General features: G+C 40.6%; 6 protein-coding genes and 1 long non-coding RNA gene across 11 annotated transcripts; 5 read left to right on the top strand and 2 right to left on the bottom strand.

Moving 5' to 3' along the window:
• The first annotated feature begins 35,605 nt into the window (after nucleotides 1-35,605).
• On the top strand, nucleotides 35,606-70,640 carry LOC117754862 (potassium voltage-gated channel subfamily H member 7-like). Of its 2 annotated transcripts, XM_034574199.1 has the most exons (15): nucleotides 35,606-36,018; nucleotides 36,352-36,582; nucleotides 45,479-45,634; nucleotides 49,333-49,773; nucleotides 50,963-51,174; nucleotides 53,072-53,497; nucleotides 56,112-56,511; nucleotides 56,695-56,895; nucleotides 58,274-58,528; nucleotides 61,315-61,520; nucleotides 62,640-62,727; nucleotides 62,896-63,057; nucleotides 65,726-65,882; nucleotides 68,732-68,912; nucleotides 70,126-70,640. In XM_034574199.1, the coding sequence occupies exons 1-15, from the start codon at nucleotides 35,943-35,945 to the stop codon at nucleotides 70,450-70,452; spliced, it is 3,519 nt and encodes a 1,172-aa protein (XP_034430090.1). In that variant the 5' UTR covers nucleotides 35,606-35,942; the 3' UTR covers nucleotides 70,453-70,640. The 2 variants fall into 2 exon arrangements, with proteins under 2 accessions (XP_034430090.1, XP_034430091.1); XM_034574200.1 differs by lacking the exons at nucleotides 58,274-58,528; nucleotides 61,315-61,520; nucleotides 62,640-62,727; ... (2 more) ...; nucleotides 68,732-68,912; nucleotides 70,126-70,640 and adding an exon at nucleotides 57,082-57,195 and having other exon boundaries at nucleotides 56,695-56,894.
• Nucleotides 70,641-70,983: 343 nt separating this feature from the next.
• On the top strand, nucleotides 70,984-72,577 carry LOC117754864. Its single transcript, XR_004612507.1, has 2 exons — nucleotides 70,984-71,591; nucleotides 71,628-72,577. It is a non-coding gene; the product is annotated as an uncharacterized LOC117754864 (long non-coding RNA).
• A 973-nt stretch (nucleotides 72,578-73,550) lies between these two features.
• Nucleotides 73,551-85,194, top strand: ifih1 (interferon induced with helicase C domain 1). The gene is made up of 15 exons (XM_034574202.1): nucleotides 73,551-74,074; nucleotides 74,405-74,575; nucleotides 75,983-76,049; nucleotides 77,641-77,867; nucleotides 78,470-78,680; nucleotides 79,693-79,910; nucleotides 80,617-80,718; nucleotides 80,809-80,932; nucleotides 81,061-81,276; nucleotides 82,140-82,396; nucleotides 82,487-82,636; nucleotides 82,750-82,911; nucleotides 83,618-83,811; nucleotides 83,910-84,003; nucleotides 84,706-85,194. Exons 1-15 carry the CDS (start codon nucleotides 73,616-73,618, stop codon nucleotides 84,901-84,903), a joined length of 2,850 nt encoding a protein of 949 aa, XP_034430093.1. The 5' UTR covers nucleotides 73,551-73,615; the 3' UTR covers nucleotides 84,904-85,194.
• Nucleotides 85,195-85,866: 672 nt separating this feature from the next.
• fap (fibroblast activation protein, alpha) lies at nucleotides 85,867-94,871 on the top strand. Of its 2 annotated transcripts, XM_034574763.1 has the most exons (27): nucleotides 85,867-86,294; nucleotides 86,574-86,655; nucleotides 87,089-87,178; nucleotides 87,288-87,382; nucleotides 87,479-87,553; nucleotides 87,691-87,743; nucleotides 87,919-87,991; nucleotides 88,645-88,765; nucleotides 88,847-89,001; nucleotides 89,160-89,257; nucleotides 89,388-89,517; nucleotides 89,616-89,654; nucleotides 89,742-89,840; nucleotides 89,926-89,996; nucleotides 90,098-90,151; nucleotides 90,382-90,506; nucleotides 90,690-90,740; nucleotides 91,375-91,473; nucleotides 92,052-92,121; nucleotides 92,213-92,407; nucleotides 92,542-92,596; nucleotides 92,685-92,784; nucleotides 93,661-93,719; nucleotides 93,828-93,900; nucleotides 94,158-94,231; nucleotides 94,418-94,519; nucleotides 94,552-94,871. In XM_034574763.1, the coding sequence occupies exons 1-26, from the start codon at nucleotides 86,292-86,294 to the stop codon at nucleotides 94,517-94,519; spliced, it is 2,241 nt and encodes a 746-aa protein (XP_034430654.1). In that variant the 5' UTR covers nucleotides 85,867-86,291; the 3' UTR covers nucleotides 94,552-94,871. The 2 variants fall into 2 exon arrangements, with proteins under 2 accessions (XP_034430654.1, XP_034430653.1); XM_034574762.1 differs by having other exon boundaries at nucleotides 85,868-86,294; nucleotides 94,418-94,871.
• Nucleotides 94,872-95,752: 881 nt separating this feature from the next.
• On the top strand, nucleotides 95,753-98,488 carry gcgb (glucagon b). Its single transcript, XM_034574203.1, has 4 exons — nucleotides 95,753-95,846; nucleotides 95,952-96,057; nucleotides 96,929-97,078; nucleotides 97,935-98,488. The coding sequence occupies exons 2-4, from the start codon at nucleotides 95,963-95,965 to the stop codon at nucleotides 98,053-98,055; spliced, it is 366 nt and encodes a 121-aa protein (XP_034430094.1). The 5' UTR covers nucleotides 95,753-95,846; nucleotides 95,952-95,962; the 3' UTR covers nucleotides 98,056-98,488.
• A 1,939-nt stretch (nucleotides 98,489-100,427) lies between these two features.
• On the bottom strand, nucleotides 100,428-124,550 carry slc4a10b (solute carrier family 4 member 10b). Of its 2 annotated transcripts, none has more exons than XM_034574601.1 (26): nucleotides 124,314-124,550; nucleotides 123,201-123,242; nucleotides 118,185-118,266; nucleotides 115,575-115,727; nucleotides 115,298-115,436; nucleotides 114,660-114,820; nucleotides 113,805-113,990; nucleotides 112,232-112,320; nucleotides 109,713-109,870; nucleotides 109,477-109,564; nucleotides 108,803-108,949; nucleotides 108,605-108,708; nucleotides 107,528-107,702; nucleotides 107,259-107,392; nucleotides 106,703-106,948; nucleotides 106,481-106,586; nucleotides 105,928-106,089; nucleotides 105,188-105,301; nucleotides 104,943-105,104; nucleotides 104,606-104,857; nucleotides 104,412-104,480; nucleotides 103,293-103,466; nucleotides 102,292-102,411; nucleotides 102,147-102,211; nucleotides 101,935-102,048; nucleotides 100,428-100,899 (listed from the first exon to the last, which is right to left on the bottom strand). In XM_034574601.1, the coding sequence occupies exons 1-25, from the start codon at nucleotides 124,359-124,361 to the stop codon at nucleotides 101,973-101,975; spliced, it is 3,252 nt and encodes a 1,083-aa protein (XP_034430492.1). In that variant the 5' UTR covers nucleotides 124,362-124,550; the 3' UTR covers nucleotides 100,428-100,899; nucleotides 101,935-101,972. The 2 variants fall into 2 exon arrangements, with proteins under 2 accessions (XP_034430492.1, XP_034430493.1); XM_034574602.1 differs by having other exon boundaries at nucleotides 100,428-100,830; nucleotides 115,575-115,729; nucleotides 118,193-118,266.
• Nucleotides 124,551-126,782: 2,232 nt separating this feature from the next.
• Nucleotides 126,783-131,071, bottom strand: tbr1b (T-box brain transcription factor 1b). 2 transcript variants are annotated; one of them, XM_034574839.1, is made up of 6 exons: nucleotides 130,314-131,071; nucleotides 129,939-130,093; nucleotides 129,676-129,803; nucleotides 129,263-129,421; nucleotides 128,908-128,969; nucleotides 126,783-128,321 (listed from the first exon to the last, which is right to left on the bottom strand). In XM_034574839.1, the coding sequence occupies exons 1-6, from the start codon at nucleotides 131,003-131,005 to the stop codon at nucleotides 127,478-127,480; spliced, it is 2,040 nt and encodes a 679-aa protein (XP_034430730.1). In that variant the 5' UTR covers nucleotides 131,006-131,071; the 3' UTR covers nucleotides 126,783-127,477. The 2 variants fall into 2 exon arrangements, with proteins under 2 accessions (XP_034430730.1, XP_034430731.1); XM_034574840.1 differs by having other exon boundaries at nucleotides 126,784-128,321; nucleotides 129,676-129,797.
• Between the last annotated feature and the right edge of the window lie 10,001 nt (nucleotides 131,072-141,072).

The following is a 141,072-nucleotide window of genomic DNA, read 5'->3' as shown; positions in this document are numbered from 1 at the left end:
TTGTAGTCCTCCTTATTTAGCATTCATAATCTGTATAGGAACATTTAATTAATGGTTATTAAAACACTGTAATGAAGTCGTAGGCAGATATTAGGGTTATAATATGATTATATAAAATATGTCCATCAAATTATACTACTGATACAATAAAATGAATATTATATATGAACAATATCATGTATATCATATACATGATATTGTTTGCTGTCATAATAGTAACTTTAAAATGATTTTCCATCAGGCTATAACTACTTATTCACCACCAATCACATACTGTGGGTTAATACTTTATAATTAATGTAAAACGTGCAAATATTGTGACCTTATTGTATTGTAATCAGACTGATGACAAGTGCTGCCTGACGCTGCCTTGCATTTTACTGCATCCTATACAATTATCCTGATGAGAACTTGAAAGACCTCTGTTAATGTGGGAGTGTGAGAAGGCCTGTAGCCTAAAGACCCCTGCTTTCATTCATCTCACTAACATCAGGGAGCTCAAGCTCGGCGTCACTCAAAGCTTTCCTCCTTTGAAATTCCCCAGGCAGACCCACAAATTAAGCTCACTTCTGTTTGACCAAAGATGAGACCAGCCCTGAAGTAAGACAGCTTTCCCTCCCTTTTATCACAAGAGTTTGCAATCTATCCCTTAGAACTCCACAGACCTATAAATCTCTTGAAAATCTCTCTATTCATTGTCAGGCCGCGATAAAGAACCATACAGAAAATTCTTTCCGTCTAAATTTCAGTCACGATCCTGCAGCAAAGGACAACCACAGTTTTCTTGTAAACGCCGAGAGTGCATTTGCAAGAATGTGTCTGAATTCTTCAACTTTTTTCGACTATTAAGTGTAATTCTAAAGATACCTCCATCCTGAATGCTGCCAAAAACCAAAGAAAGAGTTGTGCATTTTTTTTAACAGCAAACACGGCTTGCCTCTAGGATGTAAACACATAGGCCTTCTTTCTTGTGTATTGTATTGAGAATGTGACATCTCAATCCATAAATGTAAATAACCAGCTCCCTCATTTGTTATGATAAGAAATTGTTTGGATGTAGCATGATTTACAAGGAGAAAAAAACCCACTTACTATATAAGATGGTGGGTAGAAATTATTGATTGAGGATTTGTGCAACTTGCAAATAAATATTCATCATAAAAAAATATAATAAAATAGGATTTTGGAATGAAAGCAACTTGCATGGATCTCTTTTTGGCGCGTTTACACCAGTATTGCATTTTTGTGTTTCAAAAGAACCACCATTCTCACACAGCAGGGTGTGTGTGCCCACATCTTCAAACTCCCCAACTTGGAGGACGTCTCATGACAAGCAATCACTCTTAATAGGATTCTTCTCCTCCAGAAAGATTCACAAGGAAAGATTATCTGAATCTATTCTGAGCACATTCAAAGGCAAGGGACCATGCACTCCCCCTGCGAGTTCATTATCATTCTCAGGTTATCCCAGGCCCAGTGAATCTGGAACGCAAATGAATTAGTGAGAATTAAGAAGTCTCTGTGGTCTGAAACCTCTCCAAATCTCCTGCAAGATGAAAGGTACGTAGCCATGGCTTATTCGCCGTCGCTCCCCTCTCCTGAGCCCACGAGGCATCTCCCGACCCATCCCGGGACACTCCCACCCCATCAACACACACGCACACACACACACACACACACACACACACACGCACACACACACACACACACACACACACACACACACACACACACACACACACACCACTGCTGCCTTTCAGAAAATGGAAACAGTACGGGCAGTTAATGTTGCCCAACATCTTCTGACTCGCAGTTTTTTTTTGTTGTGAGGGAGAAATTGAGCTGGGCTGCAGGACGGAGGTGGCCATCACTGGCGATTAATTACAGCACTGTGGTGCTGGCACTTCGGTTACGGCTGATCCCTCAGCAGGCAGGGCTGCTTCTCATCTCAGCCTCTCTGTAGCCTTCAAAGGGCTCTCCTCTGCCTGCAAGACTGAACCGAGGCCAGGTAAGAAAGATGCCATGGCTCCATTGTGCCTGTACTTCATATATTTCAATGGGACTTCAGTCACTGATTGTGTCAGTATCCCCCCCCCCCACATTGTTCAGTGAGTTATCATCGACACTTCTTGGTCATGACGAAGGTGATGACAGCTAAAAGTGAAATAATATAAAAGGGCTGATATAATAAAGATAATTGTGTTACGTTGCAGGATTAGATATGACAATGTTTGTCCCACACCAAGTTCCTACATGTGCTTCATGGCCATTTTCTCTGTGACAAAACAGATGAAATACAGTAATGGTGTGTGTGTGCTCAGTATTCCCCCCTCCTTGCCTGCCCGTCAGGCTGGTCCTTTGTAACAGACTGCAGAGTCTGCCTCTCTCCCTCAGCTCATTCAGCATCACACCCTGCCCTTGTGCTGGACATCAAATGACCAGCTCGCCCCCCGAGGAGCTCTCAAGTTTCTTCATTTCAGCAGCCGCCTGGCTCTCCCCTGGTCAGCAGCCGGCCACGCAGGGAGAGGGGACATCTGCCTGTCTGAGGATAAGGGACAGGCTGGGCTCACCATCCGTCTGTCAGGCCCTCAGACTGGACCCCGCACGTCACCGCTCCGCTCCCTCCTTGTTATTCTGCGGAGAACGCTGGGATCTGATATGTGGCATTGTTTGTGCCATACTGGTCAGAAAGACAGGAGGGGACTGAGGCAAATGCGGTGAAGGCATGATCTGCAACAGACACATCACTGCTTACAGCACCAAACCCTGCGTGTGCATTGTAACAGGAAATGTATCATTTATTCAAGATGTGTGACATGCATACTAAAACTAGAAGCAATCTAGCTACAAATTAAAGCCATGAATAGTAGAAATTGTGAAGCAGTTGTACGCAACAGATTGTCTTTTCTACGCTGAATAAACATGTTTGTTATTTACATTCGGTAATGATTATCTCTATCTAATTACATGCAGTCGTCTCCATCCTGTTCCATCAAAGAAAGGAAAGGGGGCAGCGATCGATAGAGACATATTTGCATAAAAATCTATTTCTCGGTAACTGAAGGATCAAGACTGAGCTCCCTGGATAAGGATTCCTTTGGCCCTCTCTCTCTTCTCTCTCACCTGCAAAGTAATTCATTTGCTTCCTGAACTTCATATTTGTTCTCTTCCTCCACCGATTTATACGAGCGGGTTATGGAGTCTGACAGCACGTGGAGGCAGGAAGTGAGGAGTGAAATCGTGTACAAATTCTAATTAACACTCAAGCTGGTCACCTGCTGCTTGAGATTCTGTTTAATTTGATTGTATAGAAACTCTTTTAACATATCCGCTGAAGAGTCCAAGTTGGAAATCTCAACACTTGCTGCAGTTCGTTATTAATTTCATTTGTGTCCGTGGCTGTTACCAAAGCAGAAAGGGAACAGCGGTGTAGAATCTGATACCCCGGGTGCACTCAGAGAAGTGGGGTACTGTAAATGATCCCGCGCGTTTGACTGCGAGCCAGCAGCCACATCTATATGAGCAGAGGAGGACCACCACACCTCCTGGACTGAGCCGGAGGTGAAGGAGAGAGTATCACACTCTCCTTGTCAGCTGCAAGGGTAATTACTGCTGGCTGAAATTACTCAACATTTGTTTATTAGCTCCCCAGAGCACACTGTAAATAGATTGTCTGTTATAGTCCGATCACATTAAAACACTGTGCCGCGCGGCGCCCCCCTGCCTCCTGTTTGCTGTGTGCCAGCCTGCTGCTCACTTATTGAACAGCTAGAACCAAGGAGCCATGTTAAATGTGATTGTTTTCCATTAGCTGCATCCTGTCTAATACCTCACTTGTGCGTCGCAATTACTGAATTCTGCCATGCAACATAACCTTCATTAGCTGACTGTAGAGTCCTGCAGCTCCAACGGCCCCCTTACCATTTTTCAGTTTTTTTTTATTTTTATTCATGAGTGGGGAGTGTTTTAATTCAATATTGATTTCTACATAGACACCGTGTGCCTTTGCTCTGTGCACCGCGTGTTTACCGTGCTTTAAATGTATGTGGTGATCGAACAAACAAAAAAAATAAATAAAAAAATCAGCAGGCCGTGTCTTTCCTTGTATTCATCGTGCTGGTTGGTCGCTGTCAAAGATGACATTCTGGAACATTTGACCTACAAAAAAATGAATTCTTGGCCAGAGCCCAGTGACAGTGGAGAGCAATTCATTCCCTGAAAATGTAAGGAGATAAAAAGCAGAGGCATGCAACGGTGCTGTCAAAAGAGAAAAGGGGAGAGAGGGGTGAGGCGGAGGGGGGGTGTAAAAAAAAAAAAAAAAAGGAGAGAAATGGAGTATATTAATGTGAATGAAAAATGTGAATGAAATTTATATTCACGGCTGTCTGCAGGGAGAGAATCCTTTCGCACAGTTTGAAACATCGCACCAGATAACTCATCTCCAGACAACGCTGGAACACTTTGGTGATAATAGCCCAAATGTTGTTCTATAGACAGAGACATTTGTAACAGAGATATTTAGCTGTAAAATGAACTAAAACAGCATGCTTTTTTCTGCCTGTGACAGGTAGAGCACGGCTCCCTGGGAACCGGAGTAATAAAACGCTATCTTTCTGTCGCATCGTCCCTTTTCCCTCTAATGTTACCCTAATAAAAGCAACTGCTGAGGTGACTGCGCACAAATAAGGGCCTAAAGCTGCTGGACATCTATCCCAGCCCCCTGGAGCCACATTACACACACCTAATGGCCACTCGAAGCTTCATTAGGATATTAATTCTCCACGTTTCTGAAGTGATTCCATCCGTAATGTGACAGTATCTGGCTGCTAGCGAGACAACTTGTTGTTATTGTTGTCCCACTCCCTCCGTTCCAATCATTTTATCCTCCAACCCCCACCCCTCCTCCGCTCCACCCCCTTCCTCCTCTAAGCATATTGTTATTCTTACAGTGCCACTGTCTCAGTTCTTTTTTTTCCAAGAGAAGAGAAATCTGATAATACTGGGTGTCCTTTGAGATGGAGGCCAATGGAACGGCTCTGAGCGCTGCCAAAAGCGTAGCTCCATCTGACCAGGGGAGCAGATGGTCAGGTCCAGGACGAGGTCTGGGAAACCATCAGCGACGCTAAACATTAGATGTCATTTTGCATTTTTAAATACATATCACCTCCTCTCACCTGCAGCATGTCGGGGTCCAAGTATTCACTATGGCCAGCAGTCATGTGGAGTGAATGGGACAATAATAGAGTAGTTTCTAAAAGGACACGTGGTAAAATAAAACTTGAGGTAAGAGGAGGCCAGCACCTTCAAAGACTTAACGGCAAACTATCTTAACAGACACATATTCCTGTATCTGCTTAACCTGACATTGTAGAGCATTGTAGTGTATTCTACAGGGGCGGAGCCAGGGGCAGGACCAGGGGGGCAGTGGCCACAGCTGAAATCTGATTGGCCGGTGAAGTGCCTCTGTGTAAACTGTGGCCCCTTTACAGCCCCTGATTTAGAAAAATTCTAGATCCGCCACTGATTATACAACAATTATTAACTTTTTATATGCTACTTATGAAGCTTAGCAGGGTGGGTTCAAATTAAGTGTAAAATAAATGCATAAATCTGAGTTTTTAATAACATTATTGTCACATTCTTGCCAATTAGTAGTATTCTTTAAAACCTTTTCACCCGAGTATAAAGCATAACATGTTATAATATGACACATTTTTTCAGTAGTAGTTAATTACTGAATTACTCAATCAGTTCAACAATTGTGACATTTGAGTATGGTTTGAAATTAACCTTCTCAAGAAGTGAGAATTCCCTGTGTTTTAGATGATTGTAAATGGCATATATGTGGCATTTAAGTTTAGGATCATTCATCATTGTTTTTTATAGTTTTGAGTGACAAGCTTGAATTAGTCACATTTTACATACATGCACTGGAACACATCTGAGCTAATTCAAAGGAAAAACACTTCCAACATTACAGGAATTCCATCCCTCCTCTGCTGTCACACCAATTAAACCTTGAACCTAAAACCTCTCCACCAGTGTGATCCTATCGCTTCTGTGCTCACTTCCTACATCTTGAAATAGCACAGCGGTTTCTTGAAGAATATCAAAGTAGGGGGAAATGAATTAGGAATATTCAAAATGTAAAGGAAAAAAAATCGTATCTTGTTTCAAAGAGCGCAGTATCAGAAGGTTCGGGGTTGGTGGGAGAGGGCCGCTCATCTTTGTCGGTGAAGAATTCCATTCATCCCAACAAGGCTCCTCAAGAACGGGTTATTTTGGGATATTTCTGAAGTGAGATGATAATTGTCTTTAAAGACTGAGGAGGGAAAAGGGAGAGGAGCGATGAAAGATAAAAGGTTGAAACTAAAGAGAACATTAGGGGGGTGAGAGGGAGCGCGAGCCACAGAGACCAGCCACTTAAATAGTCATGAATTAAGAACTTTCTGCTTTGTATTGAAGTTAAGAAAGAAACATTCAGCGAGAGGCCAACAGGCCAGACTAAATAATCCTTGACTGAGCTTCCCATTCTGAATCCCATATTAGCTGCCCATGATTTTAATGTAAATATGCCATTAGGCTGTCATTACAGTGATCAGACTGCATGGCTTACAGGTCAGCCCAGCCACTGTTAATTTTGCAGGCAAAAGCTTTTTTTTCCCTGTCTTTTGAAATGTTAATAACTTTCTATTAGTTAATGTAGCGTGACTAAAATTCAAATTAGACATAATTTATTTTAATATCTGTGACTAGCTTGTCTGACCATTTAGCGATGGTCTCCTGCTGAATACAACGCTCTAAATTGTGGTAATTTGCATTCGATGGCCGAGGCACGCCTTGTCTCACTGTTGTGCCGTTGTGAAGTCAAGGATGATTCATTTTTGCTCCTTGAGGTACAAGTATTCAGAATTGAATAATGTCATCCGTCACATTTATGCTCTTTGGGGAAGTAATTCATGGAGCTGTTAAATAAATGGGACATTCTAAAGATTTTGTTTGAGTTTCATCAAACGTAACAAGAACAGCTGTAATTTATTAGTAAAATATTGATGCTGTATTAACCTGTTAGGGGCCAAACTGTTACTGTGGTGCCCCCATTGACCCTCATTCCACCTATTCCTCCCTATATACATTGGGTTTGCACCTTTTTGGTTACACAGTCCAATTAGTGCACACAGCACATGCACTGTACATGTCATCTTCATTATATACCAAGGGACGCAGAAAATATCAAGAGCCCCTGTACTAGGATAATACTTCCAGGCCTTCCAAGTTGTCTTACTGTCAATTGGGTTGTAAGATGTAACTGTATTCTGGAATAAATACCTTTTATGAGCAAAAAACTATCTAGATTCGCACTCAGTAGAGTGCATTCCTAGAAATTCCAAGAAAGTGAATTTGCATCCATACCAAGATTTGAATGGGTTCTTCCCTCAACCATTCTGCATCCTTTCACCAAGTTGTGTTGAAAGTTGTTCATTAGTTTTCGTGTAATCCTTCTTACAAACCAGCAAACCACCAAACCTAGATTTTCAACCCATGGCTAAGAAAGTGCAACAAGTTGAAATAATAATTTAAGGCCTATCAGGGTTAATAATGATTTACTTAAATAAAGCAATGACTCAAATCATCAAGGCCAATTTACTCAAAATGACTCTGTGATTGTTACTGTCACTGTTGTTCTGGGACCCAAGAGTTGCACACTTAAAGGTCAAACTTCTGTCATTCATGTAGTATTATGTCAAGGTTTCTTATTGGTTTGTTCTGTTTACTGTTGCCAAACAACTTTCAGTAAGCAGTGTACAGCCTAACAAAATGACATGCACCATTTGCTTATTCTTTGAGGTGCATCAATGTGTGCTGTGAAGACTGATGTTAAGTGGTTTACATCACACCTCCTCTCAGCCCCTTTATCCTGCTACTATAAATGATTAGCGCTGTTCTGTTGCTACGTCTGTTTGATTTAGAGACAAGGTCACTGGGTACAATGTCTCATCTCAGGCACCTTGTCCTGGTGGAATCATCACATGGTCAAATTATAGCTGCAGAGTTACTGTATTATCAGGTTTCAGATCAGGTTTTAAAAACAGTGTCTGTACAACCTAATGACTAACTCTTATTATTACTATTATTTATGATCATGCTTAAAATGCAGTGTCTGTTCAGAGATAAAGTTTATAATAAATCTAAAAATATAGATAAAGACGTAGAGAAAGACATAGATAAACATATACATACACAGATGGGATGAATCAAGCTTGCTGATCCAAATGGACATGGGTTTAATTTAATCAGATTAAGAGGCACAAAAACACACAGTTGTCATTTACAGTGCCCACCTAAAACACACACACACACACACACACACACACACACACACACACACACACACACACACACACACACACACAGACAATGTTTTTTAAAATATGTAATTCAAAATCTGCTGTGGTCAAAAACAACTGCTCATCATATGCACAATACTTAAATTCTAATTTATTTATCTAACAGTTTTTTATTGTTCGTTTTTCAATAGGAACAGAAAGAGATTAGGTGATGAGTTACAGTTATCACTGGAGACGTCAGTGCAGATTTCCATTGATCAGCTTCTCCCCTTCACTCGCACAACAACGTCTTCTAGCGGTTGTCGGTGGCGCTCACCGACTCAGACAGTGCACAGAGTGTTTGAGGAAGGATGCGGAGAAGCCCAGCTGATTGGAAACATCTGGGTGATTGTAGGGAGCACTCCCACATCATCCAGCGCTGGCTGAGATTTGACAGTGCCCTCTGAAGTGACAGCTTTGACCTCAGCCAGTGTGCATGCGTGCAGCTGCCAGAGACCAGTCTGGCTGAAAAGAGAGGACAGAGCCAGACGCTCTAGGCACTGGATGGTACTGTTGCCTTTGATGGGAGTTCTGTTGACAGCCAACGTTTCAGCGCGGGTAAAACACAACCAGCTTGTTGATGCGTTCGGTACCAAAAGGAGGAAAAAAAAGTGACAATGCAACAGCTTTTCAGAATATTTGGGGCACATTTATGAGATGTACGCCATAACATGTTTTCTTTATGATGAGCTGCATATGTGTCTTTCTTGTTCTTTCATAGGGGAATGCGAGTGTGTGTGTGTGTGTGTGTGTGTGTGTGTGTGTGTGTGTGTGTGTGTGTGTGTGTGTGTGTGTGTGTGTGTGTGTGTGTGTGTGTGTGTGTGTGTGTGTGCCAAATGGGTCCATGTCAGTCCACGTATACTTTATGTTTAAGTAAATTTTCATGGTATTTTTCCACCATATACTTTTGTTGTACTGTATTGGGGGGGATTTAAAAGTTAAAAAGTTTAAATGCTGCTGCGTTAAATCCAGTGATTTTCAACTGATGTACATAGTTATTCCAAACAGATGTTATGGAGAGGAGCAAAAACAGGCAGCAGACCATGCATTTTACATCTTAACCTGCTGCAACTCAGTGACAGACTGCATATTGGAAGCATGGTGGTTATAATCCATGTAGAAATGCCATAAAAAGGTTTTTCACAAATTTTATCTCCAAAATTGCCTAAATACAGAGAAATTATACCTAGTGTTTCGGTTTCCTTTTTTATTTTCTGCAAACACTGGCATATTAAAACACATCATTAAAAATTTTAGCTCAGCACATAGCGGCATTAATATTAATGTTTATGGTAATGAAAATTTTTTTGAAGAGGAACACTTATTCATATTTGATTCATTAATGTAATGAATGCACGGAATGATCAGATAATATGTTCTTGTGCCCTTGATATGCAATGAGGGGTATTAGACTGACTTGAATTCAAGATAGGTGTGCCTAAGCTGTATTAATCTATGCTAGAATATAGACGCTATAAAGTCTGCGAAAAAAGACTGCGGAAAACCTACAATATTATAGATTAAACAAAACAGAGTGAAATGGAGTTCATTTGCATCACCCTCCTCTTTTCAGAGGAGACGAGCTAAACTGCTTACCATTATTCAAAGATATCTTTTGAATGAGGCCCAAATACGCGGGTGAAACCAATTTAACGAGTGGCCACCAAAGACGTTTGTCAAATGATCTATATTGAGATTTTGAGTGTGTAAGCCTCTTATCATAACTGCTATAAAACACACATCATTCTGTTTCAGGACTGAATTTCAGAGATATGAAAATACAATAAATGTGACATTTTAAAGCTTTGGCTTACTTGTTAATTACAAACCCGTTTCCAATTGAACTTGGGGGGAAAACTTAATAAGTGCATATTTGTGTTGAGGAATGAGATTCACTCGCACAAAAAAAAAGAGGAATGAGTCCTACAGCCAATGTGTTCCACAAGAGATCAACCAAAGGTCTGGTAGCGGCAGGTCGTTTGATTTAACTGCTAATCGAGTTGTATCACAGGTGCTTCCCTCATTCCAGTGACCTCTGCATCCTTTAAGTTGTATCCAAAAGTGAAAATAAAAGTGTTCAACTTCAGGTCGCATGTGTATTCTCTCAGGGTTTGATGGAATGTGCTTCACAAAAGGCATTTGACTCAAACAGGGGACGATAAGGACAACATCACTCATGCGGAAGAGCTTAATTACCTCGAAGAAAAACAAGAGGATGCATCCTCTTTAATTGTCTGCAGAGAAAGGAAATCACTACACACCTTGATCAACAGCGGCTGTGTGTTACATGCATGTGCAGCTGTGTGGAGAATATAGTGTTGTACGTTTATGGTGCATTTCATTCGTCTAACTCCAGTGACCCACTACCTGACACATACAAAGGCGACAGGCACCAACCTGTCAAGAGACGGAGCAGCTACCTTCTGTATATTAATTACAAAAAACAATGAAAAATTGAAATAATCTCCTTCCAATTCAACTAGATAAGTCTCATAAAACTGGTGAATGAGCTGCTGAGACAATTTAAATGTATAAAAGTGACAGCAAATGTGCACGATTCTATGTGAAACTCTACCAATAACGTAAAAAAACCGTAATTTCCTGTAATTATAGGGCAGAACAAACCGTCATGCCTGTAATATACCAGGAATAGAATACATTACATTGTGTGTCTTTACAGTGGCTGTGTGGCTTATTAGGCTCTCTGTCTGGCTCAATAAACACTGCACTCTCCACATACACCCGCACAGCAAAGATGGATGAGCAACACTCCTCGGTTACTACAGCCACATTTATTTAGAAACAGTGGGGAGAGTTTTGGAGGTGAGGAATAATTCTAGCCAGCGGTTGGTGCCCAGTTTGAGAAAGAGGAGGAGGACCACCATGGGGCACCTGACAGTGATGAAGAGCATGGGTACATGCTGGCAGATTCATCTTGAGCCACAATGAGAGAGAGAGAGAGAGAGAGAGAGAGAGAGAGAGAGAGAGAGAGAGAGAGAGAGAGAGAGAGGGGCAGAGAGAGAGAGCTCAGGAGGGAGGGCAGACAATGGCTGAACACAGGTTTAACAATAAAAACAGCACAGTGTTGTCTTTGAGGTTTGTTCTGCAGCAGAGAGGTGCTCTAACTTTTCTCTGCAACTTGCAGGAAAGTGTGAGGGAAAGAGAGAAAAACGAAGAGACCTGAAGATTTTTATGTGACTTACAAATTGTCACAGGGCTTGCCAAACATTACCTGCTACTTGGTCGGTGTTGGTCAATTACCTGTCACTCCAGCACTCTTTTTACTCCCCCACTTCCTTCCCCCGCCCCGGTGTGTCCCCTGTGTGGTATTGTGATAGGGCTGATGCTGATCACAGTCCCCGGCTCTCGTGGGTGCGGGCCAGCTGTCAGACAGGAACTGAACAGTGTGTTGGGATGTAAAAGAGTGCATGGCTTAGATGACTGAAAGATGCACCCTTCTAGTTTGTATTTATGTATTCAAGCTGCCCTCTGCTGTTCGCATTCCCAATGACAGCAGATGGAACAAAAGAGAGGAAAAACGTCAAATCAAACCCGAGTCTGACATGTGAAACTCAGCAGCACTTTCATGCAGCTTCCTTTGCTTGACAAATCCTTTGCTGGTATTGGATTCACTCTTCTTTCTTTCTTTATTTCAAGGCACATAACTGTAATAAACTTCTTTCACTATGTGTCATGATTGTTTATAGAGTCATTTAAGGACAGCTACCCTGCAGAAGTTTTTTTTAATTTAATTCCTTTTATCTGCTTTCTGCGTTCTTTTTGTATATTTTTTATTATATTGTTAATTCACACAAAGCACTAACCTGCATACTAAACAAAAACCTTTGACAAACTCATTCACAAGTATTTCATTTGCAAAAAAAAACATGAATCTTCCCTCTTTTCTTATTCCACATTATCTTTGACCTCACTAAATGAAATGATGCAGTTTTTTTCCCTCCTACCTGACAATTAGATTATTGCAGTGATTTTCGGAAACGCGCACACTGAATTATAATACGTTTCTGAAATGCAAGTGGCCCATATGCTAACGAGGGCAACATATTTCCCCTCCGCATTTACATATCATCTGAATTCAGTTACCTGACACAATTGCAGAGATCAACACAGTTGATGTGTCAGCTACATGTATGTGTTGGCTTGTAAAATCAGCTGCACTCAAAGTCAAGTGGATGTTAATGCCCCACGGACCCGTCAGTCTGATTTCCCTCATAAAGCAGCAATGGCTCTCCTAACATCTTTTAAGAGAAAATTGTGGAGTTTAACCTCCCAATATTATCTCTCCTTTCTTCTTTGTGCGGGGGGGACAGGCGTATATCCACAAGGAATTTGGCACAGTCCACACAGTCAAGACGCTGATAATCCCAAGTCTTTGACTGCTGATAAGACGGCCAATTTAACATAATTATAGACCAGTAGGATGAATAGTAACGATTCATTAATTCGGTACATAGAGGAAGATGATAATTCAAATCTAGCATTTACTCACAATTATCACTCATGGTAATGATTTCATTAAATCCAGCTCCGTTTTTTTGGCATTATAAACATAATTGTTACACAGTAAAAAACAGTTTAACGTAATAAAATTGCGGAGCGTAAATTAAAGGATGTCTGCGCTGCATTCGAGAGGTGAGGCTGACAAATCCCTCTCTCAAAACAAATGCTGTTGACCAACACTATTATTACCTCCACACTTAATTACTTTTTGCTTTTTGGTTTAATTGCTTCAATAAAAATAATCTATCACGCTTTTTTAATTACACTTTGTGAGTGACCTATGTAAAGAGAATTTTATTATGTGCGCACAGTAATTACCCTGTCACAGTCCAGTTAGGGGCTATTGTCTGGCTATTCCTTTGCATAGCTGTTACTGGCATGACCAGCATACCTAACTGCCTATTTACTGAGCTCGTAACGGCCTCAATGGTTGAATCATGTGGACAGTGTGAATAGATTTGGTTTTATTTAGTGCAAACTATTGTGTAAAGGAAGAACAAAGCAACTAGAGACTTTAGAGTTAGGTATTAGTTAGGTATTACCATATTATTACATGAATAATCATTCCTCATAGGGTTAGACCAAGGCCTCAATACCCACCTGTGCAGTTTCAGGACTGATCTTGCACAGTGGTGACAAAATGTGTGCTTAAACAGAGACAGACAGACAGAAAGACAGACGGATGGATGGACGGATTGACAGACAGACAGACACCTGCCAAAGTTCTGGATAACATTTGGCCATTATGAGACACAGACTCACGAGGTGATAGCGGAACCAGCGTCGCTCTTATTTCTGGTACAAACAATAGCTGCAGCCGCAACTCAAATACATCTGAACTCCAATTGTGTACAATACCAAATGAAACGTTACAATTAATTACAATTAGAGAAATGAAAACATGCAATGATTTCAAACCCCAGAATCAATATGTGAGGCCGCTGTACAATAACTGGTCCACACACACACAGATATATTTATAGATGTGGATTTTGTCAACAGCCTGTCTATAAATTAAAAGGGGGAGGAGTGGATGAGGAAATAGCGTTAATTAAATGGCTGAGGACACTCTGCAATATGTATGCCGCTAATGAGTCGCTAATGCCTACACAGTAATTGTGATGTTTTGTCAGTCTCGGCGATGGCATGCTTACCTAAATATTATTGTTGCTTATAATTGCTTTTGGTTCACTTTGGTTGATCATGCAGGCGAGGAAGCCACGTGTAAGCTGTAAATGATTAACATCTTTTGACAACGCCGCCTTGTCGGGGCGCTGCTCCACGATCCTCTACCACTTGGTTATAATTTAAGAAAACCTAAACGCTTTCTTCGGACGGGAAATGTTGTGAGCAGCACATCATCACGGGAAGCACAAGTATTTATTTCCTGCTGTTAGATGAAAAAACTAAAGACGTCTATGAGTGTTAATACAATTAAAAGATAAAAAATGGACACAAGTATCAAAGTAATTGTGATTATTATTGTGGCTGTTGTGACATTCATTTGCCTCCCCTCCCCCAACTGGATCACTAGAGGCTAACCCCTCCTTTGTACGGGTGGCCTTGTCAGTCCTCATCCATTTCCCAGCAGACTCAGCCTCCCCAATTCTTGCAGCTCTCACTAGTAACAGCAGCTCCTCATGAAAATCTCTACAATCTCTGAGACACAACACAAATAAACAAACTAAAAAAACTATGTGCTCTTGTATTTGGCTGCTTTAAATACACACGTGAACAAGATATTTTTAGAAGTAAAATAATCGCACATGCATTAGTATATGTTTTCCAAAATAATTCTAAATATATATAGATATTATTCAGGCCCTCTAGGACAATACGCTTTCTATTGAGGTTTATATTTTTCGAATGTCAACAGAAAAGGATAAGAAATACTGAGTGGAATTCACCACACATTTACAACATGAATCATGAGGATCATTTGAGCAGTTTATGACCCAGCTGTAACACCACACTGACCATGTTGAAAGCAGACTTTCAGAGAAATTCACAATTTCAAGCTGTACTATAGGACAGCCTCAGAAACATAAAGGCTCAAAGCAGATATATCGTCCTCAGAATCTCTGAGCAAGGGCCGCGGACAGCCCTGGGACCGGGGGCCTTCTTCATGCTGGCTTGCCAGAGAGCCGCCCAAAGCATGGACAATTAGAGGGGTCCCTGGTGCCTCTTTGCTCTCTGTGCGCCTGGTGGGCTGCTCTGTAAGGCACCGGGGGGCTTGAGGAACTGACTGGGATGGCTTGGCTGGCTGGGCCAGAGGCATAGAGCTGGGGGAGGCCTGATCTCAATAATCCCTTTGCCCCAAGAGGCTGTCACACCACTCACACTGCTGGAAGCTAGAATGGAAATGGGCCGAGGGCTTTCTGAAGCTTTTACCTGCTAGAGGAGCTCATCATTGTGAGACAGACGTACTGGGAACTCGCTGCGGTTCAAACACACAGACAAGTTGTTTTTTTTTTAATAAAAAGTGAACGGGTGCCTTTGATTTGACAGGCAGCACTGCAAAAACACTTCTTTCCATTTCACATACAAATCTGCAAATTGATTTTCTGCTTAAGTAACACAGTTTGATTTGGAAACAAAAGGGCATCATGAGTAGTTATTTTACACCCTAGACATCCACACCTCTCATGAGGTCTGAGGCTCCTTTACTTAAAAGATGGAGAGGAAAAGAGCAATAACCCTGTTGCGATTCTTCTCCGCTGCCATTCTCTGCTTTCATTAATGTACAATTTCTTCTTGAAATTCCCCAGACCACGGCATAATCTATTGGCCTGGTGGAGTCTATATGATGTAGAATCACCTTGTTGTACAACTTAAAGTGAGCTGTCCCATATGAATATGGCGACAGTCAAAACCATTGGCCTAATTAGACCGACATGCTTCTGAATGTGAGGGGAAACTTAGTGCAAATGGATAAAGGTCTTTCAGCACTGTGCCACTGGCTGTCTCAGTCCCTTAATGTATTACCACCTGCACCCGCAATCAGCACAGGAACATTTAAATGACTGCGATTCAGAGGAGACCAAGCGCCAAACTGGTGGGAAACACATGAGAGGTGATTTAAGATATTGGATGTAATGAAGCTGACCGTTGGCGGGTCTGCTCTGAATGTGATGGGGGAAATTAGGGGCGGGAACAGGTCACAGACGTACGTATGCCGGGGGCACGGCGGCAAATGAAATGCAGAGTAGAAGTCCACAGTCCGCCGCGCTGTTTACTTCGTGTCAGGTAAACATCAACCACGGGGAGCTTCGGGTGTCTGTAAAAATGATATAATCAATGTTTTGTGTTTGTTTTCCAGCAGGTAGAGTATATTGTGGTGTTCCCTTCTTATCACCTCTGACTGCTCTCTTCCCCAACACCAGCCCTCCCTTTTATAGACTCTAACACAATCACAGAAACAAACAGCCTCCCTTGAGGTTGAAAATAACATATTTTTTGTATCCCTCTGCCCTTTTTAGCTGAAGGAATAAGTTTCTTTTTATATTTTTAAACAACAAATTACACAAAACAAGCACAGAAAATAATCAGGAGTGTCCGACAACATTAGCTTATGATGTCAGGGGGTAGAAATCTCAAAATACTAGTAATGGAAAAAGGACAGCCTCGGAACATGAGGAGATAGAAGACAGGCAACATCTGGGTATGACTCCTCAGACTGATGGCTGCTAACTGATCCTTGTGATTGTGATTGACAGGCGCTGACCACCACTCTGCTGGCCCCGGCTTCTCCACACTGCTGAGCACAGCAGGTAGTGTGAAGACTCGCTGAGATTCCCAATAAAATGGACATTACAGGGATAAACAACAGCCGGCCGCGCAGAGGTGAATGTTGGGCACGTAGCACTCCATCACACAATGTACCAGGGTTCACTGACTCTGCACTGTTTCAGGGATTGCAGAATATAGAGCCACACTCAGGCAAACATCTTATCGAAAAAAGTTAAAATGACCAGTGGTTCTGGCAAGATGTGTTCTTCAGTCGAACAAGAGCTCGCCACAACAGGATATACAAAGTACGTGCTGTGCAACAATGCTAACGATAGCGTGTATATTTGAATATAAATGTAATTGGTTGTTTTTTTTAAACCATAAAAGCCCATTTGCTTGATTGTTTTGACAGGGGCTGTTGTTAAAAGCATGCTTTAAATATGTGTTTAGCGTTTATCCTGGCTGAGATCTACTCATGTGGTTTCCAAAAAATGAAAGTGTATGTACAATATAGGTTACGTAAGTGTCGCCTCTATCCGGTAAATATTCCCACAAGCAATGAAAATAAAGGCTCAAAGCCATTTACATCCCTAATTTTCACATCCATTAAAGAGATGAATGCTTTGATACCATTGCAGTGTTTATCTGGGGTCTCTGGGGATTCATTAAAGTGAGCACTCCTTTCAAAATATAATCTATTGCTTAATTAAACTTCCCAAATATGAAATTTGAACCCACATATCTGGAGGGGAGTTACGGTTTTGTTGTTCCCCTAATTTGCACAATATTTTAATGAACAAGTTGCTAAGATATATTGCCATTTACATGTAAATAAAGATCTTCTTTAAAGGACATAGCAGCTTTGATTTGAATTATTCTTGTCTTGTCTTGTGTGTTTTGTGTGTTTGTGTGTGTGTGTGTTTGTGTTCGTGCACGTGTGTGTGTGTGTGTGTGTGTGGTGGACGAACCTCCCAACAATAAGAATTCAAGCTGCACTGACTGCTTAGTAAATTTCACAGCTTCTAGCGCTGAAGCACATCATTACAATGTGTGAAATTTTAATCAGAGATGTTGTGAAGGAACAGCGATCAGCCGACAAACTTAATTAATGTCCTCTGTCATAGAGATTATGATGGCAAATTTGAATGTGCAAGTGTTTTAAAGAGCAAGGAGAAAGGCATTAACTAAATTACATAGCATGACGCGAATGAGCCATCATGCTTCTCTGTCAGTTTATGTATGCGCACATATCCTTTATTATATAGGATGCCATTACTTCCCTTTTAATTGAACAGTGTTTTGTTTGGCGCGGGCCTACTGAACTTTTCATCAGCCGTGCATAAATTTCACGCATGGCTCCCTCGTGCGTTGTCTCAATCAAAGCAGATTTGCAAAGAGCCACATGCAACACATGACTGGATGTATACTGAATACACCAAAACAAATAAATAATAAAGCAAATCATCTCACGTGCTCAAGTACATTTTTAAATAAACGCCAGAGTGTTTTAAAAATTAAATTATGATGATAGCTGATCTACAAAATGTGTTCATAAAATATTTGATCGCTGTATTAAGTCGCTGCTTTATAGTGAGAGTTACTCTTGCCAGCGCACCATTTTATTTCATACTGCTCACTTGCTCATTAAAATGCAAATTGTGCATATGCTTTCATTTTCCAGTACAATAATCCAGACTCAGACTGTTTATCCAATCATCAACTCCTCTATAAAGACAAGCTGGGGTTTACAGTTGTGCTGCGCCTATACACCGGACATATGCGCTGACACATGCACCCACTTGCCCTTGCACACGCGGACGCACAGACTTCAACACGGTTTCACCACGCACCACGCATCCATACATGCACGGACATAGTGTGGGCCAGAAGTACTCAAAGTGCTTCAAAACTATACTTGACTGAAGCAGAATTCAGGATTCGTTGTCAAGCACCAAGTTTAATGCAAATCAAGGAATAATTCTCCATTTCATTAATTTTCCTTTAGAATAGAGATTATACATTTAAAGAGCAGCGGCTCACACGCTTTCTGTGAGTGGAATTCAAGGGAACAAGCGGAGCCCGTCTAATACATAATCACATGCAGAGAGACAAAGCTGCTAAGTTATCCCAGTGGTCACATTGTGCGTGTCGTTAATGTGTCACTAATGTGCGAGAGAGAGAGAGAGAGAGAGAGAGATGCTGCAAGTGAAAGACTGTACACCCGGCACCGTGCCCAACAGTTGCCAGGGCCGTACTCTTGTTTCTGTCACCAGCGTTTGTTTCACAAGCCTCCTAATCAATTGGAATGCGGCCCCAGAAATAGAACTTGGCACAGAACTCAACTCCCTCCATTGTGCCGGCTGGTCAATGCCCAGAGAATACCCACCCGTCACTCATGTCACTTTCCAGTTTCCCCTCTCCTTTAACAGGGCGAGCGGTGGGGGGGGGGGGGGGGGGGGGGGGGGGGGGACGACATTAAACAAATTTTACATTATTGGCCTGCCAGCTCGCGCGAGGAGGATTCCTACTGTACGATCGTTTACTCTGGATTTGTGTTCTGCCAGGTGTGTGTCCCTGTGTTCTGTTGACAAGCAGTGTTAATGGAATCAGAGGCGATGGCAGGGAGAATAAAGAGGAGCAGTTAGGTTGGTTAGTGAACACTCGCAGGGAGGCGAGCCGGAGAGGCCGCATTCATTCTAATTTACTTAAGACAGCAGTGAGAGGGATCAGCAACCAAGAACAATGTCATTAGTCCGTTTGATACACTGCGAGGCACCGGGATGTAAATAGCTGATTTCTCTCAAGATGGATAAACAGTGGATAAACAACCCCCAGTGGGGAGCTCGGAGACTGATAGACCGGTGCAGCCGTGACATGCCACTGCATCAGCCTCTGCATGTTGCCACGTGTTCCCCAACTAATCAAGGGCATCCTGCCTCTCATCCCCTCCGTCTTGGCCTGCCAACAGATTCATCACAGGCTGGGTTAAACAGGAATAAAAACACATTAGTGTCATGTTCGACTGATAGAGAGAAGTGCCCGGATCGGCGCTGCACAATGGTAAAAGTCTGACTGCGTATTGATTTGTGCTACATAAATCTTGCTTTCTGTCTGCGCGAGTGAATCAGTCGTGACCCCCGGGGTTAACAAACATTGTCGAGGCTTTTCAGCTGGCGTGTGAGCCAACACCGCCCATGCATTGCAATAGCCGTGGCCCCATCTTGTCGTTTCTCAGCCCGCATGGCTCTGCTAATTGTTGGCAATCAACAGACAATTTTATGGGGCTGAGAGAGGTGGTGGGTTTCTTGTGGTTTTTTGGCTCTAACAAGGAGGTTTGAGGCTCCTGCAGCCAAAAACCATCAACAATGGATGTGAATTGGTCAGCAGGAGTCTGTGAGTTACAACCTGGATTAATTGGCATAAGGGGATCCAGCATGGCCAGCGCCAGATCACATTAAGCTGATGAGATTTGACTCAGTAAACTTTCACAAAGGCAAATCCCTCGTTACAGTGACTGAATGACACTATAGCATGGAAACTCAACTATACTTATCTGTTACTCCTGCACTGGCAAGACAACGATATATTTAATCCACTGCTGATTACACACTGCAACATGTACATTTACTGGAGAAACTATAGGAAATAGCAGCTTGTATCTTTTTACGAAAAGGCTGCTGATGCTGAAAGCAACAAGGTACACAATATGTAGGTTGAGCAATGTAACGACAGCAATATTTTTGCAGGTCCCTAATGGCCACTTTTTGTTTTAATAAGTCATGGAAACCTCAGGTGTTAAATTGTTTAATCTTTCCGTAGTATATGAAATCCATTTGTTTGTGGGTTTGGAAGATTACCATTGAGAAAGTAATTACATTATCGCAGGTGCTATCATCATCATTTATCTTTCTGACATTTCAAGACTCACTAAATGCCAAACTGTTCCTCGGAGATTAGCGCCTGATCCTCCGTGTCGTTCAAGCACTTTACAGCGCACAATTACGGGATCTTGAAATTCTAATAGTGTCCATCTGTAAACTTCAAGCATAAGAGAAGCTTATGAAAAAACATTTTTATAACCCAGGGTGTTGTCACGACCGAAGAGTTCATATGCTCTAAAATCTGAAATGGTATATTTTTATTTGACCAATTTGCCAAAACAAGTGATCAAATTAATTCTTTCATATTTGACACATACGGCCCTTTAGAAAATGTAAATGTTCACAAGTACAAGTGGCTAACATGAACCAGTGCACCTGCTAAGAGTGTGTGTGTGTGTGTGTGTGTGTGTGTGTGTGTGGAAAGAGGGAGAGTGGAGTAAGTTAAAGAGAGAGAGGATAACAGAATTAAACAGCCAGATATAGAAAAAAATTGGGATGGCATGTCTCCGGAGGCCTCCACACCAGAGCTCACCCTGCTTCCAGGCACACTGCACACACCAGAGACCTTATTTACCCAGCAGCCCCAAAGAGGCCTGGGCCCCAGATCTTATTTACTCAGAGCCTGGGCAACCATCAGGTGCTGAAGGGATCTGGCCGGCAGCAAAAGCAAATACCCCAGATCAAAAACAACCGTGGAGGAAGAAAGGGGCGCTCAGCCAAAGTCCTGGTCAAGCGCTAATGTTTACACTTTGGTTTGAAGGGCTGTGGATGGGCTCCATTTGAAGAACTCCGAACTGACACCCCGCTCCCACCCCCACCCGACGCCCCCTATAAAAAAAAAGGGGGGAAAAATCTGATGGCTACTACTGTCTCATATCCATATGTCTGGAGTACCTGCGGTAATGTGGACTTCTCTCATCTTTTAAACCAGCACTGCCACCGGTCTTCAGGATCAGACATGGTGTCGGGGGAAAGAGAGATGAAGACGGAAAAAAAGCCCAGCTAATGACTAGCTCTTATGCATCAGTGCACTTACTAATGAGCTTCCAGGGAGAGGCTGGCAGAGCCAGAGCGAAGGCTGAGCCGGGATGTGAGAGGCCTGGGCCATCACTTCCCCGCTGTGATCCCTGCCTTCCCACTCGCAAGGAGCCCCAGATCCCAGCCACTAATGAGTGTTAGAGGGAGAGTCCAAGCTCGCGTCCACCTGCCAGCCTTCAGAGCCCAGCCTGCTGCAAGACAGTAGGGGTCAGACACATTCCTGAGCTCTTAATAATTTACATCATATTGATTTCCTCACTGTTAGACACTCTCACCTGCATGGGCTCTCACTCCCACTTTCTTCCTCTGCCTCTCTCTCTCTCTCTCTCTCCCTGAAATAAGCACATTCCACCAGAGAGAGGAGTTGGAATGATACAAAAGCATGTAACTTTGCCCTGGCTCCAAACCTGTTAAATACAACATTCAATTTAATAGAGTGTGCACAATGTCTGTGTCAGTAGGGACACTGGGCACTCTGTGTATGTCAACTACTGGAGCGTGGGCCTTGAAAATGGAAGACTCATATTGTACTTAGACTAGGTTTGCTGCACTCACAATACTTTTGCACAGTAATAGTTGAACTAAGTTATTGTTTAACTTTTTTTTGACATGCTAAAACAAATGACACGTATTCTCCTTTTTCTTTGCTGCTGCACCTCACCAGATTTCAGTTCAGGGGTGGACTTTTGCATGGAGAGGTTTTCAATGCTCAAATTTTTTTTTTAAAGTAGAGCCAAATCAAAAGGTACGAAAACGCAAGAATAGAAATAAATTATGCAGTTTGCATTCTGCTTAACCTCTAATCAAATTCAGTGAAGAGGACATTAGTATTCCCCCTTTGTCAATATGATGATCTGTATACTCAGGCCTTTAAATATTCATCAGCTTAGAACATAGCGTTCTCCTTACTCTGATTCATAATTCAAATGGTATGAATGTTACATAGGTATGCCACCAGTACCCCCCCCCCCCCCTCACAAGAACAACTTTCTATCATCAGTGCCACACTTAAGAATGACTTTTAACACCGTCCACCTCTCTTCACTGGAGACGCAACTTCAAAGTCTGCTCACTCTGCTCTCTAACACACATTTCTCACTAAGAATTAACTCCACCAGGAAGAATTTAAATTCCATTTTAACACATTTTTTATTCAGGAAAATGGTATTTTATCATGTGAAGTACATATATATAGTGCACAACAAATGTATCTATAACCTATCTGTATCTTTTGATGTATCTATATATGTATCGATATTATCTATATATCTATGTGACTATATCATCTCTATGGATCTATGTTTGTTATCTATGTATTTATCTATGTATCTATATCCTATCTATCTATCTATCTATCTATCTATCTATCTATCTATCTATCTATCTATCTATCTATCTATCTATCTATCTATCTATCTATCCTTGTCTGTCTCAGTCTGCACGTCTTTTGTCAGGTTACGTCTCTGGTTGTTTCTGTACTTCTCACCCTGCCTCCGGCAAGCTGAGACAGGCTTAAAACCCTCCTCTGTTAATTCCCAGTGTGGTAATCCAACACACACTGTGCCATGGGTTTGGTGTTTGCTGTCAGGTCATTCTGAGAGCATCCGTCTGAATCTATATCCGGCCGAACAACCTAAAGCTTGAAATAAGTGTCAAGTTAAAGAAGGGATGATTGTTTTCAAGCATCTATGGCCTCTTTCATGTGTACGTACTGAAACCTGGAACAAATGAAAGTGTTGCTCATGCTGTAGTTTGTATGTTATGAAATGCAAATATGTGCTATAAGAGTACTCACTTACTTACTTACTTACTCACTTACTCACTTACTTACTTACTTTAAAAATTCATGAAGGCCAACGATTTATGGAGGATGTAATAGAATCAATGCAAGTGAACCGGTAAGACAAGTGAAACTGGATGACCAGTTATATCCCTGGTCAACACTGCCCTCTTCTGTTCACACGTCTTTGCAATATTTGTTTGCTGCCAAATTCATTTTGGAAAATCCTAATATCCATTCCCACTGATTTTTCTTTTCCACCACCCCCATTTACTGGAGTAATAAAGTTCAAGTAGAGCATCGCTTAATGGAGCAGAGATCCCACAGAGGACGGAGCTTTAATGCCGAAGCAAATTTATTCAGCACAGTCTAGACAACTGATAATAAATGTCTAAAGACCATGGATACGTTAAAGAGAGAGTTTATTCACTTACTTTTAATGAACGTCATCAAATCGTTTTTTAAACCCATTCATTTTCTGTGACGGATAAACTGCTAATGACACTTTATGTGCGCACCATCCATAAAACATGACTCTAATTGTTAAAGGAGGGTTTAAACTGCTTGTCAGCTGCATAAATCTGCTGATTATATGTCTGAGCAATGTAATAATTCCAACACATGTAATAATTCCAACACATACAAAAACACTTCTGCATAAACCATAACATGGCAACTTTACCTCTGTCGTCCCACTGATGGAAAAAACATGTCATTATTAGGTTTGTTGTTGCTTCTTTGAACCTGCTGGTGTGATGTGAGTCTGTGAAAAGGGAAATTTCATGTCAGGTCAAATGACACGGCAAAAATCTCTGCAAGATCTGATGGAAGTTTTTAGTTTGAAGTAAAAACAAATTTTGACCGTTGCATTCCTGTGGGTGAACTCTGTGATGTGTCAAGTAAAACTGAAGACAGACTTGTTTTGTACTCAGTCAACTCAGTAACTTCAGTGCATATGAAAAATATTCAAAGTTACACACTCTAACCCCATTTCTATATAGACAGAATCCTTCAGCCTCACGTGCACTTGATTTACCACCCCCCACAGAGTCTGTGTACAGACAGCTGCAGTTCTCCTTCAATTGCAATCTTCATAGATTACAGTATAGAATCTATATAACACTGGTTGATGTCTTTACTGCAGTGCTACAAATAATAGGTAAGCTTCTTTTACAGATATTGTAAGAAATACGATCATTCAGGGTTCAGGGTTAGACTGACGTTACCCCTCAATGTCCAAAGGAGACGAGGTAGAACCACCAATATGTACAAAGTCATGATTTATTCATATTAACGTTTAACTGAAACAATCATTTGGAAAATGACAATCGCAAGGTATATAATTCAGCCTCTTTTCTCAACCTCACCTGCACTTTGCAGTACTTTTCCCATCATCTTGTCATAAACCTATAATTAGAGCATGTGTTCTTCTTATCAGTCAAAAGACTGAAAACAGAGATGTGATGGCACTGCACAGTGTTTCTCTTACGTCAGTAACTTACTGTTTGTTCCCTGCTGCTGACTGTAATGCTGTTTCATTCAGTGATCATCCTAAAATACACTGAGTGGAGACTGATCTTGGATGTAATGGTTACAAATCATTTACTTATAGGTCAGCTGTTAAAATAGTTTGTCTTTAGACCATGAATGGATTCTCATTTTCAGATAAAGTGCATATAGTGTCATGTTATTATTTAGCATCACTACTCCACCATCTAAGCATCACTCTCCAACACTTTCCTCGTATCAGTGTAATACAACAGGAAAACACCAGGGCAACACGAGTTCTGTCAGCTTTGCAGATCACGTGCTTGTGTCATGGACTGTGACGCTCCTAAAGGAGCCGGGACACAGCGAGCGGGTGAAATCCCGTAAAATGTAAGTTGACCTGATAACCACATGGTGTCAGCACAGAGCTATTTATTTCTGCATAGAAAAAAAACCCTTCACAATCTTCAGTTTTAGCTTTTGTACAACCACCCAAAACAAAAGTCATGAAATAAAATACTGTACAAGAATGAAGGTTTGTGAAGTGAGGTGTGAAATTGATATGACTCCCTCTGATCGTGTTGCTGTGAAATGTAACTGGAGCAGAGACTAGAGTGAATTAGTGACTGAAAATACAGAGAAATGTCAGTTTGTGAGCAAAAGGACCAAAAGACAAGAAACGAATATCAACAAATATACTTTTTAATAACAGGTTAAGTTTTTGCTACAACATGAATTTTCTTGTCATGTTATCCCAGAAATTAGCCTCTAATCACTCTGTAAATCTGTTTGTGTAGCTGTTTGTTTTGGGTATTTCCTGCCCACTTAAAAAAAATACCTCACACAGACAAAACCCAGTAAGAGAGCAACAACAGGGACAGATCCTCCCCAGCTCCCCAGAAACAAGCTGACTGTACCACTGATATTCACAGTAAGCACTGCACAATTCAATGATATTCTCATGCAGTAAACACATCGCCTTCATGAAGCTTAGTTCACTCAACTGTGGTAAAACAACAGAAATAATACATACAACACCACTCATCTCAGGAATTACAATAATTAGACAATATTATTGCACCCCCATTTCATCTAATTGAACCGGAGCTCTTTAATTGCATTAAAATTAAAGCTAATGTACTGAATTGATTGAATTGAAGGCTGGGAGAGATTCGCTCCATGTCTTCCTTTTCCCATGGGTCTTCCAATGAGGTCATCCTCCCCGTTTTTTCCTCGGACATCAGAAATCTTACACCTTGGTTTTATTTTTAATCATCACAGATAATTGCATCTGCATCACTGAGCCCCAGTGGATGATCGTGAAGATTAAAGAGAAGTACAGTACAGCACGAGGGAATATTCATTAAAAATGCTTAGGTGGCTGATATTGCTCTACCAAAATAAACCTTTCCCCTCGGAGGAAAGAAGCTAAAAGGAAAAGATGCAAAAGCCTCGTGCTCCCTGTTTCCAGGCGTATATGATTCATGACAGTTCCATGTCAAACAACAATTTTCTACTGTAGTGGTTGCATAGAGTATCTCCCCAGGGAAAATGTATACATGTATCTGTCTTCACGATTATACACACTACATCCTAAATGCGCTGCGTTATATTTTTTTATATACATATTTCATCGCTCCAGTATTTGTTATTATCAAGTAATCTGTCCAGTGTGTGTGGGGGTGGGTGTGTGTGATGCATGACAACATGTGTGTTCATTAGCTCGGAGGTGGAATTTCTCTTTATTGGCTGCCCTCCAGACAGATAGTGAAGCTGTGGAGACTGTTTACAGCCACAAACCCTCATGTGAGCGTTGCCAGCCAGACACAGCACAAAGAGAAGGGTCTTCTCTGAAGCATAATACAAACCCTCAAAACTGCTGTTACCAAGAACACAATGACATGAACGGTCATGTTTGATTACACTAAATGTTCCTGTATCACCGACCTGATGCTTACAAGAAAAGTCTGAGCCTTTTATTTATCCTTTTTGGCCACTGAAGCAATAGAGTATTTAATATCATAGGTAAGTTGTCTTAACAGCATTTGAGAGGAAAACCAGAGAGCGATTTCCTGATAAGTACAATGATGTGGGGAAGAGGGGCAGCCGCACGTCTCCTGGGGCACACCAGTTTCCATGGTAACATGGAAATCACAGAGGGGATGACTGAAATGAGGTAATCACTTCCAATGAGCGCTGCCAGCAAATGACAACAGAGGTAATAAACTGCACCTTCGAAAACTTGTCAGGGACGACGGCAAGAGCTGGAGATTCTTTTATTTTTCCACATCTTGACCACAACTGTTTAGTCTCTCCCAGAGATACAGATAAGATACTGTCACTGTGTCTTTAGAAGGAGACACAGTTTATTCCTCTAGTGTATTATATAGGTTTTTCAGTGTTCAAAGGTCTTCAAAGTTTAGTCTGTACGAGGAAAGTGATGTGATTTCGATAAGAGCAAGTAAAAACAAAATTTGAATTCTGAACTGAGCATAATATGTCTCCTTTAAGGATATACTACTAACAAAGTGTATTGTTATTATTATTAGGGCCAGAGCAGTGACAGTGCAATGACCCATATTGTTCTTATTATTATTTTACTTATGATTTTATCTGAAGGTTTTCAGGGACATTGCAAAAACACAATCACAAACAAGCATATTTACACATTTCCTCGTCATCTTCCAAGCTACACGGAGCAGGAAACAAGAGGAAAAGTCCAGAGTTGATGCCTCAGTACTTTTTTTTACTATTTTTCCACCGACACACATACTTTAGATATCAATGTATAAATGCGACTAATGAGTGAGCATCTCTGAGATAATTGTGTTTCCTTCACTCCATGAGATTCAGTGCTGTCTGCTGCAGCAACAAGATACAACCGTCGCTGTTTATTTCATCCTAAATGATTCATCTCCAGACGGATCAGAAGGTCAAAGCTATCTGAGATGGTGTTCCTTTTTAGCCAGCCTCACATTTTAATTGGAGGCATTTTAATTATTCATGAAGGTAAACTGTTACTTGCTGGGTAAAAGTTCAGTGACGGAGCCATTTGAATGTCATCTGGCATTAGACCGGCCCTGAATAAATGATCTATAATAATGTTTTGCGACGCCTCAGAGAGCCATTTCCACTGGAGGAAAAGAAAAAGGTATATTTCTAATGACCTCGGTGGGGAAACTCCCGCCGTTAGCAATAGGCTCTAAAATCACTTCAGAAAGATTTACATTCTTCCTAATTAAGTATGAGTTTGAGTTTGATGGCTGCTGGGGGTAATGTCAGTTGTAATCCTTATTTCCTTTTACCGAGTTAATATCCTTAACTTGAAGTAATATTTCCAACATTTTTACTTAACATTATGCCTGCAAGTATATACAGTATGATCCACAAATATGATCTTTATGTATCAGGACACATATAGTACAATAACGATGTATAGCTGACCTACAGAAGATCCCTCCGTGGCTTTGTGATGAATCAGCACTCACGGCCTGTGCAAAGGCAAATGGTGAGGCAAGCCACGCAGGCAGTGGCTCCCTGTCAGATGACTTTGTAACCTATTTGTAGGTGGCAGCACATGGTGTTTGTGCCGAGAGACTGCAGCTGCATCCATCCGAGACCTTGCACTAGTTCCCTCGCAGAGGTGACGCAGGGAACACATGCTGCAGTATCCCTGACCCTGACCCCAAAATAACCCTACCGCTGTATTAGGGTCAAATCGGACTGGGTCTTAAGTTTAAAACAAGGCTTCATTACTTCATTAACAATGGAAAACAGAATACAATAAAACTGCCTAGTAACTCCTACCTATAAAATATATTGGCCAAATGTGTTGATTTTGGAAGATAAATCCACTTTCCATGAGACAGCTGTGACTCAGGGGGAAGAGTGTGTCCTCCACTAACCTGCGGTTCGATCCCAGTCTCCCCCACTCAGCATGCTGTCCTGTCCTTGGGCAGGATAGTGAACCCCAGGCTGTGTGTGATATATGAAAGAGAAAGTGCTGCACATAGAGTGTGTGAAGAGGTGAAATGCAAACTGTACTGTGAAGCTCCATGAGTGGACTAGAGAAGAGCCAAATAGAAACAGAATGTTTACTATGGCACAGAAATGGGTAATTACTGTGTTTATCACTATAGTCTCTAATGGTCTTATTGTATATTTTCATTGATTCATACATGTGCTGTTGTTGGAAAACAAATGTACTTTTCACGTTTTCCATTGAAAAAAAAAAAGGTAAATATTGTATTTATTTGTGTGTTTTGTTTCATCGAAAGCAAAAAAAGACAAACTTGAAAATGTAATATTTAATAACAACACAAATTATTTGTTGATGGATCAATCAACCATCTAAAATTTTAAATCTCATAGATTAAATTTGGAGAAACGTGTTTTCACACCCACTTTTTTCTCCCTACACGTGATAGGTTTATTTCTAATCGAGACTAAGGGGCAAAGAACTGACCTCTGGCAGATTAAATTATTTTGTGAAGTCTCATATTAAGCCAAAAGTGCAGGGTGGCTTTTTTTTTTTTTTTTTTGCTCACTGAGGGCAGATGGTGGAGGGTGTGTGCAGTGGCATATGGGGCAAGGCAAAGCGGCAGCAGCAGCAATAGAACTAGTGTTTTGCACTAGTGGATTACTCTAAGGGACGGGGTGGTAATGGTTTATATGGACAATGAGTAAGCCCCCGCGATTGTACTCTGTGCGCATATGTGTATGTGCCACAGTAGCAGGGACAGTAGAAGGGGTGAGAGAGAGAGAGGGAGACAAAGAGGGCTGTACTGCCGTGAGACCTGGATTAGGCTCTGGACGGTGAATGCTGCTGCGGCTGCCACTGTTTTTCAAATTGCTCTGAATTCAAAGAGATTAAGTGGAATGAATGACTGGCTGACTGATTGACTGACAGACTTAATGAATGATTTACCGACCAACTCGATGAATGAATGCATGAATGAATGCATGAATGAATGATTGAATGAATGATTGAATGAGCACACCTCTGCCAAGGCCCAACAGTCCCTTTGTGAAACCACATTTAAATTAATTAGATTCAGATCTTCTTCAGATTTGAATCTCCATCAAACTGCACACAAATATCATTCCTGTATACACACCTGGACCTTTTACATTAAGATGCATGTATTATTCTTTAAAAAATCAAGAAAAATGTTGAAAAACTAATTGATAAATAAATTCACTGATCCATATCTTGATCCAGATCTGCACTGGAATTCGACAGGTTCTTCTTTGGGTCACCCAAATGATATGCAGAGCAACCACCCAGTATCAAGAAAGTGTCAATAAGCTGTCTTCCTGTACTGTAAATAAACAGATGCCCCATGATTTATTGAAGAATTGCATTTACTTTAATGTGACATGACTGCAACAGGCCCTTTGCAAAAGTCTGCTTTTTACTTTCCCCCTCCACTAAGCTGATCTCAGCAGTGAAACAGTAGAACAGGGCAGGTAGGGATTCACCTTTGTTGCTGAGAAGATGGATGTGTGCTGGCACAGAGCTCTGAATCTGGGTGTTCCTCCGTCACCAAAGCACTGTCCTCCCGTGTGAAATCACTCAAAGCTGTAACTATTGTAACCCGACAGGCCAATTACTAGTCCTGCGGCCGCTGAGTGATGAATGTCGTCCGCTCATTCACTCGCGGGCACATAAACCTGTCTTTGGTGAGAGATTGAATGCGCCTTTACATCTTGTTTGAGTCGCGTCATTTGAAGATAAAAGATCAGGTACCATGTCATCAGAGTAAATGCTCTCTTGACAACAGCATAATAGGATGTCCGCCGCGCTGCAGGTTTGAGGTTTCACCTACTTGATTTCATTCCACATTGCTGAGTGAAGTGCAGGGCGCTCATCGGATTTCTGACCTCGACTTATGTCCTCTTTACTTTAAATTGAATAACAGTCATATCAGATATGAACACTGCATCATGCATGACGCTTCTCACATTCACAAATACAATTATTGATTAAAGCAATAATTAATGAAGGATTAAAGCTCACACCGCTGCTCTTTTGTCTCCGCTACATGAGATGGTGGATACAATTGTGGTTGTACCTTTAAGTCTGTTTTCCCCAAGGGCACACAGCTCTCTGTGGGATACAGTTCTTGTGCGCAGCTCTTAGTAAGTGTGACCCCTCACCCACCCTTTGCTTTTACCAGTCAGCATATATGCCAGTATTAATCAAGTATGTTTCCAGAAGTAAGATGCATAAAAGAACTATATTTCTCCCATTAGACACAACACTGTTATTGTTATAGTAATAGTATTGTTAATAGTGTTTTTTTTATTTCTCCACCTGGAAGCTGGCGACTAGTTTATCCTTCATGTGAATGTGAAAAAACCTCTTTTGGGCCACGCATGACCTGATGTTGTCTTGAATGTATTTTTTCAGAAACTAGAGGATTTTACTTTTCATATTTTACCTCATACATGCCCTACAGTTATTCAATTACAAAAACACAAAGAGTTTGAGGGAAAAAAACACTGTCTTCTAACTTAATTATTAGTGAGTAATGGCTCTCCTCTGAAAGGTCCAACTGTAGCTGTGTTGTGAGTAATGGACACAAGCTTCAGATTGGCCTAATGCAACCGTGATTTAATAGTAAAGCTGACAAAGCACTGTGGCCTCGGGAGGTCTGCCTCAATTGGTACATGAGGAAAAACAAAAGATCATCTAGCATGTTACTTACAAAGTCCCCAAAAATTTGCAATCCAAGCTTTTTTTAAAAAAGTCTTATGTTTTTAAAGAGCAGTACGAAACAAGAGAATATATACTGCCACATGTTTATGCCCCAATGATCTCAATGTAGGCCAATAAAACCGAAGAAAACAAATCAAATCACCCTGAAGGGCAGAGCTGCAGCTCCACACAGGCTCCCGGGAAGTACAGTTCAGTGTCAGATAACAATGATGCCTTTTATCCCAGCATATAATGATGCACCCTGCCAGTTACAATAACACCAAAATGCATCACATATTTGGTGGTAATTGGTTAAAAGCAAGTACAAATGAATACACAAGACTTTTGATAGTTAGGAAATGTGTATGATCTTTGCTTGACATGATCATGTTTGTATATGTGCATCCATTCAGGGGTCAGATGCTTATGCTCCCACTGTGGTTTTGCATTGTGCATACGTTTGAATGTTTTTCCCCACCAGCATTCACAGATCAGCTCAGTTTTTGTTCTGCATCTCGTGCATCCATTCATGATAATCCCCATGAGGAAAATGTGTTTGTGGGAGTGTGTGTGTGTCTGTGAGAAAGAGAGAGCGAGCGAGAGAGAGAGGGAGGAAAAAGAAAGTAGTGACTACACATCAGGAAACAAAAACAACTTTTCCCCAAGCGCCTGGAGTTTACAGAACATGTGACTGAAGCTGCAGGACCATGGACAGCGCCGCAGTAAAAACTCACCCCATTTTACTGTGAGTTTGACTCTGAAACATTTTGAGGATCCCCAATAAAAAATATCCATCCATCCATCTATCCATCCATTCATCCGTTTTTTGCTGATAATTAAGTGCCGGGTCGCAGTAGCAGTAGGCCAAGCAAGGTAGTCCAGGTGTCCTTCTCCCTAGCAACAGTTTTCAGCTCCTCCTGGGGTATCCAGAGGTGTTTCCAGACCAGTTGAGACATATGTGATTTCTCCAGTGTGCTACGGGTCTATCCTGGGGCTTTCTGCCAGTGGGTCACTCACTCATCCCTACAAGTGTCTGGTAAATCACTTGCTTTTCTAGTGATGCCATGAACAAGACTCTGAGATACTTAAACTCCTTCACCTAGGACAGAATCCTGGAGGAAACAATGGGGTCAGACTTTGAGGTGCTGACCCTCATCCCACCCCCTTCAAACTGAGCTCCAAACTGCCCCTGTGCATATTGAAGGTCATGGTCTGATAAAGCCAACAGAACCACATTATCCGCTAATAGCAGAGAATACTACCTTCGTAGCCCCACAAAAGGCCTGAGACCTTTGTTAAAAAGGGATTCATCATTCTGCCACTCCACTTGCACTGTCATCAACCTTGACGTAGCATCAAGGGGTGTCAGCCAAAGCAGCCCAACCCTATCCATCTCAGGTCGAATCTCTGTGACTCCTGGCACCGACTTACCACTGAGGAGCGTTTTACCTCCCTCAGTGACCTCTGCCATGGATATGGGTGAAGCTTCCCCTGATTCTTCTGACTCTGCCTCCGCCTTATAGGTCATGAGCTCATGCCCATTTGTTGCTCCAGGAAAAGTCTGAGTCAACCAGGCCTGATAGTTTTCCTTCTTCAGCTTGATTGCTTCCTTCACCACTGCTGACCACCAGCAGGATCTCAAGTTACCACAATGACCGGTATTGACCACATTCACAATGGTGCACATGGCCCACTCTGATTGCACATCCCTACCTCCCCCAGTGCAAAGTCCTTCTGGGGGTGGGGTTTAAAGACCTCATGAAAGGGCCTGACAACAACTAGATGAAAAGCGATGTTTAAAACTACATCACCTTGCCTGGATTAGGGAAACTGGGGCACCCTGCTGGAGCCAGAGCTTGGGAAAAGCATCTATTGAGTGAGTGGATAGCAACACAAGTAATCAACATATTTTCTCTTTATCTTATATGAAACAATGTACCAAGATCTCCAATTTGGCAATTTATAAATATATTTATAATACTGAATCATATGAATACCTGTACTTTTAAAGTGCTGCTCCATTAGCACTTATATCCCTGAGAATCAACAGTCCAACAGTGTTAACCCCTGGGCAGCTTTCAGCTGATTGATTTGGATCACTAAACCTGAGGGTTGAGTCCCCGCAACTCTAATTGAGCCCTGATATAAATCTGTTAGTTCCAGCACACACGCTCAGAAAGCTGAATGGGTGCTCCTGTCACGATGGACCAAAAACAAGCCAGTCAATGCTATTTTCTCCAGAGTTAGTGAACAAATCCAGTACAAACCTGTGAATAAGACCAAACCAGAGCTCAAACACTAGGTAGTCAATTTCATATGTATGTAATTCACAAGGGTTGGTGCAGCAGAAGGGCAACAGTGACAATAAGCCTACACTGAGCAATAGTTTTAGTGTTTATGTCCGAGGCCCTCTGCAGTATTCATGTTAGCTGCTACACATTGCAGAACAGATGCATAATGAACTGAACAATCGGTGCCACTATTTAATTCTCTACACAGTTTTAGAAAAAGGTGATTGTGCTGAACGATGTTTGCCTACGAAATATCCATAAACACATTTCATATATTTAATCTGGATTTCCTTCATCACCTGAAGTCCTTGTGACAATCCTCTTTAGCACCATGGACAGTAACTTTGAAAAGCTCCGAGCAGTTATATGCCTGAACCGACATTTCAATCATCCTGTCTCTTCCAATAATAGGTCATCAAGGGCTATTGTGTAGTAAATAATAGCGTGTGATTTTGTAATGTCCGTGCACCAAAACTAAAACCATTACGTACAGTAGGTACACACACACGTAGTTCTGGGATAAGGTTGTTTCAGGTAAAATGTGTGTGTGTGTGTGTGTGTGTGTGTGTGTGTGTGTGTGTGTGTGTGTGTGTGTGTGTGTGTGTGTGTGTGCTATTTGACAACACGCTTATCTGACTAGATCAGATAGAAGTGTTGAATTTTGTTTCATACAACTTAGATCAGTAGCTGAAAAACATAAAAAAGGCTTTATCTATTTTTAATATCTACACGAGCAGATGATGTAGAATGCATTCCTTAAAACTCGAGGAATGCCTTGCTAAACACAGATGACTCATTCATAATTTGCACAGATGACGTTTCATCATCTGAGCTGACCCAAGCTTGCCTTCAAGATAAAATACAATATTGCCTAAATGTATTATGCCTATCTATCATTGAGTAGATCTTTAATTAAAATAAAACAGAAATATTGATTCCACCTGAGTTCAAGATCAAAAATCTTTTTTGCTATCTAAAAGTGCATGACAAGGTCAATCCATCATATTTTATCTTAGCACGAAGCCTGGAAATGGGGAAAAATAACGATGTCTGGCTTTCTCCTAAGGTCACAAAATCCACCCACCACATCAAACTCAGATTCAGTGACCAAGCTTAGAGCCAAAATACTGTAAAACCCCCTCAACCATAAAGAGAGTTTTAAACCTGATTTCTTTCCACTGCACACACAGATCGTACAGCTCGAGGACTTTGAGGAGATATTGAATTTGACAAAAAAGTGTATTTAAGATGATTTTAACAGTTAACTTATACATCCTCAAAGCAGTGACTCAATAGAGCCTAAATACAAGTTACAGTCAAGTAATTTGTTAATAATTTAGTTTAGTACCATGTAATGTTTATAAAGTGTTTATTCTTTGCTTGAAACATGTATTTGCTTTATTACACCCAAGTATTTTACCACATTAAAATGCATATATGCCAACTTTCTGTTAATTATACCAAACACTCTTTTCCACGAATGCACTGATGGATAACCAAACTGGAGCAATGCTTTCATTTTATGATACTAATGTATAGGCTATATGTCATTTCACTCTGAACTGAAAGAGCTCTCTCATTGTGGTGGAAAAACACACAGGCTGGGTTTTGTTCTCAGCTTGTTTATGAAATATACAATTCCAGATGAGCGCATATTCTGACAACAGCGTCGGCGCATACAAAGGCTGCATGGGACTTATCTTTGTACCCGGGGTGGAGGGAACTAAGCCCCTTGGGAGCGACGTCCCTCCCCTTGGCATTTCACCCACTGTCCGCTGTGCGCGCCCGGCACAGCAGCACCACAGCAGAGGACGTCAGGATCGCATCCATCTACAACTCCACGGAACGCGCAATGCTCTGCGAGCTGAACGTGAGCCGAGCGGTCCTCTCCGATTCCGTGCGTCTCGGCGAGGAGGTATCCACACGCTCAGGCACACGGGCGGGCTAACGGAACTCCTCGGTGAAGTAAGAAGGTCATTTAAAGTGGAGAGACGGGCGCTCGCGTCGAGCTCAAGCATGGTCCGCGGCGAAGGAAGCATCACCCAGAGCCCGCTGTATCTGTAACTTGGGGGTTTTACTCGTAAAGGCGCTTTCAGTTGGAGATCGCGGGATTTTCTCAGCGTAAACATGCCTGTGCGAAGAGGTCACGTTGCGCCACAAAACACATTCCTTGGATTAATTATTCGGAAATTCGAGGGTCAGAGTAAGTATGTTGTTTGTGTACAATTTCTGTTGCCAGATAAGAGAATACTACAAAGTAAATGTTTTATCACTGAGCCAAAAAATTGTGAATTAATTCAAGAGCATGCTGAAATGAAATAGTTCCTTTCATAAGAATTCAAACAAAAGACAAGCTCAGTTGTTGAGGTTTTAATATGAAGTTTGGTGAATAGGCTGATTATTTTAGAGGTGACAATGAACTCATTCATCTTCTTGAACTGATTTGATTTATTCATTGGCTAACCCTAACCCTAGGGTCAGATAGGTCAGATGGCTGTACACACACACTGCATATACTGTCTTCCTTTACTTGCAGATCGGAAATTTCTGATAGCCAATGCCAGGGTGGAGAACTGTGCAATCATATACTGCAACGATGGCTTCTGCGAGATGACGGGCTTCTCCAGATCGGACATCATGCAGAAGCCGTGCACCTGTGACTTCCTGCACGGTGACCTGACCGAAAAAGAGGCCATCAGCCTGGTGTCCCAGGCTGTGCTGGGGTCCGAGGAGCGCAAGGTGGAGATCACCTACTACCGCAAGGATGGTAAGTCAGCCAACCTGGCTCAGCAGTGTGGCTGTCACAGCGTGCACCATGAGCCAAGAGGGGTCTTTTGTTACATGTTGTGTCCGAAGAGGGCGCACACTGCTCTCCTCGCTGTGTCCAGCTCACAATGTGGCCTGTCAGTCTGATACTAACCAGCCAGAGTCAATTACTGTATAAGATGCACAGCACACAGTACTCCTAGAGAAATCCAGTCAGGGCAGCCAGCTCTAAAATAGGTTCTTTTCTGTGAGTATATAGCAGATCTCCACATTCAAACAATAATACATTACAAACTGTGGACGATCTACGATTTTCTAAATCCGGGGCCATAAAGGGGGCCACAGTTTACACAGAGGCCAATTCAATGTCTATATAGCTCAATAGTATTACATCATTGAATATATTGTGTACGTCAAAATAGTGTCATATTCATTGTTAGTATTGTTAGCAAGTGACTACTGACAGAACAGGTGCCAATCAAATTTCAGCTGGGGCCAGTGCCCCCCCTAACCCCGCTTCTGGATCCGCCCCTGCTTAAAAACATTTTTCTGGATCTGTTTCTTATTCCTGCTTCATATTCAGTGATAGGCAACTTTGGGGAAATGCTAATGTGTGCAGTACAGATGAGATCTCAGTGTGTGTCAAATACAAGAATAAATTGCTCCGTATGAGAACACTGTGAGTCACTGAGGTAGACGTGAAGGACACATCTTTCTGGTGCCTGCCTTGAGCAGCATCATGTGCCTGGATGACAATAGGAAGGGAAAAAATTGGGCTGCCAAATATGATGGTGTGCAATTCTTCATAGTTTTGGATTCAACAGAGAGCTGGAAACAGAAATAGGATGAGGCAGAAGTCGCTGGGTCAGGCGATAACAGGATGATGGACAGTGTGAGAGACAGTGGAGCTCACCTGCTGCCTTTGTAAAGTTAATGCTTCCTGACTTTACTGTAAATACAACTGCGTCACATCTTTCAGAGAAAACGGTGTATTTGAAGATCCATGTTGCATTTAGCCATGTGGCATAGGTGTCCAGTAGCTTTAGATTAGGCAGTGGATCAATGCACTAATCTGTAAAATTGCGGTTCATGTGATAGGGTCCAGCTTTGCCAGCTTTGCATAAAAAAACGCTCTTCCTTTTAATGCTGGACTGGTGTTTGTGATGCATCTTTTTTGGCCAATCCTCGTCCTGGTATGAATGGTGTTCTGCACAGGCAGCAATCCTGAGTCAGAGAGAATTAATACGATGTTACCGCTCAGTGGTTTAAATCCCTGGATTTGACCACCTCCTGCCATGCTCTCACATGAGCTTTTATGGTCAGCATGACACAGCTGTACAGGGTCAATCCGAAGGCGCTCTTCCTGTAGAGCAGGACATCAAGTACAGGCTTTCCCCCTTTTAGTTTGTACCAGTTTTGCACCAAGTGAAGCCAACATATATTTCTTGTGTGAATTGTTGCTTTGCACTCATATTCTGATGACTACTGAGGCTTGTGCAAACAGCAGTACTGTATGTAAAGAGTCTAAGCCTGTAAAAAAAAGAGGCATAATATTTTATTTAATCATAAGGAGCCAGGGTTTTAATTTTTAATTGTGAGTTTGATTAGTTTCTAGGCCATGGATACATGTTTAATCTACTATCAGCAGCCATCAGCTTAGCCTTTTTTTTTCTTTTTTTCTTTTTTGCTAGTCATGAAGAAACCAAGAGCCAGCTGCTACACTGCTAAAATAGATTTTGTCAGAAACTTGCAAGACAATTACACAAAACACTCTAGGGTCTGTTTGCGAGAGCACGAATAGCTTAGTTTTTTTAAAGCAACTTAATTTATTTCCCCATCCTCCTCCCTTCTTGCACACATCTGCCGCGCTCCCTCTAAACGTCATGTGCCTGTAATGTTCAAAAGCGCGTCGGATGAAAAGTACAGAAACCTTCCAACATAATCTTTGCTCCCTGTCTGTTTCACAATCCTTCCCAGTCTGCATCATGGCTTCAAGACGCAACTCTTAATACTCACAGGAATTTATAGTGAGCGCGTGTGCTCATGAATAAAGATGTCAGCGTTGACAGTGCAGTGACTGGGAATGAGCGGCTTACAGGGTAAATGCATTAAACTGGGAGGCAGCACACAATCCACATGCTCCCACTGCTATGGAGGAATGAAAGATTCATGGCATCCTTGAGAGCGATGGCCCTATCGATTCAAGTCACTTGACAAATTGAAGCTGATGGGCGGAAAGTGGATGTATTCCATGCCCTCCTCTCCTAACTGTATTTCAAGTTATCCGTCCTCCATTTAACATGGACCTACTGTATGTCAGAAACCACACAAGCATGTTGGAAAAGAAAACAAAGTAAACCAGCCGCAGCTTCTCTGTTGGTCACGCACGAGATGCAGCCGCTCTATATGTTTGTCGAATTATGTGTACATTGTGTGAAGGAATGACATTGTGTCACTTTTGTTTATCTCGTCCCCTTAATAACAACAGTGGGAAATCCTCAAAAGTAAGGTTAGGGTTTGAGGAGGCTGGGTGACATCAGGAGAAACAAAGCTTTTACTCTTTTCACTGAAAAGGCTAAAAGTTAAGCTGCTTATGCGTATGCTTGGATATTAAAAGGAGTGGAACAATGGGGACTGCGAGAGCGCTGCAGCGGCTCAAGGGCATGTTCTTTTAATTTCTGTGCTTCCCTCGTATGTGATCGACGGGGATGGGTTTTCACGTGCGCATTCTCCGACGATGATACATAATAATGAGATAAATGCTTTCCCTTGATGGCTTTGTAAAGCTATCCTATTCCACGGGGTGTAATAACACTTTGTACCTGAATGAGTCTTAACAATAGGAAGCTGACACCGTGCAGCGAGGAGAAGTTAAATGGATAATGGCTGCATAACAGCGGCAGCTTAGCTAACCGAACGGAATGATCTGGGCCATGTGGTATGCGGGGGTGCAGGGTTTCATAGGTGACTCCCCACCGAGGGGACTGAAGGGGCGAGTACCCCTGCTGAGGCTTTGGTGGCGGGGGGAGCGAGGGAGCAGGGGACACAGAGTACCTTAAGTGCACAGGTGCTGCAGGACGTTTGGATGAATTGCATCCATGAGCACATCCATTTTTCATCACCGTCAGCCCCCTTCGGTGTCTCGTTGTATGAAGTGAAGCACATTGAGAGCTTTGCTGATCAGGTTTCATGGAAAGCAAGGTTAACATACTATACCTTGAGCTCATTCCAAGGAGAATAAATTAATATTTTACTCTTCATTATTGCAATATTTCCATATGTATTTATATATATGGGTAATTTTTGACCATAGCTGCCAATAAAAAGAATATGGAACTGTTTTACTGATACTGTTGAGGAGCAGATGGAGCTTCAAACACAGGAAACAATACAGGTCTCACTTTGCATTGGATAGTAATGTTTATCCATGGGCTATTTTCATCTGATGGGATGCGTTTACGGGAGGTGTTAATCTTATATTCCTCCCCATACCATCTGTGTTTTTCTCCCGTAATTTATAACTCTATGCAATCTTAAACTTTTATCAACCATTGGATCACATTGCCAACAATTCTGCCTAATTAAGTGGAATAAAAGACCACGCAGCAAAATATGATGAACATTATTAATTGATAAACGTAAACACAAATGAAATGGAGTTTGAGCCAGAGCTGCTAGCGATCCCTGATGGCTCCGGAGACATTGATTGAAGATGAAATTAGGCCAGGCTGCGTAGCTCAGAGCCGTCTTTACTGAGGCGAGATACCGCCACAAGGCCCAAGGACTCTAAACAAAGGGCTAGCTTGCATGGCCTCTCCCTACATGCCCCGGTCCTGATTGGCTATGCCCCAGTTACGTTGTGTATTGGCTTAAGCAGAATAGCCTTAAAAGAGAAACATGTCAGATTACATTATACAAGACCTACTACCAGGCAGTGGTCTGCGGCTGTGCTGTTTAAAAGCTGCGGTTGTGGATAGTACATTTGTTGGAAAATAAAAAAACAAAAATCAGCGCTTAAAAAATAATTCTCATGTTTCCCCCTGAGGCAGCTTATGCAGATTAATAAGAAGCCTCAATACATCCAAATCAAAAAGTGAGGTTCAAGTAAGAAAAGGCTTCTGTCTTTGAAATGAGATTAAAAGATGTATGGTGGTATCAAAAATATATATAAACCCAACTATGTATCTATGTATCGTTAAGAAGTCTCACGTTTCACCACAACTCTGTCCGGCTCACCGGCCGCCATTGTAATAGCGTCCAAAGGGTCGCTTGATTAAGTACAAATGTTTCAATAATTGATGAACGAAATGGAATCTACAGTAATGAAATTTCCAACATGAAAAGGGAGCTAGTCTTAATACAGCGTCCATTCATTCAAGCAGGTGTAAATAACATTTCTTGGCTCACAGGGAAACACTCTGCGTAAAGGTCAGGGAGGGAATGAACAGCCGCTCTTTCAACAAACCACTTTACTGTCAACGATGTTAACCGTGTCCGGCAGCTACGGACGCTGTGTTATGATGTTGTGCAGAGTTGAGTGTCGGAGGAGAATGGGAAGGCTGGGAGCTTGTTACGTGCTTCAGCGGGGAAGAGAGAGTTAAAAGACCTGCGGATAGAAGATAATGAAGCAAACTGTCTCGCTATTTTGACAATACACGTGTTACTTTGAAGACAAAGAGACACATTCACCTATTTGAAAATACATAATGCTACATAAACAAAGCACGCCTGGACGTATCATTAGTTGGTATAGTTAGCTGATGGTGTTATATACAATATCTTTTTGTGCAAAAGCTCAATGAGGCCTGTCATGGTAACTATTTTTGATAGACAATATTTTTTCCCCCCCGAAAATAATGGTGATAAATGATAATATTGTCATTTTAAGACCTTTTTGTGCCCCACAGTCTCAGCATCCAGAGTTCAATCCGTGTAGGTAGAAAGTCTGTTTCAGTCTTCCACACAAGCAAAACACAATTCAGTTCAATCCAGTTAAATCAAGGCTAAAACAAACCAAACAAAAATAGTCCGCTCCGGGTTTAACTGCGGATCCGTTCAAACCAACAACTCAGGAACATAAAGAGAAAGAGGAGCTCTGACTCTCCTCTCCGACCGCTTCTCAGTAGCAGGACTGTAGTAGTAGTAGTAATAGTACTGCTGCCTACTAGTCACTTCCGTATAGTGGTTCAGAATACGTGGGACTGTGGTCGGGGGTTGTGATTAGATTATTGACTGATTGTGGGTGTGGCTGTGGAAAACATGAACGAATTAACTCTCTGATAGGTGATGTGATCCAACACTGGTCACTACAGTGAACAAACGAGCAATACCGAGGTCAGCAAAAAATGATCGTGGTCATGTCCATACATTGCACGATAACGTCATTATTTTTGATTTGTAATGTGTTTCTTTATGCTGTATATGTTTTACCTGCAAGACTCAATGAATCATACATAGTCTTCAGGACATGAACAGAGTAAGGAAGTGAAGATAGGCAACCAAATGAAAAGAGTAGCAGGAATGCAAACTCTTCCTTTATGACGGAATACCACAAAATAAAAGGAATTAGCTTAAAATACACTGGCAGATAAAACAGAAGACAAATGAAACAGGCAGCGTTGATAAAAGTGTAAGTGTATTCCCTGTTGAGGTTTTAGACTTTTTATACTATTACTGTATAATATAACTATACTGTTTTCATTTAGTATCAAACTTCTACCACTGAAATATCAGAATGTATGTTTTTTCACTTTTACGTATAATATAATATAATATCAAATAATATTTATGTGCACCAAATGTAGTACATAGTATCACAAGTGCTTGTGAATAGATCAAATTCCAAGATTATGCCCCGGTTAAAATGAAACAGACCATAGCTTATTATAAAAGGGTGTGACAATGTTCTTATTGTGACACTTTAGCTGAGAAGTTATCCAAGCGTCACATATTTAGAAATGGGATCTGCCCGTGAGTGCAGTTTTTGGTCACAACAGGGTTTGTTTTTCTTTTTGTAGTAGCTATGTTAGGTAATGGTATTTAAGTTCACATAATTTGCCCCACCGAAATGTCGTCAGCAAACTATTTGGAAAGAAAAGGAGAAGAATAACACAATTGTTCCAAATCAATAGCCAGTTCTTCTCCAGGTCATGAGTAGCTCTGCTGATCCCATGGTTCACTGCCTCTGCCTTTAGGTAGAGAACAAAAAAAGCTCTCACTGTTTTATTCATAAAACGTTCCCCTTGTTTAGCAGGGTAAGAGCACTGTGGGCAAGGACGTAAGATTACAAAATCATAACGCGTATCGTGGTTAGAACGGCGTCAAGTTTAGAGCGGAACAGTCTCTGCTGATTTGTAGCATTTTTTTCCAAGAAGCGTTTCTTTCATCCATGTTGGTAGAGGTGACTTTGAGCAGGAGACCAGCTGAGAAGGGACCTCCATGACTTAGCCCTTAAGCATGACCATTGTCTTCCCATCTGGTAAGGTAGCTCCAGCCCAGAAATATTTCTGCTGAATTTACCTTCTTGGCTGCACACAGAGCACGGCTCTGTGCACACGATGTCTGTTGCTATTAACAAATACAATATTCACCATGTCGCTCCTGATTTAGATATTTCAACCATTTTGTATTTTCTTTGTAAATTCACATACAGAAGTGTCAGCTGCCAAGTTACATCACATTTGTGTTAGGTGGCTGTAAAACACAGGATGTTGTCTAAAGTATTCTGTAAAGAACAATATAATGTACATGAAAGGCTGCAAACTAAAGTAAGGAAATCATCTTAACAAATTTTAATCATGTGCTCACTGCTGCGTTCAGTCAACTAGAGCAATTAACACCTGACATGGTTGAGCAATGGAGTAAAGAGGACTTCTGCAGCCATTGTGCATATTTCCACATCAATAACTACATATAATTAACACTACTCTACTTTGCTCCTTGTGTCATGTTTTGTTGCTTATGGGTTTCCAATACACTCACTTAGGGGACCTGGGGTTATGGATTATACTGACCAAGAATGTTGCAGCTTCAACTTCGACCGGGAATCTCTGTCTCTGCTTTGGTTCTTATCATCCACCATTGTCTGTATTAATAAGTAAATAAGCCACGTTTTAAAATATATTACAAACACCATTTGTCCATGTCGGTCCTGTACACCCAGTTGGATTCCAATATTTGTTTCGCGTTATTTGTGTCTTCTTCCTGTGAGAATATTCCCCATAACCAATAATCATGAATGTTATTTTGGAAGGACTAAGTTTGAGTCTTTATCATTAAGCATTTTAATTCCACAGGATTTATCAGACAACTAAAAGTCGATACTGAACATCCCCCTCACTGAGTTTTCTCTTCACTCTGAAAAATGAGCGCACTGTTAAGTAAAACCCATCAAAGTTAAAAACTAAAAGTGTTCCATTTCCTAGAAAGGACGATGTAGATTTAGGTGAAGGATTTCTCGGAAATGCAGGAAAGTGCTTTTTATGAAAAAGGGGATTTTCTGGGCAAGAACTCGCAGTTCCCCTGCTCTCTAAGCACCAATCTCCTGCTTTACAACCTAACATCACCAGGCTCCCATGACACCAGACAAGATGGGTGTGTGGTACTATCATCCACATACAGCATCTAATCACATGATACTGTTAAATTACTGATTTCTTTTCCTATATTCTCAAATAGCGACTTACACTTTTTCCACGTTTTCCATTGTGTTAAAATCACATTCTGATATTGCCGGCGGTGACAACGCGGCACAACTTCTGGTAGATCTGATGCCGAAATCCTTCCAACAGAACTCTGGCATGTTGAGGCAGAGCAAGCTTGTTATATTTAGTCAGACAGCAAGTCTACTGCTAATGAATGCTGCTGGCAGGGTGTCTGTGAGCCCTGAGGAGATTACAGTGAACACTAGTAATATGTGTCCTCTGTGAGTAGGAGCAACACAACAAGCCCGACAGTGAGACGGGCGGACCTACACAGAGTGACAGAGACACCGTTTTAGTGTGAGACACTCCGATTTTAAAGGCCAGCGCCATGTGACAAATACCATCAGCTTTATCATCCTCTCTGGAATCAGTTACACTTTTTAAATACATACAGGGATGTGGTTTTTGGATTATGTGTTGAAAACGGTCAGTCAGCTGTGCAGTATGGAGTCCAGTGAGACAAGATGTTTTTAAATTATTAGCTGTCAGTTTTGCCCGCAGGCATCAAGATCTTTTGCTAACACAGCTATTACCAGCGCAGCTAATAAATGGTGCGATCCGGGGCTCGAGAATAAGTTTAGTTTATGTGTTCGTTTCTGCTCCGCTGCCTCACACGCCGATCAGGTGATTATTCCTGCGAGCACATCACAGTCTGCTAAATTGGCAGAATTTTGTCCTGCGCTCTTTGATCTATTCTACTAAACCTCGCCGTCCACACTAGCCACTGTGGCCCTTGCATCCTATTCATCCGACTTGAAGAAGCTTAGTCCTTTTCATGCCACGCACGGCGCATTAAAATACACATAAACATTGCTTGCGTATGCGTATAAATAGGCATGCAACACACACGACCACATAAGCACACACATAAACTTTGTTTAACCCCAGGGCTTACTTATATTATCTCAACTATTTCATTTGTTCTGACACGCAGGCATTGACCTTTAAATCAGATCTCGTCCATTTTCCCCAATGTTCCTGTGAAACCATGAGGTGTCAGACATTTTTAGATCCATTTTAAACAACGATAATTATGATTATGATAATACTTCTTGATACATTTCCACAATGTTTCTTCTATCATTTTATTTTGAAAACAGTTAAGATATCCAGTGGCATGCCAGCCCTTTTAGAGATGCCCAGGAAGGATGCGTGATTCAGCTCTTTGACACTGACACTGTGTTTCTGTTTCAGGTACTGACTTTCAGTGTAACACTCATATAATCCCAGTGAAGAATGAGGAGGGCCTGGTGATGATGTTCATCCTAAACTTTGACTACGTTCTGGACGATGGAAGTGACAGCTCCACGGAGAAGATAAGCCCCGCCTCCCCAACGAAGTCAGACCAAAGTGAGTATTCAATGAACCATTGTCTCTTTACCATAGCAGAATGGAAAAAGCATTGACATGGAGCATAATAACTGGATTTGGTTTTGGCTTTGGGAAAAGCTACTTTTACTCAAAGCAAATTCACAATATTTTACCGTGCCAAATATCACGCCTGACATCCTATCTGTGGTGTCTTTTTCTGGTCTTTTTTTCCAAATTAAATTTGTGCATGCCCTGTGAGATGTCAACACTCCTAAAACAGCTCACTCCGTTAAAGGGCAGTTATGTAAATAAGACTGTAAGTGAGATAATTCATTAAAATAGCCCTCTACATCTGTTAAACACTAATTAAGCAGTAGAGCGTTTGATTCGGTCCCCTGTCATGCTCAGTGAAACTTCCTAACAAGTTGCCCGTTTTCATTATTCTCAAAAGCAGAGCATTATTTTTTCAGCAGTACAATGGAGTTTTACACGTACAGCAGTAAAATAGTTGTGTGCCTGCGGGGAGAACTTACATAACCTTATCTTGCTGAAATTGTAGAACTCCTTATCTCTTTAATGTCTTTTTGTAGAGCAGCATATACTGTGCTCCTCATTTGTATTTGGATGTGTGTCAGGAGGTGTAAATGTCAGCGAGACTTTCCTGCTCCTCCCTGATTGGAGGCACTCAGCATCTCGTCTCTGACTGGAGCTCAGCTATCCACTTCACTCAGCATGAATTCCTCCGAGGCACTGACATTCGGCTTGTGCAGTACTGTGTGTATTTAAGCGCGTGTGTGCATGCATATGCATTGACGTGTGTATGCTTCTATGTGTGTGTGTGTATGTGTGCGTGTATGTGTGTGTATTAGAGTGCCTGTGTCTGTTGCTAACATTGCTAATCAGAGTTGATTGCTTGTGACCAGGCTTCAGCGAGGGGACATGCGGGTAGATGGGTAGATAAACATATGATGTGACTTCAGATTAGAGAATGTCTTGACTACATGCTCACATCACACTTTAAGCATGACCTTACCGTTGTCTTTGTCTTTGAGCAGCCCGTAGATAACAGCAGGGCAGGAATTTCATGCTGTTCTTGGTTTTACTTGGAATCAGAGACTGATGCTAATAATCTTACATTTAAGCTGCATGCTATCAAAATACAGTATTCATAGATATTGTCTTTTTTATTATTGCCATATATTCACTATATCATCAGATGTGCATGAACAACACATTAACGGCATTTAAACCATAACGAGATTCAAATTTTTGGCACTAGCACCCAATGCAATTAGCACCCAATGCAATTCCTCCCAGGTTATCACGCTGTAAAAAGTAGAATGACAGAACCATACCATTAGCACAGGAACACCTTTGATTCTTAGTATGTCACCTGAAATGATGAGGGAGCATATTTCCACATGGTCTGGTCCCATATTTAACTGTAGCTGTGTCTGAAAAGTGATTTTTGGACATCGGGGGACTAATTATGATCCGGTGTCTACAGCAGGCTGCAAGCCGGAAGACATTAACCAGCACAACACTGAACCGGCTAGAGAGTAATCCCACTTTCCACAAGCTGCCGTCAAGAACAGCACACTCAGCAAATATATTTTTAACAGGCAGTGACAAACCCTTAAAGTGTTAATGGTCCATTCAGCAAGAAAGCTGGATTCCGAAAGAGTATATTTATGCTGGAGAGTAAATTAAGAAATTTGACACTGATCACTGATTTACAACTCATTCCTCAATATTGAAACTCCTCACCCTTTCCTTACGTTCCTGTTTAATAGACACATCACTCTGTGTTTCACACCCAGCATCCAAACAAAAGTCCATAGACCTAAATACAGGCACAACACTATGCATCCAAGCTAAAAGGCCAAATGTGAGAGAGGTAACTTTAACTGCAGCTTTGTACCAACGGAGTATATAAACAACCATGAGGACAGAAAAGCTAGATCAACAATATGTGGAATTCAAGGTCGGCAACATGTCAACAACTCAACCCCAACTCTGACGAACACAGTCGCGACTCTTCCATCCAGCGCCCCCATTATTTAAATAGGGATTGCACCTACCTGAGCACCCATAGGCAGGTGTGTTGACACATTCCTATCTTGACACAGTGGAAAAGCGATTGCACATTTGACCAACCAAAAAAAACTGGTTTGACGTCACATGGTGCAGTATTTCACTGGTATTTTATCAAGATAATAATATGTACATACACACTTTAGGCAGAAGGACAGTGTGTGTTCAATCTGCTGATTACACACAGTTTCCAGTTTCCATTTGCAAGGTCACATCACTTTTAACGGTAATGGGAGATGGCACTCTGATTGATTTATTGCATGTTATGCCCAGAATACACCCATCATTTATTAAGAGACTAAGTACAACCCTTCTGCACCATGTGCCTGACGTCTCAGCCTTGTCAGTGCCCTTAAACTAGCAAAAATGGATTTGGACATGCTCTAAATGCACTTGAGCATCAGATGATGTGTGTAGATTGTTAAAACAGAGTTCCAAGATTTACAGGTTCCATCCCTTGATTTGTGGCACATATGTGGCTAAATATAAATGTATCTTATGATTGTCCTTATCGTGATAAACATTAAAAGAATTGTCTTCCATTTAAAAGTAAATTGGCAAATCAAAATGTGGGTAGTGTAAGTTTGTATAGTAAAAAGGAAAATGTTCTGTTATGGTACCATAGTATATGTTGTATATGGACATGCTGTATGCGTTCTGGTAAGGGCTCAGTTATATCTTGTTTTCTTTAAGCTGCTCTAACAACAAAATCCATCTTGTTAATTTGACATGAGCGCTACTTTTTTTCTCTCAAGAGCATTCTCAGTGCAGAAGACATACGGTCTACCTGCAGAGAAGAGACGGGGGGGGTTGTCCATATCTCCTGCCAGCGCAGGATGTCATTAGGGTTCCTCTCCAGGAAACTCTTTGAGTGTCACAGCTCTATAGTTGTCACATCAGCACATTTGGCCAGCGAATGGAAACAGATGGCTGTGACGTGTCACTCTCTTTCTATTGTTAATGAGCCAAAACTTTCACTCTGTCCCGAGAGGTCGGTAACATTTGCTGCTGTGTGCATTCTGAAGATGCGGCTGTGCACAAAGAAAGTCCGGGTTTCTGTCTCAAATCAATGAGGCAGAGAAAAGCCAACTGCCCAATTTGCTCCTCCTCAACCTTATGGGCACTGAAGGGACATATATGCTTCAATTCGGCCAAAGCAATTGTTTTTCACTTTGTCTGCATTTTAAAGTTTAGTGTAAGATAAAACATTTAGTGAGAGAACACAGTAGATGCTGAAGTCAACTAATATTTTGACGATTAAAATATGTGAAGAGGAAGAAATTCTAGCAGAAATTAAGAAACTTTTACGACAGCGTAGGACCTTTGTGTGTGTTTATCATGTGACTGTTGTTGGTGAGTCAGGTAAAGCAAGAGTTATAAATTGTCAGTCCAATAAGAGATTGTCATTAAGGAATGAGTCAGAATAATCAGCCCTTTTTCATTTGGATGCACTGCCATTATGATCTTTGCTAAATGGGTTTTTATTATATCAGTTCCGACAAATCTCTGATGTAATTTTCCCTTTTTCCCTCGTGTGTTTTTAGCTGAAAAAGTCCTTCCGTAATTACATACTTTTTGGATGCATCAATTTTTCAGTGTTGTTCACTCAACAACGCTTCACATAATTTCTTCTCAACTTTTAGGGACGAGCAGATTCTTCCGCTTCCGCCAGGCCGCTTTGAGCCTAATGAACACTAACAAGCAGTCTCTTCCGCAAGAGGACCCAGACGCCGTGTTGGTGGACTCACCCAAAGAGAACGAGGACTCGGTGGCCCTGCAGAACCTCCCCTCACCCACCAAGAGCATTTGCAGTCCCATCGAGGCGAACGACACGCACGCCCTCATAAGCTCGAGCCGCCATTCCTCCCAGGCGAGCGTCGGTCCGGAGCCACTTGACCATTCATCCCCTAAACTCCTCTGGGAGAAGCTGTACCAGATGGAGGCGCACCAGTCCTCCACCTCCCTGTCGAACACCTTCCCCAGAGGCAGCATCAGCAGCATGAGGCGAGCCTCGTCTGTCCATGAAATTGAGGCCTATAGCTCCAATTCCAAAGGCGTTTTCAGGGATCGACATATGAATGAAGGTATTTAAAAAGAAAAAAAACAGTTCACAATCTGTGGTTAGTGGAGCAACACATCACCTTATATCCAATTTTCCAGTAGATGGCGGATCATTGCTATCACATGATATGACACTGGGGAGTACAATCCGATTACAGATAACTTTGCTCCTAAGATTTATTTCTCCATGTGTATAAGCTTATTAAAATGTTCATCCTTTACTTTCTCTGTCCTCACAGACACTGTGAGAGGAAACCATGCATTTCCGCCCAAGATTGAATTGCTCTGTGTTGTTTTGGACCATGACATTCAAACAAAAACACAGACAATCAGCACAAATGCTCCTCATAGATTCCACTCCTGTTTCTGACATCTTTAATGGGCTCAGCGCACTTAACTATGTGAAATGATTGTATACTCAGACCATTGTAGTGGTTTCGTCATCATACAAGGAAGCCTCACATCTGAATAGCATTTAACTTAACCTGCATGAACACATGCCTTTATTATGTCATATCAGAGCTCCCAGCTACACTAGCCATTAAGCATACAGTGTTTGTGGGAAGATACTTCAAGGTTACAGAAAAGGTCTAAAGGCTGCTTTTAGGATAATGTGAAATTGTGAATTTCACTAAACCAGGTTATTTTAAAGATTCAGATTCAGATTCGTCTTTATTTTTCACTTCCATATTACATTTTTCAGCATATATGTGTGTAAATACCATAGTCCAGGTCAGGGTGCAGGTATATAATATTAAAAATACCATAAAATTAAAGGAGAGCAGACTTGAAACCTACCCAATTTTTAACATGAGCAAGCTCAACTCAATTTCAGAAAAAACTAAACTGAGCATTCTATGTAGTTCCTCCACTATTAAAAAAACATATATACAGTGAAGGTACAGTGGATCTATCTATCTCACTTTTGTCACCTCAATAAAAACATGAAGATAAGGTTTTAAAATCTATTTATTCATTAGTTGTTTAAGTTTATAACTGCTAAATGATAACATGTTTTTATATATTGACCTTTTTGTTTTTAGAACCACCATTTTCACAACCTGTGTTTTACTGTATAATTCTACTGTGCATCAATGGATTAGGTTGAGACGTCAATTAGATAAATAGCCAATCTGACAGCATGTAGTTAAACTAACCAAGATATGATCACTTGGGTACTTATGTGACTGCTCTCTGTTGTGAAACCACCAGGCTCTTTTAATCACGTGAAGTCCAGCCGGCTTGGCTCTACTTCTGATTCGAACATCAACAAGTACAGCACCATCCACAAGATCCCCCTGATTGCACTCAACTTCTCTGAGGGGGCCGACAAAAAGACTCACTCTCCGCCAACATCCGAGAAAACCATCATAGCACCAAAGGTCAAAGACAGAACTCACAACGTCACGGAAAAAGTCACACAGGTGAGTGGGGAGGTTTTGCACTTTTTGTCATGTCTTGTGTCCTGTGACATCTGCAGGGGGGCACAGAGGCTAATCAGCTCCCATTAAGACAAACTGGGCTTCATTATCCAGTTGTCCTTGGTTGTGTGTTTTACATAGCACCGTTTGCAGTGTTTGTGGGTAAGCTGGCAAAGGGACAATGTCCTCATGACTGCGCTAATGTCTGCTTATGTTGTCACTGGCTGCAGTGCCTCCAAGGAAGGTTGGGAGATAGCGTGACACTCATTCACAGCACATGTGTGCCAGTGAAATGTCTTGCTGGCTGTCTGCGTCCTGCCCTCATCAGCAGTGGAGCGGTGACATTAAAAACAAGAGGGGAGGGTAATTGCAGATAAAGCTGGGATAATATCGAGAGAGGAAAAAAGGTCAAATTCTCACCCATCAACATCAGATAAGGATTAAAGGAAAGAAAGCTTGATAATGAAAGTGCATGTTCATAACACCTCAGTAGGCAGGACTCAGTTTTCTTGCTCAAGGGCAATCCAGCAGGCCCAACGCCATATAATATGGCTGAAGGGATATCTTGGAGCAGAATTCCCTGGTTGACTGGAGGAGCAACACAGCTGATGCCAACTTAGCAAGGACAGGAAGGAGTGCGGATACAGAATTCATCACTGTCTCAAATTTAAGCTGCAAAAATACCCACGATTCATCAAGTTAAATGAAGTAGAGAGGGCTTGTGTTCCGTTCTTCATTTTAATTGTTAGGCGAAAAAACAGAATGTGCACAAATATGCCGCGTGTAGGTGACACCGTGACACAACAACAACACTGCTTATGAGCAACAAAGCACAAGAGAGGCCCAGAAACCTTTTATTGAAACTTTCAACACAGCTTTCTCATTCATAAATGAAGACGAACCATCATGGTGATTAAAATACTCTTCTTCCCCGCTGACTTTGGTTTTGGAGTTTGGAGCCACCGCTTAGATGTGAACACTGCATCCACTTCCTGACTGCTAGCATGGGGAAATCTATAATTCATGCGCTGAAGATAGGGGATGTGCAGAATAGAAAGACCCACCACCCTCATCCTCACTCCTGCACTGTTTTCTGCCATAAGAGAGCCTCTCTGCCTTTGTCTGCCGCTGCTTGTTAAGCCCAAATCAGGGGACAGCTCGGCCTCCCCTGGCACACTGAATAATTTACAATTCCAGCCAGGGCTCATGTGGTGAAATTAAAACAAATGTTGGCTCACTAAAATATATGGATGAGATATCAGCGCAAAAATGTACAGCTTTTCTTCACTTCACAAAGTGTTTTTCCAAGAGTGTAACTTTTTAGAAATGTAGAACAAGTCATGATATTCATGGTGACGGGACATATCCGTTCGTCATATAACTCGTTAACACCAAAAATAGAAGGTATACGCAGATTTCTTTGACAGTAGAGGAATTTACCTTTCTGGTTTTTGTCCCGGTCACTGAGGCGCTCTCTCGCGTTCACCCAGGTGTCACGTTTCTTTCAGTGCCGATCGGAGCCGATTAAAACTTGTGTCTACTGAAAAGTAATTTGATCCGAGAGTGAATGCTGATTAAATCTATTTCCATTGCAGACAAAAGATAAATGTTAGCGGGTGTTAGTGGGGTTTTTTGACCAGAGGATAAAAAGCTATTGGCTGCTGAAGTGAGGGTGTCACAATTACTGTCAAATCAGACCTTGAAGTCTACGAGCTAAGTAAATTACCTGTTGTGCTCAACAAGTAATTACCATAAAATTCACAAACAGTTTTTTTTTATATCATGAAGAAAAAGACAATCAGCATCAATGAAGACACATCAAGGAAAATACAGCTTTTATATTGTCAGTCAAACTGAGTGTTTCCCTCACAGCTCTGACCCTCTCCTGCTACTCCTCCAGGTCCTGTCGCTCGGAGCCGACGTCCTGCCGGAGTACAAACTCCAGACAACCCGCATTGACAAGTTCACCATCCTCCACTACAGCCCCTTCAAAGCCGTGTGGGACTGGCTCATCCTGCTGCTGGTCATTTACACAGCAATCCTCACTCCCTACTCTGCAGCTTTCCTCCTCAACGACCAGGAGGAGCAGAAGAGGCGTCAATGCGGTTACTCCTGCAGCCCCCTCAACGTGGTGGACTTAATGGTGGACATAATGTTCATCATTGACATCCTCATCAACTTCAGGACCACTTACGTAAACGTGAACGAGGAGGTGGTCAGCCATCCAGCTAAGATAGCGATCCATTACTTTAAAGGCTGGTTCCTTATAGACATGGTGGCTGCAATCCCCTTTGACCTTCTTATCTTTGGCTCAGGATCGGATGAGGTATGTTATCTCTAATGCATATATTTTTTTTTTTCTCACAGGGAGATTTAATGCACATCACCCAGCCATGCTTGCACTGTTATCCATTTACTAAGTCGAGACTTGTGCCCCTGGGCCACTACTTACAGCCTGAATCGTCCAGTCTCGGCTCTGAAAGGATTACTTTAAATTGCATGTTGTAGTTTTTTTTCTTGTTTTTTTTCTTGTTGTTGTTTTTCCTTTTTCCTTTTTTTTTTTTTTTTGAATGGCCCTCATTCTAGAATACATTTACACGGATTAATGGCTTACCAAATGACAATCAATGATGCATTTATGTGAGGAGCGGGCCAGCAGGGCTGTGTGCGCAGCTTACATGCAGATGTGAGATGGCCATTGGTAGGCCGGCTGCCAGGCGTCCTGGCTTGTTTGTTGGTAGGATATGTTCCCTCAGGATCTGGACCCACTTCAGTGCTTTATCGTGCTTTGTAGGCACTCCATTACACCAGAAAAGCCCCTGATTATAAACCATAATCATCTTTTCCACCACTACTGCTGCTGCAACTGCTGAGTCAGTTCAGTGAGTGACAGCAAATCAAAAAAGGAATGGACATTTGTTTCTCTCACAGGATGATAAAAAACAACCAAACTGTTCAAATTTGCAAACATTGTTACAAGTAGTTATTTGGCTGTTCGTCACTCTGAACTTTAGTTCCATTTGATAAAGAAACGTACGTTAAAACGCAGTCTGGTCTATAAATAGGCCGTCATATACTGCGATAACGTGGGGATACATCACTTCTATTAATAGCGTTAAAGCGTGTTGTTCATAGTTTTCACAGTGAGCACACAAGGTCCCGCTCGAGTGCAGCCTCATTCAGAAAATAAAAGCAACCGAGAGGCCAGCAGATGGTTTTTTCCGCGAGGTTAATTTAATTTAGCAGCTTAATAAGGCGGTTTTAACCTACAAGCACTTAGGTATGAACCTTTTCATCGAGAACATAGAGTATATTTGAAATCATTTTCAATCAATGTCTGGCTGCTTTTAAAACAACTTGCCCAGAAAATTGAACATCTGTGAGAGGCATTATGTAAAATTGGCACCAAGCAGCGTTTTGTTCATGATAATAATAACAATTATAGATTATATTCCAACAAAAGATGCATTTCAAGCTGTGTCGCTGTGAAAAGGAAGTTAAGTGCTTTGTCCTCACATGAACCCCGAAACGATGTTCCCATTAGAGAGGAAGAGAGACGAGGGCTGCGCAGCCGTATTACGTAATTACTTGGTCATGCAGGTAAACTTAAGACAGAATTTAACTGAGTGTAATGTGCTTGTCGCTTTAACTAATATTCAGAAATATATACAATCAAACAGAATGCAGAAGCTGTCAGATCGATTGTATGCTAGCAGACTTGCAGGGCCTCTCTAGACATTAACTTCCCTTTTAAAGGTCACTCTGTAATTTTCAAGTCGATAAATGACCGGCTGAATGACCGGCTGGTGGTTTGTGTTTCTTGGTGACGCAGAAGAAACAGCACAATCCCAGGGACCCAGTGAACGAGTGTCACTGCATGTTCAGTGAGCATTTACCTGTGGGCTGCTGGTTTCGTCACTTCTGTGTTAATTTGCCATTAAGCAAAGTACTCTGGGAATAAATTATTTGCCTTTTCCTCAACCGTTAAGAAAAGTAATTACTTGGGTTGGTCTTGATTTTTCACAGCTTTGATTTGCTGTTGACAAAGAGAACATGTCCGAGGCAACAGACAAGCTTGTCAATAATGAGAGTAGGATTGATCCATTGATCCAATCAGAGCGGGCAGGTGACATTAGACCCCGCCTCCTGCAGCAGCTGCACTGACTGGTGAAGGAACACCTGAATTGTATTTATAAGAGGAAGAGACTGAGCCTTTAATTAATATGATCATTTGTTTTCAGTAGCAACATCTGCAGCTCTCTTTAATAACATGACAGAGTCTGTATTATTCTTGTAGCAAACAAAATATACAGAAGGTACAGTTAATGATGTAGTTGACCATGGGGTTATTATATATTATATTCAAATGAAAGTACTTACTTTTACTAAAGTGGAGAAGTTAATGTAGTACTTTAGTGTCTATTTATTTGTACGTTTGCTTAAAGCTAGGGTTGGTAATCCTGGATAAACTAGGAAGAGTAGGCTACACGATAAAAAAGTGCAATTGATACATCCCAGCCCCTCCCAGGCCACTTCTCCGTGACTCGCTTGCTAACTTCTGGCCATTGTCTCTGCTTCAGCAGCTTATGTCTCCCCGGCTAAAGACTCTGGTCATGTGCAGTAACAGACTGAAATGATTGGTCGTGTTTATTACAGTCCTGCGAGAGCCCCAGACACTGGCTTTTTTTTCTTTTTCAGACAACTTTATTTATTGATGGCTATTTGACTTCAACAAATAAGATAAAAAAGTGTTTCAGGAACAACTTAACAACCCTATCTTTGAGAAATGTTTCAGTAATTCCTCCACCGCTGCCAATAGTGTAATCATTTCAATGTAATATAATACTGTAAATATACTGTTAGTTTGACATAACCTATTAATATGAAACCCACTTGTACTGCTTTTACTAATAAAATTCCCCACTTTACTTTTTATTCAGACCACCACTCTGATTGGCCTGTTGAAGACAGCCAGGCTCCTGCGATTGGTGCGTGTAGCCAGGAAGTTGGACCGCTACTCTGAGTACGGAGCCGCAGTCCTCATGCTGCTCATGTGCATCTTTGCGCTCATCGCCCACTGGCTGGCCTGTATATGGTACGCCATTGGCAACGTGGAGAAGCCCTACTTAGAGCACAAGATTGGCTGGCTGGACAATCTGGGCGTGTCCATAGGAAAGAGATACAACTACAGCGACCCCAGCTCTGGTCCGTCCATCAAGGACAAGTATGTCACAGCACTTTACTTCACCTTTAGCAGTCTGACCAGCGTGGGCTTTGGAAATGTTTCCCCGAACACCAACTCGGAGAAGATCTTTTCCATCTGTGTTATGCTGATTGGCTGTGAGTATGTTCTCTGTGCAAAACTTAATTCTGCTTTTATTTGCTGTAGCACTTGAAATAAATCCTGCACAATAAGATTCAATCAAGTTAACGTTGTTTCTCTGTGAGTAGAGGCAGTAAAAATGCAAAGCGGTCCAGTAGATTTGAACTCCCCTCATTTATTGATCCTCGTCTGTGTCTCAGCTCTAATGTACGCCAGCATCTTCGGAAACGTCTCCGCCATCATCCAGAGGCTGTACTCAGGTACGGCTCGTTATCATGCTCAGATGTTGAGGGTCAAGGAGTTCATCCGCTTTCACCAGATTCCCAACCCGCTGAGACAAAGGCTGGAGGAGTACTTCCAACACTCATGGACCTACACCAACGGCATTGATATGAACACGGTAAATACAAATTATCCACACATCTGCAGTATATGCCATTGTGGCTGGGTAGCATATACCACCATGCAGGAATAAACTATAATTTTTTTAATAATTCTTAATGGTCATATTGCAATATTCTAAAAACAATTTTCTTTCCCTTGTCTGCTTTTCATCTGGATTAACTTCTCTTCATTGGTAAGAGCAGGAGGTAACTTTTTTATTTCTTGTCATTTTCATTCATAAATGATTCGCTGTTGCTCAAATCGTAAAGTCTAGTATAGTTTCATCCAATAGCAAAGAAGTCAAAGCATGTGCACGATATAAAAATATTATACTTTTGCATTTAGAATTGGTGCTGATATTTGGATACCATCTGAAATTGTATTTGTAATATTTTATCAGTAACATCAAATTTGCTGTATATTTAATTTTGTTTTCCAAATTAGATTCCCTAATAAATAAACTTAAACATCATGTAAATAAACTGCAGTTGCCATATTAGTAAGTGCACATTTTGATAAAACTCTTTCTCAATCACAAATCAGTTCAAGAAATCACAGGTTTAGGGTTTTCAGAGTAATTCAAATTGAAGTAGTACTTTAATTAATCATTATTTCCCAAGAATTGGCTCCTCTTCAATCACTGTGATTTTTTTAATGTGAATTATGTGCCGTGCATATTTTTTCTATTTTTGAGGCATGCGGAATACTCATAATGCAGATTTTAGCTTAAGGGACAATTTATCTATGGATCTAGCCACTTTTGTAATTTACAAGGTAAATTTAATGCATTTATTGAATGTGATTTATGTCAGTTTCTTAACAATAACAACAAATGTAATTGGTTATGGTAATAGTTATACCATATAACCATGTATTACCATAGTATATGATCTATCTTGTGGGATAAAGCATGAAAGTCTTAGCTTAATAACTGGGGTTGCTTGTCAAAAACAGCTTTTCTACATGAGCAGGTTATGTAATAATACTGTCAGTGATATTATTTCCTTTAAGGTGGATGCATACATCAAAAGTCTGGATTTAATCCTTGACTCCTACAAATGAATGGATTCAGGGTATAAGAACGGGGGCTTCGCTGTTGCTTCCATCACATGATACTCTTCCTCACTAATGTGTTGACAGATTTGATGAATAAAGAAACTAAGCCAGGACTGAGCACGCATTGTGCTGTGTGTTTAGCTCAGAGGTGGTTATATAAATCCAAGTGGCAGTTATGTCACATACTAACATTTTATATGAAACCAACATGATATAAGCAGTTTCTCCATCAACACATTTGCTGCCCACAGTGTCGACTGGGTTGCAAAATGATCTAAATCCATCTCTTTGGGGAAAACGTCTTTTGTGCATTTCACTCAGGCATTCTCTCTGCACCACAGGTGTTAAAAGGTTTTCCTGAGTGCCTGCAGGCAGATATCTGCCTTCACCTCAACGACAGTCTTCTTCAGGACTGCAAAGCGTTCGAGGGAGCCACCAAAGGCTGCTTGAGGGCCCTCGCCATGCGCTTCAAAACCACTCACGCCCCTCCTGGAGACACGCTGGTTCACAGTGGCGATGTGCTCACCGCGCTCTACTTCATGTCCCGCGGCTCCATCGAGATCCTGAAAGACGACATCGTGGTTGCCATCCTGGGTAAATACGATCCCTTGTTGGTTAAGTGTAAATGCCATACTGACACCTCCGGCGTTGATGAGGAGACACTGTGAAATTGTTATATATAGATTTAGCACCACGATAGATTCTTCTTGATTAACCTTTTTTCAGTGTCATCAGTGTCATCAGTATCATGGATGTAGTGGCAGCCTCGCTTGCACTCTAAACCACCACTATCCTTTTAGAGGTGTGAACAACTGTAAATGTCGCTTTAAATGTCGCAGTTCTCGAGGCTGACTGTGCGTTGAATGTCAGCATCAAACCTGTGGAGACAAAGTAAAAGCCTGTGTTACACTCTTGTCTGAGGGATATTAAAGTCATTTATCTTTTAGGTTTTAGTTTAGGATGCAGGAAGTAGGGGTGCTGAGGGGGCTTCAGCGCCCCTACTGGTAAGAGGCAGTAACTGCAAGACAAAAAAATGTATCTATTACACTAACATTTTGAGAGTAGCAGTCTTTTAATTGCACTAAAGCCAAGTTTGCTGCCTGTTGCAGAGTAAAATATTGTAAAACTGGTTTAGAAATGAATTTTGCAGCAGCTGTGTATTTAACATGATGTTATTATATAGACATCCTCTCAGCACACCAGACTGATGGATTTCCAGCATCCCTGCCCTATTGCGAACTCAGGGAACATGGTTTTGGACACATAGGACTTCATCTTCACAATCTCTGTGTGAAATCATGCTTCATATGGTGTCTGAAAATTGTAAGAAAACACTAAATTACACCTTTCATACACATGTGGTATTCCGACATTGATCAGATCACATCACAGAGTGAACTCTTATGTTGTGAGTCCTTTCTTCCAGCAGCTTAGCCGCACCATGTTCACACACTTTGACAAGAAGAGCAAGGTGCACCTGCTGTTCCCCCCTCGTTTCTGTCCTCTGGCAACGGGGCTGCTCATGTGACAAGTTTGAGACTCTGACATTTCCATTAAGTGGCTCCGTGAAAGGTTGTTTGGCAATTTCAAAGACCACGGTGAAATAACTGCTGCTTTTTTTGACAGCAAGTGTAAATGAGTTAAAGCTTCAAAAGAGAAATTATTGGAAAAATGGCAGTAAAAGACGAGTAAAACAACTGCCAGCTCTAAATTAAAAATTTTTCTTTGTAATATAGTAATAATGAATACTGAAGACTCATTATTCATTACTCTTATTAGAATAATGAGTATTTATCTTTTTCTTGACGGGTGAACCACAACCAGGTGCTACAGGCCAAACCCGGATTAAACCTGCCATTATTCATGAGATGAATGTTCTCCATAGCTGCACCTGACAGAATGGGGTTTAAGCTTAGCAAAAGCTGCTGAATCACACAAAACCCATTATTAACAAACACACTGGAGAAGTCACCGATCTCATACAGATAAGCCCATTTATACTTGATACTAATATAATGTCCCATCAGCACCATTTGTATGTCAAGACCTGTACGTCGCTAAAGCTGCTTTCAGCCATGCACCAAAGTCTTGATATTCTCCTGGAATTATCCAGAAGGGCGGAATGTGAGAAGGCAAATGTCAGAGTCAGTTGTTCTGGATAATCTCCAGAGTATATTTCTGCAAGCCCCCGAGTAAAATGTCTAGAAAAATGTCAGAGTAAGCCAACGTGAGAATACAGCAGGATTATGTCTGAAAAATGCACAGTTTATATGTGACGGACGCAAAACTGATGAAACAAAAAGCCAACAAATAACTGAGTCATACACCTGATGCCGACGAAGATGTCAATTTGGAAAGACATCGAGATTCGAGAGGTTTTGGCTACAAGGACTGACGCCGGTGCGGACGTCATCTCCTGCCTCCTGCACGCTCTACCCAGGCACCCCCCCTCGTCTGAGTGTTCCAGAGGGTTTTCCTGTTGTTAAAGCGTCTGACCCGGAAAAGTCTTTTATCATCTACCAAACATCCCCAGTTTTTAACTTAACACGGCGGTGGTCCCCCGATATCCTCATCCTCCGACGAGGAATTGCTCTATTACACCGACATCCAAGCTAATGACAATCTAAATCCTTGTGGGGAGAGCTGCGTGCGGAAAGAGATACACCACTCTGTGTGAGGTTGTCCTCTGTGGCAGAAAGGTGTCCGGTGCGTGCTGTGAAAGGCACACTGGCCGCCAACATATCATATCTCTTTCACCTGAACCCCCGCTTACAGTGTTGGCATTTCAGTGAACCCAGGGACCAACAAAGTGATTTTTCACGATGCTTATTAAAGAGGACCTCTGCAAAAAGGACGCTCGTTTCAGCAGAGGAAAATCTTTTTTTCCCCCCCTGTTTATAGTTTGAAAATTAGATTTAATGATTTCAAGGGATATTTCCGGAGTGCTGGCTTCATTATGTGACAGCCATTATTATCACACGAGTCGCTCCCTTTGAAGTGCACAAGTAAAGTGTGTCAGTCTCAATCAAACCCTCCTTTCCCTCGCACATCAAAGTTGTTAGTGGCTATTCCTCGGCATTAATGATGGATCAAAGATGGGCAGACAACCGATGCACGGGGCCTTGGGAGAATATCTACACAGAGGGGGAGAGTCTGTTTGATTTTCATTATCCACAAAAACAAACACGTCTGCTGCCCTTTAGTGAGAGCCTGAGGAATTGATGCGTCCCTGTAGAAAACACAACACAGATTCCTCTCTCCGTGATACGCCCGACTTATTGTAAAAGTCATTGCAGGTAAAACTGACGTCTTTCCCAATTCCCAGTGAACCTCTGAGAAGATTTATTATCTCCGTGTGTATGTGTGTGTGTCACCTCCAGGGAAAAATGACATCTTTGGAGAAATGATCCATCTGTTGGCCAAACCCGGGAAGTCCAGCGCCGACGTGCGAGCTCTAAGCTACTGTGACCTGAGCACCATTCAGAGAGACGATCTGCTGGAGGTGTTGGACATGTACCCGGAGTTCGCCGACTGCTTCTTCCACAACCTGGAGCTGACCTTTAACCTCAGAGACGAGTCCGTCCAGGTAGATCACGCTACGCTGACGTTATCAAATCATCAAATCCAATTGCATTTGTACCAGTGCAGTGCCATCTCTAAACATTCCCATTTGTGATGGGCTGTTTGCTTGGCCTGTGGTATTAATGCTCCAGAGCTATTTCAGAAGTTGAAAATAAAAATAAAAAAGATTTTACAGTGAGGTCTGTTAAGCATCGACCCAATCTTCAGACCCAAGTTCACAAATTTTCAAAATAAAAGCTCTGTAATTCAGCTGAATACAAAGCATTGCAGCAGCAAAACGAATGTTGTGCTCTTACTTTGAGGAAAAATTGCAAGGTTGAGAGGTGATTCTGTGAATGTTGTTACCGCTAAATAGCCGTGTCAGTCAGATATAGTTAAATAAAAAATAATCCGATTATCAAAATGATCTGGCAGCATTTTGACCCACGGTTTGACCTAGTTGTCAACGGCTGCTGTAGTTTATCCAACAATGTAGAAGAAGACATGTTCAACTGCCCCACCCCCACTGACTGCTACAGAGCGCTGGTCGCTTGTTTATTTCTAGTTTTACTAATTCGACACTGCACTTCCCTGGGCCCTTAAAAACTTGCTTGCCAAATGTGGAGCTGATGGTACAGAAGATACGCATTCCATAGACAGACGGACAAACAGACGTGTGTGGAATTAGTAGGTAGATCACACAGGTTCACAATTTGCCTCTTGGGCAATAAAAAATCTGTACAAGGTGTGACATCCTCTCTCCTGAAGGCTCGACTAGAGTGAGGAAAACCTTTTAACAGACTAAACAAACACAGAAACCTTCGAGAGCGTCTCAAGTGAGGGATCTATCTCCCAGGCTGGACAGAAGTACGACAGATGTGGCGTTTAACCGCGCCCGTCAACAAAATAACAATATTTACACCATTAATGAGAAAAGACAGTGTCCAACATGAATGGAGAGCCTTATCAATGTTTAAAGTATTGAAATGTTAAGAGAACTATTTCTTCAGTTGGTGTTTTGAACATTTTAACATTGACATTGTTAGGACCACGAACATTCATTTTATTACTTCATTCATCCTCTAGCAGTTTGAGATCAACAGCTGTATTAACTAATAGATGCGAACTTCCTCGATTTTTGTAGGCTTCAGGTTCCCAAGACTGTGAGTCAGATGGCGAGGGCACTAAAAGCATTAAGAGAAGAATCTCCTTCACACCAGATCTCTCCACAGGTAAGCAGAAGCTCACCTGCACAGCTCCGGCTCAGCCTTGTTCAGCTTGGTGGTTGTAGATTTGTTCTTTATTATTTTTCACTGACCGCCGCTCGCAGAGAACATCTGCTCTCTGTGGAATAGCGCACAGTGTTATTCCACTAACTCCTGTTAATTGCCATTCTACAGGGGGAAACAAGGAAGTGGTTAAGGACGTGGGAGGAGAGAGGGAGTCAAACTCATGCCTAAAGAGTTGCTCTGGAGTCCTGGGTCCCTCCTCACCCAATCCCCCAGCCCTGGACACAGAGCTGATTGTCAGAGACAGCCTGGAGAGAAATGCATCCTTTGAAAGTAAAGATCTTCTTTTTACTAATGAGCTATAATTATTTATAGTTAATGAGTGTCGCTACACTTTCCTGTGATGTACATGGTAGAAAAAAATGTAATTCAGGGAAGGGAAGAATGTCTTTATTACTGCAATAAAATCTCTATAAAACAGATTCTGTATATTCACATGCAGAGGTGAGGGCCACGATTTTGTGGTCAGATGCCCTCTGGTTTTTGTTTCTCGTTTGACCAATCACGTGTGAGCAGGTTTTGGTTGCCCACAGCCATGGTGAGCAGCAGAGGCAGAACAACTTGAACAAAATGCATTGACTATCTGCTTATTAATTTATCTGCACTCAAATGCAGATACCTTTTCGATGAGATTAGCCGAAATGTTGTTTGGACCTAAAACACTTAAGTTGTGTTTAGCTGTTTGAATTTTCTGTGAAGAAGCGTTCAACCTGTTCACTGTGTACAGCGAACAGAAGACGGAGTCCTGGCCCAGATATCCACTGTCTACACTGGAAGCCCCCAAATAGAGTGTCTGCCAAAACACATCACAGTGGTTCATAATAGTACGAGATGTATTTTATACTTCTTCTTAAACCTGCATTACAGAACTTTATTAATTGTACAAACAACAAACTCCAATGACGTTTGTACTCGTCAGCGATAGCTTTCTTTTTGTAGACTGTTTTTCCGTCCTGTGGACACGGAGTTTCTGTTTTATCTGGAGCTTCAGAAAATGTTCTTGGACGCTAACTGGGGTTTTCTGCGTTCAACATACACCCATTTCCTGTAGCATAACCCATCAGCATCACATGAGTGGCTCTCCTCTTCAGCTCTGGCCATCCAATCATTGCTGGTGGACATAAAGGGCATTGCTACAAGCTTTCAAACTGGTTTACTGTGAAACACACAGAGATTTACTTGGCACTAATACACTTAAATAAGCATTGTGTGAACTCCTTTGGTGACAGACATTTATTTATATATGAAAGTCCTGCACTCCAGCTTTAACAATTGCAAGGTAATAGCAGCGCTATAGCACTCACATTACAATGACAATGGCAATCACATGTTTGCTTGCATATATTTCATCAGTCAATGTAGTTATAACATTGAAATTAATGAGACACAGAACTTGCAGCAGCTCCAGGCTCCACAGTTCTGAGGCATTAGCCCGTTCCCCAGAGCGGAATCAAAACAATTGCTTGATATAATCATTATCCAATTTTTGTGCAAAGCCAAGAAAAGCTGAACAAAACAAGCTTCACAAAATCAGTTTTTTTTGTTTCATTGCATTGTTATTGCCATGGATAGCTTATTTTTATTTCTCTGATGTCTTTGTGTCCACACCCATGCAGATCAACAACAGCCAATCCACTGACCTATTTTTCTAGAATACAGACATGACTACGACACAGGCAAACATTAACAAGAGAGACGAGTCCACTATGTGTTATTATATCAGTTTCAGATGTGTTGCATTCGTCCCTGTACAAGAGGGCCGAGCTTTAAAGACGTATGATATTGTGCAGTATGCTTCATAGTGATGAGCAGCTTTGGTTTCTTCAGTAAGACACATGACAGAGAGTGCTCTGCTTTTTTATTCTCCATGGATCTTAAATATACTGTGGCCCTGAAATGCTAATCAAAAAACACAACAAATCACAAAACAGCAAATACGAGAACACAACATCATTAACTTCGAACAGAACAAGAAGGTACTATCAACAACACTCACAAAATAATTATGGCTAAAACGTTGACTTTATGTATTTCAATTACATATTCAATTTCCCATGAAACTTTATGACAGAAGTTCAATGTTGAGGGTCACATTTAATTAAGTGTTTTTGATTTTTTCACATTAGCTCAACGTGATAGAAAACACTTAATTAAATTTGACCTTTTACATTGAACTTATGCAATAAAGTTACATGGAAATTTGATATATAATTGAAATACATAATGTCAACGTTTTAGGCATAATTCTTTTTGAGTGAAGGGTCATCATTGATTGGACAGACACGTGTTTGGGGGCCACCGTAAAAATACACCACAAAAACTGCAAAACTTTCTCCACTTTCCATAAGTGCACGTCCGATTAGTAAACCACAGGGTTGTTGTAGGGACGTAGCGTTTCCTTTGAATAGACTCAGTGGACAACTAGTATGAAAACAGACAGTTGGGGAAACTGTGAGTGACAGACTGAGGCTGTTGTTCAGTTCTCCGTCTCCATGTGATGGGAAAGGTAAGTGCTAACCACGGTGAAGGCCCAGAGAGCAGCCGACAAGGATGCTCATATCTGTAAGGCTCATCGTGGTCGTACAAACTCTCCGGCACAGACTGCCGCACAAGATAGTGTAATCACAGACCTAACCATCTGTGTGTTTAAAATCACAAAAGACGCTCAACCCATATCACTGGACAACCAGCTGAATACCACCAGGTGCCCAGCAGAGATAACAACAGGGTTAGTTTGGCTCTGGAAAACACTGCATGAACAATTCTCCCCCAGTGCCAGAGCTTGATGAATTACAACAAAGGAGCCACATGCAGCTCTCCTGTATAGATTCATTACATCCTATTCTTGTGTGTGTTTTAGTTTTTTTATTCAATGATGACGTTGTTTCCGACCCACATGTGGGGATCTAAAGCGTATGTGTGTTGGTTTGGCTGTTTCCAGATCTCCGCTGTGATAAATGGGCCTGTAAGAAGCCTGCAGACTACCTGGATGAGTCAGCACAGTTCCAGGACCTGAGAGAGGATGATAATTCTGCCAGCGAAATCACCTACGGAGAGGTGGAACAGCGCTTAGGTCAGCTGCAGGAGCACTTAAACAGGTACCTATTTTTAGAGTCAGTATGCAGATGGTTGATCCTCATTTATTGGTCCTAAACCAAGAATTAATCCAGAATCTGAACTTTAAAGCAGACATATTGTGCTCATATTCAGGCTAATTATTTTGATTTGGGTTATTACTTGAAAAGGTTTGCATGCTTTAACATTCAGAAAACACATTACTCTCCTCGTACTGTCTACTGCTGCAGCTCCTCTTTTTAGCCTCTGTCGGAAACACTTGGTTTTAGCGCATGTCTCTTTAAGGCCTTCCTCCTGATGAAGCCCAGTCTACTCTGATGTGATTGGTCAACCACTTCTAGCCTTTGTAGGAAATGTCGGCCTCTGCTCTTGTTTCACGTGGCTTTGTTAGGGGGACAAATCGCTAGACGTGCATTGTGCAAATGAGCCATTGTATGACATCACCATGAAACAGCCTACTGAACACCATTTCAGGGGCTTCAGATTCAGTGTTTTCTGTGGCAGAGAGAACAACTTTGCATACATAAAAACCTATAACACACTAGAAGAAAGAGAAAAAGTGAAAAAACATAATGTCTCCTTTACCCAAACCAGTGTATGTAAGTATTTCACCAAACCAGAGGATATTTCTGTTTTATCATTTAAGTCAGACGACCCATGTCGCAGTCTGAAACTGCTGATTCTTGGGTTGCGTTCTCTGATGCCCACTCAATACAGTCGCTGTTAGAACCCAGTGTAACAGTTCACCAGACCCACCAGGAGACCTGATCAAATAATGGTAGATATCATCAGGCCACTGGCAGGATAAACAGAATATAACAGAGCAAACTTCTCACACATGAATACATCAGGAATAATGATTGAATAGCACCGTCAAATTACACACAGTTTTTATGCAGATACTTTAACTTTGTACATTTGACATTTATTTTGATGATTAGGAATATAGAAATAATATACTTCTTTCACCACTGTTAGTCTGACATGGTAGCATTTTGTCACATGTAGGAAACTGACATCAACAGAGTTTATTCTTCATTCACTGCAGCCTATTCTTCAATTGAATGGCTTTATGTAAGTTGGACGACACGTCTCCACTTTCTTCCACTGTACACAAATTAATGATTGATGCGCGGCCATCTTGCAGTGGTGATGTCACCTAGAGCCGGATTCTGTGTGGTAGTGATCATAGAGTTGTGATCTGTATTTTGGCCTCGTCAATAGTGCAAACAGCTCTATAATTAAATAAAACCAAAATTGAACATACATCAGCGTAATTAGAACTGCATAAATGACTGAATTACAGAAACCATCTTTTAAAAAAATGTTTGATGTGTACTTTGACTTTTAGTTTGGCCCATGTCCCATCTGCTGACATGGAGACAGCTAGATTTATGACCAATACTGCGCCCAGACACCAGAGGCGATCCATTTTTTTAATTGAACTTAGGGGATCTATCATGATGCCTATCTTTATTTATTATTCTTCAACTGCATAACCTCCATATAGTGAAAGTAGGACACATTACGGCCATGCACATAGAGCATTTTTAAATCAAATAGCTTTGGTCGGACATCGGACATGTGCAGAACTGAAAGACCCGCCTGTGCAGACTTCTGTAAAAGCACATTTTTAACTGGGAGGACAGAGCATGTTGAAGTAACACAACAACATTTATATGTATTCTTATTAATCATCCTACCAGTTCATTTTCTTTATTTTATTTTTTTCAAGTTGTCACCTCCCACACTGCTAAAAAAAGTAAGTTACATGTCCGCTGCCATCACTGGCAGCGTGTGTAGTTCTATTGCTATAATGTGCATGAGTAGGTGGAGGAGGGAGCTGGCAGGAGCTGTTGTTAGAGGCTGGATCTGCTGGAAGCAGGATGTACCAGTGTGAAACCAGAACATATCAAACATGAGACTGTCTATCTATCTATCTTTCTTTCTATCTATCTATCTATCTATCTATCTATCTATCTATCTATCTATCTATCTATCTATCTGGTTCCAGTGACACACCTGCAGTCAGCATGGAACCTGAAATAGACACACAAATGACCAGCAGGTGGTATTTTTAGCTGGAATTATCACAGACAGAGACAGACAGCATTGCGGTGCCTGAAACAGAGGGATGGCTCATTTTTATTTAGCACAAATAAGGCACTTTATCCACTGCACCCTACCTGACCTTGTTTTCTTTTTTTCCTCTAATGCTAGCAGGCTGCAGGATGAGCAACACAACTCTGTCATTTTGTGTTTTTCTGGCTTTGACAAGTCAGAAAGGGAATGACAGGAGAAAAAAATGTTGGTGTAGGAGTTTCCTCAACGAATCCATATAAATAACCAAGAAAACAACAATCTGCCTGTTACACCTGCGAAGGAATATCTACTTTGTGAATCAGGCATTACCTAGAAAACAGATGCTGCCTCTTTACGTGGGAACTCTGGGAACATAGCCAATTTGACGTTATCCATATATGTTAAAAGGGATGCTGGTTATTAGAAGGTTGTTCAGCACTATCCGGTGTTGCCTCATGTCCTAAATATAGAGCTTGGATGGAACCCAGTCATAATTAGATTTACCAAACGTGTGTGATACAGTCATTTCCTCAGTAAATGCTGAATTCACACCTCCCACACAAAGCTCATTATCACTCCTAGCAGGAGCAGTGTCTTTTGTCTACTGCTCTGGCAAAAAGTGTCTCCACGCCTTTAACCCTCTCCTCGTATGTCCACTGGTGAGGAGCAGAAGCGCCATCTAGTGCTCAGCGCAAGTACAGCTGAGCCCTTAAATGAGCCGTCTCGTAAACTCACCTCCTCATCTCCGGGATTAATAGTCTCTCTGTGTCTCACTCTCTTCTTCTTCGAGGCTGGAGTCCCAGCTGATGTCAGACATCCAGACCATCCTGCAGCTGCTGCAGAGACAGCCGACTCTTGGACCTCCAGCCTACAGCACTGTGACAGCCAGCCCAGACTATCACAGACCTGCTGTGAAGGTTCAGCCAGTTGCTCTGCCCGCAAACCATTTCTTCAGCCATACAGCAACTCAAGTAAGGATGTTCTCACTTTATTTATATATATATATATTTTTTTTCAGTCAGGTTATTTCTGCACATCACATGAGGCATTGTGGGTTTTTTTCTTCGACACTGACGTCGAGCATCAGCTGGTGTTACAATCATCAATCACATTCGCACCAAGTCATTAGTGAAGTTCAAGGAGAAAATCAGGCGGTCTCTATAACCTTATGAGCTCCTGCTGTTTGGTGAAGCTCTGCCCATACCTACTTTTTACACTGTGACTGATGAGCATCTTGATGGTTTGTCTGGCACAGGTTTTGCAAAAATTTTGTAATAATCACAGGAAAGGATCTGAGCCAGCGTCGCACAAGTTTTATGATTTTCAACTTATCTGACACCATCTAACATTTCTAAACCAGTAATAGTTCTGTATACATAGTGACTGGAGGCGTTATGTTGTAGGGTCGGTCCCATTCTTGTGAACACAATTTCTCAAGAACACATTGAGAGGGTTTCTTCAAATTTGAGTTAGGAATTAACGGATTAAAATTAGATGGTCTAAGGTCAATGGTCAAAGGTCACTGTGACCGTACAAAGCACCGTTTTTTTGTGAATGTAATATCTCAGGAACACCTCCAGAGAATCCTTTCAAATTAGGTGCAAACATTCACTTCGACTCCTGATAGGAATTTGGATGTGGAAGGTCAAAGGTGAACATTACATGTCAGGAACATCCATAGGGAATTTCATTACATCTGGCACAAATATTCATTTGGATTTAACGATGACCTGATTTGAATTTGGAGGTCAAAGATCGAGGTCACTGTGACAAACCTTTTTTGTCTTCTCGGTGCATTATCTTCAGAACACCTCAAATAAATCCTTTCAAATTTGGCACTATTGTTCACTTGGACTCTCTAATTAACTGATTTGATTTCAGGAGTTAAAGGTCAAAGCTCGCCTTATATGAGTCTTGAAAATAATGTATTTAGACTAAAACTGTACTAGTTGTTCGAGGCATACAACTGCAAGACAGAGACATTTTGGCTTAGCTTAATTTGTTTGTACTGTAAAATATAAAGTCTTGTAAGCTTAATTTATAATACTATTTGTAGTAGAGATGTTTTTATTACTTTCCATTCAATTATTTTACAAAGAAAGAAAATTATAAATTCATACAAATATTGAATAAACAACAAGTCAATTTACTAAGCTTCGTGTACTCTGCCACTCTTCTGTTTAGGGCCCCAACCACCAACTGGAGAACGTCATTCAGGAATCCAAAGACTCTCTGTCGAGCTTGGCCAACACGAATGCACCCATGGAGGACAGCCTTACAGCACTTCTTGTACAAACACAGACAGAGCCACTACAACAACAACAACAACAACAACAACAACAACAACAACAACAACAACAACAACAGATCACAGGGCATCAACAGTCTGCACTGATCCTTCTTCAAACCGAAATGTCCTCCTCCTCTTCCTCCCCACCTCTTCCCGACTCCAACCTCAACACGGCTGGACTCCATAGACATGTCTCAGACCAAGAGTTACCAGGACAATGAACCTCTCAGCAGCACAGTGTTCTAATATCTGGGTTGTAATGCTGTAATTACTAAGTAGCATAACTTTTTATCAGCATGCTGGCACTGACATCTGTATTGTTTATTTGCAATGCCTAATAGAAATAAGAAGTTGTTGTTTTTTTCAAGATGCATGTGGTTAAAACACTGTTCTCTGCAGTTAACAGTGTAATAACAAGGTGTTTTCTGCAGTCAGCAGTGTGATGACAATGGTTACATATTGTAAAAGTAGTTATATCCACACAGGAGTCCTTTGATTGAATCTGTAGGTGTCATTACGCACTCATGTTTCTCACAGAAAATGTAGGTGCCCAACCAATCAGGACGGACCTCTTCAACCCAACCCCCATATAAGGATAGAAATTCCTTAGTAATAAATTTATGGCTTCTGGATAAAATCTAGAGTGGTGCTGGTTGAAGGGCTCCCCCTGGTTGTGATAGAGCGCTACGACACCAAACCAGCTAAACAGTCTTTATACACTAAAGAGCTCTGTTGGGCTTTGAAGTCCTTCCTGTGTCTCTGCTGCAACAAATCCCAGAATCCAACTGGTCACACCCGGACGCGGTAGTAGGGATGTAACAAAGTACATTTACTCAGTTGCTGTACTTGACTACATTGTTCATGTATGTGCACTTTACTTAAGGAGATTTATGTCTGGTACTTTTCACTTTAAATCCACAACACATTTAATACTTCAAGTATATTTAAAACCAAGTACTTTTACTCAAGAACAACTTTTAATGTGGTACTTTTACTTTCACTTGTGTATATCTTGTCTATTTATTTGTACTTTTATTGAGTAAAATGTCTAAGTGCTGCCTCCACCACTGCTGGGGTGTGTGACCAGGATGAAGGTCTTATGACCGGGTCATCACGGAATCTGGTCTTAGTTGCAAGGCACTGTCAGACACAGGCTCCACTGCATAAGTCCATCAATGCCCTTGACCATCACAGAGATGTTTTCCTCACTCCATCTTTTCTTGCTAAGTAAGAGGCACTGACTGACCTACCTCACACTAGGCTGGTCCCACGATCCAGCACACTCCAGGATACAGGCATTAGTCCATCACATAATGTGGATGTCCTCCTGGTGTCAGCTGCAGAGCCAGAAAATGTACCTGTGGGTTCTAGGCATGCTTGACGAGGGTCCAGGAAGAGACCAGAAACGTGGAATTATGGCAAGATCCAGTACTGTCATAGCAGATTCGAGTCCAAAGCCTGTGAGCGACACAGACTCCATCTCTTAGAGGGCCTGAGCTTGCATATTAACATACCATACAAACTACTTTCTGCAGCTATTAGTGTAATACAGCATTATAACAAAGGTGCAAGACCACGTTTTCGTATCCTTAGCTGTAAGCCTGGCTTCTCTGAAGTGTGACTCAGGGGTTATGGTCAATTGCACTGCAATATACAGTTCAGTATCAAGTATACTGTAGTTTTCTTCTTGACAATGTGCATTATTTCTGCGGTCACTGATGTGCACCCACTGTATTACATTAAGCCAACGGAACACACCATACATGCTTGTCCGGGCAGACGTAACAACATGCAGATTTGAGCGTATTTTCTGCTGTTACCCCAGAGCTATAGGCCTCTGACAAACACGTATGATGCAAGCGTTTCTACAAGGCAGCGCATGTGTTTTTTATCTATATATTTACTGTTTTTTGCACTGCTTTTGAGCCCAAAGTAGCACATTAAAATATAAAATGATGTCAGCGCACTCTTTTAGGATGCACTTAGAGGGCGTGTCGGGATGGGAGGGGGGAACACATGGGAAGTTAGTACTTGCGCATAAACAGGCCCCAGAGGCAGGGTTTTGTGCCTATACAATCGATTCAAATGCTAAGTCAGCATTTTCATGTATACAGTAACTAACCATACAACAACAAGTCATATTATTTCCCTTAACTGTTTTTGTTGGCAATGTACATAACAGATAACATGTTGTTAGACAGTCGTAATAATACATCATATTGCCAGATGTAAAAAAATTATGTATTTTTTTTAACTGAGTAAAATATATGAGAAACTCTTTAGCAAAGCAGTTGTACTTATGTTTGTTTTGAAGCTGTGGGAGCAATAAATTAAAACACGCTCACAGTTGTGTCATTGATTTTTTCAGTCCACCTAGAAATACAGTATTTAGTCCACAATACATACAGTATAAGAGGGACAATATGAATTCACCAGGGATTCATGATTGTGGTTTAAGGAAAGTCCCTCCTTTGTATTCCTAAATTATTAATATGTTAATCTGTAAGCAGCATTGTAATGTTGTATTGGAGCCATGTTTGAGCTTTATATTGCTGAGTGGCCATAGCAATACATGATTTTTCATTACTTTTTAATTTGTCGTATAAATATGTGTTCACCAAAAGTAATAACTACAGCTGTAATTAAATACAGTGAAGTAGGAGGTGTAATATCCCTCTGAGTGTGATATTGTGTGCTGTAAAACTGGTGCCTCAAATTACTCTAATTAGACCTCATCGCAGGTTGAACACAGCTTTACTCTGCATTGCAAGAGGTCGCCTAAATGAATGGATCGGTTAAAACAGGAAAAGTAAAATTTGTCCTTCACAGCTGCAACATGGGAGTAAGAAGAGTGGATTGTGTAAGCCCTTTCAAATTCTTTCTAAAAGAAATAAGAACTGGTACAGAAATGCAATGCACTGTTTAACAGCCGTGTCCTAACAATAGGTCAATAATACAAGTTTCAAGTTTTATTTCCGTCATTTGGAAGTTAAAAGTTCAGTTTGTAGAATATAGTGACATCTAGTGGTGAAGTTGCATGTTCAGGCTGAACACCTCTCACTCATATAATTACAAATTTCTAAATTTATATATGTATGTCCAGAAACGTATCTATAATTATTATATATAGATATATAACAACTGTATATATCATATTTGTACATGCAACTGTATAATAATACATACCTTTATATATTATAGTTATTGCACAATGGAAAACAGTTGTAAATGCTTCATTTGATCTCAGTGTGTGTGCAGATGGTACAATATCTCCACCTAGTGGCCACATCAATTTCCGGTCTGTTTTGGAGAAACGAAACTGAAAGAGTTTTTATTTCCGTGGATATCATCAGAAACATTAATGATCCATTGTGATCAGTGGAAATGAGTGCTGCAGGCGCAGAGACCATGGCCTCTCCCGCAGATGAAGCCTGGGAGAGTTTCATTGGAGACATCAGGCCGAGGCTGAAGGAGCTGGTGGTGGTGGAGCCGCTCCTGGATCATGTGCACTTCATCGGCCCAGAGCAGAAGGAGCTCATCCTACAGAGGGCCAGGAGAGAGGGGGACCGAGCGGCCGCCGATCTGCTCATCGACGCGGTCATCAGGAGGCCACATCCCGCCGGCTGGTTCCGAGCGTTTGTGGACGCGCTGGTGAAATCAGGCTGCGACTATGCTGCCGACATCATACAGGCCGGACTCCCCGAACCTGAGGTGGAGGCAGAGAATGATGAGTATGTCCGGCTCATCCAAATACTGTCCCCCAGTCTTGTGCAGATGAAGACTGATGAGGTGTGTGTGCACTGTTTGGCTGAAGGCCTGGTCACCGAAGAGGACTCCGAAAAGGTGAGTGGGTGGGATTGACAGGGAAAGTCAGATGTAAAACCACTAATGACTTTATTTGTTGATTTATTCTATTCACCTACTAGTCATTAAATAAGTACTTTTTATTCTATGAGTGCGTCAGTCACAGCAGGCATTTACAATAATTCATAACACTTCAACACATGCAGGACTCCACAATTTACACAACTTCTGTTTCTGCACTTTCTCTGACTCGACTCTGACCACAAGATGGCAGACTAATGCCCTGCTCAGTTTTGCAGGACACCACACTTCCTTGACGATTGGATAACAACCAGTCTAATCCATTTAATTGTGTCCATCATGTTGCAGATTAAAGCTGAAACAACAAGCAGAGGACCCAGGAGCGGAGCCCGTGAACTTCTGAGACGCATCGTGAGAGGTCGACCGGGGTGGTTCTCAAAATTTCTCCACATCTTGCGTGAAACTGAGCATCAGTCCCTGTATGAGCTGACAGGAGGGTCACCTGACTGCGACAAAGAAGGTGGTAAAACCTCAGTGGAGCACACACCCATGTTAAGGAATGCTACTTGAATGCTTGAATGTTAAGGAGTGAGCTGTTAAACAGGTTCTTGACGAGTGCAGCCACCTTTCTTATTCCAACTTTAACTTGAGTTCACGAACTTTAAAGGTTCAGTGTGTAGAATCTAGTGACATCTAGTGGTGAAGTTGCATGTTGCAGCTGAATAACCCCACCTTCCAAACATGAAAGAGAACCTGTGCTATCCTTCACTTGTGATAAAAACTCAAAAGGTTTTTCCAGTTTGGGCTCCTGTAAAAAACATAAAAAAAGGCCCATTCTAGGGTAAAGAAACAACAATTCATACAATTTTAGATGAAACACACTAGTGAAAACATCACAAGGATTATTTTATTTTCAATTTCTGCCAAAAGATCCCTTCCAACTAAATCTTACACACTGGACCTTTAAGACGATTAAAGTCATGAGTAATTATTAATAATAATAATACTCTCAAAGCAATTTCTAACTATAATGAAGTTTTGTTTTTTGTATTTATCCTACAGAGTTTATGGACATGACAGTAACCGAGGATCATCAGGATGAAGCCACAGGTCTCACAAAGAACCTTTCCTCAATCATCAATGAAAAAAAAAAAAAATATGTACCTATAGATGTTATGTCATTTGACAGTGGACATTCAATTACACTGATTAATGTCTTTCCATGTAGAAAGTTTAGATTTTATGTGTAGATACTCTTGTGTGTCATCAGTAGATTTAAAAAAGGAAAAAAGTCTAAAAAAAGTGTCCATAATTGGATATTATCTTAAGGTGGGCAGTGTTTCTAATGGGAAAAAACTGTAAAGGTAATTTAAGGTAAGATAACATAAGATAGAACTTGTCCCAAAGGATAATAACAAAGAATAAAACACACAATTGACTTCACAATTTTATTCCCCATATGTATCATTCATATCCTATATATCAACATTTAATAAATTCTTATTAATTCAATATAATGTAGTCGTAAGTAGATCAGTTTCAAAATATAAAGCCATGAACTAAAAACTAGACTAAAATAGGAATAGAGCAGTATTAGAAATTACACATGCGAATTAAGTATCGCACATGAAAATGAAGATAATTTTACATTAATAATACTGCACATAATATTGGAAGTAAGGATAATGCTTTCAGGAAATTCCCTTGTATTGTTCACCTCTCTCGTATTCGAGATGCAACAGAAACCTCAGAGACAGATACTGTTTCTCAAATCCTGAGCAAGTAAATCAGAAAGGCTGATTCAGGGTGAAATCTGCAATGTTTTGGTAATTTGGGTGAACTGACCCTTTAACAGTGCATGGGTTTAAATGTATCTCCTGCCTTTCTCGCCTGTGATTTTTACATTTGGGCTGTTATCTTTCTGTCGGACTTTTTGCAGGAGCGAGCGCTGAATGCGAACAACTGCCAAAAAGCCAGAAGCCTTCACAATCAGGTGATTCAACCTTTCGTTCACCTCAGATTATATTGTATTTGAAGTATGTCAATAACCTGAACAGGTTGCTGTTGTTCTGCCCCCGGTCAATCCCACACAAAAACCAAATACATCTCTAGAATAAATGGATCTATAGTATCATACAGGCTGTGTGTGTAAACGTGGAGCGTTGCCTTCCTGACACCAAAGAATATGTTCCATGTGTGTACCATGATCAACCGCATAGAGGTCAGAGAGGACATCGCTTCAAATATAAACCACATGCCGACTCCATATTGTGGAAAAACGTAAAGGAAAACATTTTATTCAAGTTGCTGTGAAGTCGGGGGCCCTGCTCTACACCTCCTGAGTTATACTGGGCGAACGTTCTTTGATCATTTCAATAGTCTCTGCATCAGCGTCACCTTTTTTATTGCACGGTTATTATTATGTGGACTAACGAGAGAGTAGCAATGAACAGAAAACGTGTGTGGTTACAGTACAGTTCATCCCATGCCTTTGAGTTGTACCATAAACACCGACTGTTGCCAGCCACTCTAAACAGCACAGATTACATGTGAGATTGCTCCACCCGTCTGTGGGGAGAGCTGCATGGGCAGAATTATTTGTGTGCCCCTCGGAAATGAGTTTCACTGAACCAAATCACATCGTCAAACAGGCCTGTGGCTTTTTCTCTTCTTCCATCAAACACAGCTGATTGTTGACTTCCCTTCTCTAATAAGTGGAGTGTCTGGGAACTGCTGGTAAAAGCCGAGGGGGGGCTACACTGGCCACTGTTTACTTCCTATTGTTGTTAAAGCTCTATCTTTCTGTCGAGCAGACGTCTGTTTACTTTATGTAGTTGCTTATAACAGCAGCTTTAACCTCTGGGAAGGAAAATTAAAAGCTTTCTGAGCTGAGAAAAAAAAAGAAAGTGCTGATGTGGGGGTTTGAACTCATAACGAGGGGCGGAGATGTAGAGAGAGGAGCTGAGGGGAAAGGGTTCCTTAGTCATGTTGTATCCACGGCCTGGACAGCAAGTGAGTCACAGCTCGACAGCGACTGAAAGGCAGACTGAAGTGGAGAAAGTCTGCTGTCAATAAAAACGTTAGAGAAAATCACATGATGAAATCATTGACCACCCCCAAATGTGAATGATAGATAAATAATTACAGATGTGAGCTTGTGCAAGGAAATTAGTCCCGGCTGTTAGAATATTTTAGAAAAATCTGAAGGCTGCTAAATTGTCTCACATCACAGTAGGTATGTGAATTAGTTTTAGATTTGTAAGGAAACAAGACATATTTGTACATGGACGATAGCATCGTCTAAATCATTTCTAAATCTTAAAAATCTTAAAGTTTGGATTAAAAATGGTCCCTACGGTTCCTCTCGGTGTTCACGTCTTAACTCCATAACACATTGTTTTATAGGTGTGCCACTCAAGTAAATTTAGTCCTTTTAATAGCAGCAGTAAGAAAACATTCCAGTACAAAACCAAAACCACCAACAGTGACAGGCGCAGCATTTTCTGGCTGCCAGTGCCTGTAATTGTGGGTTACTGACACGGACAGAAGTTTTGTCTTGTGTAAACCTCTGCTCTGCTTCACAGATGGGACTGTCCCAGAAGCAGCGGCCAGGGGCCCAGAGAGGACTGATATTCGTCTGCGAGATTATCAGATGGATGTTGCAAGACCTGCCCTGGAGGGGAAAAACATCATTATATGCCTCCCGACAGGAAGCGGTAAAACCCGAGTTGCAGTTTATATTACCAAAGAACATCTGGACGGCAGGAGGGCCGAGGGGCAGTCGGGGAAAGTGGTCGTGCTAGTGAACAAGGTACCGCGGCCTAAGTCTGGTGTTCCTGACTTATTGCTTTGTACTGTTATGGTAGCCTACTTCTGTCCCCTTCACATCCAAAGAAAACATTTTATCTTTCAGTCAGTTTGCACATATGGGTCAGCTCGCCACAAGTTACAACCCACAAGGTTTAGATTTCCCCTCTACTTTGTTACTATTTGGCACATTTGATCTCCTCTGCAGTGGGAAAAGAATCACTTCTCACATTTTTGCCAGAAGAGTTTCTTGCTATGAAACTATTTAGTTGAAAAAATAGCGATGGTATGTGACAGAAACTCACCCTGGTGATTCACGCTTCAGTACAAGAAATAATAGACTAATAACAAGGCTATAGTTGAATCTCCTCCTTGAGAAACAATGAACAATGGAATCATTGCACAATTAAATTGAAACCCAGCCCCTGTCAAAGTAAAAACAAATCCATTAACACTGCAGTTATTGTGGTCGAGAAAAAACACACTCTCAAAATCATGTGTAGCCATAGAAACATTTTTCACGTTTAGTTAACTGTGTTTCTTCTTTGTCTTTTAATTTAGCAGCACCTTTATTGTGAAAAATGGATTTTCTCTGTTTTCCTGCAGATTCCTCTCGTTGAGCAGCATTATTCCGCAGAGTTCCTGCCTTTTCTGAAGCCCACATATAAAGTGGAGAGAGTCAGCGGAGACTGCCAGCTCAAAATCTCTTTCACAGAGATCCTGAAGAAAAATGACGTCGTCATTTGCACGGCCCAGATCCTGGAAAACCACTTGGAGAGGTCTATCACGGGAGAGGACGAGGGCGTGAAGTTAAGCGGTATGCTCTTTTAAAAGAAAGGAGTTTTCCATCCGCTGTGTTGTTTTCTTTAGATTCAGTCAAATCGATCTCACAAAACACATTAATGCGCAAGGATTCTTAAAACCTTTAGCTAAAGTCTGTCCAGGCTCAAACCACAGACACTGACAGGCTTTGGAGCAAAACACCTCATCTCCGCTGCATCTCCCCTGATGATACCTGACAGCCTCTTGTCAAAGTATTCCAGCTCTGCTCTTCACTCCTGTTGGCACTCTCCACTCCAAGGTGGAATAGCCATCTCAGTGGAACATATGCTGTTTGCTGAAACGCCTGAAAGCGTGTCCTTTTTTTTTTTTTTTCATCCTAGCTCCTGGTTTCCAGGCCACACGTCTGTTCAAGCCATCAGTGTGTGGCTGATCAAATTCACATGAGAGCTTCTATCACCCACAGCACATCAAGCTGCCACTCTCTGTACTCTGTCTCCCGGGGGACAAATTTGTATCACTCTGAGTGAACATGTAAATGTGAATGATTGTGAGTCACGTATACGAGCCGCTGGGCACTTTTTTTGTGAAAGACACAGTAGCTCAAGTTATTTTTGGGAGCAGAGAGTTTTCCAGCAAGTGTTATTTTGTGGCTTGAAGTCCTGCGTCAAAAGTTCCTGGAAAAATCCTGGCTTTTGTGGGAGGATCTTTCTTATAGAGAGATGCTATAATCTGTGAGGGACAATCATCCCTGTTTATTTAAAAAACTTAGACGAATAACAATAAAGTAGGCGTGTTTGGGTGAGAAAATTATTGTTTTTCTAAAGATGTGAGTAATTTTATCTCAGGACATTATTTTTCCTGTGACAAAAACAGAAATGTATAAACTCTTGTTTTAAAAGCAGGCAGTAATCTTACTAAACAAGTCTTTTGTCATGATCCTGCAATAAACTGCGTACTTGTCCCTAACAAGGACGTTATCAAAAAGACTGCTACGCATCACATACAATACATTAATTTATCATTTTTGTTTTCCTCTGCTTCTGTAGATCTGACACTGATCATCATAGATGAGTGTCACCACACCCAGAAAGGAGAAGTCTACAACCACATAATGATGCGCTACCTGAAGCAGAAGCACAAGAACGAAAAGATGAAGAAGGAGCAGAGGGAGACCGTGCCCCTTCCTCAGATACTTGGCCTGACTGCTTCACCTGGGGTCGGGGGAGCCAATAATATGAAGAAAGCAGTGGAGCACATTCTGCGAGTAAATGCAATTCTCAGTCCCCTTCTCCAATAGTGTCAGCACATCAGTCTATGCGGACAAAATATTAGCTAATTTCGTCGAATGTGATACAAGGTTTAGCCGCAAAAATCCCTCTGATACAGTCACTACCAAAACTGAATATATTCACATTAAAAATGTAAACATAAATCTGCCCTTAAAACAGATGTGGCAATTTCATAGACTGTATAAAAAGATGGATGACGCTTCTCTACTTTCTACATTTGGAGTCAGAGTCTGCACTGTATCGCAGTCATTTAAAAAAAATATTATTTGACGTGTACAAACGTAACAGAATTATGTTTAGTCCTTATATGGACTTATTGTGTTAAACTTATAGTCTGAAGGAGTATTTCTTTCACAGCTTTTGGCAACTACTAGAATATTCATGTGTCACTATCAACTGTACGAGTTTCTTTTTTGTGGTTTCAGTTTTTCAACTAAGCCCTTCCCCACTTTCTCTGCCTTGTTCATCAAGAATTCTGTTTATCCAGTTGAGCTGCTTCCAAAGTTCCACCCTGCTTATGCACACGGGGCAGCCATAAACTTTCCTACTGCCACGATAGGAAGAGAAAATTGAAAACAGCCTTTCGGTTTTTAACTCAGTGTTACACATGCCGACGTTTACTTGAAACAGACATATGTATTTTGTTTCATTCACCACCATAAATCTGTGTTTGTGTCACAGATCTGTGCAAACTTGGACGCTTACAAAATCATGACGAGCAGCCTTGGGGACTGCAAAAAGAATCCCAATAAACAGACTCTAAGTGTTGAAGACAGAATTGAGGTACATTTGTTTAACAGTGGAGTTGCCATTTTACCAAGTTTCTCTGCGAACTGTCAGTACAAGTCTTGTGGTCTTGGATATCTTTTTCAGGATCCCTTCGGTGATGTCATTAAGAAAATCATGAATGCCATTCATACTCATGCAAACCTGAGCACCAACTGTGACCTTGGTTCCCAGCGTTATGAACAATGGGTTGTTACAACGGAGCGAGAAGGTGCGTAGAGCTTATCGCATGAATTAGGATTCTCATCTTCAAATACTAACCCTTGTCGCTGTGAAGTAACATGTTAACATAACACCGGACCTTTAGGAATCTAACACCGGTTTCATTCCTTTTTTTAGCTGCAGCAAAGGAAGATCACAAAGTACGGGTTTGTGCAGAATACCTGCGACAGTACAGCGAGGCCCTGAATCTCAGCAACATCATCCGCATGTGCGACGCCTTCCGTATCCTGAATGAATACTACGAGAAGGAGATACACACAAAAATGAACCCAGATGAGATGCAGATCATACAGATCACAGACACTGAGAGATTCCTCTTCAATTTGTTTAAAGGTACAGTATGGAAACTTCTGCCACACAGACTTGGTGTATTGACAAGAAAACTGAAAAGTAGGAAGGAAGATGCAGCTGAATGTTGAATCAGTGTGGAGAGCACTGACCTCTGTTATAGACTGAGTGTTGTAGTGAGATTTTTGAATTGAAAACCTTATTTTTCACACTTGTAATAACAGTAACAGTCTAAAATGCTTTTTAAAGCACAAATCATGAGGCTGGTGAAGATGCACACCTCTAGTAGTCACTCAGTGATAACAAAATTCATCACAGATAGAAATAAAATTCTTTGATTTGATTGATTTTATAGTGAATCGTAGACCTTTGAATCGAAATCGAATTGAATCGTCAATCGTGAGGTGCCGAGAGATGCCCACCCCTACTTGACACCTCTTTCCAATATTTTTTTTAATTTTTTAATAGCAAAGAAAATAAGAATTAGGTGTGACAGGAATTTAAATAATAAAAAACATGCATTTTAATCAAAAAAAACGTCTGTCATGACATTAACAACTTGTGTTTCAAAAATTTGGAGTTGTTGTTTCTTCTTGAGACGGTGTTCATGTGAAATGTTATAGTCCGGAACACGTTTTTTCTGATCACGAACCAAAGTTAAAACATAAGAAATTAATTTTAACTGTGAGCAAGTGGATTTAGGCTACTCACCAGTCTTATTGCTAAGCTAAGCTACCCACCTGCTTGCTGTAGCAATAAATTTACCCGACAGGCACGAGAATGCTAGGAATCTTCTTATGTAACTCCCAGACAGAAAGCCAACACATTTCCCAAAAAGTGGAGCTATGCCTTTAACCTCTAAAATGACATGAAGACTGGACTTCTTCTTTAAAATCTGTGTCCTGCAGAGAACAAGGAAGAGCTGCAGACTCTTGCGGGGAATCCACAGTATGAAAATGACAGCCTGTCAAAGCTAAGAGGTAAAATCCTGCATGAGTTCAGCAGCAGGGAAGCGGCCAGGGGGATCATTTTCACCAAAACACGCATCAGTGCCATCGCTCTAAGCCACTGGATTCAGGAAAACCCAAAGTTTGCTGACATAGGAGTGAAAGCCTCGTATGTCATTGGAGGAGGAGACCAGAGTGTTGTCAAACCAATGACCTCTGTGAGTACACACTGCACACACTCTTCTACTCCCAACACCATGTGCACTTCAAATCCAATTTACGCTTCCCACCACATTTGTGTCAATCAGGCAGAACAAAGGGACGTGTTGAAAAACTTCCACAATGGAGATGTCAACTTGCTGATTGCCACCACGGTGGCAGAGGAAGGTTTGGACATAGCGGCATGCAATTTTGTCATCCGATACGGCCTTGTGACCAATGAGATTTCTATGATTCAGGTCAGTGAAGGCAGTAAATGAGTTAGAGCCTGTTGATTATTGCTGTTGAGTAATTCAGGTACTTTCAATGTCGACTGTAATGTCTGTACTGACTCAGTCTTTACCCTCTGCAGGCTGAAGGTAGAGGAAGAGCTGAGGACAGCACTTACACTCTGGTCGATGTCAAGAACTCTGGGGTTGCTGAGAAGGAGTGGGTCAATGAGTACCGCAAGAAGATGATGAACAAAGCCATTGAGAACATCGGATCCTTAAATCAAGCGGACTACAAAAAACAGGTTTGTCGGCAGAGGCGTTATGTTTTGGGGTTGGCAGGTCCGTCCCATTCTTGTGAACACGATATCTACAAAACAACGTATTGAGAGAATTTTCTTCAAATTTGGTACAAACGTTTACTTGGACTCAAGGATGAACTGATCAGATTTTGGTGGTTAAAGGTTAAGGTCACTGTGACCTCACAAAATAATCATGACTTTGGTCTTGTGAACGCAATATATCTGAAAGACCTTGAGAGAACTTCTTCAAATCAGGTACAAATGTTCGGTTGAACTCAAAGATGAACTGATTACAATATAGTGGTCACAGGTCAAAGGTCAATGTTGTGGTGACCTCATGTTCTTGTGAATAATGGATACCCATTGGGATTTCATTACATCTGGCATAAACATTCAGTTGGACGAAAGAATTTGGGTGGACAAAGGTCACGGTGGCTTCACAAAAAATGTGTTGGCCTGTCGAACAAAGACAACATATAAAATCTGCCCTCAAATTTTGACGAGTTGTCACTTTGACTCATAGATTAATTAATTCAATTTCAGTCGTCAAAGGTCAGTGTGACCTCAAATAGGTCTGGAAATAAAGAGTATGTGGACTGAAACACTGGTTGGCGGAAGCAATAAACTGGGGGGGAGGCTAGTCTTTGTTTTATGTCTTTGTGGCTGTAAGACTGTTCTCAGTGATTTCCCCCCCCCCCTTTTTTTTCAGATCATAGATTTTCAGTTTCAAGCTATAACCGAGAAGAGGGTGAGATTGGCAAAGAAGAAGCAGAAAAAAATGACGAGTGAGAGTCCATCGGACGTGAAATTTACCTGCCGGGGCTGCAGCAAACATGTCTGCAATGGTGACGACATCCAGGTCATCGAAAGCATGCACAGAGTCAATGTTACTGAACAGTTTAGGTACCATTTACAATTTAAAATGTACATTTACATTATACTGATACTTTAAGTGATTTAAAAAGTCTGGAATAATTAATTATACTAGATTTTTTTTACAGTGAACTTTACATTGAGAGAGAAAACCCCTCTCCCCAAGAGCGACCTCTGGATTTGGAGACCAAAGGCTCCATAGCATGCAAGAAGTGTGGGAGGGTAAATATGTTCCAGGATTTCAGTTGTTGGTATTGTTTCGATATTTAGTTTTTGAAGGAATGATTCAAAATGTTTTGAAATAACCCTTATTTGTGATAGCTAGGTAAACTACTACAGCAGACCAGCGCTCAGTACAGTGGCCCTGAAGTGCAATTCACAACGTTAAACACAACAAATCACAAAATACAACAACAAAACACAACAACAAATTCCAAAATATTTGTAGTCAACATTTCCTTCCTGTTAAAAAGAAAGACAGTGCATCCATCCAGTCAGTGTCAATCTATTGATAGCAGGTACCTTAATTTCCGTAATTTGTCATTGTGTTTTGGAATTTGTTGATGTTTTTTGGTAATTTGCTGTTCTGTTTTGTGATTTGTTTTGGTCTGTTGCACTTCAGGACCATTGTACAGAGGAACTAGTTCTATCTGCAATGTTCTACTCCTGACTTTTAAAATGGAATAAGAGAAAAGAAGGACATGATCAGTGGTTTACACTAGAATAAGCTGTTTAAAATGTGAGAGAACACAACTGCCTCATGTAATTATTTCCTAGAGGCCTTTTTTCTCCTGGATTATATTACAGCTGTTGCCACCAAATGGCATAAATATAAGCATTGATTTGTGTTGTCAGTAGATAGACATACATGCATATACTACCACATCATCCCTTTATCATTTGAACCACTGTCCTCCTCTGCAGGGATGGGGTGTGATGATGGTGTACCATGGCATCGAGTGCCCCTGCCTCAACGTGCAGAACTTCGTGGTGACGCTCAACGAAAAGACGATTCCCAACTGCACCAAGTGGAGCAAGCTGGCCGTCAGGTTTTCTGCCTTCGACTACGCTGAACAAGCGAGACAGATGGCCAGCAGCTCTGACGAGATGGACACTACTTGAATTCAAGCAATTTAGAAATGTTGGTATATGAGAAAACTTCTGAATTCTTGTATTTTCAACTGTGCATCACAAAGTCAGACTGTTAAAGAGAGCTACGTCTTCATATGAACTGGAGCTTAACAATTTTAAGATTTTCCTGTGTCTTTCCACAAATCTAATTTGCTTTTGCACGTCAAATGTTGATGTTCTACTAATAGGCTGGATTTAAAGGTGAAATGCTGGTATGATCCTAAATGTGCATCACTGGTAGTAAATGAACTTGGAAAATAAATAAATTTCCTCTCAAAGCCCTGAAGTCTCATGAGATGGAAGCCAATGAAAGCCCCTCAGAGCCCACCTGTCATCACACATGCAGACAAACAGATGCTGATGAGTTTCTATGATATCCAACAGTTTGTGAGTCACAACTACTGAGCCGGTCACAGCTATTTATAGAAGTTTTCTTTCCCACTTAGTATAGATTAGTGGTACACATACAAACTCAACTCAGATTTATTTGTGCAGCACCAAATCATAACACACATTATCCCATGGCACTTTATTTTTGTGAAGCCCTTGTTTAGGTAAGTGTTATTATTATTATTATTATTTACATAGTAAGGTCAGCACCTCACAATATTATAGGGAAACCCGACAGTTCCCACATCGAGCAAACATAGAGCTAGATTTAAAAAAAAAATAAATAATTTTAATGGGAAGAAACCAGCAGAACCAGAGACCAGTAACAGTTGTGTCATATTTAAGATCTGTCAGACTAATTGTTATCAGTGAAATATATAGATATAATGATGTGATAATATAGCAGCACCAGCTAATAATAACAAAGACTGGACCCTCAAGTATAGATGTCTTTTTTTCTATTGCTTTTATTTCATTAACAATTAATCCATAATATAATAAAAACCCTTCCCATCTCAATTGGCTCAGAGGGTAAAAAAAACAACATTTTTATTCAACTTAATTAAACAACTGATGTAAAAACGCACGAGTTGGATAGAAGGAGGAAATACCTCCAGCTTGACTGTGGCTGTGCGCGCTCACATCTGTGGAGTGGATGACTTGTTCCAAGAGCCACTTCCCAAGCAGCAGCAAGTTTGTGCGCTCCTGGAAAGTTTGCAGCGCCGCAGACTTCAGGGACTCATCTCTGTCCGCCTGCCTGAGTCGGGCTGCGCTCAGGAATGCAGCGAGGAAGAGGGAGAATAAGGAAGAGGCTCACTTTTCTCATGTGACCACACTTGCTCCAAACTCACTGCTCCGGGCCGTGTTCAGTAAGAGTGTAATGTCTGTAGATGTATTTAGTTTTAAAGTGTCTTTAAACTCAAACGCCAGGACCAGTCTCTGAGGATTACTGAGCAGAGAGAGATCTTCACAGCGACTGCATCTGCACCATGGTCAGTAATCTATTACTCTACTGTGCGCTTCACTGGTGGAAAACCAGTTTGTGAACAACAGACAGTGATAAAAGTCACTTTTTTAAAAAGGATGAATGGATTTGCCCTAAAGTCAAACCGTGTGTGGTTTTAGACAGTGATTTTTCAACTTGTGTGTGTGTGTGTGTGTGTGTGTGTGTGTGTGTGTGTGTGTGTGTGTGTGTGTGTGTGTGTGTGCGCGTGTGTGTGTGTGTCCGTGTTTGTGTCTTTGTGTGTGTGTGTGTGTGTGTCACCTCTCAGGGCTGCAACAAGGTGCTGTTGGCGGTGTTGGGGGCGGCTGTCGTCATCACGTTGATCACAATCCCATCAGTTTATTTCAGCAGTAAGTTAAAGCTCAGGCCTCTCCTTTCTCTTCCATCTGTGTGTGTGTGTGTCAGTGTGTGCTGCTTGTTAGGTGGGGCTAATAACACACAACTTATATAACGTATAACTTATAAAACTATTTTCACACATGGATAATATTATCATCTATAAAACTTCTACTATTTCTTTGTTGTTGTTTTATTATGTTGCCTATATTTTTAGTTATTTCTTTGGGCTTTCCTCAAGTGACAGACCAGAAAAGCACAATATGCTTTGTGTTTATTATCATTGTCAAATCATGGCTGCCCGGAGTTGCAGTGTAAACAGCGCCACCGTGTGACGGAGTTTTATTTTGTTTCATTCCAGATTTCACTGCAAAACAATGTACCAGTCAAGTCTCTCACATTTCCCTGGTCCTACATCAAATTAATGCAGTTTACCTGTAATTTCAGAGTCCGGTGCCATCAAAAGGCCGTACTCCTTTGAGGATTACTTCAATGACACCATAAGGTGGAGATCCTACGGTTTATATTGGATATCAGGTATCAACGCCGGTCATGTCTCAACATACAAGTAATACACATAATGTGAATCCTCATGTTGTGTAAAAATCTCTCATGTGCGTATTTGTTGTACTTTCTATATGTGCAGATAAAGAATATCTGCATAAAGGGAGGGACGGGAATATCTTTCTCCACAACGCAGAAACAAAGGAGGAGTCAATATATTTGAGCAATTCAACCTTTGTAATAACTTTAATTACTTTCTAAATAATAAACACTGTTTTATCAATGTGGAATTATCGTTTAATACAAATATTTCCACTATCATTTTCACTGTAGGACCAAGTGGATGCCACAAATTACATGCTGTCTGGTGATTATATATACGTCGCTTTTGAAAGCAATTTCACAGAGGTCAGAAACCTCTGGAGAATGTTCTCCAGTTTGTTTTTTACAAAAGTTTAACTATTCTAGTTGTCCACTGTAAATGTCAATTTAATCACAGGAAACTTTATTAAAGTCTGAAAAGATTTGTGTTTAATATCCTACAGAAATGGAGACATTCATTTACGGCCTCATACTCCATCTATGACAGGAAGCATTCGTAAGTAGCCATGTTTTAATGGGACAGTGTCACTCTCAAAAAGCAGGATTCAAGAAACTGTGATTTTATGTTTCTACGGTGATAATGTTTAATTCTTCCCTGACGTTAAATCAACAGACACATCACAATGAAGTGAGTGATCATGACCTGCGATCATTTCCATGTGTCATTGCAGGACATTTGTTACGCCTGCGAATCTTCCCACTGTGGTGCAGTACTTTTCCTGGGCCCCAACAGGAAGCCAATATGTGAGTTAAAATGATCAATTTTGCAGCTACGTCAGTTTTGAAATACACTTTGCCTGTGGGTGAGGCAAAATGGGCTGATTGCGTCAGACAAAATGAATAAAGGATATTTGATGAAGTACATTTATGAATACATTTATACATTTGTGGATTTCATGTCATTTGTTTATTCATTTGATTACAGACAGTGCTCACTAATCAACAGACATTATACTGTAAATGAATTATAAAGCCAGTTTTTACAAGGAAACCTGAAATAGAATAAAACGCTCTATTTCATAAATATATAATTACAAATATCTATGTTTTTTTGTGCATTATACATACCATCCACATTAACTGTATAAGAAACCCATGATTAAAATACCACACTCGATAAGAACGAAAAGAAAATAATCAACGTTTAAAATGCATTATAAGAACCAAACAATACAATACAACGCTCAGATACAATACAAAGCCACAAATATGCACGTAAACTAAAACATGTGAGATAAAGTGGAATAATTACATTTGAAGTTGGGTTTGCTTTAAGCCATGTCTTAAGTTTGTATTTAAAGGTTGGGTCATTGTTGTTTCAATCGGATTTGGAACATATTTCTAGATAAAAATCCTCAAAAACTGTCAAATTAAAAATCAACAATTGTTTTTCGCAGGTTTACGTCTCAGACTTCAACATTTTTTTCAAATCTGGTGTCACTGCTGAAGCCATACAAGTGACTCACAATGGCAAAAAGGATGAGATCCTCAATGGCATCCCTGACTGGGTGTATGAGGGTGAGTGACAGGAACTGTTTCAGAGGTCCCCATGTGGCATGTGTGTGTCAGATGATCATTGAGTGTGTGTTTTGTCCGCAGAGGAAGTGTTTGCATCAAACGGGGCAATATGGTGGTCGTCAACCGGGAAGTTCTTTGCTTATCTGGAGGTAAATGATACAGATGTTCACAAAGTGGAGTTCTCCTGGTATGGATCCGAGCAATATCCTCAAACCGTGGCTGTTCCGTACCCTAAGGTGGGATAACATTCAACATAACAGTTAAAAGATCACTTGTAATGAATTTAAAGCACAAATTCTAGTAACTTCTCTGTTCAATTTGTCCTTATCACAATTCATCTTCCACACAATGTGATTATTCATTACGAATGTGTAATATATTGTATCTTGTGAAGGCTGGATCGAGCCTGACCAAGGTGAAACTGTTTGTGGTTGATACCAGGAATCCGACCCTCCGCACACATGTGCCGGCTCCTGCGTCCGTTTCTTCAGGGTCTGTAGATTCTCCAGTTCGCAGCATGACTTAAATCCCTCCACGTTTTTCAAAGCATGAGGCAAATACAACATCTTCACGGTCTGCCTTTATGTGAAAGCCCTGTCACTTTCTGTTGCCTTTTACTCAGTGATCACATTTTGTGCTCAGTGACCTGGGTTACAGACGAACGCTTCGCGGTGCAGTGGCTCACGAGGAAGCAGAATTACGTGGTCGTGCAGATCTATGACCTCGTTGGAAGCATCTGGAGAGAAATGCAGGTATCTGTCACTCCTCTGATGATCTCAAGGATTAAATGCTCATGTAAGTAAATGCCCATTAACAGAATATAATGTCTCAACATCTCTACTCTCTATAGAAATTTGAGCAAACAAGCAAAACAGGCTGGGTCGGCCATGTGAGTTTCCAAAGATTATCACCATTTATTGATCCTCAGCATTGGATTTGATGGATAACCCTAAAATATTTATTTTTGTTTTTCCAGTATGTGCCTTTCCCTGTTTTCTTTGCTGAGGATAAACTCAGTTTCTACAAAGTGATGAGCGACACTAAGGGCTACAAGCACATTCATTATGTAAAAGATGTAAGTCTGTTCAACTATGCAAAAAGTCACTCGTATTTTGTTGCGAGCGTTACGTTACGTTCACTGTGGGTTTTGTGTTGTTAAGGGCAAAGCGACACCGATCACCTCTGGGAAGTGGGAAGTCATCTACATATCCAAATTAACCAGTGGTGCCATGTGAGTGATGACACCATACATTTCTGAGGAAACTGCATAAACCTTAAAGCATATTTGGCAGAAAAATGAATTCAAAGCCTCCTTAAAACTCTTTTCCACAGATATTTTGTGAGCAATGAGTACCAAGGAATAGCCGTAAAGAGACATCTTTACAAGTAAGCAAATCTTTTCATTTGTGTGACTGATCTCGTTTGTTTTATCGCTCCTTCTTTATTGTTAATCGAATTTTCCCTTTGTCCTCATTATTGTAATCATGGCTTCATGGATTCCTGGAAGACAGGGGGCAGATTTGGGATGAATTAACGATAGTAACGATATAATATTACAGCAGTAACAAGAACTGAATGATGTGACCGACATGTGCTGCTGCTTGTTTGTTCTTTAGACTTCTGATTGGAAGCAGCTCCTCTGCCCCTCAGTGCCTCACCTGCGACCTGCACCAGGACAGGTGTCAGTACAACTCGGCTTACTTCAGCCTGGACGCCTCTTTCTACCGAATGGACTGCTACGGTCAGTTACTCCCACCACCTTCTCTTAAGCAATGATTCATCTATGGTTAACATGCAGGAAGTCATCTGTGGTGCGCAGCATCGGTGAACCATAATCTGAGCTAAAATAATCATGTCTGAAGTCGCACAAAAGACCTGATGTGTAATCAACTGTTTGTACGTTTTCTATTTTTGTTCATGCCAGGACCTGGATTGCCCCTCTACACACTCATGGACAACAGGGGCCCAGGTGCAGGTATGTAAACATGCAACATTTTCCAAGTTTCATGAACTCACCCCAGGACAGTGGTTGATTTATTTACTAGAATTGCATAATTTGACAGAAATTATAATCTCACTTTGTGTGCCATTCAGATGTGCACCATAACAAATTTATTATTAATATAAGTATATATGTAGTATGTAAAATGTTTCTGTTGTTACACATGATTGATTGTACACTATAGTAAAAAATGATTACACACATGTTCTGTTTCTCATGGCTAAACTATTACCCTCCCCAGGTTTTTAAAATATTTTTATATAAAAATGATAATCTAGTGTAAAGAAATGTTTGAAAATGCACATCTGCACACAATACCATACACGGTATTTTTTGATGTATTTAGATTTCCCATTACAGAATTTGCATGTGGCTTGAGTATGGATCCAGTCTTGGTAACAGTAAAACAAAACAGTAAAAAAATAAAGAATCAAAAGAAATGAAATAAAGAATCAAAAGAAATGAAATAAAGAATCAAAAGTAAGGTCTTGTTGCAGTTAAATAGTTTTTCTGTCTCAAAGGCTGACATCACACGTGATGATTACACATGCACATCTATGATTTCTAATATGATTAGTGGTTATTCTCTTTTTCTTTTTCTTTACAGAGATCTCCACCCTTGAAGACAACAAGGACTTGGGAAATGTTCTTTCTGAATTCCACTTGCCCACGATGCAGTACGGCACACTGAAGGTTGCAGGATTTGGTGAGACAACACAAGCTTGAAGGTTCTCCCAAGAAATGTTTGAAGACATATACATATTTAGCTAAAATGTCTTAAAGGCCTATCTATAGGTACCAATATACAAATATCTTTAATTCAAAACTTAACTGTTGGACATAAGACATTTCCTACTCTACTGAAAAGGCTATTTTCAGCGTATGTGCACAGGAGGCTTCAATTTTCCACATCACTCTTGTGAAACACTGTGATAAAAGATTTTAGGATTCAACTCTGCACATTCATCATTCTGCACAGTGATGGTCAAACATCCAAGTAAAGTCAAACATAAGTTTGAGTGTAATAGACATTTAATTTACATGCATTTTATCATATAGAAAGTTCCAAATGAGGTTTTACTTTTTTCTATCTAAATGGTCACATCTTTCTTTTGGAGACTTCAAGCATGTGATGTAATTGGTGGATTAGTGTTGAAGTAAAGACTTCAGGGAACAGAAAAAATTATAATTATTAGAAACAAAATTTTATGGGAAGACGTTATAATGTTATTTAATTACACCTTTGTAGTTTAAACATAAATGTCTCTCTTTAATTTTTTTCAGATATGTGGTATCAAATGATGTTGCCGCCAAATTTTAAGAAATCGAAGAAATACCCTCTTCTCATTGACGTGTAAGTGAACAACCCCCCCCCCCCCCCCTGCGCTAATCCTATGAAAAATTCAGCGAACATCTCTTAATGTGCTGTCGCTGTCCCCGTGCAGGTACGGCGGCCCCTGTAGTCAGAGGGTGAACTACCGGTTCAAGCTGAACTGGGGCACGTACCTCTCCAGCTCACACGGGATCATAATCGCCAGCTTCGATGGAAGGGGGAGCGGTTACCAGGGCGACGAAATAATGCACGCGGTCTACAAGCGCCTCGGGACCTTTGAAGTAGAAGATCAGATAACTGCTGTGAGGTAAAAAAAAAAAGACCTTCACATGCACGATTTATACAAAAAAAAAAATGAAATAAAGGTAAATCCCTGAATAAGTGGACGTCCGAATACGTTTCTATCGCTTTTTAGAATAATTCTTGATTTCTATGTTATAGGAAATTCATTGACATGGGTTTTATCGACAAAGACAGAATAGCCATATGGGGCTGGGTAAGTTCTCTGTATTTCTCATGTGCTTATCTTTGTATTTCATGTTTTCTTTATGCATTCACTGAATATCCTCAATTGTGATCTTCAGTCATACGGTGGTTATGTTACCTCAATGGCCTTGGGAGCTGGAACTGGAGTCTTCAAGTGTGGAATCGCAGTTGCTCCAGTAGCCAAGTGGGATTATTATGGTGAGTTTACATGCTATAGTGGATGGATGGATGGATGGATTCCTTCTTTATTATAATTTAACATTATGTGTGTAAACAGCTCAGTGTGTATACTTATGAAGATCTGGTAGTAGAAATAGAATGTATTAATCCTTATTGTGTTTTCATTTAGATATAATCACCAGAAACAATGAGTCATTTTGTTTTCTCTTCCTCTGCACCACCACATTTCCACAGTAGCCCAGACAGAACAAACTAATCCCCGGCTCAGGACAGGGACCAGCACATTCTTATGTCACCTCTCTTTAGCTTCAGCGAATGACTTTCTCTGCTATGATCACCAATGTTGGAACCTCCTCTAGTCTCACCATGGTTTCTATTGACTTTGTCGGCTGTGGCTCAGGAGGCAGAGAGGATCGTCCACTAACTGGTGGTGAATCGATGCTTGGCTCCTGTAGTCCCCATTCCGAAGTGTCCTAATATTGTCCCGACAGCTGTATGAATGGGTGAAGCGTTTTCAGTGGTTGATAAGACTGGGAAGTCATTACACAAATACAGTTCATACACTATTTACAATTTGTGCAAAATATGAAGCTCACAATGAAACTTTTTGTTTCCATCCGGGGAGGATTGGGCCCAGCTCACTTCTCCAGATACACACAAAGTTTAAAGCAAGTATATCAGTGACCTTATGACAGGGTCAGAATAATAGAAAACAGTTTGCTAACTACATTACCCACAAACATCTTTGCTTGAGGTTAGAATCCTTAGTCAGTGGAGTTCCTCCTTAAGAATTCAAATCTCTATTCAATTTCTCTGAAAAACTTTTTTCTTATTTTGAATATATATTTTATTATTTGTATGCATTTAATTTGTGGTATTGGTTTTCTCCTGCAGATGCGGTGTACACTGAACGCTACATGGGCTCACCTACAGAGAATGCAGACGCTTACAAAGTAAATATCATACAAGCTCAAGTGCATTAATCCTTTTCAAACTACAGCACATTTCTGACTTGATACGTGTTATTAACTGGAAAAAAAATGTCTCTTTTAATTGAACAGAACTCCACAGTGACAGCTAGAGCAAAGAACTTCAAAAATGTAAACTATCTATTGGTTCATGGCACAGCCGATGGTACGTTCAACCATGTCATTCTAATACTCTTTTCCAGCCCTAGTTCTCCTCAGTGTATGTAACACAGTGGTGCCGTCTTGTTGTTCTGGGTTTGTACCCTCATGGTTGAATGCACTTATTGTAAGTCGCTTTGGATAAAAGCGTCAGCTAAATGAAATGTAATGTAATGTAATGTGAACAAATAGACTGTTTTTGCCTTGATGGAAACTTGAGCTTTGATGTTGGGTCACGTACTGACAGCACTGTCTTTCCTACAGACAACGTCCATTTCCAGCAGGCGGCACAGATTGCCAAAGCTCTGGTGTACGAGCAGGTGGACTTTGAGACGATGGTAAATATTGGCTCGGGGAAGTGGGACTAATATTGACCTTGATGGTGTTTTTTAATGCAGGTTTCAAATGGGGGGAAAAAACATGTATTACGTGTTTTTTCTTGCACGGTCTCAAATATGTAGGCTATGATTTAAATGTGTGTTATTAAAATGGAATAACTAATCTGACTTTGGTGTTAATTTCAGTGGTATACTGACAGGGACCACGCTCTCGGTGGACCGGCCTACCATCACATGTACAACGTCATGAGTCACTTCCTGCAGAAATGTCTCCTCAATCCCAAATAGATGTGAAGAGCGTGAAGGCTTTTAAAATGAAGATTACCACAGTGTCTTTGTTCACTGTTGTGTTGCTGCATCTCACTGATATTCTGAAACGTCAGGTCGAACAATTTGTTGTCGCTTTTATGTGCAATTAATATTTACTGCTTGAACAAATGAGAGTTTGTATTTTATGTGGAACTTTTTCAAAATAGGTGTTGTTTAAATTTTAACAAAAACAATTGCATGCATTTATAGTCAAAGACATTTTGTGAATAAGATGGCAAAGTATTTAAATTGCTCTGCCCTGATTTAAATGTTTTGGTAGAGTGGGAACATTTGTCATGTTGTAATGAAGGTCAAATAAACATTGTTTGAAATATACCGGTTTCATTGTTTTTCTCATTAAGTAGAGTTGAGTTTTACTTCAAATAAATTGTCCCAAGCATCTTATTTTAAAAGTGTTTTTTCAAGTTATAATATAGAGCTAGAAATGTGTATATAGAGTAGAAAAGATGAATTCTTTCTTGGTATAAACAAACTTCAGTGACAGGGAGACAGGTCCACTTCATTATGCAGGGATTTCAGCATTAATAACTGATGTGAGAGATAAGCTTATTTTACAGTCAATAAATTTACAAATAAAATCTTAACAATGTAGGTATCATCTTTACGTCATATGCAGCAGGTCTAATATACAGAGAACAAAATTATAAATCAACTGATATTGGAAATCCCACATTGTCCCTTAATATTTAGATACATGAGCACAAGCAAAATATGAAGGTATTGTCCACTTGCAATGAATTGATATTCAGTAAAGATATACCAATAAAAACTTTAAAATGTGTAATTCATTTCTGTCTTAAAAGTAATTATTGATACAATTATTTTTTAGTGTAATATTATTTAAAATTAGTTTTTTATGTATATTTCTGGAGGTAAACTTCATTTGCTTTAATAATATGATTTGCCTATAGGAGAAAGCTTTCTGTTTCCCGAGAGGCAACAGTTCAAACACATCTGGGTGCCGCTATTTATTTGTCAGGGCAGAGGTCATGTTTGATTGTGACACCTAAAGTAGCAGCTTTTATCACTCAGACGTTGTTTTTCAAGTCTAACAGATCCAGTGGACTGAGACGGAAGCTGACTAATGGGTTGAGATAAGTGAGGATGTGCTGAGGTCTGTGTGACGAGGGAGTCACCTGAGAGAGAGCTCCTCAGCTCGACTATATAAGATCCAGCAGATCAAGAGGGGACCATGAAACAGCTGCAGAAGCCAAGAGAGAAGACGGACAGCAGTCAACGCACTTTTCAATTCCCTCTGTCAGACGCTCAACATAAAGGAGCACAGGTGAGACATGCACCGTATCTTGTCACGAAAAACTTTTACTCCGACGTGGTGAAGTGAAATAATCTCAAGATGTTTTTTTTCTCTCCGTCTTTGTTCACGTTTCAGAAACTCAAACGATGACAAGCGTCCACACTTTGTCCGGACTCCTGCTTCTCATCATCATCCAAAGCAGCTGGCAGGTGCCTGACCAGGACACAGATCGTAACTCCATGTAAGATCAACTCGGCTTTCCTTCTTTCTCACTCGCTCAGCAGGGGACTCCCCAGCCTGACATGGCGTTCAGGTTTATCCAAGGTTTAGATTTTTCGCAGCAAGTAACCAGAGTTGAACATAATTTGTAGAAACTCTCATCAAAACTATTTATCTATTTATTTTTGATGGGTTTCCCTCGGTCAAAGAAAAAGTTACATGCAGTGAGCAGTCTGTATTGCCTGTTGTTGCCTGACTGTTCCACATTTTGCAAACAGATGAAAAGTAATGTCTTGTAATTTCAGCTGGAATTTGTAATAGAAATGAGAAAACCTGCAGCAAAAGTTCATTTTAATTTACAGATTAGTAAAATTATGTAAGATTACACTTTTTCATGTTTCTAACAAAAATGTTTAAAAAAAATATTCTAATGCCTTAGTTTATGTTCATGAATTGTGACTTTAATGTTTTAATGTTATTATTTAGTTTACTTAATTGATGCATGACAAAAATTGCCTAAGTTTTGCTTGTGCTCATTAAATCTTTTAAAATCAAATTTTAAGAATCTAGGACCACAGCATCAATGAGATCCACATTTACGGTTATGATCACTGATGATGAAATGTGAGCATAGTGATTAGTGGATGAGGATGGTGAAGCTGCTGGAAGAACAGCTGTGGTGTGGGGGAGATTTTGGCAAATCAAAACTCCCCCAGGAGACCCTGCAAGAGAGAGGAAGAACAGAGGAGAGGGGGCAGGGAGGGTAGGGTATGAAAAATGAGAACAAATAGGTTTGCATGCAGCGCAGGTAGAACCACATGACAGGAAGAGGAGGGTTGGAAGTGAGAGTGCGTCCTGCTCGGCTCGGCTGTATCAATGTCTCTTTCTTGCAGGTTATTGCCCGAAAACTCCATGATGACGGAACCAATTGAGCTCCCAAAGAGACATTCAGAGGGAACATTTTCAAACGACTACAGTAAATACTTGGAGACAAGACGAGCACAAGACTTTGTCCAGTGGCTAAAGAACTCAAAAAGGAACGGGTGAGTGTGTCCTGTCCGGCTCCTGCACAGATCCCAGCTTGTGCTCGGGCACCTATCGTTTTGGCCTCTAAATAATTAGGAGCCCTTTTTGCGAGACATTTCTCAAAATGTTTTTTTTTTATTTGTATGTTTTTTTTAATATTACCCATGATGGCATCAGTTCTCAATTTAAAACATTTAAGATCTAATTCTGCGAGTCCTTTCCCTTACGGCACAGTCTCGCATGCGTGAATGTGCGAGCAAGGAGGCAAAGAACCTGCTTCATTGTGGTGCAGCAGATCCACAGTGCAGGGGCTTCGACCAACATTATTTGCATTGCCTTCGCGTATGTGTGACCGTGCCCTCATCCTTAGTCACGACGATTTACGCACCTGAATTGGCATCAAGTTTACGTTTGCCTGACGTTAATCAGGTAACGATGGGATTTGAAAGCCTCGATATTGTTTGTCACTGTTGTGAAATTGAACATCAGAGACATGTATTACCATAATTCGTTATTATCAAACATCCTTAAAATAAATAAACGTGTGGCTAACAGATGCACTTCTGTTTGTAACTTTATTTTAATAATTAATTAATTTAATAATACCTTTTTAATAATTATGAGAGGGGTGCCCTTTTTTTCACTTAAGCACCTGCCCCCCAAAATATGCAAGCACGGCCCTGTGACCTCTTATTACTGAATCACTTCATCTTGGGGCATAACTTGAATTATTATGAATGTTGTAATATATTGAGGAATTGACTATAATTGTGTTGTCTCTGGATCTGATTTGATTTCAAGTCTAATCAAGCTTATTCAAAAATGATTTTGTCGTTTGTACGGCAGTTGAAATGAATGTATGTGTATCTGCAGGAGTCTATTTAGACGCCATGCGGACGGCACCTACACCAGCGACGTGAGCTCCTACCTGCAGGACCAGGCAGCCAAGGAGTTTGTGTCCTGGCTGAAGACCGGCCGGGGCAGGAGAGAGTAGACTCCACCACGTCAGAGCGCCACCACCAGCTCCCCATTAATAATGCAAAGATTCCCACTGACTCTGTGCCATTATATGTTTCACTGTCTGTACGAGCCTTGTCATGCTATTAAATTCCCATCATAAAATCTCTGTCGGCCTTCGGTGGTTGAAGGAAATGTTCAAATGCAGAAAAGTACGTTTGAAATGTGTGTCAATCCTAAATGCTGGTGATTTTCATCAAGCACTCACATCATGATTCTTCTTTTCACATTTTTTCACATGATTTCACATTTTCCTCCCTCCTTCTCATATATCCTTAAAAAGAATAAGACACAATTATTGATCTGGATTCTGCAAGTTCACTAATTACGTCTGTAGATAGTCTCGATACCTTTTCTAATAATTCAGAAAAGTCATATTTAGTTTTCAATAAAGAAATGTGTACAATCAATGAGTTCCCTCTTGGTTTGACAAGGATCGCTCTACATCTCACAGCACAGGATCCACCTGTTAATGTGCATCAGTAATTTCATAAAAACTAATTAAAAACATGGTCAATTTAATCAATAATAGTTTAAAATAACTTTTTTGCTTCATTACCCAAAATTATTATGAATATCAGTGTTAATATTTGGCCAAGAAACTGAATTTGACAGCGCCCCAGTGTTTTTTTCTGCCATGCTCACTTAATCCTCCTGTTTAAAGAAGCAGAACCAAACTCAGTAAACACGCCATGCAGTCCCCAGGGGGAGCTGTGCGCTGGGATTACTACCATGTAATAACATGATGTGTCACCTGTCAACTGTTCACTGGATCTCCCACTGAGGCTCTGACAGCACACCAAGGACACTGGTCATGCTAAATGAAAGGAAACGTAATTATGTGATTGGAGTGAACAATGGCTGGGTTGACACTTCCTCCTGGCACGATAAACAGTGTAGCTCACACGAGCCAGCAGCTCGACGCGCTCTGGGATGAGCCACATCTCTCAGCTGTCATCCGCCGATCATCAAACCATCTGTTGATCTCAGGAGCCCGGCCCTCTCCAGTCGAGGCCAAATCTCAGAGGGCTCCTACATGTTTTCCCCTTCCTGTCGTTCTCCATGCAGGAACAGTGTGTGGATGCAGTGTGTCATCACACGTACAGTACAACTGATCTGACATGATACAAGCAACTGATCAATAAATATCAAATAACTGATCAAATAATATCAATATCTTTGAGTGACACTTTATACAAAACACATACAAGTGATGTGTTGATAATGTGAAGTAATTAAACGCTCAGTGAGCGAGCGAGAGAGAGAGAGAGAGAGAGAGAGAGAGAGAGAGAGAGAGAGAGAGAGAGAGAGCTTGACTGAGTGAGTGAGTGAATGAGTGAATGAGAGAGACAGAGTGAGATACAGAGTGAATGAGCGAGTGAGTGAGCGAGCGAGCCAGTGAGGGAGAGAGAGAGGGAGAGTGAATGAGTGAGTGAATGAATTTTTCTTTCCAAAAGGCCAATCAGTTACAATTTCATTGATGATGTAACAATCAATAATCATTAAAAGATGACACATAAAGCAAAGTGATTTGATCATTTATGATTTATTCTACTTAAATTCATGGATTGAATCATATTATTATGAATTACCTTTGTATTTTGTACCCTGATTATAAAGTTTTACCCATAATTCCATTGTTGCTGTGCATGCACAAGTTGAGTATGAGAAAATAACAAGAAGAATGAGGGTGATCATAGAAATTTATTTAATTAAAATAACATTGACAAAATATGTGTGTATGATAAAACTGTTTTTTGTTTGTTTTAAAACTCTGATATTACAACCTCAGTGTAATCCTCAGGAACTGATTTTGAATGTTCTCATATCTTGTTAATTTATGACATCAAATAAACTTCATAAGCTTTAAAACACAAAGTGAGGTTATTCATATTTACATTTACAAAATAAGCCTTACACTGACACCATAGAGACACAAGTCTCTGTAAGCTATTCTGTCGCAAACATATTTATTATACTCCACAAAATAACTATAGATAAATAATTTCTTATATAAATATGTATTGGAGTATTGATATCTTACCAAAAAAGTGCTTTTGTTTTTGGTTCAGTATTTGTATAGAATATTGTCATTTAGTTAGTTTAAAACAATAATTTCCACCTTAGGTGAGTCACAATCATTGGGCAGAATTAAAATGGTTCCACCAACTCACATCCAGTTTACAGACTTTTTCATGAGGTACACAGTTACATATGGCTTTTCAAACTGCTTCTATGTAGTAATTGTCAACAAGGATCTTATGCTTATGCTTGTAATATATGTAAAGCTGAATTTATTGCATGAAAGGTGCTATACAAATAATGTTTATTATTATTATTATTATATTAACTAGATCTTCATATTTTATTTCACATCATATCCAATGTAGGGAATCGTTACATAAATAGATAAAGAATGCAAGGACATGTTGACATGATGGTGTCTCGAAATACAAAGTATGTAACAAAATACATTTATCCCAAAGCAAAAACTTCAAAACAAAACCAACCTTTTTGTAGTTTGCATTCCGTGTGGTATTAATACAGTTTCTAGATTTATAAAGTACAGTTTGACATCATCGACACAGGAAAATTCTACAGAAGGTTCCATGAATAGCAGAATATATTTGTGACACATCAGATAACACGCACATAAATTTACAAAACGTATATGTGAGGGATTTATAATCGGTAGTAACACAATGTACACACAGAAGGGACAGTGACAAAGACACACGACACTGCCCCTCCTCTTCTTCGCTTTCCCTTTCTCATCTTGCACCGTTGATTTGTGGGGAAATACTGTGAGCGTTGTGGTAAACTGTGAGAGAAAGGTAAAGAGTAAGTTAATACAACATCCGTGCAAAAATGTAAAAGTTTCAGTAAAATGTACTTAAAGTGACAGAAATAGAATCATTCATAATGCAGTATCATATTATCTCTGTCATGTCATTATCATGTTATTATTTACTGTCTATTTTATATTGTAATTATTGTATCATATTAAAACTGAAAACTCTAAATTTAAAAAGTGACCAGCACAAGGAGTCAAAATAACACTGCACTGTAAAACTATAAAACCATGAAACTTGACCACACACATAACTGTAAAACGTAAAAGATTGTTTCTATATTGTATTTTTTTGTAAGAATTAAACAAACACTATAAAACATGTACATTTGTGAGCTCTGTAACCATACATACCCTCGGACAGAGCCAGGCAGTTAGTGTTCGCAGTCTTTGTGCTAAGCTAAGTTGAACTAAATGGTGGCAGCTATATATACTGTACAGACATGAGAGTGCTATCAATGGTCTTGATTATATTCAACAAGAAAGCCCATTTCCCACACGCATATTCTTTTATATCTAAATTCCAAAACAATGGCTGATCTAACCCAAACAGTCGGCAATCCAAATGGACCACTTTGGTGCAAAACAGACTTTTTAAAAACATGAATAATGTTGTGAGAAATGAGTGTTTTTGTTTTTTAACTGGACATTTACTAAGACTCTCATACTTCCCAGAAAGATCTCTGTAAAGATTTCAGCTGCAGATAAATATGAAGTATATGCCATCGGATTAGAGAAGCCAAGGATTTAATGAGAAAATGGCAGCCAACTTTTTGGATAAATACGAGCAATATTTCCTTATTTGAATGTGAATCCAAGCTTATTAGTGCCCACACACAAGTTGTCTTTTTTTCTTTCTTGGTTGTTTATTTGTTGGAGTTTTCTGTATTTTGGTCAAAATTGACGTTGCTTATAGTTTATAATAACCAACTGTATTTTGGTTTGTCTCCGTTGGCTCTGTCCATAAGCAGCTTTCTGTGAATTGAGCTGTGTGAGGAATCTTACCTTAATTATTCTGAAGTCGTTATTCTTCCTCAAAGGTCTCAGCCGTTTGCATTCCAAGTATTTCCAAAAGAGCCTTTTGACATTTCGTCTGTGATGTTGATGACGGGTAATCCTCTGCGGAAAAAGAAGCCAGATAATAATTTCAACATTTACCAATTAAAATGTGCAATTGAAATGTGGTTTTAAAACTTAACAAATGTAAGATAACATACTTGTACCCTTCTAATGGCACTTGCACGACTCCCTCTTCCTCTGCCAGTATACTCTGCTCCTCCTCCTGAGGATTGAAGAAAATACAGCGTGAATGTATGTTAATAAATTAATTCAACATCCACTGGCGTGTTGTGGTAACAGCACCTCATCAGCATCCTCAAGCTTCTTCTTCTTGCTCTCTGGCATGAGGTCATCCAGCCAGCTCATCTCTCTCTTGGTGAAGATGCAGTCCATTAGCTTCCTAATAAACACGAGCGCTAACACCTGCAGGATTCACAAGCAGGATCAAAACAGCTGAATCCACAAAAAACATATGTGTTAATGAAGGAGGAGAGGAGATGGATAGATAGATAGATAGATAGATAGATAGATAGATAGATAGATAGATAGATAGATAGATAGATAGATAGATAGATAGATAGATAGATAGATAGATAGATTTGTTTAAATGATCTGTATTTTAGCAAAGTCATGGATGTGTATTGTTAAAAGTTATAAGCAATTACTTTGAACAAACTAAAATATTACGAATATGATGTTTTGTATATATTATTCAGCTTTTTGGTAAAAATTACATTATTGCTCATTTGAAATTAAGAACAAAATTTTTATACCAATAGATTTTATTGGCTAAAAAATTTAAGATTTTAACCTGAAAAAATATTTTCATTTTGGATTTTATTTTTATGAAATTAAATTAAATTAAATTTCAAAAAAAATTATCAAAGAAAATTCTAAAATGTTTATCTGTCACATTTCAGAGCAACATGAGATAAAGTGACCAAATGATTTGCTGCGGGGGAAATGGTTAAGAAGAACCTGCGATATTGTCTATAAATAGACATGGATCTATTTTATCAATGAGAGCAGAACAGAAAACACTTTGCATATGATATGACTCTGACTGTCATTGTATCAAAGTGTTTACATAATTTTTTCTGATAACTGCTGCATTAATCACAGCGCAGATAGATAGTGGCCAACTGACCCCACTGATCTACCTGAACACACACACACACACACACACACACACACACACACACACACACACACACACACTGAGCCCTGCTGACACTTCAGTGTAATGAAAGGTGGGCTGCCCGTGTGATGGGCCTGCAGCTGCTGTAATTGGACGGTTTACTCACCATCATAGGGAAGACGATGGCAGCCTTGGAGGTCTTGATGACCCAGAGCAGAATTAAACAGCTGAGCTGGATGATGGTGAACAGGTGCACCTTCCTCAGGGGTACGTGTCGGAGATAGATGAAGTCTGGCTGGTGCTTGGCTGGCATAGCAAACAGTGTCAGGCGGTCAAACAACTGGAGAGGACAAATTATCAGAGATTTGTGAGTGAGATTTCTTTTATAAAAAATAAAATGCCTTGTATTTAACTTACAACAACCTACGTACATGTGATGTAAAATATATATTTTTAAGAGCGACAAATGGCTCTTATACAATACACTGCCTCTCCATCATGAAACACCAAACAAACTGATCGACTGAGGCTTGTGGAGAAAATCCAAAGTCTATCAAGCTAAAAGTAAAAGTTGCTGGAACTACAACAGCATATTTCTGTCTTCATTTAAATATAATTTTCACAAACCAACAATAGAAAGTATTCAGAATCGAGGAAAATGAGAAGTAAACAGGGCAATTAAATCACAGTCAGGTGTTCTGTAAATGCTGGGAACACACTAGTGGCCAATTAACACTTCTTCTCTGGGCAGCCAGACAATATGGAGGCGATCCCCTATCGTGGGTTGCAGCGAGTTAACAGTCCACACAGATTATCTGGTGGAAGAGTCGACAAATTATCAACACAGAGCAGCTCTCTATCTAATCTCCAGCACACAGATCATCACAAAAACATACGACTCAAATTCAGCTCATGTCCTAAAGTGGTTGTTCGTCACATTTTTAATTTTGAGTGTCCAGACCTTTTTTTCATGCCCGGTTTGGACATTAAAACTGATAAACGAATAAAGTATCATGATTAAGACTTTCCTGTGAACATGGACTCGTTTATCACTTTCTTTAACATCATGCGATAGGACTTTTTTGATGGATTTCTCCGATTATAATTTACAATTTGGTGCAGATCCAGATAAAATGGTAACAATCATAAAATTGGTTTCATAAGGGGACCGTTGGGCCTTGGCGGAGGTTTGGTGCCTGAGTGCCGTTCTAGTTTTTTCTTCACAGTGATACAGTAGAATGTGAGCAAAAGCTGCGTTAAATACAGCCAAACTCTAATAACTCACCTGAATGCCTCGGAGAGACGATGCCCCCATATAAAGGAACACTCCGTACAACACAGGCATAGGAATGAACTGAAGAGCAATAAAAGCATTTTGTCAGTAACCCTGTCGAGCATTTTCATTGACAGTCCATGATGAAATGAAACTTATACTGTTGTATGATCACAGAGGGCAAGTACGATGGGTACGTGACCAACCTTGAGCACAGACGTCATGAACACGGAGCAGCCCATGAGGGTGAAGATCATGAGGCCCGTAAATCGTTGCTCTCTGATGCCGAGGAACTTGGGCTGCTCACCGGGGGCCGAGCACTCGGACTCGAGCTTCAGGCTGTTGACATGGGTGATGGAGAGCACGGTGGCCGCCACGAACCACGGCAAACCCATCAGAGAGCACACGCCCAGCATCACCCCCACCATGAATAGGTCCAGGTGATAGCCACAGCTTTTCTGAAAGGGGGTGGAAGGGACAAGCGGATGAAGCCTCATCATACTAATGTGTAGTTGCTGTGACAGCATTGAACTCAGGCTGTACCTTAAGCTTGTGCTCCTTCCTGTTGATGATGACAGCAGTGATCTGCTGGTCCATGAAAATGAGGATGGTGCAGAGCAGAGCTGGGATCACTGTTATCACTGCCGTCCACCAGGGGTTGGGCCCCAGCGGGTTAATGAACCAGCCTCGATCATCCCTGGTCGGCTGATAAACATAAAAAATAATTGGAATTTGTTTGACATGAGTAGATGTTCATTGAAAAATTATCTGCTGAATCAATTTCTTACCTTAAACACACTGGGAACCTTCAGCTTCGGAGAGGGAACCCCTAATGCGTAGTCGACTAACACCATCGTAAGGATGGTGAAGAAAATGGCAAAGTCACTGATGAGGGCCCTCACCTGATAGAGATGAGATTTACTTTAAATACCTTCAAGCAGACAGTTTTTATATTTCACAGTATTCTTTATCAAACTCAAACAAAAGCATTTGCAGGAAACAGGACTCTTCATTAACTCCATAGAGGAGGATATGTTTCATCTGCGTTTGTTTTGTTTTGTTTTGTTTGTTTGTGAGCAAGGTTACGCAGAAACTACAGACAGATTACCATTTGTTTTGTGGATTGATGCTGTAGAGGTCACAAAGGAAGCCAATACATGTTAGGGCAGATCCAGGTAGGAGAGTGGATTCAAGATTCTTTTTTCTCTTGCAAAAATAGCGACATTTTTAAAGAATCATTCTTGAAAATGTTTAATTCTGGCATATTGAGGGGACAGATAATAGTGCAATTTGGTGCAAATCCAAATAAAAATCCAGGTCTAGTAATTTTAAATGTGGTTTTATAAGGGGTGGGCCTTGGTGGCGGTATTATACTGATTCTAGTCTTACATCGTCTTTCTATCACGCAGTACCTCACGTTGAACCACCAGAGGGTACCACTGCACCATGCTACACAACCAAAGCTCTGTTCTGCAGAGACAGAAACATGAGGCACATTGATGTGAGGATACCAGAGGATGGACAGTACCTTTGTGGGAAAGTAATTGCTGAACTTGAACTCCTTTAGGAAGGCAGACATGATGACAGTGGAGAAGAAGAGGATGGCAGACCAGAAGAGGACGTCAGGGACATAGGGGCCGTGCGGGCCACAGGCGCTGCCCACAAACTCGCCTTGTTTCTCGATACAGTCCTGCAACAACAGGTAGAGGGCCATTATTCAGCGTTAGCACATGATTAGCAATAAAAACAGCATCAGCAGATTCTAAGCTTCCACAAACGGTTTATGAGCATCCACATTTGTAAAAAAAAAAACTTTACAAAGTACAACAAATGTGCTTTTAGAGTGATTTGCAACGAGTAATCCAAAATAATCCAGCCCACATGCCCTTAATCTCCTCTGTCCAGCTTCCTCCATCTGGGAGAGCATGCCACTTTAAGGTGGAAAAACATTTTTGGTCTGTCTTTGTGTCACTTCATAATTCCAGCTGCTGTATATTTATAACCTCCATGACTAACAGTTTATTATCTAATTTTTGTAACATTTGTTTTTGTTTTCGATGCCGAGCTGGCGCGGGTTGTACCTTGACCTCCAGAGCTTCCCAGTAGATTTCTGAGGCAGTGATGTTGTTGATCTCCCAGAACTTCAGGGTGCCGTTGGTGGGGTCAGACGGTTCGACGCACGAACATCTGCGGAGGCACATGAACATCTGGGTGAATGATTAATCCCATATCTGTCTGGGATTTACTGTACCTCCAAGGAATCTACTTAATTACTTCTACTTCAAAGAGTACCCTGGACGTACGAGTACATGCTGAGTTTGTCCAGGTTGTTGTTCTTGTTGAAGGGATAGTGTTCCCCCAGGTGGATGAGTTTCTCCAAGGCCTCGTAGATGAAGATGATGCAGATGAGTGAGGCGAAGGCTTCCTCCGTGAAGCGCGTGATGTAACAAACGAGGGAACTGGCGTCCGTGGCCACCAGCACGATGCAGAGGAACGATGTCCACAGGCCGATGCATGTTCTCAGGGACAGATAGGATAACCCATACTCCCTGTGTGGAGATGAGAGGGAGGGAAATGATTTTGGAAGAAAACAGATCAAATCATATCATATTTTGATTACATACTATTGCAATGTGGCAGATGGGAGAAAGACATTATCACAATGAAATGTAAATGCAATGTCGATACAATCACAACATTACATTTTCTATAGGAGGCCAGATGTTACATTCATGTTCACAGAACTCATCCAACAGCCAGATGATAAAAGGTCGGACGTGTAATCACAAAGTGATGCAATGATCCGGAGTCACTGACATGACAGATTTATATGTGCGGGAACATTAACTCAAAACATACTTGCAGAATTTGAACAATATCTTTTCGAATACAAGCACCGGCCCCGTGCTGCCCAGGATGGTGAGGGGCTGCCCGGCGAACAGGGAGTAGGCTATTCCAGTCAGCGAGGCTCCAAACAGCGACTCAATTGCACTCTGGGAAATGGAAATAAGGATAGAAAGATTACTGGGCAAAGACAAAATGTTTATTGTACTGAAGGACTCGTACAGTTCACCGCAGCGTACAACTAGAACAGTGTGAACACTTAGAGGAAAGAGAAGGTGTTTTACTATGCGTCCTTCTGTTGCCTCGCCCAGCAGTCCTCCGAAGGTGATGACAGGGGACATGCAGGCACAGTAGAGGAACAGGAAAGAGGCCACACACTGCAAACTAAGAGCATCCGTGTAGTCAGACAGGTAGTGGGGGGCCTTTCGCTTGATGTCTAGAAAGAGACCACCAAACCACCTGGGGATGGAAAGAAAACGTTAGCCACTTCTGTTGTTTATTTACTCGTAACATTTTCATTTTCAAAAGCATAAATTCTTTTTTTTTAAGTTGAAAGAGAAATAATAAGTTCAATTGCAATGGTTTGCGCATTTTTGAGAAAAGTTTGCAAGATTTTTGACAATATTCTTGATATTAAAAATATAATAAACTGATTTTGTTCAACTTTTCAACCTTTTTTTTCACATTTCAATTTTTTTCTCAAAATACAAAAAGGGAAAAAAACATCTTCGACCGCTTTTCTTCAACTTCCCTCTTCTCACTGTTCACCTCTGGGCACAGTTTAGTGCTCTAAGTCCTTGTAGTGGAGAAGCATGGATGCAAATAGATATCTCAAAGCAGGATGTTTCTATGGAAACCACTTTATGACTACTACTACTACAGAGCAAGTGTACACAGAAATAGATGACTGAGCACTGCAGAATACAGTTGTGGAAAGTGGTGTTTTTTCTTCAGTATATGGGCTTGATTTTAGCTAAACTTGCAGTAATGATTCATTTCAAACTAAACTTTAAGTGTATTTATTTGTATTTATTATAATTTTATCAATTGTCAGGCAATAGCCCAATCCTAATACAAACATATTTCATTTAAGATATTGGGCACCACTTCTATGGACAGCAAATGAACAAATATCAATATTTATTTAAAAAAATTAACTAAATGGAAAATGCACAAAGCTAAAGCCTGAGTTGTTCAATTGTAAATAGTCTCTGCAGCAAAGCAGTGAGTAAAGGCTGCATCCCAGGGTTAGTATGAGGTATTTATAATGATATTTACTTATCTCTGTATATGGAATATTTTACTGTTGATAAGAATTCAACAAAACACACACATTGTTCTTCCCTTTGTGAATCACTCACCTCCCAGTGCGTTGCAGTTCAGGACCACCATGGCCTCCAATTTCCTCCTCCTCCTCACCCTCGACTAAACCGTTTTGTAAAATATTACATTTCTTTCTCTTCTCCTGTTTAACAAACAGCACAGTTAGTTTAAATAACTCTGACGTGTTGTAGAAATCTAGTCAAGAAGAATAAGCAGCGGACCAAAGTCCTACCAACCTGAGATGGTACATTTTTGGGTGGCTCTATCCGTATGGACGGGTCCCACTCTCCTGGAGGCAGCACTGTCACCTGATCGAGGAATTCGTCAATCCCAGCGATCAGATCGTTACGGTCTTTAGCTTTATAGGCTACGTCATGGAAAACCTGGGAACAGAAAAGTATGGATGGCTTTGAATGCTTTCCAGTGACAAACCCTGAGTGAACTGCACATGAAGTGTACGTGCAAGGGGATGTTTGCCAAATGACATCATGACTGAACAGACAAGTGGATTCACACAGATGGACTGTTCGGTCAAATCATCCCCATATAAACATGCAGAACATGCTCGACAAACTTTGCACATAAGCAAAGCTAAGATATTAAAACCCGGAACCTGCTCACCATGAAACATCAACCACTTAAACGACTCATACCGAAGAGTGTATGATAAAGTTTATCATTTCCTCAACAGTGATAGAAGACATGAGGACATGAGCACTGTCTAATAACCAAAAGCATGTTATACAAGCTCTGAGAAATGTCCCATTATTTCGGGAATTTGTTGCGTTCTGCTGGACCATGAAGTGGTCTGTATAAAATCTGACTTTAATATTCAAACCCTTCTGTTCAGAAACTGACATGCAGGAATAAATTCCGATGATGCTGACTGGAAGGTTCAGGGAATTCTTACCTCATCTGTCATAAGTGTTGCAATGGATCTTCCAATCTCATGATACTGAATCCCTCTACCCAAAGGCCCCAGGAGAATAAACAGAAACCTAAAGGGGAAAAAAACAGATATTTGCAAATCCTGAATCCCAACCATATGTATATATTTACTGAAAAGTTCACTGGGTATAAATCAGCAGGGTTAACAGGAGGTGTTTGTCGAGGTTGATGTGTACAGGAGAATCAGCCTGCACTGACCTCGTGGTGATGGGGACTTCAGACAGACCGTTGAGCATAACCGCCGGTGAGAGACGCACGAACGCCACCACAGGTTTGTTCAGAAACTCCAACTCCCCCACCAACACGTTACAAGCTTCAGCGCCGACTGGGATCTTCTTCATGAAGTGAAGGTCTATCTGAAAGAGAAGAGGAGTACAGTGTGGAGAATGTCACAGAGAGGTCGGGCTTTAAACAGGGAGCAAGACTCTCGGGTATTGATCTTGTATTCAGTTTTTAAATTAAAGAAATGTTCGTGGGTTATTCTTCTTTTTTCTGACAGTGTGTGGGCTGCAGGATGAGGCAGCTCCAGTTTGCTATTGAGTAGGGCTTTGTCTGCACAGAACCGATGAATGCATGTGTTTTTGTCCACATTGTCCTTGTGCGAGCTTTCCGGGATCGTGGTGTCCGTTTCTATGCACATGTATGTTTGTCATATGTTAGATTCGTCCTTCTGCTGGGAGGCCAGGTTTCTTGCGGGGGTGCCAACTGGTTTAAAGCCCAACAACTTTTAGATTTTTAGATTTTAAGATGTTAGAACAATTCTTCTGATCAGATCCTACAGGACATTCAGACATTATTTGCGTTTTGTGTTGAAGTTACATCAAACAGCAACATGCACAATTGTTAAGTGTATAGGGATCAAATAATATAATCATCATTGCATAGGCTTCCCAAATTGGAGCCAAACGAGGAATTCCCAGTTGTAGATAATGATAATGATGCGAGCGATCCCTCCCTCTCTTCAGAAATCACATTCACTTATTACCACTACCACTTATTATTATAATTTTTAACGTTTATCTGCACATTAATACTTAAATGCACTGGTTTAACTGGACTGTCGTCTAAATATAGCCCAGCTGTCCAGGCTTTTTGTGGCACAGGACAAAACATTCAAACATGTCACAGATGTGCTACAAATGACATGTTGCATAATATTTTGTAAGGATGAGGTTTCTTTCATTTCCCATAGTGCATAGGAATTGACCCCCACCATGAAACTGCTCCTCTTACTCTCTTTCACACACTGGACCTGCACTGAACAGAAAGTCTCTGAATATTAAACGTGTTGATTTTTTCAGCGTTAATTATGTGCAGAAAACAAGTGTTGACTGGAGTGTTGTTTGTTCATATGACTCTGGGGGGGGGGGGGGGACTGGACCTAGATCCAAAATAATTACTCACTGCTATAGTTTTTAGGCTTTAAAGTTAAAACAGATTCATTTCTTTACTTGTGTCAATAAAAATCTGCAGCTGAAATGTATAAATTGTAGCACAAGTAATATGTATAAGAATAGCACTACTTCAATGGTAATTAATTTCTACTGTTTGAATTAACAGGCACATGAGACAGTTCAATTACTGACCTGGACAAAAAGGTTAAACCCACAGACATCAAGCCAAAAGGTCTGCAGCAGGCTTTTATCTTTGCTGTGTGTGGTCATCCTCAGAATCAGCTGAAGGACTTTCATCATATTTATAGTGGTTATAATCCTAATCCCGGACTACATGACCTTAGCATTAAAAAGACCAACAACGACCTTCTGTTCATTGTTGGAAACATTCAATTAAACAAGAGGCTGCTCATTTTCATCAGATACGACATAAATGTTAACTGATACATGCACAATACCATCACACTATAATCCACACTGTGTGTAAAGTGTTACTAGGCCCATCTGACACTGGTGCAGGATGGATAAGTACAAGTAGGAAGGAGCGTTCACAATAGTCAAAAGTAATTATAATTTTTCATCTTAAAACAATATCATAGGTATTCGTTGTGCAAAAAAATATTGTAAATTACTTAATTGAATTATTATCACCTCCCCCACAGAGGTTATGTATTCACATGTGTTTGTTTGTTTGTTTATTGGCAGAATCAAACAAAAATACTAAACCAATTTCCACCAAACTTGGCGGAGGGAAGAACCCAATACATTTAGGTTTAGATGCAGATTAAGGGCCAGATGATTTTTGGTCTGCTCTTTTAACATTGCCACATTTTCATTGATTTTTCCGGGATCTTGATTTTTAAAAATCACGCGGATTTAGTGAGCTGACATTTATGATTGTGTCCAATTCTGTGCTGATCCACATTGTTCAGATTCAGCCTTAAAAATCAGCCTAATACCTTATATTACAAATTCCCTATAGTAACTATAGCTGCGACAATACTTCCCTGTCAGAAGTATAAGACAGGGATGTTTATTTGGTCCTTTCAGAAATTCATCATGTGCGACAAAGTATATGTCAGAGACAAACAACTACAGGACAATGACACAATACGCATGACATCAAATAATTCTATATAATAGTTAAATCCTATATTATCACACTGAGGTTCAAGACATTTCCTAAGTTTATTCAGTGGTGCAATACTGGAGGGTCAAATGATCTGTGATTGGTTTGGTCCCTACAGTTAAACTGAAATATCATTATGTGAGTGTAACTTGAGTAACACTATGTGTACAATGCAACTGTCTTTGCAGTCATACCTTGCTGAAGTCGACAGAAGTGTTTTCTCTACTGACGTCCACTTTCCCATCTGGACCCGGTAAGTGACACTGGGAGGACGACATTTGACCTGGAGGATCCAGAGAGGAGAAACATGATCTAACACTTCTCAATCAAACTGAAATTCAGCAGCGGGGGATTTCACTATTTATCATGAGACCGACCAGGTGAGGAGAATATCTCTAAAAAGGAAAACTATGTTGAGGGTCACGTGTCCGAGGAGGAAAAAACACATCCGGACTGTCATCACAAAATAATCCAGGCTCATAGTAACATGATTACTGCCAAGCTGCTTTACAGGTCTAACTTGATTCCCACACTAATTATATCATTCAATAAGCTCACAGAGAATGAAGTGAGCTTAATCAGAGGACAATGCTGTGTATTTGGCATTCGATGCCTCACAGGTGAAAATAAATTGTTCATGATGTACCACCTAGATTTCTGGTTCACTATGAAATCATTTAACAAACACTTTGGTGTGTTCTGCACACCTCATTTTGTCACTGGCTTGTAAAACGTAGTTGGCAATGATGTAGCTAAGAAATGCTTCCAATTATGAGTCTGTCCTGGACTCACTCCTTGTTCTGTGAAGACCAATACCAGACGGATGCGCATATTTATAGAATTAACTTGTTTTGTTTTTTCATCAACCAATTCAACCTGTTAAAAAAAACGTCCTTTGAGTTGCCAACATCCACACAAACCATAAGAATAATCCACCTTTGAATATGTTTTAAAGAATTAGATGGTGATGGAGAAAGTGCACTTTATTAATCAGCACCATAGTGGATGGACCATATGCAAGTTAGGCCCACGTGCATGTAGGACACATAAACACACTGCACATTTATAAAGAATCCACACTTAAACATCACTGTGCAGATTCATCGCAGAATCCAATGAAGCAACCCCTTAAAACACAGCTGTTATATCTACAGGAGAATCATTCTCACAGTTTGCATCTGGTGCTCGTCAACAGTCTATATAATGACATCATATAAAAATGCAGTGTAGCAGCACAACATTCATGATTTTATACTTCATTTGAGTGGTCAGCAATAATTCACACCCGTTTTAGGACATTTTATATCACAACAGACAGCAAACTTGAGTGTATGTCAAAGCAACATAGTGTTTGTAAAACAGCTGTGGACAGTTTGTGCATATTGTTATCTAGCCTACATCACGTTCTATATTTTTGCATCAGATGGCCTACACAGAAAATACTCTGATGTTATCAAAATGAAATCAAATATTATTGTTACTCTAGAAAATTTACGTAAAAATTCCAGTTTACCTTTTTGGGGGTTTGCAGTTTTACTCTTTGCCAATAGGGGGCAAAAGTCAGATTTTTCCTTCTCTGTGTTTTATTTAAATAATCATAGAAGCCAGAAAAAGTTAAACTGTTCAATAACAAACAAGAAAACAGTTGTACACAAATTATTTTTTTCTGCTTCCGTCTCCTGTTGTCGTCTCATGATCGATTGGATGTATTTTAGAACCCCTTTCATGCTTCAAAGCCCCTGAAGACAGAATCTCGGGTTTTCTCACCATTCTTGTCCAGGTGGAGGTCCGATGTTCGTCGCCCCATGTCAGCAAAGGAGCGTACGATCGGCAGGCGGTTAGCCAGCTTCTTCTGGTTCTGGTGATGGTGCTGCTTCAACAGTGTTTCCCGCACTTTCAGCCGGAGCTCATCCCCCAGTGGCGAGTATAAGTCCTGGTGGTCCAGGACCATGTCTAAGGACAACACACGTTGTAAGGACTCGTTCTGCAAGCATCTGGCTGTGAGGCTAAATAATTGCCAAGTGTCAATAAGCTTAAGTTTTCAAGATTTAAAATAGCATCACAAAGTCTCAGCAGGAAGGCAACAAGCACACTGTTAATTAATAACGTATGATGAAAAATAATCTAAATAAACTGAGGATTGTGTCTCTAATGTTACTGATTGTAAAAGTTGATGCATTACTACGCAATATGATTATTTTCTGACTTCATAGTGACATCATGATGACATCATTCCTATGATAATGAATTATCTATATGAGCTCCAGGTCATGTCTATAGTCCTTTACGAAGCAGAGATAACTTAAAAATGTATGACGTAATTTTTCTAAATTCTTTGTGACTTCTTCATGACGTCACTTAAGTTTTCTGATCAGTATAAGCTTTTGATTGTCTCTCTATGATTTGCAGAGATATCTGTTTTTCTAACCATATTTTGGTTTACCTTGACCTTTGACCCATCGGCTCTTAAAGTTAATAATCGGGTGATAACCACCCAAGTAATATTCACACCAAGTTTGGTGAAAATCCATTCAAGCATTGTTAAGTTATTTTGTACACATATGAGCACACAGGGTAATAAACGTGTCACTCGGTACCGCGGTGTCTCGTCGCTGTAGCTACCTGCAATCTCTTCAATGGAGTTGGCCCTCATGTCGAGCAGCACGGTGCTGTTGATGATGCAGCTTCGCAGCTCGAACAGACTGTGCAGAGACAGCGTGGCGACGTAGGGTTTACTCCATCGCTCCCCTCCGTCCTCAACATCCTCTTCAAACTTCAGCCACCTGAGACACGAGCGTGAGTTTCAGTGAGGAGAAGGCAGCAGACGGCAAACTGTCTGACAATCTGTTCTCGCTACAGCAACACTCGCTTTCATATATATATATACATACATCTCTGTCTCTCGTTCTCTGTGTGTGTTTTACTCATTTACTCTCCTTCCTTATTGCCTCTCATCAGAGTATCACTGTAAATAAAATATGTCTGATTTACGAGAACACCATAATTCCCATGATGAATAAATTCCACATCTTGATTAACACTCACAAGTCTCAAAGAAAAAAAACTGACAAACACAAACTTAAGTCCTCGAGCAATTACAGCAATGCATTGCAATTACTTAATGCAACGGCTACATCTACTCATCAGTGTGAGTGGGATCACCAGCCTGACGGCTCCATTCAATCAGAGCTTTGAGTAATGACATGCAGGTCATGAAGGTCTGTGAATGCCAAGTTAATGACATGACAGTCTGACAGTACCTGGCACTTTCCCTCCACTCCGGATCCTCGCCGTCCCTCACACAGATCTCATCCATCTCTGTGAACAGGTCATGAGGAATATGCTCCTCGTCGTCGTCCTCGGCGCCCAGCAGGAACTGCACTCTCTGGGACGGGGTGTCTGGGAACATGAGGAAGTGCATGATTGGTCCAAACATATATGTGAAGTTTTGTTTCCTATAGTTTATATCATTGTTTTGTAATCAGGTATAAATAAAGGTTGAATTAATGAATGAAAAGTATCTTTTATGGTCAGTACCATAAAGAGGAGACTCTCTACCCTCAACCAAGGGGAGGTCCCGGTCCCTGCTCCTCCTCCTGTGCTTGTTTCCATGGTGACGGTGCCTGCGATGGCTGCGGTGCCTGGTGCTGCCCAAGGGGACGTGGACCCCGATGTAGAGAGTCTTGTGGTCTGGGGACAAGTCCGACAGCAGTTAAAGGGTGGTCTACTGAGTGTGTATGTGTGTGTGTGTGTGTGTGTGTGTGTGTGTGTGTGTGTGTGTGTGTGTGTGTGTGTGTGTGTGTGTGTGTGTGTGTGTGTGTGTGTGTGTGTGTGTGAGTTCCCAGAAGCTTTACAGATTATAATTTCACTGATCATAGTTCAGCACTACTTCTTTGCCATGGTCATGAGTTTGTGTGTGTTTTTAATGTGATGAAGTGCATTGCTCAAAAGATCATACGTAATAATGTAATGCTTAATGCTGGTATATTTAATTCATCATGCTACATTAAGCATAGAATGATATAGGCCTACCACCTGTTATGGCTGGAACATGTAACATTTGACTTAATAACAATGAACTAACTAGAATTACTGCCCCATGGTTGTATGCCTTCGTCAACCAGTGCAGTTTCAGTCTTCATGGATTTTTTTTTCCAGACTCATATAAGGTCACTGTGACATTTGACCAGTGAAATCTCACCATTTAATCTTTGAGTCCAGGTGACCACAGGGCAAAATGTGAAGAGATTCACTATGGGTGTTCCTGATGTATCATGTTCACAAGAAATTTAGGTCACTGAGACCTTGACTTTTGATCTTTGACCTCATCAAATCAGCATCAAATTCTAATCAGTTAATTTTTTAGTCCAATTGAACATTTGTACCAAATTTAAAGAGATTCTCTCAAGGTGTTCTTGAGATATTGCATTCACAAGGCAAGAAATATATTTTGTGAGGCCACAGTGACCAAAACAAACATAATGTGAATGTTCAAAAAGATGGTATCAATAAAAATGAATAGTGATCAGTGGTGGCATTTAAAATTATAGTATAATTAGTATATGAGTTGGTGTATAACCTGTATTTCCATGACAATGAAAATGTGACAGATCAAGTATATTATGTGCAAAATGTATAGTTGCAATTATCTAATAAGTGATTTATGTTTGTATCTTAGTTGCTTTTAAACGACGTTCATATACTCAAGGCCTGCAGCTGTGTGGATTTGTGTTGCCTGGTTGCTAATTTATGTATCCTCTCCTTGTGCTATTTAAATGCCTTGCACAGCTGTGTGTGTGTGTGTGTGTGTGTGTGTGTGTGTGTGCGTGCGTGCGTGCGTGCGTGCGTGCGTGCGTGCGTGCGTGCGTGCGTGCGTGACTGTGTGACTGTGTGAGACTGTGAGCGAGATGGAGAGAGAACGAGAGATTTGTGTTTACGAACTCATACGAAGTCAGCCCACTCAGCTCCCTGCAGTATGACATGAGGATTCAGACAACCACATACACTATATATAGTTTATATATGAAGTTAGCAGTGTGCCAGAAGGATTTATGTGCCAAACAGCTTGTAACACAAGCATTTAACTGAAGGTATTTTTCAATCAAAACTTACTTTCTCTTTTTAAAACCAGCCACTACGCATGCATATACTTATATGCATACGTAGGATGTTGTTTCTGAATATTGCAAATTAAAAAATTATTGTATTAGTTAGTGGGACCCATTGAACTTTTATTTCATATTTGGATGCATTTAATTTGGGTTATCTTTGCTAAGACATCTCAAAGAATGATCTTGTTCTACGGCATTAGAGCAGCATTTTTAATTTGACAAAAGCTTTTTATAGTCCGCTACTCTTCTCAACTCAAAAGAAATTTGCAAAGAGGAGTAGATAATCACGGAATAGAGAATTAAAACCTTCTCCTTCTCCAAGAATGTGTTCCCAGTAAAAGTGTAAAGTTAAGTTCAAACCTCCTGTTGTAATATGACACTCACCATAAACTGTATATAAAGATGACTGCTCCCCAAATGTGATGCCAAAACGTCACAATCGCCACCTGGTGGCTGGATGCAGTATAGTTTGTAAAACACACCTCCTCCATGTTAGTCAAAGTGCATGTCAAATACATTTTTCCTCAAAGATTGTTTCCGTCATTTTAGTTATTTCTTACAACACTGATGTATGTTCAAGTGTTCATGTTTCTGATAAGTTTGGTTGCGTCGACCATCTTTACAAACAGTCTGTGGCACATACACATCCAGCAGAAGGATATGAGAGACTGTTTGGTTAATGGTCTCTGACTAAAAGAAAAACAAAGGTATTTTTTACAGCACAGCCTACGATTTCATTACTAGTTTTGACAGAAAGTTTCACTGAAAAGCTGTGGGTCATTATCCGTGTGTGCAGATACAGATGGGAACTTACTCCTTTGTACTGTTGGTATCTTTTTGTTTTGATTATCTGTGTTTTTCCAGTGATTATGATATTGCTGATGTGAATTCATCTCACCTACAGTCTCTGCCTCCCACTCTGCTCGTATCTTTTAACTACGAGACGAGGACAGAGTGGGCGGACTCAGCTGCCGCAGCCTTTTAGTGCTTCGAGCTCTGTGTGTTCCAGATGCGTTAAGTGTTGGTCGAGGTATACCTTCCAGATCCTCCTGCTCGAAGTTGGTTCCCTGTTGATACCGCGTCCCCCCTCTGTCCACCACAGCCTCATCATCGTTTCTCTGTCGGATACATTGAAAACCAAACACACACATACACAAATTCAACATGATGAAATTATGAACATTATACAACTTATAGAAACAGGATGAAACACATTGTCCAGGTAACTGATGTATCAGGAGCATTACATGAAATTAGAAGTGTTTGTTGACTTGGTGTTCCCCTCACAGATTAGGTCGTTGTGAACAAACACATTATCCAACCGAATAGCACTGTTGCCATGGAAACTAATTGCACATCTCTTCTTGACGAGGAAAACATCTTAGTCCAAGACAAATGGACTAATCGTAAAGTAACGTAACGTAAAGTAACGTAACGTAACGTAAAGTAATGTACAGTAACGTAAAGTAACGTAAAGTAAAGTAACGTAAAGTAAAGTAACGTAACGTAAAGTAAAGTAACGTAACGTAAAGTAACGTAACGTAACGTAAGGTAACGTAAAGTAACGTAAAGTAACGCAACGTAACGTTAAGTAACGTAAAGTAACGTAAAGTAACGTAATGTAAAGTAACGTAACGTAACGTAAAGTAACGTAAAGTAACTTAACGTAAAGTAACGTAACATAACGTGAAGTAACTAAAAGTAACGAAAAGTAACGAAAAGTAACGAAAAATAACAAAGTAACGAAAAGTAACGAAAAGTAACAAAGTAACTAAAAGTAACGAAAAGTAACAAAGTAACGAAAAGTAACAAAGTAACGAAAAGTAACTAAGTAATTAAAAGTAACTAAGTAACGAAAAGTAACGAAAAGTAACAAAGTAACTAAAAGTAACGAAAACTAACTAAAAGTAACAAAGTAACGAAAAGTAACAAAGTAACTAAAAGTAACAAAGTAACGAAAAGAAAAGTAACGAAAAGTAACAAAGTAACGAAAAGTAACTAAAAGTAATGAAAAGTAACGTAAAGTAATGTAAAGTAACGTAAAGTAATGTAACGTAACGTAACGTAAAGTAACGTAACATAACGCAGAGTAACGTAAAGTAACGTAAAGTAACGTTAAGTAACGTAAAGTAAAGTAACGTTAAGTAACGTAAAGTAAAGTAACGTAACCACGATAAATGCAGCAGGACAGACATACAGTGTCATAGCAGGAAATGATGACTCTGAGCTGATTAGAGCCACTGAGAAAACCATCATTCTGTGCTGTGAACGCCGGCCTGCTTATTTAATAACCAAGAAGAGAGGAGTGAGGAGGTGGCAAGAGGGAATCAGGAGCACACAGCAGAAATCATTATTTCCAGTGTGCATGGAAGTGATGCAACCTCAACACCTGCTTTTGCCTCTCTTCAAAATCCTGTTATGAGTCAGCACGTTAATATAGCTCACCATGAACAATCAAAACGTTCAGCTTCTCAGTGCCCACGAGAAAACCAGACAATGAGGGTAACATTTATAATGATGTTTAATAATGATAACAATTGATTAAAAGAAAAAGTAAAATTAATATAACCCTATAATAACAATCTGTAAAACCTACATGTGGATGATTGGAGGTCTAAATGTCTGTAAATGTATGCAAATCACATGACACCAACAATGTAAATTGCTTGGTGTATGTTGTATTTATTGAAATTCTCTTGGTCTGAATATATTTCTGTCCTTGGCTGGAGCAACTATAATGAAACCCAATTTCCCCACGAGGGATCAATAATGTTTTTTTCTGATTCTGATTCTGATCCTTTGGACAAGAAGTCAGCTTAAGAGGCTACCAGGCAAAACGCCATGACATGGCAATAACAATTACACCCAAATTAAATCATTTTTAGCACCTTGTGATATAAACTATATGTTACTCGGTAGATTTCATACCAACAGTCCCCTTATGAAACTTCATCTCGTAAATATCAGTCCCCTAAATATGGCAGATTTTTTTTGCAGAATGAATTGTTTTTATGAGAAATCAAGGAAAATGTAAAAAAATGTCCTTTCTGTGGAGGATGTTTTTTACAGGAGCCCAGACTGGACAAACTGAACACCTTTTGAGTTTTTATGACAGGTTCTTTTTCATGTTTGGAAGGGGAGGGTGAGGAAAATGGGTATTCAGCTGCATCATGCAACTTCACCACTAAATTCTACACACTGAACCTTTTAAGAAAGTGGGAACAAATCCTGGATCGGCCCCCTGATCCACCACAAAATGTAATGTGATCTTTCCTGACCCATACCCGCAACCTTCCACCAGGTTTCGTGGCCCTGTAGTTTTTGCAAAACACTGCTAAATATCAGACAGACAAACAAAGCAACGGAGGTAAAAATGACATAAAATAACTTTACGCTAAAGGAAAACTCCCACTACGACAAGAGTTGTACTGGGATGCATTGATTTAATGTTGACTGATCAATCCGTGAGATGTGTGACTTACAAACACAGCTCAGACGATGATTGCTTCTTAGAGCTGGACACTGTGCTGGTGTTGATGGCTACACCACTGCTGTGGATTTAAAACCACCTGTCATTTATTGTGAATCCAAGAAACAGCTGGGGTTCAGAAAGCAGAACAAACACACACAGGGCCACAGCTTTTACTTAGTGTTCCTCAAACAGAGCCAAACAATTCAGAAGCACTTATCACAGCAGGTATTTGTATCCCCATATAAGCTCACTTGATATCAGCTTTTCCCCGCAGCCATCTTGACCACCAGTTGACCATCGTGGCATTATGATAATGAAGGGTGCTGCTGTTCACAGCTGCACTGACACATGGGCTGGCCGAGGGCACCAGGCTGATGTTGATAATCTGTCTACAAATACACAGGCCATGGATCATCATCCCTGCTCAGATTAAACTGCCAGTATTTGTTACTAAAGCAGGGGCCACATTAGCCCATATTAAATGTGTTCCCATACAATGTAACAGTTTAAACAGTAAAAACATGTCCAGCACTATACATTTAAATAGTATTTTTACTATGAAAACTATCTCCATAGAAAGAGCTTGACTATGTTGCCTCTAACAACATAATCAGATGAGTCCTGACACAGAGCCACTGATACTATTGATTGACTAATATTATTTTCAGACTCACAAGTGACAAAACTAGGTTCTCAATGCAGATTGCAGGCTCTGAAGAAAAAACTGAATCCAATGACTCCTTCTTCTGGAAGACGATACAGGATACTCACAGCTAAGGGAAATCGTTTTAGGCAATTGGAAATTCCGTCTTCTGTCATTTTAACAGACAAACAATTTGTATCATCTGAATGTTAATGTTTTCATCTGTATTTATCTGTTGATGAATGTACATATGCCTGTATGAATGAACTGCCTTTGTCAGCTGCGTTTTAACCCATTTCATCACACCATGTGCTCTGTTTTATAGCCAAGAACAAAGATTTCTAGTGTGTTGTGAAGTCTAATTACATTCAAACTACTGCTGCTGCTTTTCTAGACTGAAGATCAATACTCAGGCGCAAAAATCATGATAAAAGATGTCAAACCACACAAACCGCTGAAGTGGTGTGACAGGGTGCGGAGCATACTTGGATCTGATCCATGCGGACAGCCCTGGCACATTTGGAAACATCTGTGGCAGCAATGTCATGAACCGCACTGGCTTTCATGTGCTGCAAAATGCACTGTAATCCTTAAATGTCTCTGATATAAACTTCAACCTCCTGTAAGAGGACACATTAGTAGTGAACACATTTTTCTATTTTTTCAGAGCTGCTATTTAAAGTATTTTCAGCTCCGAGGCCTCATTTAGTCAAATCTAATATCTGCTTCCCTGATGTCTGAAGGGCAAGATGGATCAGTCGCGGTCAACAGGAAAAGCTCTTTCCCGCTTTTGCCCTTTTTATGCCATATTTTATCAGGCATTAACTCTCATTTTTGGACATGTGGAGAGAAGGATCTCTGTAGAAAAGGTCCAGGAATTCTGGCCTTTGAACGTATACACGTCTCTTAACCTCATAGTAGCTAAAACATCAGAAGATCCTGCGAAGATCAAGCCTTTGTCCTACCTGATTTTTGGAGAGCCAAGGAGCCTGCAAGTTTTCTGAATGCATGAGCTTTTCCTCGTGTGACTCTCTCTGCTCTTTAATCAGTTTAGTCAGCGTGCGACGCAGTGAAAGCTGAGCTCTGCAGTGCAAACTCCTGCTGCCCTGCTTCACACCATGGCTGATAAATGCTGAAGCCCTTCTGTCCAACAACTGTAATTTTTGATTGAGCATTTATCAACAGCTCGGCGAGATTATAGATGTGACATCATTGCTGCTCTTATCGACAACAGAGCTTGATTCATACTAAACCACATATATCTTACTGTATGTGTATACATTTATACTATATACATATATATTATAAAGTAAAGATAATCTTGTCACCTAGCATCAAATCAACTTGGTCACTCATACAGGGAAGTGTTTCAGCAGCTGGGCCACTTCAGGCAATGATGCAGCACTTCTTCCTGTGGCCCTGACCAAATGAATGTGAGCCCAAAGTGGCCCACTTGTAAAATAGCAAACATGGTCGAAATATCCCAAAGCAAATGTGGGCCTTTTTGGCCAACAGGTGTTGCCCTTCTAGACAAGGTGTAATCTGCATGGGAACCTCAAGTGACCCACGAGGTAAATGGTGAATATGGCCCAAATAGCACAAAATTAATTCAAGCCACCTTTGGCACCTTTGGTTGACATGCAGTATTGCTATGGCTAATTACTTGTGGCCCTGATCAGGTTAAACAGCAGCGGACTGCCCAAGTGCCATTTTCCACACAGTGCATGGGCCGGATTTGTGATATGGGCCAAATCTGGGCCATAACAATTTAGCTATGTACTCTTTACAATTCGTTCAAAGGAAACTCATTTACCTCAATGCATCAAAATGTACATTATATATATATACATATAAGATGAGGACATTGTGTATGTTGTATGTTTGTTATGTTAACTTTCATCCTTGTGTTTAGAAAGCCATAACATCCAGGAACTCACCAAACTTCTACGTCCAAATGACGGGCCAAAGGAAGGGTTAACCTGAAACATAAAAGGGGATCATGAGTATTTGCAGTATATTCTGTGTAATCTACAAAGTTCTCGAATTTTAGGAATCAGCCACCAGAAGCATTTTTCACATTTGAACATATTTGTTTCCTCCAAATGAGATAAAGATTAACTCTGAAATGTTTCTTTTTTTTTAATTCATGTTCGGTGACTTTTAAGGTCAGGTTGTGACCTAGCGCTTTGAAACCAAAGCCACTAAAAGTAGCATCAGAGCAAACTCTCAGCCAAAAGCCTGTCAGTCTAAAACCTTTTGGCTAAATGGGAGAAAAAGCTGTTGTGATGTAAACAGCAAAAGGATAATGACAAACAAATCTCCTCCAAAATGATGAGCATAGGGCTCACATCTGTCTGAGAACATCCCCTGAGTGTCTGCGCTTTCTTTTAACCAAGCGCTTCACCAAAACAGATGTTACAATTTGATGTTGGGAGCATATCTGACACTTATAAGTGTAGTTGTGGTGCTATGTTATTCACAATTTACATTAACCTTAACCTGTCTCTCAATTCATTTCCATGAAGAGATCACACAAGGTCACTGCTATCTGAATGTGGAACATCTGTCACAGCAGGGATTTGTCCTGTACGGTAAAATTGTGTAGCACAAAATAATTGGACTTCACTTCATCTCTGCCGTAGAGCACATGATCAACTCTTAAACGGTTTCACATTAAAATAAAAAAGGGCTAAAGGGCTAATGAAAGCCTCCAGGTAGTGACAGTAATCTTCCACATCATGAAGATGAAGTCACATCTTGTCTCACTCAACAAGACTTGAAGTAATAAAGCAGGATCAGCATGTTGCATGTACTATCACAAAGTCATTTTACTGTGGTCGAAGCTCCACAGGTGATCTGCAAACTGCAAAAAGCTCCACAGTCACCATCATGATCTGTGGAAGGTTTCAGGCTTTAACCCTCATCTGCCTCCTGTAAAAACTCTAAGCAACATATTTTACATTTTACCATTGGACTCCATACTATATATGACACACTGGTTCATTTTAACATATGACAGTAGTAAAATCAGTGCATCGATGGTCTTTTACCGATGGCAGCAGCGGCTCGATCTGGGCGCCCTGGTCCGTGGGGTTCATCGTCTTCTCCCGCAGCGCTCCACCGTGTACCGGGGGGACGGGACGGGACAGAGATCTCCGGCTGGGTTTGCGTCTGTGTGTGCGTAATCCCGTCAGGTGCAGCGGAGACTGAGCGACCACACAGCGGGTCACATGTTTATATGGCCGTGGCTCGGAAACGATTAGCGCTTCTCAGACGCTTCAGAGAAACATGCGCGCCCCTCGCACTGCGGCTGGCGCGGGCGCGTCACTTTGGAAATGTTGTTTTTGTTTCAGACACATGGAAAGTGAGACATGATGACGAAATCAGTGGAATTAGAAGAGACGATGTTTAATGTTTTTTCTCCAAACATGATCGATAAAATGTGCCATTCATTGTTGCAGATTATAAAACCAACCTTATTCATATAGACTCCGGGTAGGGGGTCATTGACGGAAACGTGCCATTTTGTGTCCTTTGGACGAAACTGCCTTGTCAATCTAAAATACAATGAAGATTTTCAGAATTTGGTTTCCATGGCATATCTTGTAAAATAAAAACATATTGGTTGTTTTTTCTTTTAAATTTTAAGCATCTTGCAAAAAATGGAAGTCTTTCCCTCAGTCTGATACAACTCAGACCAGCTATTGAAGCTAAACAAAGTCAAACTCATAAAACCTAAAACCTTAACAAACCCTCAAGTGTTGTTTCATTACTAATAATAATATATCTCACTCACTTATAGGAACTGAACTCCAAGAAGCCAACTTGGTATAAGAAAACACCAATTTAAAAACAAATGCAATGAAAAAAAGGTATTTTAAGAAATTAGTGATGTTTGAATTGTTTGCAAATTCTGATAATTGTGTGTTAGACGATAAGAAAATGAACAAATGGGATTCCTGAGGCACAACCTGCACATCAACTGAAAATGGAAAGCAATAAGGACACTGCTCAGTTAGGCATTGTACATGATCATTGTAAATTAGACTGAACTCAGGACTAATCTGAGAGAGACATGTATTGAATGGTGAAGCAATGAGAGCATGTGTTAAAAGTAAGTGAACTAAAATTGCTCTCCCCCTTCTTAGGTGCTGTATAGTATCAACTTTTAGTCAGGGAGTGTGTTCACCTGCAAACACGTTGGTCTCTGCAGGTTTCAGTCCTGCATGTGACCAGCAAATGTTTCCTTTAATAACAGTCAAGTGCCGCCATCTGGTGTAGATCACAATCCATGTGTATCCAGAGGAAAACCGCAGGGAGGCGCAATAATCGAGTCATAAATAGAAGTTAATTTATTAATAAATAGTAGCCCGATTAGAATATTAACGATAATGAATGTGTGTGTTTCAAATGTCTCATTTAGCTACTCCTGGACTGTACTGACCTTCCTGGGAGCCCTGAGGAGCAGTTTGATTTCAGGAGATGCATTCATGTATCGCCATCTGCTGTTTATCCCTGGGAAGGCCACAGACACACACACACGCACACACACACACACATACACACACGCACACATCGCTATATTGACAGCTGTGAGCATCTTCCTCACACTGACATTCAAATTAAAACTGAGCTTATTGCGCATCATGTATTCATATTATATGAAGCCAAATTTTATCTTCGTTAATTTGATATCAGTTTTCAGTCATTTTTCAAATCATGCAATTATAAAGGCATATGGGCTGTATATCATTCAATCGGCAATGAGGTGATCCATACAACCAATTAGCCTATAATTTATAAGAATTCTAACTTTTAAGTCATATTTTATAAAATCATTTGTGGCTGTGGGTCTTTTCTCGACCTTTACGCAAGTTCACTCATTTTCTATTAATGAGTAACTTTGGCCAACAGAAACAAACGTTTTTTTCAGTGTGTATAATATGACGAAATTAAAAAATGTAATAATATATAAATACAATATTGACAATCTATGGAAAGGCCAAAGTCATTCCATATTGTTGCTGCGAAAAGTATTTGAGTCAGAACGATACTGGCACATCCATTCAGTCAGGTGACTCCTTCTTTTTTATTTTTAACAACTTGGATAATTTGGATCGTTTTGAATTATCACTGATATTAAAGTCACACACTGAGGTAAAAGAGTCTGGCACATTCTTACGCATGGTGTCCAATTTGGACATAGGAGCCTCATGTGTGTGTGGAGGGAACAGTGATGGAGGAAAAGAGTGTTTCTCTCCAGCGTCATGTGAATCGGATCATTTCTCAGTGATAATATTGAGAGTAAGATGTCTCCCATTTCACTCACCTTCATTTGTAATCCTCGCATCGTTTGGCACCTTGATGACGTCTTGATATTTCTGGGGAAAAAACGGCTCCACGTGGCGCATTTAAAGAAAAACAGACAAATATCAACTCTTCGTCTGAAGAAATTTTAAATAAACGCAGCCTTGGGTTTGATATCAAATAAAACATTATGTACTGATGATAACAACGTTTATTATGTTTAAGTCACGTTACAGTAGATACAGAAAAAATTCACAACAGCATATATGAAAAATAACCATTCTGAAAAGAATGAATGAATAAATAAGACCCTACGTTAGTCTACATTATACCAACATTTATAACTTCTTTAACAACGTGTATCATGGATGTAGCAGTGATCATAAACGTTTGGTTTCCTACGAGCTTAGATAAAGTACAAAATACATAGTTTTTTTTACTGACAGGGATTATTATGCCAGTTTATGCTACACAAGAACATGTCATGTACACATTACCAATAACTTTTTTCTCTTCTGACAGTTGAGGCTACTTAACAGAAGAGTTTTTTTTTTCAAACACTACTTTATGAATCTATTTTTGTGTACATTCAATCACTATATCACCAAAATGTCCAGTATCAATATTTACATTTGATTTATTTAATTACAGTGTGGAAAGAAAGTAGAGCCAGGACTGAACAGTCTGCGGTAGAAGAATTTACACTTTGGCCATTAACTGAGGAGGTGGCAGTCCTTATCTTGTTTTTTATCACGATTATTATTGTCAATTAACCTGTTGATGATAGATAGATAGATAGATAGATAGATAGATAGATAGATAGATAGATAGATAGATAGATAGATAGATAGATAGATAGATAGATAGATAGAAAGATAGATAGGTAGATAGATGTTTTTCTTTTGTTTTAACTGTGAGGATAGAAACTGTAATAACCAATGTCCTTTGTGCAGTTCTTCTCACACTCCCTCGGTGCCAGCAGCTCAGACTTTAGCGGGGACACAGTCTCTGACACCGGGGTGGCAGACGGGGAGATTCTCCTCCTCTTGGCCTGTTCAAAGATCCCAGAGTCACTCGAGTCGATGGACTTAATGGAGGACGGCGTCTCTATCCAGCTCGACTCGGACGTCATGTCTTTGGGTTTGGCCTCCTCCGGGCCGCCGATGGGCGACCTCTCCGTCGGGATGGAGTCCCCCTCCTCGGCCAGGTAGTTGGCGCCCGCCCTGCCGCCGAGGGAGTTGGCGGGCCAGCAGGAGAACACCGAGCCGGGCTTGCTGTTCACGCCACAGTACTGCGGCGGCGTGCGTCCTCCCCAGCCCGACGGGTCTGCGTAATAGCCAAGAGGCCGGTTGGAGCAGCCCGCGGTCGGCAGCGGGAGAGCCTTCACTCCGGCCGCCGCGTAGGACAGCAAGGTGGCCGCGTTACCGGCGAAATCGGCGGCGTCGTATGCCGAGGCGGCAAAGTCCAGTCGGTTGTTGGCAGGGGTGACAAACCATCGCTGCGGGTGGGAGGCAACAGTGGGATCCTCGCTTTGCTGCGGGGATAGCAAGCTGTTGCCGAGTGGGACGCTGCGCTCCGTGCCAGGACCAGTCCCCACGCCAGGGTGAAAGCGAGATTTGGCATAAGTGCTGACAAATTGGTCCTGCAGGAAAGAGCTAGACATGGCATATCTAGCACCCGGCACGATCTGTGAACGCGGAGAGTCACCCGGTGATGGAGTTAGGCGGTCAATGTCGCAGCCTGTGTAGACACTGAAAAGATGGGGAAGAAAGAAAAACAGAGAAACAATTCAGACACGAAGCTGTGCGTAATGGGCCGGTTACGCATCTAAAATCAAAGAGATGTAGAATAATGTCACCACAGTTCACATGTTCTCCAATTAGGCATAAGAGGAAAAGGCCTTGTTTAGAATGGGAGATCATTTCGAGATTTCAAAATATCTGAAATGCCTTAAAGAGAAAAAAGCAGTACATGCAACTTTGTACTGCACATAAATAAAATAATTCAGGGGGCAAAACAGGCCGAACTCACATGAAGCAACGTGCCACAACAGCACTAATATTTAAAGAATATTTCATTATTTCTTCTTTACCAAATACATGACATTCCCCTCAATTAAACTAGAATCCCCTCTTTTAGCTGCAGTCAATATCAAATCAATTTCAAGAGCCTCCTGCAATTTTGGAAAACGAGTCTCAAAATATTCGGCGGAATAACTGGAAGTGCATTTGATACAACAAATTGACATAATTAATAGGAAATTTCCTCAATGCAAAATAGAAATTGTATTCAATGAAATTACAGCAGTGTGTGACAAAATGAAAAAAGCAATCTTACGTGTCATAGTTGTCCCGAAATCCTTTAGCAAACGGATTGTGGTCAATTTTCAGTTGCGTAATCTGTGGGTTAAAAGAATGCATCAATTAGAAGAAGAATACATGTTTTAATTTATTGTGTGTGTTGTGTTACTTTATCTGTGTATGTGTGTCCCTTGTTAGAATTTGAGATTCTTTTTTTTCTCGATTTCCATTCAAATCCACTTAGTTGTCCATTGTTTTACAATATAAATGTAAAAGAATCACATTCGACAGATTCAGAATGCAGTCTCTCTCTCTGGTTGATATTGTCACAGATCAATGATGTGGACGTCGTGTCTGGGTGGAATATTTTTGCAGATACTTCGTGCCCGTACATCGGTATTCTGGTAAGCTGTGACGGCGATGAACTGCGTCTCTGTGAAGGTGAAAGTCTGGACTCGTCCCGGTTGGCTGGTGTCCTCTGTCCCATCCTCGTTCACTTCCACCACATGGAGCCGGGGCTGGTACTTGTGGAGAGACTGGAGAACCACCATCTGGAGATTCAGAGGAAAGAAACTCTGTCAGACTTTGGATGGACGAGTGAAACACCACAATGAACACATCCAGCTCCATTTGATCACCATTATAATAACGCTCTTAAAGTAACGTTGCGCTGAGGGTGGTGCATTAATGAATTCATAGGAAATTAAAACAAACTAAATAATAATAACCAGGCTACTATAATGTTCAGTTTATTATAAAAAAAAATTAAAAAATCATTGGAATATTACATAAAGTGTTGCATTACCTGTCCCGTGTTATTTGAGGCACCTTTATTGTTTGTAAGCTTTAGCTTGCCAAATGATATTTCCTGACGCATCCAGTGCGCACCGGTATTCGGTGAATCCGGGTGCATGTAAACTCTATTTCCTGTAAATGTAACACAAAGAGCAGAAAAGTTATGAATATACAGCATCTATTAATATTGACGTAACCACTTAAATCTGTTTAAAATCCAACTAATTTATTTTTGATTGTGCGGTAAATGTGATAATTAAAAGATTGTAATACCTATTACATTTGTGTCTGCTTTTCCACATGGAACCCACTTTCCTCCTTGAAATCGCCAGTGATTTGGATCAGCAAGTATTACATCCACAAATATATTATAGTGAGCAGTTGGGTCGAGGCCAGAGATGTTGAAGCTTAAAAATGGGAACATTCGTCTGTGGGAAATAAGGGAAAAACACATTTAGGAGGAAAAGGCACCAAAAGCAAATTCCCCGTTAGCATTGGTCTCGTGCCAAATCCGTTATTTTCTATCTGAAGAAATTTGGAATTAGAGATACATTTAAACCGTGGAAACAAAGTCATCGCAGTGATGAAGCCCCCAAATTGACTATTTCTGCAGGAATGTGCCAGATGAGCGTCTGTGCGCGCACTCACCGTCCTTGCTTTGTGATGATCATCTCTGTCTGGTGCCTGTGGAACTTCAGCCACAGGGCCCTGTTGCACAGATACACCTGCGCTTTCCCCGGCACCAGTCCCGCTTGCGCCGAGGAGAACTGGTAAAAAGCGCCTCCTTGGTACGCGTGTCCATACTGCTGTGCGTAAGGGTAGCCCGCCGCCGCGTAGCCTTGTGGAGAAGTGTTGGTCAGAAGGCTGTTGTAAGCTCCATTGGTTATGACCGGGTGATGGGCCATGTAGCGGCTGGGACTTCCAATAGAAAAAGCCGGGTGCGCTGGTCCATGCTGGCTCGCGTAAGGGAACATGGCAGTGGGAGCTGCTGAGACTGGCTGAGGTTGTGCGGATGGAGAAAAGATGCACCTTTCTCCTGCAGATCCATCGAAATTATGACGGATGTCAGAGACTCCGTGAAGATCAGGAGAGAGTTTGCCCCTCTGGACGTCCCCTGATGCGTCCTTGGAGTCGGGGAAATTGTCTGCCTCTGACTGATTCGTCATCTCCCTAGAGTTTTTTTTCAGAGGTGAACTTCTCTCCAGGTTGTCACTTGCAGATATAATAGGATGGTCCTGCAGCGAGAGCTCTGATCCATCGGCGCTCGAAAAGCCACTGCCCACATTCATAAATTTCTTGGAGAGATCACTCGCTGGCGAGATGCAATTCTCAACCTGCATAGCTCGATAGGAAGCCACTATTAGCTCAACCTATATCACGGGCTTTTTGCGCACGCCTTTCCTAATCCAACACTATTTAAAACGCCTTGCTACGGCTTGAGGAACCGACGGCAGCAAATTAGCCAATTGACACCATCCTGCAATCAGGGAGGATTTTCTCTCCATCACTCTCCGCGCTTTGCTAATGAAACAAGTTCTGCCATTGGTTAACTCAAGGCTGTAATTTAATTAGGCAGCTCTTAATTAGAACATTATGCGAAGCGCTGTGAGCAAAGTGATTTGTTTACAGTGTGACATGGGCCTATATTTGATTACAACATATGGATTCCGACTTTTCCCCCTGTTAAAATAAATACAAGGATAAAATAACACAAAATAGAAAAAAAAAAATCGAATGCATAAAAACACTATTTTCCACTGTCAGTTGTGTTATTTACCTATTTTTCTGCCATATTTACCTATTCATGTGCTATGAGTGCCAAAGTATGTCTGCCCAAGAAGCCAAGATATATTATTAACACACCAAAAATGACAGGCCATGACAGGCAGTGCATCTGATGCCTTAAAATGTTTGTGATATAGCGTGAAATCATGGCGTCCCACTGAAGATGTGTTTATGAGTCCCAGTGCTGGTAAATATTTCATGCGCTAAAGTTATGAACCGGTGCACTGATAACTGGGCTGCTGCGGCAAACACGGCTTCCAGGAAGTCAAGGAAAAGCCATTTAGGAAAATATATGTCTGGGACTGTTGGGTTTTAGTTATTTTAATACAATTTAGATCCATTTATTGTTTTTATGGAGAAATAAATCAAGTTAACATATTAAAACTCAAATTAGTTCTGACTCGTTATGGTGAGATTTTGCAAGAAATGTCTTTTTGCAACGTACATATTCAAAGTATAATAATTATAAAATGAACAAATATATGTCAGCAGAGGTATAATTGTATGGTTAGTGAGTTCAAATGAGTAAATAAGAATTAAACCTAATACAAAAAAAACGTTTGAAATGTTTCCATAATTTAAGGGAAGGATGATGATGATGATGATGATGATGATGATGATGATGATGATGATGATGATGATGATGATGATGATGATGAATGATGATGATGATGAGTCTTTTTCTTACTTGCATATGTTAATATTTCATATTTATTTAAACAAGTTCAAAATATACACCTAACCTAACAATGATGATTATGATGATGATGAGGATGATTGATTGATTGATTGGTTTTGAATTGATTGGTCTATTTTTGCATATTGATATTTTTTATCTTTATTTTAAACATGTTCAAAATAAAAACCTAACTTGATGATGATGATGATGGAATTTGAAAGTAGTTGTAAAAGTATCAGAATGGCTGCATGTTAAAGTGAGTCAGTGCAGAGAGACAGAGGGACAAGCTGCAGCCAGAGAGTTCATTTTTGCTCACGCCTTTCCTAATCCAACACTATGAAAAACGTGTTGTGTTTCTTTAAAACTGCAGTTTAGGGCAATGTATTGAGTTTCATCATATTATAATGTGCTTATCCATTATTGTAATTTATATAAATGAGGGCAGAAAAGTAGAAACTACCTTACACCACCACTCAGGACCAAGCACTGGACCTGGAGCAACATAATCCACTCATCCTAGAAACCCTAAACAAATCAGAAACTGCAAATTGTCCACCTTCAAACCAATACTTTAAAACCCACCTCTTCAGAACATCCTATAATAATGTCTATTCTATATTTCTAGTTATTTGCTTTCTCCGTTTTTTAGACTATGTTTTATATATATATATATATATATATATATATATATATATATATATATATATATATAAACAGTATATATACATCTTTATGTATTTATACTATATATAGTATAATGCTATTTTGTATACTACAGTGAAATTATAACTTTATAGACATGTTGTATACCATACCTGCCTATATACTTGTAACAATCTATGTCTAGATATATATGTATGTGTATGTATAGATGTAATCATTTTCATCACTTTACTCAAATTAAATGTAGTGTAAGGTGTATATTATGGACATATTCTTTATTTCTATTTCCTTTTTTTTTGTTTCTCTATTCTATTACTCTGTTTTATTCTATTTTATACTACAACATGTTCTCTTGTCTATCTGCTGCTGTAACAACTGAATTTCTCCAGTGTGTGATCAATAAAGTTGATCTTATCTTATCCTAAATAAAGTTGGTATTATTATTATGATCTCGAAATAAAGGAGTCTGGTACAGCATCACAACTGTATCAAAAAGGGATCATTGCCACTTCCCAGAGTAATGTTTCCTATTGCATTGAACAATCTGAACCACACCAGGTTAATACAAAAACTGACTCCAGGCCTATTTCACCGGTGGCTACATCCGCACCATGCAGCCTGTATGTGTCTAATGAACAGCCATGGTTCTCTGCAGCTAACAAGAGGGGTCATTACAGTGGGGCTATAGGGCCCGGCAATCTATTCCTGTGAAACATACAAGCACAGGCTTGTCTGAGCCCAAGCAAAAGAGGTCACTCTCTGCTCTCCTCATTACAGGATTATGGTTCACTTCCAACACTGATCTTTAATAAGCAAAATGGGCTTGAGCTTTTTTTTTTCTTCTCCCCCACCCTGAACAAACCAATTGTTGAATCACCCGAGCATTAACTCAGTGTGTCCTCTTGGTGCATCGGTGCCGGTGTATTACACTTGTGTCCTTACTTTCCATTGGCTTAGTCAGCTATAATGGGCATAACCGACCGAGGAGGGGGCTGATTTGTTATGCCCATGACCAGCTCTGTCCCCTGTGGTGGTAGTATAATGCAGGTTAGGATCCCTGCCCTCTGCCTTGTGCACAAACACCCCATCAGCCAGCTGAGCTTAATGCACTGGCTCCCTGTGAACACTATTAATCCTATGTCTACTCCCAAATAATTATACTTTTTTAATTTAAATCTTTAGAGGTGCATATATGTCAATTTGTCAGTGCAGGTATTAATATAAAAAATGGATTTTAGGCCAGATAACAAAGTATTTCTTCTCATTAGATCACTATTAGTATAAGTAATATCCACCATAAATCTGTAAAAAAAAATACAATAAAATGTAATTTCATATATAAACAAAAAGAGGTTAATAATGTTCAATTCAGCAAATAAAATATTTTCTTCCAAGCATTGTATCACCATTTTTTTGTTGTGCCATAGGTATCTGCTTGCCACCTGGGTCTAATCTAATCAATGTGAATGACAAGGAGAGAAAAAGCCTGAAAGTGAGCACCAGCTCAGGGACTTTACCTAATGCCCAGCACTGTCACTTCAATGATATGATCACAGCACACAAAATGACAACAAAATTATAGCCAGCAAGGATATGGGGGACATAGTGTGCCACTCCAGTCAGGTGAAATTGCTTTTTTCCGACTATGAAATGGCTTGTCTCTTGTCGGATGGGTAAACATTTCCTTGTCAGGCCAGTAATAAGGAATGAGGCACACTGGGTTGAACTAAAAGGATGGAGCCAAGGTTATTTGGGATTCATGACAGGTAGTGGCTTATATTACAGCGGCACTAAAAATTTCATGGGAATGCATTTAAGATGGCCTTTAAGTTATTTATATGTTGTTTGCCAGACGTCACATTGCAATTTCCATCAATAAATCAAAGTGAAGCATTTCCTCCCCGTCCTTCTCCCTCTTTTAATTTAAAATAAAAAAGAAGACAAAACCTGTGTTTACCCTAAGTCTTTAATTACCAAGCAAGGCTAATCTGATGAAGTTTGGTGGTGCTTTGTGCTATGCTAACATAACTATCGCCCCCTGTGGTTTCCTGCCATCAGTGATCTGCTCTGTCAGAGGCAATCGGGGCGCTCTCTGACAGAGAAGACAGCTGGAGGCCTGCTAAGGGGCGGAGTGGACAGTTGTGGCTTTTAAAACCTTATTAGCCATCCTCCCTGGACACACCAAGACACACGTCTAACGCAGAAGTGCACTCCTACACCTGCTCATTATTGATGGCCTTTAAGGGTCAGACCAGACCTTTACGCGCGAATCTTCACCACAAAGCTCACAGCAAATTAACCTCAGGACAGGTGATTATGACGTTTGGTGGAAAATACAAGGGACACGGCTACTGTCTAGAGACTGCACTAAAGGGACTGTTCACCCAAAACAAATATTTATACATGTGCTTGATGCATGCTTTATTTGGAATAAAATTCTATCTTATAAAAAGCCATGTATTCAAGAAAGGTTGATTTTATCTCTACAGTATTTACTCATTTAAACCCATCATTCCCATCACTTTCTTATTAACACATTTACGGTGTTTTCACATGAAATTTAACTTTTTATATCAATTTTAATAAGAGAATAAAATGAAAACACACCTTTTAGTAGTTAGTTATAAATTATTGTTTTGAGCATTTATTAGATGTGCATTTATTCTCACTTTTCATCTCGTGCACTAAGGTCATGAGCACAGCTCTATGTGCTGTTTCACATTCAATGCATGTATTCACCATACCTCTTCAATTAGGTAAAAGCATATACTATTTCCGTGATTTATTTTTTAACTTCAGTATTTCTGTCACTGTCAGTTGTTTCTACATCACATCACAGTGACAGCATGATAATTAACACACTCCAATGGAAATCATAGTACAACTCTGTGGGGAAATGAGCCATGAGGTATCCACACTGCTCAGCTGAGCTCCCTCTCTCTCCCTTTACAAGCACTAGAATTACGTGCATACACATGATGGTATGTTAAAGTGATGAATAATTATAGATGTGTGAATTTCATCTCTTACCAATTCTACAGCAAGGTAACACGTGTAAAATATAGCGATCCCTGAGGTACCACAATCCCTGGGAGTCATCTCCGTGCCCTTTGATGTGTACTATTTGGCTTAGCAAATGGTGAGGATGTAATGTCAGGAAAAGTTAGTGGGGAGGCTAATGTCTATGAAAACTTCTTTTATCACCTGCTACTGACCTGTTATCAACTGTTTGGTTTGTTGCTACTCCCTTTAAATATTAAAGAGGCCTGTGTGACCCAACCGAGTGCAGTGGGGTTTGTGACCATTTTGTTATTTCTGCTGCCATGCACTGTCAGACGTCTGCGAGTGAAGAACATGGCCACTGTCCCCAGCATGCCCGCAGCATGAAAAATTCAGACTAACTCCACTTTTTAAGCCACTTCTGATGAAAAGCACGCAGAAATGAAACTGACTTATGCCAAATGAATATCATTGAGTCGCTGTGATTGTGAGGCTGATGTTTGTAACTTTCAAATTATTTATAAAACATCAGTTCCATTTTAAGAGTGGCCGTGCCATGAAGTGTGCACTTACTCCTCTGAGGATCCTTGGAGGTTTCTCAGGCACCATCAGCCTTAACCCCGAACAATAGAAAACACATGGCTGCCGTCCAGCAACTTAAGCTTGCCTATCTTTTGACACGAGTCTATGTTGCTTAGACAGGATGAAAATAAGCACCAATTACCAAGTCACAGCTGTGTCTGCCGGCGTATTGTTTAATCGATAACTAGGTTGACACGATGATGAGTGTTTAATCTGAAAACAACAACTCATAAACGTGTTCTCTTCTAGATCTGCTACCTAAATATCTTTTTTTTATAACCATAATAAATCAGTGATTCACCTGTTAAGGAAATACTCATAAAATAAAGCGAGAATCCTGCACGGATCCCTTGACAAAAGAAGAAAATTCTGTTTGAGGAGAGCAATATTTTGGGGAGAACAGGAGCAAACAGGCGACTGTCGTGTTACAAGAATAATCTTCATTAAAATCACAGGCAACAACACCAGGCCAACACGCAGCTCATTGGGAATGCAGTGTGAAAAGAGAGGCCCACAGATTATCACTCTACATAACTCATGTTTAATTTATCCAGGAGCAATATTGTCAAGAGTCCTTCCATTCCAAGGAACGAGAGACGCTGATAAAAGCTGCAATAGGACTCAGGGAAACCCCAAAATAACACAGAGTAAACTGTCGCAAAATGGACAGAGCACACACATGAGAGCGAAAGCATTAGAGACGTCTTTTGATATATTTAGCACAGCTTCACAGGACTATAATATAACTGCTTTAGGGTTGTTAATATTTCAAAAGAAGACGTCTAAATGACGATAAAAATGTTCACACTACACGCAGACATGATACGCAGCACTTAACCTTTGCTCTGATTTGGAGCCATTCTACAAAAACCTGCACCTTTGAAAGACATGGTCGTTAAATCACTTCAGACTACATACAGAAAAACAAAATTGTCTTACATTCGATTATAAGAAGTAACCCTAAACCAATTTCTCTCTGCTCTGTGGTGTATGTGTTTTTTTCCCCGTGCTACTCCTCCTCCCCATGGCTGAGTGAAATGGAATTGCCTCTCACATTCAAAGACAGCTCTAGGAAGGTGATAATAGAGCTACTCCCTGCTGTCTGCAGGCAGGAAATAGGAAAGTGGCATATGGGGCCAGGAACCAAATAGAGAGGAAATGTGACCAGGCAAGGGAAGGAACTAAAAGAAAGGTTAATGATCAGCTCTCAATTCTACGGGGAAGAGAACCATGTTCCGAGTTGAGAGGGAAAAATAAAAAGTGACATGATTTATGTCTGTGGCGCTCACAACGAGGCTGTCACAAACAAACATGTGGAAACCGGTTGGTTTTCTTCAGAAACTTTGCCGATGCTGAAGCCGATGAAGAAATATAAGGGGTTTCACATTGATTAGAGAGATGAGAAATACACACTGTACCATATTATCAAGGAAGAATCCATCTTCACAGTTTCACTAGTGTGCTCCAACAAGTATGAACCTACTGCTGCCTGCAGATCCCCCGGCCTGCAGCATCTCACAACTGATCCACTCTTAAAAAAAGATACTAAATTAAATGTTGGACACCAGATTCCTGTGTGAGAAAAAGGAAGAAGAATAAAACGTTAACAGTGGAAGTGAGTGAAAACATGAAGATTAGTGCTGTGAATGCAAACCAGTGGGTGTTTTATCATTGAAGGGGGGGGGCGATGTAGGCTGCATTAGGAGCAATTTGCTTTTAAATTTTCACCCTGTTAAATTATGCCTTGGCTGAAAGAGTTTGTGTCCTTTCACCACGAGGTTGGATTCTCAGCCTTTAAACTATCATTTACGTCTTCTGCTGTAAAGGAGGGATCCATTTTGAAGTCATTAGCACTTGGTTTGTGCCGCTATGGAGTGCCCGCTAACGTTCATTGTAAGTTGTCCTTTTAATTATCCGAGGGAGTGGGTGATACCAAGGACAGGAGGAGATGAGAAGTGACTGAAACTGTCACGCACACGGTGGAATTAAATGGTAAATTCTGCAAATACACTTAAGTAAACAGTCGAGACTATACACCTAGATAATCAGCAGATTGAACACTATCTATACGCTGGCCTTAAACATGTTGCCGGGGAAGACTGTTGTTGCAACAGCTGGACATTAGAGACAAAGCAACATCACGCGGAGCAGCTTTTTCCAGATCTGACAGCTAGATCATTTGAAGCAGACAAGATAACACTTAAATGCAAAGGTGACATGACAGTGTCTTCAGAGCCAGATGGATCAATACTCCGCTTGGCTCGTCGAGATCTGAGCAGTGGTTCTGCAGCCATGTTTTTTTTGACACTGCCGTTTTGAAAATAGGCTATCATGGTCTCGCACAATGTCTGGTATGTTGTCAATAAGCAGATTTCTTTTTCTTATGTTCCGACTGAAATATTGATTCATTAGATTTAACAAAACAACTCTGGATTCCAGAGGAGACCTGGAGCCTTTTACCTATTTGGTTTGTTTGTTGTGTTTTTTTTTTTGCAAAGTGCCAAATCTTCAGATCTTGAAATATTTTGCAAGGTGTAACGGGAGGTGTAGCATCTGGACTGGTGTCAAAATGTGGCGCTAAAAAGCTCTATGCAAAAAGGCACGTTCAAATTCAAGTAGCGATAATTAACTATGAGACTAAAATGATCAATAATCTGTCAGCCCAATGTCGCAGTCAAAAGGTACTCGAATAAGCACATTTTTCCAAAACGTCCCCCAGTGAGACGGCCAAGAAGTCCCGTAGATCGGTTCGAAAAACTCGGCAAGTTGCCTTGGTGACCATCCAGGCTGCACCGACTGGCACTATCTCTATTTCTTTTTTTTTTCTTCTTCTTTTCTTCCCCCCATCCACATATATACACTTTAAATAAAAAATCAAATCTATCTTTCAAATATTCAACAGTCCCTTTTTCCCTGGGAGAGGTAAAGGAGCATTGTTGAATAATGCAACCAGACGGGGATCTCCCAGAGCTGGTCTCTACAGGCATCACTGAGCAGGTCGGATCCCACTTGAGTAGCATCTATCACGGTGACATCATCATTCACACAAGGAGATATGATCAGACAGTAGTACACTACTCTACTACTTGAGCCAACTCTAAAGCAGGCAGTGGTGTTACTCATTTAAACCAATCTATCGGCCATCTGTTGATGCTTAAATCATGGTCCGACTGCCATTTCTAAATCAAACACCATCAGTGTGCCTTTATTGCTTTCTGCTGAACGAGAGCATGTTTTCTGAGGGGAGAAAAAAAAATTGTAGCTTGCGAGACATATCGCATATTCTCTTTTACCTTGTGTGATTCTGGTGGGTGTGTAAATCTAAAAAAAAAATAACCACAGGGACATGAAGCTCAGGAAGAAAACAACATCTACATGCTGCAGCGGCGGCAGGTCTCTACCCTGCAGATTAGGGCATTGGGAGCACTTTGCAGGTTGTTGTCACAGGTATGACGAGGGAGAATAGCGCTCACTATCCCCAGGTTGCACAAGGTGTGAACAAAATGTGCAGCCAATTTGTTTTGTGCTGAATTAGAAGAAGGAAGAAAAAACATTGCAGGAATATGCTTTGCTTTATGTATATCTGTCTCTGAATTTGCTGTGAGTTTAGTTCAGGGTTTGGTTTTTTTTCCCCTCAGTAGCTTGGAGGTACTTTCTGAGCGCGTATGTTCTGGTTCAAATGGTTATTTAAACTGGACTGCAAGTGACATCAAATCAACAACCAAACAGCATCAGAAAGAAACACGTCCAATCCAACGGGCTTAATCAAACCACAAGGACAAAGAGAGAGTGTGAGCATTGGCACAGGAATGACTGATCTTGGGGGAATTGGCAAGACCGACTGCAAGCAAGTGTATTACATATGGCGTGCCATTTTCACAGCTTCCACAAAGAGAACACAAAAAGTGTTATATCTCACTATCTAAGACGAATAAACAACAACCCAGATATGCTGAATCTGTCTTTAATTCTGCAACAAAGGCTCGAGGTAGAAGGAGCTCGAGGTAGACGATGCTTGCGTAAGACTCTTCGGATTTATATCCGTGAGATGAGATGGCGGGGTTGTCTGAGCTGAGCAGAATACACTAATAAATGAAGCTGTCCTCCCACTAATTCTATGAGGTGTCAGTCAGGATGACTTTCAGCTCCAACCAAGCCAGATGGTTTCTTAACACTGCATTAATGAATTGATTTGAATGTGGCGTCTCAGGGAAAAGAAAAAGGTTTGTATTCTCCTGCAGAGGTGGTCAGCGTGAGGGTAAAGAGAGACGCAATCCGCTGACCCCGATGGACGAAGAGTACACAGTGAATCTCTTCACTTCATGCTGATATGAGTGTGACTAATATCTTCACAGTGTTTGTATCTGTTATGTTGACAAAGTGTTAAGACGAGGCCTTTGTCGTCACTATTGGACACAACTCGTGCCTCAAGTGTTATCATCTGTGTCCTACCCCACTGCACTTTATTACTATCATTAGATGGATCGCTGCACTTTCCCTGTGGTGTGAATTGCTATCAAATATGTAGCCATCTTTCAATTATTGTATATTGTTTTAATACCTGCTAATGAAATGTGAAACTACCGTGTTATGGTGTGATTGTACTGGGCAATAATCGGCTACTGTACACTTAGGCACATTTTTCAATTAGGTCTGGGAGGCAATTCTTTTTTCAGTCATTAAGCACATTTGGTGCAA

The sequence above is a fragment of the Hippoglossus hippoglossus genome, chromosome 21 (assembly GCF_009819705.1).
Source record: "Hippoglossus hippoglossus isolate fHipHip1 chromosome 21, fHipHip1.pri, whole genome shotgun sequence".
Lineage (NCBI taxonomy): Eukaryota > Metazoa > Chordata > Actinopteri > Pleuronectiformes > Pleuronectidae > Hippoglossus > Hippoglossus hippoglossus.
This window is presented reverse-complemented; position numbering and strand designations above follow the sequence as displayed.

Excerpts from the sequence above, each read along its gene's own strand:
- LOC117754862 (XM_034574199.1), top strand. The coding sequence starts at position 35,943 with ATGCCTGTGCGAAGAGGTCACGTTGCGCCACAAAACACATTCCTTGGA. Across the intron at positions 36,583-45,478 it reads CACCTACTACCGCAAGGATG|GTACTGACTTTCAGTGTAAC; the intron begins GTAAGTCAGCCA and ends TTTCTGTTTCAG. Across the intron at positions 56,512-56,694 it reads CTGTGTTATGCTGATTGGCT|CTCTAATGTACGCCAGCATC; the intron begins GTGAGTATGTTC and ends TCTGTGTCTCAG.
- fap (XM_034574763.1), top strand. Across the intron at positions 89,997-90,097 it reads AAATTAACCAGTGGTGCCAT|ATATTTTGTGAGCAATGAGT; the intron begins GTGAGTGATGAC and ends TCTTTTCCACAG. Across the intron at positions 90,152-90,381 it reads GTAAAGAGACATCTTTACAA|ACTTCTGATTGGAAGCAGCT; the intron begins GTAAGCAAATCT and ends TTTGTTCTTTAG.
- gcgb (XM_034574203.1), top strand. The coding sequence starts at position 95,963 with ATGACAAGCGTCCACACTTTGTCCGGACTCCTGCTTCTCATCATCATC. Across the intron at positions 96,058-96,928 it reads GACACAGATCGTAACTCCAT|GTTATTGCCCGAAAACTCCA; the intron begins GTAAGATCAACT and ends TCTTTCTTGCAG. Across the intron at positions 97,079-97,934 it reads AAGAACTCAAAAAGGAACGG|GAGTCTATTTAGACGCCATG; the intron begins GTGAGTGTGTCC and ends GTGTATCTGCAG.
- ifih1 (XM_034574202.1), top strand. The coding sequence starts at position 73,616 with ATGAGTGCTGCAGGCGCAGAGACCATGGCCTCTCCCGCAGATGAAGCC. Across the intron at positions 76,050-77,640 it reads CCAGAAGCCTTCACAATCAG|ATGGGACTGTCCCAGAAGCA; the intron begins GTGATTCAACCT and ends TCTGCTTCACAG. Across the intron at positions 81,277-82,139 it reads CCTCTTCAATTTGTTTAAAG|AGAACAAGGAAGAGCTGCAG; the intron begins GTACAGTATGGA and ends TGTGTCCTGCAG.
- slc4a10b (XM_034574601.1), bottom strand. The coding sequence starts at position 124,361 with ATGAACCCCACGGACCAGGGCGCCCAGATCGAGCCGCTGCTGCCATCG. Across the intron at positions 108,950-109,476 it reads CAACACTTATGACAGATGAG|GTTTTCCATGACGTAGCCTA; the intron begins GTAAGAATTCCC and ends TTCTGTTCCCAG. Across the intron at positions 106,090-106,480 it reads GGGAAGCTCTGGAGGTCAAG|GACTGTATCGAGAAACAAGG; the intron begins GTACAACCCGCG and ends CTGTTGTTGCAG.
- tbr1b (XM_034574839.1), bottom strand. The coding sequence starts at position 131,005 with ATGCAGGTTGAGAATTGCATCTCGCCAGCGAGTGATCTCTCCAAGAAA. Across the intron at positions 128,970-129,262 it reads CAGCTTACCAGAATACCGAT|ATTACGCAACTGAAAATTGA; the intron begins GTACGGGCACGA and ends TTTAACCCACAG. Across the intron at positions 128,322-128,907 it reads TTTCGGGACAACTATGACAC|TGTCTACACAGGCTGCGACA; the intron begins GTAAGATTGCTT and ends CCATCTTTTCAG.